The sequence below is a fragment of the Hemiscyllium ocellatum genome, chromosome 2 (assembly GCF_020745735.1).
Source record: "Hemiscyllium ocellatum isolate sHemOce1 chromosome 2, sHemOce1.pat.X.cur, whole genome shotgun sequence".
NCBI lineage: Eukaryota > Metazoa > Chordata > Chondrichthyes > Orectolobiformes > Hemiscylliidae > Hemiscyllium > Hemiscyllium ocellatum.
The window spans coordinates 78,447,890-78,552,716 of record NC_083402.1 but is presented as its reverse complement, the minus strand read 5'-3'; the positions used below and the strand labels follow the sequence as shown (position 1 = coordinate 78,552,716).

Here is a 104,827-nt window from a genome sequence, read left to right as displayed (position 1 = left end):
AATTTAGCATGGCCAATTCACCTAACTAATACATCTTTGGACTGTGTGAGGAAACTGGAGTACCCAGAGGAAATGCACGCAGACATGGGGAGAATATGCAAACTCCACACAGACGGTTGCCAGAGGGTGGAGTTGAACCCAAGTCCCCAGCACTGTGAGGCAGCCGTGCTAACTATTGAGCCACCATGCCACCCCTTTTGTTTTGAAAAGGATGTGTTTGCCAACTTAATGAGTGCCTGTTTCCAAGCTGCAATTGTGGACAGGTTTCCTTGAGATATTCAGAAAGACAAGAATATTAAGCATACTTAACTCAGTAAGATTTAATAAAATTGCTCCAACCTTCTCTCTCACACACACTCAAGTTCATACATTCAAATAAGAGGTACAAAGTAGGAAGACAGACTAAAGAATTTTTTAAAATCTGATGAAGATTGAGATAATATAGTTCTCAAAGGTTGATGCCGTGGATAGATCCAGGCTAGGCTAGGTGGCCTTTCCAGTTTCAGAGTCAGGGGCATTTAAAGATGTAAATGGATGGCTTATCAGTTCTTCTGTAGACAGCAGGTAGGATTGAGTTACATTTTAAATCTCTCTGTCTGCAGCACATCAATAATCAAAAATGCAGGCAAGGTTTGAACTTGTGCATTTGTGGAGAGACATAACATACATAAAAAGATGACAGAAAGCCCCTGACAACCAGACCCGTGGCACCATTACTTATATGGGTCAGAAAAGGTAATGACATATGAATAATGGCAATTTTAGAAGTTATTGCAGCCTATCTAATAACAGAAACATAACTAAGCAGGGCTTCATGCTTTACCAAGCATCTCAAGTCATGAAAAAACCTAACAGACAGGATGGAATTTTCTGACCTTGTCAGAGACCAATTCAAAGCTGGGAAACCAGTTGAAAGAATGGGAGATTTTAGGGGAGATTTTCCACAGCATTCCCTACTCCTTGTAGTAGTAATCAATAAGTACTACTACACATATAATTACTTTGTGCTGTCTACTTTTATTATTGATTATTACTAATGAGCTTCATTTTTGGCTGTTTATGATAGATAACTGCTGCTAACTCAGAAGCTGGAGAAAATTGTCTGTCCAATGCTGCTTAATGCTCCATGTGCTCCATCTCAATGATGACATGATGGGTATGGTCTGCTATGACTGGAAGACATCAGAACTTTTTGAGACCTGCAGTGAGGTTGCATTTTGGCATTGATGTTCTTTTGCAAATGAATAATATGAGGCCTAGTGACTCTTTGATTATGCCACAAGCAATTGTCTCTCTCCAATGAGAAAGCAGACCTTTAGTCTTCTGGGACAATAGTGAGTTTCCCTTTTAAGTGCCATTATTTGTGTGTCATTGCCTTTTCAGACATCTTGGCTATTGTTTTGCTTTCAAGTAATTTGCAGTGGTTGTCTACTTGCATGCCAGTCTTGCTTATTTAAGATTCAAACAAAAGTGTGCCAATAGAGTTCATTGGACAGTTATTCTGTGATGTTTATAATTCTTTGTATATTTTCTTTCATATCTTCCATATGGAGAAAGATCTGAAGCAACAAATGAATAGACTCTCTCATGGAAGCAAAGAGTTGGTTGACCATCAGGAAGGAAAATATAGGCAAACGTGAGGACTGCAGATGCTGGAGACAAGAATCTAGATTAGAGTAGTGCTGGAAAAGCACAGCAGGTCAGGCTGCATCCGAGGAGCAGGAAAATTGACGTTTCGGGCAGGAGCCCTCCATCAGGAATGAGGCTGGAAGCCTCGAGAGTGGAGAGATAAATGGGAGGGGGGTGGGGCTGAGGAGAAGGTAGCTGGGAGTGCAATAGGTGGATGGAGAAAGGTCGGAGAGGAGGGTGGAGTGGATTGTGGAAGGAAGATTGACGGGTGGGACTGGTCATGAGGATGGTGCTGATCTGGAAATTTGGAACTGGGGTAAGGTGGGAGGGAGTGAAAATGAGGAAAATTGTGAAGTCCACATTGATGCCCTGGGGTTGAAGGGTTCCGAGGCAGATGATGAGGCGTTCTTCCTGAAGATGATAGATGGTGAAAGAGTGGTGGTGGAGGAGGCCCAGGACCTGTATGTCGGGAGCAACAGATGCAATAAAGTGAGGAGGGAGGTGTGGGTGCAGGCTTTGTAGTTCCTGTGGTGGCAGGGATAGGTGCCAGGCGGGGAGGGTGGGTTATTGGGGGACATGGAGCTGCCCTGGTAGTCACGGAGGAAACGGTCTTTGCGGAAAGTGGTAGGGGGTTCGGAGGCAAACATATCTCTGGTGGTGGGGTCTGTTTGGAGGTGGCAGAAATGTCGGCGGATGATGTGGTTTATGTGGAGGTTGGTGGGGTGGAAGGTGAGGGCCAGGGGGGTTCTGTCCTTGTTGCGGTTGGAGGGGTGGGGTTTGAGGATGGAGGTGCAGGACGTGGAGGGGATGTTTGGAAGGGAGGGGAAATTACGGTCTCGAAAGAAGGAGGCCAACTGGTGTGTTCTGTGGTGGAACTGGTCCTCCTGGGAGCAGAGATGGCACAGCCGGAGGATTTGGGAATATGTGATAGCATTTTTGAAGAAGGTGAGGTGGGAGGAGGTGTAATCCAGGTAGCTGTGGGAGTTGGTGGGTTTGTAAAAAAATGTTGGTGTTGAGTCGGTCATCGTTGATGGAGATGGAGAGGTCTAGAAAGGGGAGGGAGGGGTCAGAAATGGTCCATTTGTACTTAAGGTCGGGATGGCACATGGTGAAATTGATGAACTGCTCAACCTCCACATGAGAGCATGAGATGGCGCCAATGCAGTCATCAATGTAGCAGAGGAAAAGGTGGGGAATGGTGCTGGTGGATACGGAAGATGGACTGTTCTACATAGCCAACAAAGCTACAGGCATAGCTGGGGCCCATGGCTACCCCTTTTGTCTGGAGGAAGTGGGAGGATGTGAAAGAGAAAGGGGAAGGAAAATATGATAGTCAATTCTATTGCCTTACTGCCATCAATCAGTATTGACAATGTAATAGGGAAAGTTGTTAATGCCTTCACACATATATAGGCTTCACACACCAACAGTCTGTCATTTAATACTGAAATCAACACATTATATTACAATTAAAGGCAAATATTGTGGAGACTAGAGATTTGAAATAAAAGCAAAATATGCAAGGGTTACCCAACAAATAATATATGTAAAACCAGCAATAGTTGTTAACATTTCAATCCCAATATGACTACTGTTTGGAATTAATGTATATTGCAAAAACTGCAGTAGTTATCTTCAATGAGTAAGAGAGTGTGGAAGAGTACCATCTAGAATTAAAACACTATATTGTGAGGATAACAAGACTGCATTCTCTGTGCACTCTGCTACAGTGATGAGACCTAAACAATATAAAAACATCAATCACCAGAAAGTTTCAAAAAGGAATGAAACTGGATGGACTATCTGACATTGACTAAGGCAGCAGAAGCAACAAGGGCAAACACAGCCCTGAGACCCTACAAAGCCCTCCTTACTAACATCTATCACATGCCATGGGCGCACGGTGGTACAGTGGTTAGCACTGCTGCCTCGCAGCGCTAGAGACCCGGGTTCAATTCCCTTCTCAGGCGACTGACTGTGTGGAGTTTGCACATTCTCCGCGTGTCTGCGTAGGTTTCCTCTGGGTGCTCAGGTTTCCTTCCCCAGTCCAAAGATGTGCAGGTTAGGTAAATTGGCCATGCTAAATTGCCCGTAGTGTTAGGTGTAGGGGTATGTGTGGGTTGCGCTTCAGTGAGTCGGTGGGCCGAAGGGCCTATTTCCACACCGTAAGTAAACTAATCTAATATAGTGGCTAGTGTCAAAATTGACAGATGGGCTAGCACCAGGGGATGAATGCAAAGTGGTATTCATGCCTTAGACTGACAAGTAGCAAATAACATTTGTGTTACACAATTGTTACCAGACAACGATTAGCTCTAACAAGGGAGAATCTAACCATCATCATTTGACATTCAATGGTTTTACCAAGACTGAATTCCCTACTATCAATATCTTGGGGGTTACCATTGACCAGCAACTAAACTAGCCATACAAAAACAGCAATATCACTATAATCCCAGAGGACCATACACTACTGTCTCATTAGTAAAAAACCATGATGGTTTAACTTGAGGATCATCACACCTCAGGGGAGGGGTGAGATAAAGAAGGTGGGACATTCATTGTTACCTCAGCTGGTATGGGAATTGAACCTGCGCTGTTGGCATCACTGTGCATCACAAAACAGCCATCCAACTACTGAGGTATCTAACCCTCAGCAATATAAATACAGTGGCTATCAAGTGGAATCTTGCAGCGAGTAACTCACCTCCTGATTACCCAAAGCCTGTCCACCAGCTACAACATAAAAAACAGGAATGGGATGAAATATTCTACATTTGACTGGATGAGTGCAGCTCCAACAACTTTCAAGTACCTTGATAGCATCCAGGACCAACGAATTCACCACATCCACAAACATTCACTCTGCCTGCCATGGAGAGTCCACAGAGGGATTTTGATGCATTAAGTGAGTGGGCAAAAACTTGGCAGATTGACTGTAACGTGGGAAACTGTAAGTTTATGAACTTAGACAGGAAGGATAGAGGAGCTGAATAGTATTTAAATGGAGAAAGATAGGAGAAATCTATGGAACTGAGAAATTTGAAAGCCTTATCCATGAATCACAAAAAGCAAGCTTTCAAGTTCACGAGGTAATAGGGAAAGTATGGATGAATGAATGAATGAATGAATGATTAATTTTTGAATGAATGAATTATTTTATTGTCAAATATATTTTCAAAGGAAATGGAGTATAAAAGTATGAACCTATACTTGGTATTGTCAGACCACAACTGAAATACTCTGAACAGTTTTGAACCCCTTATCTAAGGAAAGATATACTGGCACTGGAGGCAGTCCAGAGCAGGTTCGCTGGGTTGATGCCAGGCATAAAGGTAAAATAAAACAAAGAACTACAGATGCTGGAGATCTGAAACAAAAAAATTCTGGGGAAACTCAGCAGGTCTGGCAGCATCTGGGGAGAGAAAGCAGAGTTAACATTTTGAGTCCAGTGACCCTTCACCAGGTAGACAGGAACTGTGTTGTAAAGAGTGGTTGAGTACATTTGGCCTGTACTCATTGGAATGCAGAAGAATGAGAAGAAATATTCTTGAAACATGTAAGATTCTTAGAGGATGACAAGGTAGATGCAGAAAAGTTGTTTCCCCTTGTCAGAGAGTCTACGACCAGAGGGCATAACTCAGAATAAGAGGTAACGTATTAAGACAGAGATGAGGGGGAATTTCTTCTCTCAAAGGGAAAGTGAACTTGTGGAATTCCTTATCACAAGGTGCAGTCAGGGTCATTACGTATATTCAAGGTTGAGATAAATTTTTAATCAGAAAGAAAATTCAAGGTTTCGGCTAAAAGACAGGACAGCAGAGTCCAGAATTATTAGATCAGCGATGATCTTGTTGAATGGCAAGCAAAATTTATTAGCTGGTAACCCATTTCTGTTTGTACATCATATGGTCTTATAACAAAGATGCTTCAATGTAATGTGGACAAGTTGAGTGAATGGGCCAATACATGGCAGATGCAGGATAATGTGGATAAATATGAGGTTATCCACTGTGGTAACAAAAACAGGAAGGCAGGTTATTAGCTGAATGGCTATAAATTGAGAAAGGGAAATTGCAATGAGGCCTGGGTGTCCTCATGCACCAGTCACTGAGGGTAAGCATGCAGGTGCAGCAAGCAGTGAAGAAGGCAAATGGTGTGTTGGCCTTTCATAGCGAGAGGATTCAAGTACAAGGAATGGGATTCAAGGAAGACATTCCCAATGACTGAGGAGTCCAGAACCAGGGGTCACAGTCTAAGGATAAGAAGCAAATCAATTTGGATGAAGATGAAAAGAAAGCTTTTCACACAGACAGAGGTGAACCTGTGGAATTCACTACCATAGAAAGCAGTCAAGGCCAATATATTATATCTCGCAAGGTTTGTGAAGGTTTGTAGCTCAGGTTGAGGTTTAGGGTGTAGGTTTGCTCGCTGAACTGTAGGTTTGATATCCAGACGTTTCATTACCTGGCTAGGTAACATCATCAGTGGCGACCTCCAAGTGAAGCAAAGTTGTTGTCTCCTGCTTTCTATCTATATCTTTCTCCTGGATGGGGTTCCTGGGGTGTGTGGTGATGTCATTTCCTGTTCATTTTCTGAGGGGTTGATAGATGGTATCTAGATCTATGTGTTTGTTTATGACATTGTGGTTGGAGTGCCAGGTCTCTAGGAATTCTCTGGCATGTGTGCAACACGCTACAACTTGCCCGAAGATGGGAAAGGAATGCCATCTGAGAGAGTTCCACCCGTGAACAACTGTACTTCCTGCATGAATGTTTGAGAAAACAGGTACTGCCAAAATGTCTCCAATATAAACCGCCGATAAAAACACCTCAAGCCAGAAGTTTAACAGAACGAAACGGCCACAGAATGCTCCAAGATTTAATCAATGACGCTCACCACAGACTCCAAACATACAACAGGGAAATTGTGCGCCAAAAACCGTTATTGAGCCAAGCCAACAAATCAAGAATGTACAGACGCGGTAGAATGAGCCATAAACACCAAACAATAACAAACACAGATAAAGAAAAATCGGGGCCTGATGAAAAAACTTGACAAAGTCACAAAGACAAAACTGATAACACAGGGGCATGGATAAAGAACTTATCAGACCGAACTCTATCAGACACAGAAAAAGCGGTACTAGTAAAAGGACTAAATTTCAATTACTGAGACACTGACAAGAAGGATTTCCTAGCGGTATTAGAAACCACATTGAAGGACAACAAACTCACGGAAGAAACACAATAAACGATCAGACAGACAGTTGCACCTACTCTGAACCGAAAGAGGGAAGGAAACAAACTGAACACACAAGAAAAGAAAGTCCTAGAAAACCTCAAAAAAGACAAAAACATTGTTATATTACCTGCAGACAAAGGTCAGCTCACAGTCATCCTGAACAGAAGGAACTACATTGAGAAAGCCAATGCAATACCTACAGACACCAACAACTACCAACAGGTGGCGCTAGACCCGACCCCACAACTAGGAAACAAAATTACATATCTCCTAAGAAAATTACACAATTCCGGACAATTAAACAAAACGGAATTCCAGAAAGTGCAACCAGAACAGGACCAACACCCCACGATTCCACAGATTACCAAAAATCCATAAACCAGGAACCCCCCTCAGACCCATAGACTCACTACCCAGAACACCAACTTACAAACTGGCCAAAGAACTACACGCAAGACTGAAATACCTAGTAGAAGAGTCACAGTACTCAATCCACTCCACCCAGGAATTCCTAAAAATCATCAAAATCACCAAAATAGAGGAAGATAAAACAATGATCTAATTCGACGTAACAGCACTGTTCACCTCCATCAACATCGACCTGGCAAAGGAAACATTTACCACACTTTGAGAAGAGACCATCACACACACCCAACCACCATCAATCACATTACCAACGAAAACATGATGAAGTTAGTGGTCCTGTGCTTCACCACCCACTTCACCTTCAACAACATAATCTACAAACAAACCAACGGCACACCCACGGCATCTCTCTTTCGGGTTTCATAGCAGAAGCAGTAATGCAAAGACTAGAACAAACAGCCTGATCAACCATCAAACCAAAAATCTGGGTCCACTACGTAAATGACACCTTTGTCATCCCAAAACGAATCAAGATAGAAGAGACATTTAACATCATCAATACCCAAACAGGCATAAAGTTCACCAAGGAGGAAGAAACCGACAACAAACTTGCATTCCTGGACATCACAGTTGAAAGAAAGGACAATGGAGAACTACAAACCTGCGTATACAGAAAACCGACAAACACTGACCAAATACTTAACTACACCAGCAACCATCCCAACACACACAAACGAAGCTGTATCAGAACACTATTCCAACGAGCCACCACACACTGCAGCACAGATGAACTTCGGAAAACAGAGGAGAACCATCTATACAACGTATTCAAGAAGAACAGATACTCAAAAAATACAGTCCACAGATTCCTCAAGAACAAACCACGACAAGCAGACCAAACACAGCCAGAAACCCTAACCACCTTACCATACATCAACGAAGTTTCAGAAATGACAGCCAGACTACTAAGACCCCTTGGGATCCTAGTAGCACACAAACCCACTAACACTCTCAAACAAAAACTAACAAAATTTAAAGACTCAGTACAACTCATGGACAAAACCAACGTCATCTACAAAATTCCATGCAAGGATTGCCACAAACACTATGTAGGACAAACAGGAAGAAAGTTAGCCACCAGGATACACGAACACCAGCTAGCCACAAAAAGACACGACCCTCTCTCCCTTGTAGCCCTACACATGGATGAAAAAAAAATACCATTTCGACTGGGACAACACATCTATCCTGGGACAGGCTAAGCAAAGACATGCCAGAGAATTCCTAGAGGCCTGGCACTCCAACCACAACGCCATAAACAAACACATAGATCTAGATACCATCTATCAACCCCTCAGAAAACAAACAGGAAATGATATCACCATAAACCCCAGGAACCCCACCCGGAGAAAGATATAAATAGAAAGCAGGAAACAACAGCTTTGCTTCACTTGGAGGTCGCCACTGATGATGTTACCTCGCCAGGTAATGAAATGAATACACCCATATTATATGATTTCAAGAAGGAGTTGAATATTGTACTTCTGGCTTAAGGAATGAAAGAACATTGGGGGACAAGCATGAACAGGCGATAAGGTCGGGATAGTCAGCCATGATCATAATGAATGGTGGAGCAGGCTCAAAGTGCATACTACTATTTTCTATGCTTCTATGTAACCCTCTCCAGCATAGGCCTCAACAATCTGACACCATTAGCTGTCGTGCTTTTTTTTATATACTTACACCACGTTGGATGATTTCACATTTTCCCACATTATACTCCATTTGCCAAATCTTTGCTCATTCATTTAACCTATTGGTACATTTTATAATCTCCCTATACATTTGAGGCAATGTAGGTAGAAACTGGTCTGCCTTTTCTCCAGCCTCACAAGAAGTAGGAAGCATGTATCAAACAGTCTTTTTCTGTTTGGCAAGATGTAATGAGTGGTGTGCAACTGGGTATGATAATGGGAATTCAACCGTTCACAATGCACCCGAATGACTTGGATGCGTGCGCAACATTTTCTAATGACACAAAGATAGGTATCGAAATAAGTTGCAAAGAGGAAAGATGGCACATCATCTAAATGGTGATAGAGTGCCCATGCAGCCTACGCTCCTTCTTGTTCATAAGTTTGTGGAGCTGCCAATTATGCAATGTCGTAAATATGAAACATTCACTCATCTATTTCTAAAAAGCAGTTCTCACCTTCAACCTTTATGACCAAGAAGAAGAAAAGCAGCAGTTTCGTGTCAACATATTTCCCAAGTATCATCCTGACTTGAATATTTCATCTTTTATACATTGTCACTAGCAACTGTTCTTGAATTTTATTCCTAAAAATGGTGTGGTAGCAGGGACAGCCCACCTCTCTGGGTAGCTGAGGAATCTGAGGAATAATCAAGAAAAATCTGAGTCAACAACAATCCTTTGTACCATACTTATGCATATGTAGTGCATTTAAGATAAGGTTTTATTAAAAGATTAAAAAATTAATATATAAAAAAAATTGGCCCAAACAATTGTGTTAGACCTGGAGACTTTAAGTTTTGCAGGGAATATAATTTCACAACATTTCATTTTTGTAATTACAGCAGCATAGAAACATGGCTGCAAAAATTAACTTAAAATGAAACAAACAAAATCATTGACCACTTTCTGTTAATAAACAACAGAGATCAATGACTTAGGGAGAATGCAGCACTGGAATGAGACTGACATTAAGTTATGTGCACATCGCCTTTGTGAGTTATGTAGCTGATACCATTCAGTTATATTTTTATTTAATGTTCATTGCTTCTTTTATATTTTTGATCATATTTGGCTTTCTAAGTTACAGTAATTTCCAATGAAAATTGCACAGAACTTCTGTGGACTATGAAAATTAAGGTAATGCTGGCACTATTAATTGCCATTAAGAAAAATATCCAACCCATTATATCCAGTCCAGCTGCTGGATAAGTGGTATTGTTGTAGATAGGTTGGTGCAGTTTTGATGGGCCAAAGGGCCTCTTCTGTGTTATATAAGTCTTTGAAACTCTATAAAAATGTCGGTTAGGTTACATTTATACACAATCTTTGATTTGCAACAATGTACTTTCTGGTTTGCCATGACATTGAAGCTGGTGTGTGACCAGTGACTAATGCCAGTGATCTCAGATTGCATTGAACTAGAGACACAGAACTTGAACTTCTCAACTGCAGATCACAGATAACAGTGTAAAGCAAGGTTTTCCACGCTTTAGGTTCCAGAAGGTAATAGGAATCCAGCCATTCAGGCTATTATGTAATAGGCTGCAACATGACATCACATCACTCGATCCATTCATCACTTAGTCATACACCTCTTACCTGTTACTAAAGTCAGACCTTTATTTGTGAAATTAATTGCTTTTTGCAAATAACTTCAAAGCAAACAGCATGACCTAAATGATTTTACTTGGATTGAATGCACTGTACATTGTAGCCTAACCACACATACAATTAACAGCTCGAGGTCCAATGAACTCAGGTCAGGTTTGGGCAGTGGCTGAGTACTGTACAGCAAACTTAGGATCAATTTTTTTTCTCCCCACTTCACTGCATCAATTAGGATCGTTCCTATATTTTAAATAGACATCAATAATATGAGAGGATGTTTAACAGAATTGTTTTAAGAGCTCATTAGCTGAGCTGCAAACTATACGTGCAGGTTACAGTATCCTGCTGAGCTAACCGCTGTCTATGTTATTGTCTTCACACTTCATGGATGTATGTGATATTTTACCTCTGCAAAATGCAACTAAATAGCAAAGGCATAATGAAGCAATTATTTTAAATTTTAATTAGGTTTTAAATTTCCTTTCATCAGTTTTGTAAGGTGTAAGATTGCATTTCTGTATATAATTACTTAGAATATAGTTAAAACATCTGATACAAGGTAGTTCAAACTGCATGTATTAAATAGGAAACTGTTTTATGAATATTTTCCAAAGCATACTGCTCTTTAAACTATCTACATTGAAAATGTTTTACATATAGAACTGTTGATAAGTTGTAATTTTGAAAAGAGGAAGCATCTTTTATCATGATTGTTATAGTGAGCTAAATGGTCAGTGGTATACAGAATGAGCATCAGGAAGAAAACAGCGCATGATCATTCTCATTTTTATTATCATGGCCCAATCTTATGTTTCCAGATAACCAGAGATTACGCATATGCATCAAGATGTGCACCACGGCGCTGTGGAGCCCGTCATGCACTGAGCCTCTGCAGGGCAAATCCACTAGTTTCTGGAAAACTTTGCAAGTGCTTCTGAATCTGAGATGATTCAGAGATCTTTTACAGCTGTTTAAAGCCAATTTAACTCCTGGTAATTACACAACTTACTCCCAGTCTATCAAACTGACCTCTCAACACTCTCATTGATATCCACCTTGACCTCTCTGGGAACCCCTGACCACAGTCCCCCTCCCCACCCCCACAAACATCTGACTACTGGCTCTGATCCTCCAATTATACTGCTTGAACTTAGAATACCCCAAAGCAAATCCAGCAATCCCTCCAACCAGATAACTTCCCTGCTGAAACTCTTTTTACACTATAATCCCTGACTGTACCCTAACTCTAACTGACTGTACTACTTATGCACACAATCTGCCACGATCACCTGACTAAACCCCAACCCACCTACCATCTCACCCACTGATCATCCTTGTCACCTATTACCTCATCTCCTGCCTCCATCCCAACTTATCAACTCAAACACCCTATTCATTTGCCCACTTACCTAAACCATTCTACCCATTATCTTATATATCCTTTCCTCAAGTCAGCCATACAGCAATCTTCACACTGGACCATTAAACCTGCCAAACAGAAACCAATGCTGTCACTGAAAATTCACATGCAGCTACAGCATGCTATGATAAAGGTTCATAATATATCAACATTGGGATTTTAAAATAGTGGTACATTTGACTTGTTATTTTAGTTCTGTGCAGATGACATTTTTTAAGAGCTCAGGTGTTCATTGAGAACAGTGAACTAAAGATATTATATACAAGAAAGCTTCCAACTTCGGTGCCAAACAGGATCCCTATGGTGTTAATTGATGAAGTGTTTTACAATGCCTAGTTTTATGACTTATGGTAAAACAAGTAGTCAGGGGCCACTGGTAGTTTGAGTTCAGAATCGCATTTTAGTTCAGAATCAAGTTTCAGTCGTTTGAATTCCCTAGATGTCCATAAATGTCTTCATTCAATTGGATACTCACTTGGTACTGTCTGTAGCTCAACTATCAAGGTTCATATTTGCAGCAGTCATTCTAATATTTTATTAGAGTCCAGACTTTATCATTATTGACGAAGAATTCAAAATGCTCTTTCTCTGCATTAGGTATGATGATATTATTGGGGGATATTTCTACTAGTGCTAAGTAAGATGCTAATCTAACTAACTAACAAAATGGTGTGATAGTTTTTATTAAGCTGGAATGATCCTGTGTAATATTGCAAATGGGGTTGAGAGTGCTAGTGATGTTGGTTTGTTCCTGAAGGAAGTACTCTGGCGGGGATAGCTGAAGAGAAAAACAATTTAACTTGGATGTTGAATTGCAGTGATTTCTGGATATGCGTATTTATTTTGAGTTTAACTCCTGGGAACATTTAATGTTCAATAATTCTTTTAGGAGCAATTGTAACACATGCTTTAATGATCTTAGAGTAATTATCCAAGTTGAAGGTATCAAAGCCTATAGTTGCTACAGTAAGTGGACAAAGTTACAATGGCGGCACCAAAATATTTTCTACAAAATGTTAACATAACCTATTCTCCGTCTTAGTTCAACACATAGCTCCAGAAGTTGCAATTTTGCATTTTGGCAAGTTGTTAGTAAAAGAACTTCATGAAAGAATAGATGCAAATGCATTAGACAGAATACATCACATTACATGAAGTCCAAACAATACATTTGCCATGACAAAGAGTCATAGAGTCACAGAAATGTACAACATTGAAACAGACCATTCAGTCCAACTCTTCCATGCCGACCAGATGTCCCAACCTAACCTGGTCCCATTTGCCAGCACTTGACCCATATGCCTGTATACCTTTTCTATTCATATACAATCCAGATGCCTTTTAAATGTTGCAAACGTACCAGCCTCCACTACTTCCTCGGACAGCTCATTCCATACACGCACCACCTTCTGGGTGAAAAAGTTGCCTCTTAGGTCCCTTTTATATCTTTCCCCTCTCACCCTAAATCTATGTCCTCTAGTTCTGGACTCCCCCACCCCAGGGAAAAGACTTTGTCTACATATCGAATCCCCAACCCCAACCCCAGCCTATTCAGCCTCTCCCTGTAGCTCAAATCCTCCAAAGCTGGCAACGTCCTTGGAAATTTTTTCTGAACCCTTTCACATTTCACAACATTCTTTTCTGATAAGAAGGCGACCAGAATTACACGCAATATTCTAAAAGTGACCAAACCAACGTCCTGTACAGTTGCAACATGACTTCCCATACTCAATACTCCGACCAATAAAGGAAAACATACCAAATGGTTTCCTCACTATCCTATCTACGCTTGCCCTATCTGGGGATCCATTGGCAGAACAATCACCAATATGTAGACACATGCTATTCTTTCAAATCTCTGATCAGCGTAGGCATAACAACTAGGAATATGAGAAGTTAATTCAACACCTCAAGCTTATACACCATTTTCCTGCAGGAAACTCCACTTTCCTGCCCACCTGCTATACCCTTTAAACCATTAATTATTAAAAATCTTTCTACTTCGTCAAATTTATTCAATGTCTCAACATCCACCATTTCAATTCACAACCCTTCAAAGAAAGGTCATTCTTCTTGTCTGGTATAGGTAAAGGCTCTGGCATGGAGAATGCATCGATTAATGATGATTAACATTGAACTGTTCTGATTTGTTTACATTTTAAACCAAGCAGGTTGGCACTGAGTGGTCAGGCCACAGACCTAAGGAATGGACCAAAGAATGGCTATCACCTACTTTGTTAAGTTGCATTAGGTGCAGTGCATTCAAAGTCCACTTGCCAACCAATTAGCATTCTCTTTCCATGCAGTGCAAATGTTGCTTTTCCCAATTGCATAGCTATTCATGCAGTTTGTTCTGATAAGTGAACAATGAAAAGTTCCTTCAAAATGTGACTTTTTCAGCAAAACTCAAATTCTGTACCATTAAGTAACTAAAGGAGCTTATGATGAAACAAATGATCTGATATCATACATAAAAGAAAATCAGATCTGTGAATCAGCCTATTTTGTTGTACAAACACTGGGTATCCTTCCATAGGGACAGGTGGATAGACACAAAATTGCAATTTTCCAAAAGCCTACCAAAAGCCCAAAGACACAGAAATTGTGCTATTTCCTGTATTAGGTTGTTCAAGCTATTATTTAAGGCAATAGCACAAACCCAACAGGTGCACATTTGAAGGAGCTGAGTGTTATCAATGTGGATGAGTAGGAAATTTCAAGAAATATTATCAAACAGCAGAATCTACATCACCACAGAAACAGAGGGTAAATCCTACCAATGGAAAAATTCCTGACAAAGAGAAATTATTTGGAAAAGAAACAGTCTAGAAATTAATGGTAAAGATCAACAAAGTAAGCCAACATTTCTAGATAAGGTCAAACATAGCCAGTAGAAAATCTCGACTATCATCTTAAAAGAGCAAGAGTTAGAAACAAATTTTAAATTCAACACAAGGTGGATATTTCAATATTGGCTGACACCTAAACTGCAACCTGTAAGCTAAAGCTACGAGGTCCACAGGCACAGACCCCCAGTTGCGTGGTTAATTTACCACTAAATGATGAGAAATCATCGAGAGTCTGTGAATACAATAGAACCAGAACACTTCACTACTAAGTAGAATTGCATGCAATGAGTTAGGTCGCTTAGAGATTGTGAGTACACTGAGAATGAAAAAGAATTTCAACGGGAATTTCCAAAGTTATTCAAAGGTTTGGTCAATTTTTTTTAAAAGGCGCAGCACATTGCTCTGCAAAATAATGTTAAGCTGACCTGCCATCTCCCTCCAAGGAATGTTTCTTCCCCATTATTAGAAAATGTGAAAGGTGATTTAGACAGCATGCAAAAATATGTAAGTTGCAGTGTACAAGCCACAACAATTCGTTGTTTATACATACAAAAACTCAGCAGGTCTGGAAGCTTCTGTGAAGAGTAAACAGGTTTAGTATTTTGTGACCTGCTTTCTCTCCACAGATGCTGCCAGACCTGTTGAGTTTTTCCAGCAATTTCTATTAATTGAACATCTCTAATTGCACAGAGGGCTTTCAAGAATCAATCATGTTGCTGTTGCTCCAGAGTCACATGTAGGTTAGACCAAGTAAAGATGGCAGCTTTTCTTCTTTAAAGTAAACCGGATTTTTAAAAAATCAAGTGATTACATGGTCACCATTAGACTAACTTTTACTTCCAGATTTTTATTGAATTCTAGGTTTCACTCCTACACTCATTCATTGACTACCTTTGATTCAATAACAGTGAAAAGCTGTTTAAATATCCCAAAGCCTTCCAGAATAGACAGTGAGTGACAAAACAAATAGGTGTGACTTATCTTCACCACCAACAATCCAGATCTACAAGGAGGACTTTGATTTCAGATATAATTGACATTAGTAGGAAAAAGTAGGAGAGGAATAGCAATCCAATTGTGGTTTCCACTCTTCGGGAGATTCAGCCCATAGTATTCTCCAGCAATTTACCTTTGTGTTTCTGACTTCCAACAGCTGCATTTTTTTTGCTACTAATTCATGTTTAACTTATGGTGATTCTTGTTTTTAAAGTATAGCATTGCGTGTTTTCTTTATTTGACTCTTGCATGGTTAGATGATTTAGTTGAAACTACAGAATTTTGTAATTTTATTCTTTTAGCAAATAACTGGGACTTTCCTAAAGAAAAATTGATCTGTGTAACTCAATTGACCAGTACTGAAATAGGAAGAAAAAGATGCCCGGAGTTCCATGAAGAACTGGCCTTGATCTCAACAAGTAGGGCAGTATAAAGATTGGACCAATCATTGTTGAAGCTGACATACAAGCGTCTCTCTTTCACTTTACTCTTTGGGCCAGTAATGTGATTGGTAGATTTCTCAGACCACATGCAAAATAATTATTAGATGTCTGGAAATAGACGAGCAAGAGCAGACTCAATCATATTCTGCATATTTGTTTGGATCAAAAGTGTCAGGACAAAGAAGCAGTCAAGATCATTGTTTCTTTAGACAGAATGATGTTGTGCACAGTAATGATCAAAATTCAATAGAACATGTATTTTTAAATTTATTTCACTGGTATTTTATACCAAAAACTCAAAAGTGCTGGTGAAACTTCGAAGGTCTGGCAGCATCTGTGGAGAGGAAAACAGAATTAACATTTCAAGTCCCAGATGACTCTCCTTTGGGTCCAAGTGTTGATATACATTTGGTAAAGTAGATTTCATTGATTCATTGCAAGGTTTGCCTTGAACAAGCACAGAAGTTGTCAACAATGTCAATAATAATTTAAGGTGCTACTTAAATACAAATCCCTTCTCCTAACTGTGTTGCAATAGCTCAAAACTGTTCTTTACCTCAAATGTGGTGCTCACAGTAGCCTTTGTGTATGACTTACTTGTTCCACTTCTAGAGTAAGTAAATAATGCTGGTTTTTTAATACCTTGCTTCTTACTTAATATTTTGACTCCTTAAAGTGCTTCCGATAAAAATGGATTCTCACTAATGTTCATTAAAATCACCGAGGGTATCTGGCAGCCATTGATCCCTCTCCTATTTTTTAAAAAATTGCCTTTCAGACCAACTATAAAGATCTTTCATAACATTGCAGACAACCTGGGTGGCACAGTGGCTAGCACTGCTGTCTCACAGCACCAGGGTCCCAGGTTCAGGCAACTGTCTGTATGGGTTTGCTCCAGTTTCCTCCCACAGTCATAAGGACGTGCAGGTCAGGTAAATTGCCTATAGTCTTAGGTGCATTAGTCAGAAGGGGATGGGTCAGTGTGGACTTGTTGGGCCAAAGGCCCTGTTTCCACACCAGAGGGAATCTAATCTAAAACCTGGATGAAATTGAAGGTACTTGCAGTGCTACAGCTAAGGACAGAATCATTGCCCTGTGCAGCTAACACAAACTCAAGAGAATAATTACAATATATCTATTTAAAAAGTAAAGGGTCATCAGTAGCTGAACACAAGTCTTCTAACCTAAAGGTGGATTGGCATATGTGGTGAGAGTTTCAACATCAGAAAGAGAAAGAGGGGAAAAAATCAAGTGATTAACCTCTATCTTCACAATCAGAGGTGTCTACCCAGAAGTGGTCTAGATATTGATGTACTTCACCTTTGGGTAACTTAAACCAATTACTAATAGATATTAAACCCATTCAAGAACTCAGCAATTATCACTGAGCCAGTAACCTCCCTTGGCTGGTCTCAGAAACAAAAATTCCCCAACACAATCAAAACAGCTATTCCAAGATTGGTTTAAAGTCAAATTATTCAGAATAAGAAGGTGTTTTATACGGTATCTGGCTGTGTTTGTATTAGACCTGGGATTTGAAAGTTTGTGTTGAATTTCCCAGGTTAGCATTCTGTACCACAGGGAGTATAACTTTGAAAAATATCCATTTACTCCAACATCAGACTTGGGTTTGACATTACCAGTAGATTTCACTATTTGCCACAAAGCTGGCAGGTAGACAGGTGGTTAATGTGTTCCCAGGTCTCTGCCAACATCACTCTGAGTCTGCAGCATGAAGGTCCACAAAGCAGAGTGACAATGAACATGCCTCTATTATTTCACACCCAGAAATGAAGAAAGTTAATGTCTTCCAAAGTAGCTTTGCTGATGTTGCAAAGGTGGATGATCACAGCCATAAACCAATAACCCACCTTGCATGATATCAAGTCTGGAAACATTACCATTGCATTTTGTTTTCTGGGGTCTTTTAAACCAAAAACAATGCAACATGTTGTATCTGGTTTCATTTTGCAATAGTGTAAAACAATAGGTAACACTAGCTATTTAATTTTGGCAACACCAGTGTTTCATTAACAGCCAAGTATCAATTTATTAATGTGTGTATTCCTGTAACAGCTCAATAAATTTTGCATGAAGGGCAGCTATCAATTTTACAACACTCATGAAATATTTACATTAAAAACTCAATGAAGCAGTTCCTATTCTTCCTCTATATCAGGTTATGTTCTGTCCTTAAAATATACTGTGCATTAAAGCTTTACAAAGCTTTGCTGCAGAACATTTTGCCATCTATTTTATTTCACATTCGCACATTTCATATCACATATTTCTGGATGGAGGTCTTAGCTGTTTCAGTTTACAACATCATTTCTACAAAGCTGTTAGAAATCTAAGATTGAGATACCAATTATGTTTAAAATAAACTGTGAAAAAGATTGAATTATCATTGATTGACCTTTTTTTTAAGAAACAAATTTACTAAATGAACAACGTTCTCGCCTGAAAAAAAATAAAAAGAATATTAATAAAAGGTAGGCCTGACAAGGACAGAGAGTATTTCATTTAATTGCCAGAGGTGGATTCAGAAGGTGATGGGCATTCTCATTTGGACCCATGTGGCCATCAAGGAACCTATCCAATGAGATCCAACCAAGAGGGAGATCTTCTGCTCCTTCTCCGTCCAAATGGTCTGCAAGTACTGCATGAAATTCCTCTATGTGTATATTCTCTTTCCAGGATATTGTCATAACTCCTTTATCGTCCACTTAATCTTCCAAGACATCCAACTTTGTTGAGTCAAATTGTGGAGGTTACAACAACCAACTCAGCGGTGAGACACTCTGGGGAGTGCCGCATTTTCCATCCTAACTGATCCAGGTATCTGAATCTCACCTTCACGAGATTAATGGTCCCACTTCTCCTGCCGAGCCCTTCCTCTCCCTTCACGAAGTCACCCATACCCTGTTGTTCCCTGAATGTCTCACATGAGGCCATACACTCCTGCTCCTCACCTTCCAAATACCTGACTAACTTCATCCAACTGCACTTCACTCTTGTGACCAGTCCCTCCACCATACCAGCACCCCACCCACCACCACAGAGACCATGTCCCAAATATTGCTTGAGATAAGATGACATCCTGGAACAGATTTCTCACCATCTTGAACTGACTGCATGTCAACAATATTTAGACACACTGTAGCCCAGATGGATTGAGCACAACCTGCTCCCTGTGTCTGAAGAGAAGCCCCACTCTGCTTCATGCGGACTGCCTGACTGCAGCATGAATCCCCAGACTGACTGTAGCACTACCCCCTACTCCAAACTAACTACACTGAACACCATCTACTCACCCACCCAGACAGACAGACAGACAGACCACAGCACACCCTTGACTAACACATCCTTCCTTTCCTTCACTGCTTTCATGGTTCCATGTGGTTCAGCCCTTGTCAACCCCAGCTTGTAATGTGTGCTTCAGCTTGCACCTGAGCTGAAAGCTGTACCTTTCTGCCATGTACCAGTGGGGCTGACAGGCTGACTGGGTTGTCTTGGACGTGCCAACTGTATTCAAAGAAGTGAGAACACGTATGACTGGGAACATTATCTAAAGCCATATCTCTGTGAGCGCAAAGCAGCAAGTGTTTACCCTGAGCTAAATGAGGACCATGTAAACATTGTTTATTGTCATAAATACCAACTTTAGGGAAAGAAATTGGCCATCATTAACTGGTCTGGCATATTATGTGACTCCAAATTCACAGCAATGTGTTTGACTCTTTGAGGAATAAAGGGCCTTGGTGTACATTTATAGATCTCTGAAGGTGTCAGAATAGGTAGATAGAGTGGTGAAGAAGCCATATGAGATGCTTGGCTTCATTTAGGGAACATAGAATATAGGAGCAAGGAAATCTTGCAACTCACCAGGCACTCACTCTTTTTTGCTGTTAGTTTTTTGAAGTGTCCAGTTTCTCAAATGGAGTGAATTGGAAAGACACGGTTAATTCTATCTTTTGTTCCAAAGAAAACTAACCTAGCCTGCTAGTCTCTCCTTATAGCTGAAGTTTTCCATCCCAGGGATTCACTACATCCTGGTGAATCTCTCTGCACCTTCTCCATGCAATCACATCTTCCCTATAGCGTGGTGAGCAGAACTGCACACACTATTCCATCCCTGGCCAAACCAATATTTTATAAAGTTGTAACAAGATTTCCTTGCTCCTATATTCTATGCCCCCGATAATGAACCCAAGCATTTCATATGCCTTCTTCAACACTCTATCTACCTGTTCTGACACCCTCAGGGACCTATAAATGTACACCAACTCCCCTTTGTACCTGAAAGAGTCAACCACATTGCTGTGAATCTGGAGTCACATATTATGCCAGATCAGTTACCCATGATCAATTTTCTTCCCTAAAATGAATCAGAATGGTATTTATGACAATAACTAATGTTTACATGGCCATCATTAGACTAGTAAGTACAGCAACTTCAGCTCATTTGTCCTCAGAGAACCACCCTGTAAAATTACTATCTGAAACACATGTGGTGCTATTTTCAATGCTGTTATTTGAAAAGGTAAAGGAAAGTCTATTCTCAAGAGATCTCAGTCTAAGCATCTGCAAGGCCTGAAACATTTAGGTATGAAAGAGTCAAGGTTAAGATAATGCTGTAACAAGAATTCTCTTGTGTGTACAAGCAAAATGAACACGAATTGTTATGTCATCTGAGGCAATCAGTCTTCCCAAAGGAACATTTACCAACATAACTTGATTGCAAATATTTATAGTTGATAATATGACTGTTTTAATTTGCTAAGAACATCAACATAGTTTATGCCATTATTTAAATCATTGGCATAGGTTCAGATGCATCCACTTACAGTGAATGTGCACAAGCAAAGCATGGTACGTTTTGAAATGAGTTCTGAATGAACCTTAAGTGCATGATTGATATTTCATATTTACAAAAACATTGCCACGATGTGTACTGTTCTGCATGCAACTCACTCGTGCAGGGAAAAGTCAGAAAAAGTGGTAAATGATACATTCTGGTGTGACTCATCTTGTATAATTATTAATGCAGCTCCATTTTTTTCCATGTATTTCTGTTTTACTTTCCCTATAGTTACTGCTATTGCACAGGAGAATTTTGGAGTTAGATAGTCACATTGTTTGAGGAATTAATTAAATTGTGTTGGTTATTAGAACAATAGAATCATAGAAAGGCTGCAACACAGTAAGAGGCCATTCAGCCCATCAAGTCTGTACTGGAGGAATAAACTAGCTGTCCATTGTTATCCTGCTATCCAGCAACTGGTCTGTAGCATTGCAGGTTACAAATGTTCAAGTGAAAATTGGAAACTTTTTAAATCATTTGAGGTTTTCCACTTCAACAACCAAACTGGGAAGTAAATTCCACACACCACCAGTGTCGTGATTAAAATGGTTTTCCTCAAGCCCCCTCTAATCCTTCAACCAGTCATCTTGAATGCAACCAGTTATGACTACTCCACTGGGGAAACAAGTCTTCCCTGTCCATTCTTACCAAGCCCCTCATTACTTGATACAACTGAACGAGAACTTACAACATCTCTCAGCTTCCTCTGTTTTAAGGAAAACATCCATACATATCCAATCTTCGGAATGTCATTAAAAGATGCAGAAGTTGTTCCTAACATCAAGATAGGCTTCATTGGACTTTGTGATTGATTCTTCCACACACCTCACCATAACCCACGTCATTCAGGTCCCAATGATATTCCAAAAATTCTTTGTTAAAAAACCCTCCAAATCCAACCTGTTATGCCTAAATATGCTAACAAAAGGATCTTCAGAATGATATTGCAGCAAGAGACCACATTCAGACTCAGTTGCCTTTGCTGACTTTAATTTGTCACACTTTCATGCTTCCCCCACCACTACCCCAACCCCTCAATTTTTCCACTTTCTAGCTTATACCCAATTCTCTTTTGAAAGTTACATTTGAATTTGCTTCCCCCAAACTTTCAGGCATATCATTCCAACTCATTATTCATGATGAAGAGTCAAATAGAAGGGTATACTAATAGGGTTAGATGAAATTAGGCATGAGGAATTACACTTCAGAGCCATGAATTACAATTTATGTCTATAATTTCCAATTATAGCTTCCTAATAGCATTTCCCATAACCTACTTTCTATATTTAAGTCAGCTTTTGAATAGCACATGGAAAGATAAAATTTGGCATTTATTGCAAAAGAAATAGAGTATAAAAGTAGAGAAATGTTGTTGCAACTGCACAGGAGCATTAGTGAGACCACAGGTGGAGTATCACATATAATTTTGGTCCCCTCACCTGAGGAGGAATGTAATTGTATTGGAGGCAATTCAGAGAAAGTTCACTATATTAATTCCAGAAATAAGAGGTTTGTCTTATAAAGAAAGATTAAGAAGTTTAGGCCTATACTCCCTGGAGTTTAGAAAAATGGCAGGAGATCTAATTGAGATATATAAGATGTTAAAGGGGATTGACACAGTAGACACAGGGAGGATGTTTCCTCATTCGAAATCTAGAATGAGAGACCATAGTTTTAGGATAAAGGATAGCAGATTTAAAAGAGAGCTGAGGAGAAATTATTTCTCTTAAAGAGTCATGAATATGCGGCATTCATAACCCTGGAGAGTAGTGGATGTGAGACATTGGGTAAATTTAAGGAAAGACAAACGGAGTTTTAATTAGTAAGGAGTTGTAGGGTCATGGAGAACAACCAGGAAAGTGGAGTTGAGGCTGAGTTGAGATCAGCCACAATGGTATTAAATGGCAGAGAGCCAATTCCTGCTCTTGTCCTTATATTCTAAATGTAAAAGAAAATGAGTAACAATAAGAAGATCAAATTTTGTGTTTATTACTGCAATCAAAATCTGTTTGGTAACCATTTTAAAAAAAAACATGTTCTGTATAATTACCTTTGGCTTACAAAACATGTATCAATGAACTAAACACCTTAAATTTACACAGTTGAAAAATAACATACAACATAACTCTGAACCCAGCCAGGCAAACCAAGGTGTATTTAGAGGTCCAGTGTCTTACTCCATTTCTAAACATTAGTGAGTCCAAACAAATTTTGGTCACCTGAAAAAGTTAAGGGAATGCAAATGGTCAAATGGGAAAGGGGAAAATGTAACAAGACTTGGATGTATGCCAGTCAAGGAAAGTAAGATGCAAGTGTAACAGGCAGTGGAGAAGACAAATGGTATGTTGGCCTTCATTATGGAAGGAATCGAGTACAGCATCCAGGATGCCTTGCTGCAATTATACAGGGCCTTGGATTTCCTGCAGTTATTTTTCTGGAAGACATGATTGAAAAAGTGAAGAGAATCTCAACAGGTGTAGTCAACAACAGGGCATTACTATGCCATATATCAGCTGTTGGTATCAATATTAGGCAATGTGTTAGGGCAACAACAAAAGTACCTTTATTCTTTTATTTATATCTTTTATTCCTGCTTCATTTGCTTCGTCCGCTTCAAATCCTTTCTCAGCATCATCAGCCTTCACTCTTGGTGTTTATTTGAAGACGTGACTCCCACTGTCAACAGACTTCAGTGCAAGGAACAAGACATTCAAAAGGCACTGTTTTAAAAACCAGTGGGGACAAAAAAAACTTGCAAATGAGACAAATTAATCTGACCTCTCTAGCAGACTTAAAAATAATATGTTTATCTCCAATATTACTGATTTTCCATCTTGGAAAGTGCCTTTCTCCTCTTCCAGTGTGTTGACAGTAAACAGACTCAGACCAATTCCTGCCCTTTGTTGTTTAAAACCTTGTAGGAGAACAATACTGCCCTCCAGTGGCAATATTTTATATTTCATTCTTCTTACGTCAGTTTTCAAACATTCATATTTTAATATTTGTTCAGTTTTCACAAAACTTCCATTAATTTTCTCCCTTTCATTTTGAGGCACCGCTTTCAAGCTCTGTGATCCTGAACATTGAAACCCTAAGTAGAACCTTTAGAAAGGTGAGGGGGGAGATTAATTGAGCCAGAGACCTCTGACATCAGCTTAACACGTTGGTACTAAGTTCTCAGAACTTCTAAAGCAGATCGGCCTTCCTGACCATGATGATTGAGAACATCTTTTCAAGCCTTTATCGTAAATATACATCAATAGCCCAGCACACGGGAATTACACTTGCTGATGTAATTTTGCCAGGCAAAAGCTGGAAAAAAAACATGCTCACAAGTCTGATCAACTATGAGGAAGACTTTTCCTGACAGCTCTCGAGCGAATGCACTTCTTTAGTGGCCTAGGTCCTTTATAACCAAGACATTCTTTCCTTGGACTATTACAGTGGAAAGGATATATTTTGACTGATCCATTCAGCTCACAAGAAGTCTCATTTACAACCAGTATTGCAGTTGGAGGTAAGGACTGCAAATGTTGGAAGCCAGAGTAAATAGGTGTGAAGCTGGAAGAGCACAGCAGGTCAGAGAGCATCTGAGGATCAGGAAAGTCGATGTTTCAGCCGAAACCCTTCTCCAACACTGATAAAGGATTTTGGCCCAAAACATTGACTTTCCTGATCCTCGGATGCTGTCTGACCTGCTATGCTTTTCCAGCATCCCATCTATTTACTGTTGCAATGTGTAGTTGCTGTCTTCCAATTACAGTGCAAGGGATGCAACTGACCAACCCATCCAACCTGTCCAACTGAAGCTGCTGGAGTCAAAGGAAAGGGGATCAACAGGTAAGTGTAGAGAGGTAAGACAAAGAGATTAAAGAATGTATTTGCTATAGTGCCAAAAATATCCTAGGGAATGGAAATAGGTAACTCAGACAAAAAGGGCAGAGTATCAGTGATGGGGAAAGGAGGCAAGGAAGGGTAGAAGAGAGTGGGAAACAGAATAAGGTCATGAAGTGAACTGATGAGGGTGAAGAAGCAGGTGAATTGAAGAAGGGCAAGGATGAGTGTAAACATGAGACACTGGATGGGTGTTAGCTCATGGGAAAGATTAGGAAAATTGGGAAGTTGTGAGTGGGTCAAAACTTACAAAGGGAGATTCATGCATGATACAGGAGATGCCAAAGGAAAGCAGAGTATCTACAGAGAATGGTGGCAGAGGGGGAAGGGAATGAGTGGACTTTAAAGAAGAAGAATTGAGGGTGAATAAATCAAAAGAAAAATTCACACAAGCCATTATTCTCTTCAGGCCTGTCAAAGAAATAATGCCTCATTCTGCACATAGGCTATAGAAATAAGGGGGTCTGAGGTTAGTTTGCATCTGTTCCTGCATACCTAAGGTACGAAAGAGACCTAAGGGGCAACATTTTCACGCAGAGGATGGTACGTGTATGGAATGAGCTGCCAGAGGATGTGGTGGAGACTGGTACAATTGCAACATTTAAAAGGCATTTGGATGTATATGAATAGGAAGGATTTGAGGGGTATGGGCCAGGTGCTGGCAGGTGGGACTAGATTGGGTTGGGATATCTGGTCAGTATGGGCAGGTTGGACCAAAGAGTCTGTTTCCACACTGTAAGGAATCTAATCTAACCTTACCTAATGTAGCAAGCACTGCTGTCCATCTGATAGTTCACATTTACTTCTTTAGTTATCATTCTAATAATCATGAACATTCATCACCTTTAGGCCTGTTGAAGCCAACCTGTTCTTTGAGTAAATTGTTATATCAGAATCATCAACTGACATCTTGACAGCAGCCATCTGTATGAGCTTGTTTTGCTTCTTTTTAGTTACGCACTTGTGTGTGTGATGATTCAGCTTCTTGCAGTTAGAATATTGCTTTCCCCATGTGAGATATGCTTCCTTTTTCTTTGGCTGATGGCCTCTCCAATATTTACACCCTGCTTCTGCCTTGATCTTTCTGCAAATACTTATTTCTTTTTCCCAATCTATTGGTGTTGTTCAGTCTGAAACAACTCTCGGCATAATGCAAAGCCGGGTCTGTCATCTCATTAATATGCTCTCAGATAATGATTGACAATTTCAGAGCTTTTTCAGGCCAATAGCTTTCTTGAAAGTAAGTTTCTCCTCTCTCAGTAGATGTGCTCTCATGGTAAGATCTTTAATGCCTAAGGTAATGCTAACACTGATGAGATCATCTTACAGTCATTCAAACCCACAGGATACAGCTAGATATATCACTATTGAGACACTGGTAAACAGTTTCCCTGTGAAGTTGGTTGTTGATCAGATACCATTCCTACATAAAATTATTACAAGGTTCAAACTGTGTCTTCAAATCTTTTAAGTTTCCATAACCTGTTTTTTTTTTGCTCTTCTGACAGATATGTGTTGCAATGCAGCTTGTAGCGCTCTTCCTGTGGCACTGATTGTTGTGTTTCAACTCTTATTTGCACAGATGTTTAAATTAGTTCTATCGCTGTATCAGAATTTTGCCACAAAGAGTATAAAAATACCGATTCTGTCCCACATGAACCATTTTGAGTCACCCAGTATCTCAAAGTTGTATTGCTTTCTGCAGCTGACTTTCTTACAGCTCTGAAGATCCATGCATTTCCACCTGCTTCACTCTGACACCATGATGGAAGTGATCTGTATTTGGTGGCTGCCACACACCTTCCACAGAGACATTGACAACAAATGCAGAGGCCAGATAACCAAAGCAAGCCAGCTACTCCAGGAAGGGTATAATTACATGTCTTCAAACAGTTAGCTTATTGATACAGCAAGCAACTTAGAAGGGCAAAATACATGTTGGTCTTTATTGCAAGGGGATTAGAAAAAAAGAATTATAAGTCTCTCTACAATTGCTTCACTGCGATCACACCCAGAATAAGGTGTGTAATTTTGGTCTTCATGCTTGAAGAAAGGTATCCTCCCATTAGAGGCAGTACAACAAAGGTTGAGTACCAGAATGACAGGATTGTCCAATGATAAGAAGTTGAATAGATTGGTTCTATATTCTTTGGAGATCCAAAGAAAGAAAGATATTTGCATTGGAACGTGTAAGATTCTCTTGACAAGGATAGACAGTGAGAAGTTGTTTCATTTGACTGGCAAGCTGGAACACAGGCACAATCTCAGGACAAGGGGCTATCATTTAGGGATGTGCTGAAGGGAAAGTTCTTTACTCAGAGCTTTTTGAATCCTTAGAGTTATCCACCTTCAATGTTCTATTGTTGAATATGTTTGAGGCTGTGATTAACAGATTTTTGGTTTTTCAGAGAATCAAAGTAAATGGGGAACAGACAAGAAGTGGGGTTCAGCTAGGTGATCAGCCATAATCACACTGACTGGCAAAGAAGATTCAAGGGATCACATAATGCACTCCTCCTATTTCTGATGTTCGTATGATTTTATTCCATCGTCATTTTGAGTGTGGGCTTACAACTTGCACCCAAAGAGGAAAGTGGTTTGCTGCAAATTAGACTTTAAATTTCATCTATACAATACAGGCAAATTTTGTCACAAATTCAACATTCTGATGTAAATCTTCTTGATATGGAGTGAGAGGGGTGCAAGTTGACATCTTTACCCTATAATTGTTAATAATAATAAGAATAAACAGAACTTACCTGGGCCTGTTGTGGACATTGAAAATTGAGAGAAACATTTCCAGTGCTATGCTATGCTCAGTACTTTTTCCTACTTTTCCCATTAGATTTCAGAAACATGTCTCATGCTGCTGATTACCATATCTAAGAGACCTCACACTCATCCCTACAGCTTGCTGACAGCAGGAATACTTCTGGGAGGGATTGAGGCACAGGAGAGTGTGGCTGCAAATTAATAATGGCTCCTAATAAGAACTAAATTATGAGCTCCCTGAGCAATGAATGTCCTTTATGATATGACTTTTCTCATTTAACCAAAAGCAACCTTTGTTAATCTTAACAGCTGTAGGAAATTGCTTCATGACGTTATTGAATGAAACTAAAATCTGATAGGTTTTTTTCTGTCTTTCAGATTTGCTTAAGTACATTATCATCACTTCATAAAACAAGGATGATACAGTGTAGACAGAATTAGTCAAAGTTTCAATTTTAGAAGAGTTCCTTGGAGAGCAAAATGGAAATAAATGAACTAAAATCAGTTCAAGGTCAAATTGACAGGACAGCATTATAATTAGAAACAAGACTTAAGCTTATGAACCAAATTATTTGAGAATGCCAGAATAAACCTGGTCAACATTAATAATGAATAAATCAATTAATTCTAAAAGATTAAATGTTGTTTGAGTGCTAGTGAATATTGAAATAGTTAAGCATGAAAACTTATGATGACTTAAAACAGGCACACAATATAACCACTAACACTTCACAATTACTATCAACAGTGCTACAAAACATTAAGAAATAATTTTATTTTATATATTTAAGTATTTTCTCAATTTGTACTTTATTCCACTTGTTTCGGTACTATTATTAAACATACCATTTCAAGTTTCCAAAGCAATTTATGCAGACTCAGATTCAGTACAGATATGCATTCTGTTTAGATAATTAGACAAATTGAAACGACTGGAAGTTTTTAATTTTGGGCTTGGAGGCAATTATCTTTAAAGGCACCATAGCAATGAAGTGGTGGGGAAATCAAATGCCAACGGTCTCCTCTTCCTCCTCAGTGGTTGCATTGAATATCGACTCACTGTCACAAAGACAATCTTTCATCAGAAAAACAGCATGAAAATATCTGAAATCCAAGCATTGACACTTCCTGAATTCTGTTATTGTCTGAACCCAGCAGAGAAAGGATATGTATATCATTCATCTATAAATGAAGGCTGGAAAGACCAGAGACTTTTATGCTCCACATGAGCCAATGTTGACTCTCAAACATGTATGATCCTCAAAGGAATTCATGAAACCTCATAACAGTCCATATTTTTTCAGAATGTAAAAGTAATAAAACAATTCCAGTGCAACTTTTTTTTCCTGTCCTGCACTCAGAAGGTTTTATGATGGTAGTGTGGAAGGACCTTGAGAAACGATCAAGTTTGCAATCCAAGAGAAATGCATCAGGTTTGAAGCTCACAAGCACCAAGACTGGTTCAATGAGAATGATATATTCAATTGGAAACACCAAGCCTCAACTGTTTTCTGGAAAAGAGAATTCCAGGGATTAACAACTCTCTGAGTAAAACAAAAACTCCTTAAACTCCATTTTAAAAGTGAGATTTTGTTTTCTTCTGATGAAGAGCCTGTTTTTAGACTTTTCTTAAACTGTGACCTATAATTCTTGTCTCCTCCACAAGGGGGAGCATCCAGCATAACACGGTTGAAAACTGACCGCATAAACTCTGGCATTTGTAGAGAAGAAGTACAAGCAAAAGGACAGAGAGCAGAAACCTAATGTGAGAACAAATCCAACCCCCACCCCTGAACTCACCCCCTTTCTTTAGAGAAATGCCAATCTTCTTTGCTCAAAGACTTGTAGCTCCAGAACTGGCCTGCAGTCATGTGAGGATACATGAATTATGAAGCCTAATATGCCATGAAGGAATTAATTATGTTTCTTTGGCTAAGCTAGGTGACTCAGAGTAAAGTAAACAGCTGGAAACTGGAACTGTAAGTATCGATCAGCATTTTAAAACCCTGTGAATAAAACCTGTCGTACTCATATTATGTCTGCAGTGTCCGGGGCAGACAAATGTGCAGCAAAATTGAAAAATGTGTTGCTGGAAAAGTGCAGCAGGTCAGGCAGCATCAAAGGAGCAGGAGAATCATCAAAGTCAATGTTAAAGAGAATGTTAGAGAAAAGTTGCAATGTACTGGCTCCAATACTATTTATTTCTTCTCCAAGTGTAGTCATGTCATGGGACTAATAGATTTCAGGGATCATGACAGAGTTGGACAGTCTGGATACAGTAGTGATCCACAAGAAGGTGACAGATTGTCTCAGAGCAGAATGCACATGCTGATATCTTTCCTTCTTTGAGTATTTCTGAAACGTGTCTTCTTTCAGCAAGACTCAAATTTTATACTACCAAATGTGGGGTGGCTCAGTGCTCAGCACTGCTGCCTCACAGCACCAGGGACCTGGGTTCGATTCCAGCCTCAGGCAACTGTCTGTGTGGCATTTGCATGTTCTCCCTGTATCTGTGTGGGTTTCCTCCGGGTGCTCTAGTTTCCTCCCACAATCCAAAGATGTGCAGGTTAGGTGAATTGGCCATGCTAAATTGCCCATAGTGTTCAGGAATGTGTAGGTTAAGTGCATTGGTCAGGGGTAAATAAACTGTCGTAGGTCTGGGTGGGTTACTTTTCAGAGTGGACTTGTTGGGCTGAAGGGCCTGTTTCCACACTGTAGAGATTCAAATTCTAACTGTCTTTCCTTATTTACCAGATTTGAGAAGATTAAGATCTTCTGCACTTCATGTTCACACATCAATTTCTCCACTTTTGCAAAACTTGGAACAGTTGCCATTTGCAATCAATCTCGAAGTGTCATAGGAGCTGAAATGACTGTAAGCAAATGTTGTATTTGAGGTTATCAACTTATGGTCATGGTTATCAAGCCTAGTTATTAGACAACACAAAAATATCACATTTAATCTATGTGTCAACTTAAGGTCATCAACAAAATTATCAACCCAGACAAGTAACCATTTCCCACAATCCAAGAAATATCAGCATCATTTCATGACTCTGGCTTCCACAAAGCTCAATACCTAATGCAACAGTTTCTAGCTGCCTCAAGTAGAGCAAGGTAGACAAGCAGGAGGCTAGAAGAACATAGCAAGCCAGTCAGCATCAGGAGGTGGAAAAGTCAACTTTTTGGGTGTAACCCTTCTTCAGGACTGTTCTCGTAGAGCAAAGCCAACACCTTGCTGCTTGCATTACTCAGAAAGATGTGTTTTCAGCAACACACATTAAAATCTGCACATAGCCCATTCCAGAAGATTGTTTCTTCCATCTTGTCAGGCATGGAGATGCTACTTGATGGCATCATTGTCCATGAAGAGACAAAGTAAAACCCATTCAGTAATTATCAATGATGCTCACTTGATTTACATATCACAATTTGTGCTCAATAAGCATAAATGTAGATTTTTGGCATTCAAGTTTGACACTCCAGGGTTATAGTATAACAGCCTTGAAGAAAGCCTACACATAGCAAGATCAAAGCCGTTCATGAGTTTCCTGCTTCATCTCGTGCAAATGTTGCAGTCATTACCAACTTCCATCCCTAAATATGGAGAGAACACAAAATGTCTTTGGAAGCTCCTGCAAAATAATGCAAAATGGGAATGGACAATTGTGTAGCCGACAGCAGTTTATATATAAAAGGTGAAAATAGCATTAATCTTCATTCATTTCTTCATGGATGCCAAAATGCCATTAGAACTATACTTTCACACAACTTTGTAGGAACTGAATGATCCTTCACTCCCATGTCATGGTTATTGTCAGAAACTGAATGCAAATAGTCCACTGAAGAGCAGGAAGCACTTCGTCCACATTTGTGAACATTAGTATATGTATCTATCTAATGGAAAATTCCCTCTCCTCATCAGTCATCATGCACTGACTATATTGGCAATTACATCAGGCTTTGCTCATCAACACCTGCGCATCTACAAATAGTCAGATCATCTTCATCATAACTTCAAGATCGAGTTTGTTGCAGTACCACACACCAAGGGACTGCAACGTCCAGTTCATACATCTCAGCAATGGTATCATGGATCTTTATATCTCAAAGACCATTTCTGAGCTTAGAGAAAATGAACAACACTGGTATGATGTTATTGTCCAGTTGAGGGAGCAATTGGGTAGGGACACATTGTGCTTTATTCAATACAGAGATGCCTGCTGCAGTTATGCAAGTTCCAAAGAAACCCAGGAGAAGAAGAATTGCAAAAGACAACAAAATGTGATCAACCAAACTCACGACTGATGATAAATTCACCAGGTGTGTAAGGGTAATATCATTGAACTATTAATCTAGAACCTCAGGTTAATGTTCTGGATACATGGGTTTGATTCTCACCAGGGCAGATGGAGAAATTTGAATTAGCCTTATAAATACCAGTCTTTGTTGTCAATTGTCTCATTAATGCCTTTTAGGATAAGAGATCTGCTGTCCTTACCTAGTTTGGGCTATTTATGACTCCAAACTCATAGCAATGTAGTTGACCCCCATTTCCGTGCAAATAAATATTCCCAAGTAGACTTAGCAGCTTTTGATCTCTTTTCGATTAAATGCTTCAGTTATGTTTATCCTTTATTTTCTTAGTCTTTATTTTTCCTCATACTAGACACAAGTGAATCTATACCTTATTTAATAATTCAACACCTTTCAAAAAATAATGAGACCAAGACTGCAACAGTGCTCAAATAGAAGATAACTAAGGTTTTACAGTCCCATCACTACAGAGACGATTGCTGAGACAGTTATTGCATGTATGTTATTTATCAGTATCACATTTTTGTGTATTTTCCTGTTGTAGCAATTCCATAGCTTTAGACTAATTTTTTTTTAACTGCCAGTTTAGTGTTTATGGTATAAGCAAATCAGAAAATTATGATTTATTTCAAATCCTTAGATATTAAGTCTTCTTGGATATTATTAGAAAAGTCACCAAAAAGTATTTCTGTAACATATATACTGAATTCAGTTATAGTTTAATTTAGCAGTGAGTGCATACACAGCTTTATTACATTGCACTGATTTGGAGGTGCCGGTGTTGGACTGGGGTGGACAAAGTTAACAATCACACAACACCAGGTTATAGTACAACAGGTTTATTTGAAAGCACTAGTTTTCAGAGCGCCGCTACTTTATCAGGTGGTTGTGGGATCACCTGATGAAGGAACAGTGCTCCGAAGGCTAGTGCTTCCAAATAAACCTGTTGGCCTATAACCTGGTGTTGTGCGATTTTTAACTTATTACATTGTACCATTGCTTTGTTCTTGATGTAGGTACTTTATTCACAAAGAATCACTCAAAACATCAGCATGTTTTAAAATTAATGTTATCTTAGGTTTAACGTGAAGTAAGTTTGTTTCCGGTCGTGTTTTTTTCACATTATCTATAAACAGCACCACCTCTGGGCATCCTTGGGTGAGCTCCATGGTACTGCTGTGGTCCTGGGTAATGAGGTTGTCCTGGCAACTGGCCAGGTCCTCTTGGCCTTGGTGGTCGAGTCACAGCTACACGTGGTGGAGGAGCGAGTCTCATTCCTCTTCCATTGGGTGGATAGGCACCCTGAGCAGAAGGCTGATTAGAAGAATTAACTCCATTTGCTTTTTTATCCACATCACCACCTGTTGCTCTTTCGTTGACTGAATGGAAAATAAGAAGACAAATTTCATGGTTGTTTACTTTTTATAATTACTGTTAAAAGCTTTTCTTTGCTCTATGGCTGGACAAAGTATATAATTAAGTTAAACCTATAACAATGGTAAATACATTCATTTAAAACAAGTGTATCTCTGCATGAATATTTTGTTGTAATTATAATTAGCTAACTATTAATACAGTCTTATTTTCTAGAGTTATAAGCTGTAAGTGTCAGTGAAAATAAATTTATATTCAAATATACAGAGTGTAACTTTCACCTCAGTGTCCAAAGAAATCAAGGATGTACATTGAACCAACTCTATAGTGAGTGAGTCTCCTCTCTCTCAGGTTAGTGTTCAGGGGGTAAAACTGAAAAGCACTTCCACAGACCTCATGGTCATCTCTACTTAGATATATGGATCTGGATTTTTGCCAAGCTGGGCTGATTTGGAAGACAAAGTACAGGGCCTGATTTCAGGATTCTCCATTTCTGTCCGACGATCTTTTGTTCATTACATTCACCCATTACAGGTTTTTCACACATTTTGTGCAGTCAGAACCGTTCTGTAAATAACAGTGGCATCCGAGAGGAAACTGAGTTCAAAGTGAGAAACCAATAAACATAGCTTGCTGCTGCTGAAATTCTTTGCTTAATAAACCAGTTGCTTTGAAGTTAAAAAAAAACTTTTTAGTTCAAGAGGTTGCATGGAGCTATGATGGCATAATTGGATAACTGAGCCTATTAATATGAATACTTGGCTAAGTTATGAAAATTTTAAAAGAACATTTACTTCAGCAGTCAAGTACACATTTTGATTATCAGTTTTGCAATGTCATGAAAGGATTATCTGTCTTTGATGTGCTGAGTAGATGCTTGTTGTTTTTGCAATGTAATGAACACTTGAAGTGGATTTAATTTCTTTTTCATTGGATCTTTCATTTAATATGGTGTGTATGAATGACAGGTCTTCTGGATTGTCGATTTTTTTGTTCATATTTCAGAAACCTTCCTATTGCCATTAAGTAACTCCTGAGGTCTGTCTATAGTGGATACGCGTGAGTGGCATTGGGCAATATTGCCAAGACATGGAGTATGGGAGGGCATGGAAGGCATGTAAGTGGGATAAGGGGTAAAGATTTGAGATTCTCAAAAACCTGACCCCATGAAGCGACCCTGGAGTGAACCTCCTTACTAGCTGTTTGAAAGATATAATCAGACAATCTAGCATAGCTTTGAAGGGTTAAGGTGGGGAGTTAAAGACATATAATACTGACAGGTAGGCAACATAATTTGATGTCAAAAATTTTACTAGGTTTTCCAACCACACACTGTGGTTGACAAAACCCTCTGAATGACAGGTGAAGTTTGTGTTGTACGTTTAGCAACTTTACATTGTGGGTTAGACTGTGGGCTACCCAATGTGTTAGTCATTCTTTAACTCACAACACAAGATGGCATAACATGATTAAAACCTAACACAAGGGAATTAATTGAGCACCAACACTTTGCAAGCCCTTGAATCATGACACCAACGTAGGTATTCTTGTCCAAAAACAGAAAAGGTAAAATTGCAAATCAATCGGAGTATCAGCCTGCTGTATGTCTATTTTTCTTTCTTATTGGTTCACAAATGGCATAAAAATGTCAATGCTGCAAATGCCTGCAGAGGATTATGCCAGGACTACAAAGAATGGCACAATAGGTGTGGCACAGAGGTCAGCACAACTGTCTTACAGTTCCAAGTACCTGGGCTTGATTCCAGCCTTGGGTAATTGTGTGGTGTTTGCGCGTTCTTCTTGTGGGTTTCCTCCCAAGGATGGTAGGTTATGTGGATTAGCCTTGGTAAATGTGGGGTTAAAGGGTAGGTGTGTGATGTTCTTTTGAGGGTCAGTGTGAACTTGATGGGCCAAATAGCTTCTTTCTGCACTGTTGAGATTCTATGTAATTAATCTGTCAGTCCTTATTGATAAGCTAATGTTGACCTTAATTTTACAATTTGCATATGGACTGAACACCATGCACATTTGGGAAGTTTATTGCTTGCTGGCTTAGTATTTGTTTCAAAAGAAAATTTAACAAGTACTTGCAGACCAAATAAGAAACCAAATGACTTAAAATAATTTACTTTTTCTATATCATTCAAAGGTCAAAGGCATTTTTTTAAAGTAAGGACTAAGATTTGTTTTGTTAAGCCCTCATAAAGAAAGTCTTCATTAGTTCTCTTCCTTCATTGTTAGGTAGAAGCTGTATAGTTGAGATTGTGGTGCTGGAAAATCACAGCAGGTCAGGCAGCATTGGGGAGCAGGAGAATCGACGTTTCGTGTGACAATTCTCCTGCTCCTCGGATGCTGCCTGACCTTCTGTGCTTTTCTAGTGTCATATTCTCAACTCTGACCTCCAGCATCTGCAGTCCTCACTTTCTACTAGAAGCTGTAGAGACTAATAAAGTTCTATCATCCGTATTCCACAGAGAGAGAAGTTTCTAAATTTAAGTCAGACAAATTGACCACAGTTGTCTATGTTGGAGGAGAATTTAGTTTTAATGAGCTGGAAGTTACTGTCTGAGAGTGGAGGAAACAAATTCAACTTTAATATTTAAAAAGGAATTGAATAAATATTTAAAATGGAAATACTTGCAGGGATATAGGGCTAGTGTAGTTGGATAACACTTTCAAAGAGCAAACAGAATTATAGCTTCAATGGTTTCCTTCAGTGTGATATAGTTTATAATTTCTCGGTTGACAGAATAAAAAATCTTTTTTTTCTGTACATAAGTAAGGGAATAAGGCATGTGTCTGTGCAAAACCATGCAGAGCGAGTTAATAGCTAGCATCTTTTAACTGCTCGGAGAAAGTGAGGACTTCAGATGCTGGAGATAAGAGCTTAAAAATGTGTTGCTGAAAATGTGCAGCAGGTCAGGCAGCATCAAAGGAACAGGAGAATCGACGTTTCGGGCATAAGCCCTTCTTCAGGAAAGGACTTATCTCCATGTCCTGAAGAAGGGCTTATGCCCGAAACATCGATTCTCTTTTTACTGCTCACCTAGATTCCTTTTCCTTACCTTTCTGCATGGAATTCTGTAGTTCTTCCATCTGATTCGCTGCAGCTTTGGCATTCTTTTTGTTTCTCTTTTTATTTTCATCACTTTGCTACCAATAATTTCAACAAAAATGAATTAATTATCTGTCCAGTGTGATTAAAGAGGGGGGAAATGATATTCAATTTACATTCTACAAAGTATTATAAAAGAGGCAGCTTGTTCACTAACAAATCGCAGAAGTGTTAATGCAAGGAAGGCCATTATGCCCATCAGTCCTGAAGAAGAGTTATACCCAAAATGGCACATGGTTAACACTGCGGCCTCACAGCACCAGGGACCCAGGTTTGATCCCAGCCTCGGGCGACTGTCTGTGTGGAGTTTGCACATTTTCCCCGTGTCTGCGTGGGTTTCCTCCAGTTGCTCCGGATTCCTCACACAATCCAAACATGTGCAGGTTAGGTGAATTGACCATGCTAAATTGCCGATAGTGTTCAGGGATGTGTAGGTCAGATGCATTAGTCAGAGGTAAATGTAGAGTAATAGGGTAAGGGAATGGGTTTGGGTGGGTTACTCTTCGGAGGAGATTTGTTGAGCCTAAGGGCCTGTTTCCACACTTAGGGATTCAATGATCTTCTCCACCTTCTGATGCTGTCTGGCTTGCTGAATTTTTCCAGCCTCCTGTTTATCTGCTTTGGATTCTAGCTTCTTCAGCCTTTTTTGTCTCTAATTCAGCCATCATGTCCACATCAAATGAGCACTTTGAATTAATGCCATTCTCAAACATTTTTACTTCCTCCCTAAAAGGACAATTAACCCAAACCGACAGATTATAACCACCCCCCCCCCCCCCCACCTCCCACCTGCCCCCCCCCCCCACCCGAGACAGTTTTTACACCTCGGGCTACTCAGCACAGACAGTATGGAGATATGGAGATAAAAACAATGACTGCAAATGCTGGAAACCAGAGTCTGGATTCGTGGTGCTGGAAGAGCACAGCAGTTCAGGCAGCATCCGAGGAGCAGTAGAATCGATGCTTCAGGCAAAAGCCCTTCATCAGGAATACAGGCAGAGAGCCTGAAGGGTGGAGAGATAAGTACAGACAGTATGGAACCTACAGAGATAATGGACATTCAACTTCAATTGAAATCCAATCACACATACTCTAACCATTGGAAAGCCAATTAACTTCAGAAGGAAACAACAGACCTCAACAAAACCTTTGATGGGAGATAATAGGGCACACAGTCAGTATAACTGCCAGCCCCGATCTCACCTGAGAGTGGCTTTATCCAACAGTTAATGCAGACATAGCCAATCAATGTTTCTCTTCATAAGTCAGTCCTGCCATCCCAGAAATCAGTCTCATTCCTGATGAAAGACACATGCCTGAAACATCGATTGTCCTTGTGAAGCAAGGAGGAGATCGTCTTCAAGGTGGGCATCCTTGAAAGACACTTACAGGATCCTCACTTTCTCCCAGAAATCAGTCTAGTAAACCTTCATTGCATCCCCTCCATAGTCAAAACATCCTTCCTCAAGAAGACTAAAGTGACATATTATGCTCCAGATTCTCACCAAGACCCTGGACAATTGAAACAAGATATCCCTGCTCCTATACATTAATCCTTTCTCTATGTAGGCCAACACATCATTTGCCTTCTTCAATGTCAGCTGCACCTGTATGCTTACTTTCAGTGACAGGTGTACAATGGCACCCAGGTCTCCTTGCACCTCACCCTTTCCTAATCTATCACCATTCAGGTAACAATCTGTCTTCTCATTCTTGCTACTCAAGCAGAAATTTTGTAATGTATCTAGCAAGGGATCTTGATCAGATGGGACAATGGGCTAAGGAGTGGCAGATCGGATTTAATTTAGATAATTGAGCGGTGTTGCATTTTGGGAAAGCAAATTTTAGCAGGACTTATACACTTAATGGTAAGGTTCTAGGGAGTGTTGCCGAACAAAGAGACCTTGGAGTGCAGGTTCATAGCTCCTTGAAAGTAGAGTTGCAAGTAGATAGGATAGTGAAAAAGGCATTTGGTATGGTATCCTTTATTGGTCAGAGTATTGAATACAGGAGTTGAGAGGTCATGTTGTGGCTGTACAGGACATTGGTTAGGCCACTATTGGAATATTGCGTGCAATTCTGGTCTTCCTATTGGAAAGATGTTGTGAAATTTGAAAGGGTTCAGAAATGATTTACAAGGATGTTGCCAGGATTGGAGGATCTGAGCTATGGGGAGAAGCTGAATAGGCTGGGGCTGTTTTTCCTGCAGTGTCAAAGGCTGAGGGGTGATCTTAGAGAGGATCATCAAGTCATGAAGGTCTTGGATAGGTAAATAGACAAGGTCTTTTCCCTGAGGTGTGGAAGTCCAGAACTAGAGGGCATAGGTTTAGGGTGAGAGGGGAAATATATAAAAGAGACCTAAGGGGCAACATTTTCATGCAGAGGGTAGTGCGTGTGTGGAATGAGCTGCCAGAGGAAGTGGTGGAGGCTGGTATAATTGCAACATTTATAAGGCATCCGGATGGATATATGAATAGGAAGGGCTTGGAGGGATATGGATTGGGTGCTGGCAAGTGGGACTAGATTAGGTTGCGATATCTGATCTGCATGGACATGTTGGACCAAAGGGTCTGTTTCCGTTCTGTACATCTCTATGACTCTAATAGAATCTAATTTTAAAATTCATACAAAAGTGTCTTCTCTCACTCTATCACTGCATGGTGTGATGACAAATTGTAGTGACAATGCAAAACTTGAGCATGCTGTTATTTTTTAAACTTTTTAATAAAATTTAGGTGGTGGGGTCACTGTTCCTTTGTTAGATGGAATACCTACATTTTGTAGTTTCTTCTTTAATTCCAAGTTTGCAGCCTTATATGATTCAGAGGTTGCCTGAAGGTAATAGATAGCCAAACTGCAAAAAAAAATTACATCACAGAATTACTTGATATCAGAGGGCTTGACTATTGTTGAAAAAACTAGACGTGTTGTCAAAACCTTTTGTTCCCATGTCAGGATAGGTGCAAGAATGCCAAATTTCAAAAGGAACAACAATTTACACTGTATGAGAAAAATGTACTAATTTATTGGCTAATCATAATTTATTGGCAAGTTGGTAATTGAGTTGTTGCCATGGAAAATGAGCCCTATATTGTCCTCACTCCAAACATATAAATCTTCAGCAAGGACATTGTCCTCCTGGCTTATGATTAATTTAAAAAAGGCATCATACCTCAATAAATTCCTTTTGCATGCAGAGCACAAATGAATAGATAGAGCTTTAGCAGGCATAATTGAGCTACATTGTGAGCCCAACTGAAAATCTTAAATTGCATTGGCTGTTGGGGTCTAAGAATAATACTAACAACCAATTTAAAATTAGCACTTGGGCTTGCATTTATTCTTGTGTGAAGCTAAATGTCGTCATATGCAGGCACTTTTCCTTTGCATATAAAATAAATTTGTTCTGGCATCACACCTTTGTTGAATTAAACAAAAACATACAGCACAATAGTTTCCTAATACATTCTCTGTGGCAACAGCTTGAACAATCAGAGCTGAATAACTAATTAACTAGCACTCTTTTCTCATGTAGCATTAATTGTTGCACCCTTTCAATTTTGGCATTCTCGTATCTGTCCTGATTAGTGCATGTCAGAAAGATACGACTACATATCTCTTTTTCTTTAAAATGTACAAGATAATTGATTTCCTTAATCTAACCACGGGAGTTTGCATCTCAGATGAATACTCAGTGGATTATATAAGTACGTAGCCTGATCAAGATCTGTACTGGTCAAGAGGGCATATCACAAATGTAGATATTCAAATTGACCCATGAGTCTTTATGATTTATTAAAAGTAACACTGGAACCTCATATTTATCAAATCTACTCATACTTTTCACCACAATTGCCTCATGAAGCTATTTCAGTGATCTGATTCAAAACCAATGATACATCATGGCTTTCCTTACAAATAATTACTCCCAAGTGAACATGCATGGAATTAAATGAGACAGTCATATCAATGATTTTATTTGAATGGCATCCTTTCGAATTTCATTGTTTCTGCTTATTTCTTTCACCTCCTGATCTGTTGAAGGTCTACCTGACTTTGGTTATTCATTGTCTGTGATATCTTGGCTGAGTCAATAAGTTATCTAGGAGCTACAGCAATGTCAGCAAATTATTCATTAATAGTTGACCATCCAGTTGAAACCTATACTATCCACATTCTATGTGAACCTTCAGCAGGGACATAAGACTAGTGATTGAATACATATTTGCTTCTATAACCAAGGACATTGAGGTCAAAATTAGCTTCCCTCCTGCCAGCCACTCAAGGTCATCTAATTCACCACAAAGAAGAGCTAAAATCTGGAGCCTGATAGTCTCTTTCACTCATGAATTGCTCTCTTAGCAGCAAAGCTAGTTCAGAACCCTCCTTTAAGAGTTCTATAGCATTATTTTTATTGAAACAGGTTTTAGAAGTTGCAAATATAAAATTTTAGAAATATTTTAAGAGATTTACTAATAACGAAAGATAACAAAATCCAAATGACAACAGGTACCAATGCTTTAAAAACACAGAAAGTGTAAAAAAAAAGTTAAAACTTAAATACTTACCCCATAAGTAAAATGAAAGACAGAATCAAACCAGGATTTGTTGCAGCAGTGAAAACTTTCCCAAACCATGCTGGAAAGTCATTGTCCAGTGTTTCTTGAATAACATCAAACATTCTCTCTTTCCCACTGTAAAATAGGAATTAATATCACTTAGGAATTATATTTGGTTTATACTTGCCTTGATGTTTGCTTTGCCTCAATGGTATAAATTGATATCATTTAAAGATCATTTCATGGTCAATTTTGTAATAAAAATTAGCCTGAATTTGCAATGCATTCTTCTGATCTCCTGCCATGTCTCACAAAGCTTTTAAGCGAACGGTGTGTAAAATGCACTTTTTAACCATTTGCCTAGTTCTTCTGGGAATTCTGCTGATCTCTTCCATAATAATTCCAAGAATATTTTCTTCAAGTGTGTAATTTAGACCAAAAGGTCCTAGGCCTTATTCTGAGTGAGTCAATCTCTGCCAGAGAACAATAGGGGTCCCTTCAGATTGGGAGGAATACTGACTGAAAATGTTGTCAAAAGTTCTTCATCTGATTGTTATCCAATGGCTGGAAAATGCATGCATGTGGTTGACAAGTGAAAGTATGGTTAAGTAAATTATTGTTCAATTTCCAAGCAATGTTATTTACCTAAATGGCCCACAATCAAAGGATGGTGGTATTGAAACAATGGTATAAACTGCAGGCAATGTTGACAGGAACAAGATAATCAGCAGCATGGCCATGTAGAAGTTATTTGATCTTGAAGCCTTGAACACACGTTCATGTGGAACATTGGTGCACATGACGGCCCAGCACTGTAGATACATGGAAGCCAGGAGACGTAGAACATTGATAGCTGGAAGGCATGGAGCGTAAAAGGCACCCATCCTAAGGGAACAATAGAATGAATTATTGCTTAACTTCCTATATCACAAATATTATAAAATTTTTTAGTCATGATCTTATAATTCTAAACTCAGTAGGAAATTTCTACTATGCAAATAATGTTACATTAATGCTTTTTATGGGTGGATTTATTTGAACAAATCAAGAAATACTACAAACAAAATGTTCTAATGAAATGTGATCATCTGTTTTTTTAAAAAATTATTTCAACGTTTTTCTGCCTTCTAAAATAACTCTGAGGTACGTTTTCATTATTTCCCTGGCAGTACTGTGAGGAAGCTTCAGTACTTTCTACACTTTGGTAGCAAGAACAGGAAGACTGAATGACAATAGAAAAGAAAAAGGGGCGGTGCAGTGGAAACTTCGGTGTCCTTGTACACCAATCGCTGAAAGTAATTGCGTAGGTGCATCAGGCAGTGAAGAAAGCAAATGATATGTTGGATTTCATGGTGAAAACATTTGAGCACAACAGCAGGGATATCTTGCCGCAATTGTACAGGGCCTTGGCGACACCTTGCCTGGAGTGCTATGTGCAGTTTTGGTCTCCTTATCTGAGGAAAGATGTTCTGGCTATGGAAGGAGATGCAAAGAAAATTGACCAGACTGTTTCCTGTGATAGAAGGACTGACGTAGGAGGAGAGATTACAGTGGTAAGGACTATATTAACTTGGGTTTAGAAGAATGAGGTGCGGTCTAATAGAAACCTATAAAATTGCAACAGGACCAGACAGGGTAAACACAGGAAAGATACTTCCATTGATTGGCAGTCCAGACAGGTTGAGTAGGGATAAACTCTTCCCCTTATTAGAAAGGTCAACAGCAATTTTAAGGTAAGGAGCGAAAGGTTTGGAGGGGATTTGAGGGAAAAAAAATTACCCAGAGTGTTGTGGGTATCTGGAACTTACTACCTGGACCTTTAAGATATTTCAGAATTATTTAGATGAACATTTGAAAAGATAAATATTACAAGGCTACAGATAAAGTGCTTGCAAGTTGGATTAAAGTAGATGGATGTTTGGTAGCCAGTGCACACACGATGGCCTGAAGGATCTCTTTCCAACCTGAAAAACCTCTATGACTCACTGTAGATCCATCATGATATTCTAACTGATCAGGTTCCTTGCTCACAACTCCAAGTTGGAAAGTTACCTATTAAGTCCCAAGTGATTCTGCCAACAGCATGGCATTATCTACAAAAAAGAGCATCACATTTCTTTCAGAAAATCCCAGAGTAGACGTTCTGAAGCACTTTTTTCTAATATCATTCACTACATTAATGATGAAGATATTGAACTGGAAGAATGACAGATATTTGTCTTCATGTATTCTCTTTTAAGAAAGGTAGACATCACTGAATCTCTCATCCCTTTTCATACAAGGAAATTAAAGCAGTTGTACATAGGATTTGGTTTCCAGCTTCCTTGGAGGGGGGAGGGCATATGAAGCATGCCGATAACAATCATATTAATGTCTCTGAAAACAATGTGAGTGTTACCTTTATGCTTCACCCACCATATCATTCCTTGATTGAAGATCAGACCCAGAACATTCCCACTGATATCAAATTCTGCATAGGATGGCTAGACAAAATAATAGTTTTTGTTCAATGATTCATTCCAAGCAGTTATTACAAATTACAGCTGTTCATATTAATCATAAACAGTAATTATATGTGTATTTGAATATAATGCCCATAACTAGTTAATACTCACAAATCCATATTCAAGGTCCCAACACCAGCAGTAATTGACAAATCTGACAAAAACGGCACGAAGGAAATCTCCAATCAGTATAGTTATGACTGTTGTCAATGTATCAGAAACAGTGAGCCGTACAAACTCCTATGAGAAAGTGAAAATGAATCTAATACGGTTACATTTCTCAGACTCCAGTAAAGCTCTCAGCTACCAATAATAATTGTTTACTTCATAAATTTGGACACATCTTCCCTTGCATAAGATAAGACAAAGCTTATATTTTGAGTAAACTGGAGATCAAATGTTCTATTTGCACTAATTATAAGAATTTCTTCAAGACTTAAACAGAAATTGTCACCAGAATTTTATGCTCCATTGAGTGACATGGGCAATGATGAGAAAAATGGCAAAAATAGGGGAAAAGTCAGAATCTTTAAGTCGAGAAACAAATTCCAGATCTTCCCCTTCAGAGTTAAGCAGCAAGTTCAGAACCTTGCTAAGGAGTACTGAGTATCTCATTTCTATGCATACCTTGTCTAATAAAATCCAGTCAGGTCAGTGCTGAAATTTCCTGCCCAAAGTATTTCAGGAAGTTATGGGTAAACTGAGTGTGATCCAGTGGAAGTCTTCAGCATATCTCCCTCTGTCGTGGGGGCACTAGAGCAGCACCACTAGATCCTAAAAACAACAGTCAAGGCGTACTGCTCTGAGGATTCGCAGTAGGTTAAAATCTTCCAGGAGAAAGTGAGGACTGCAGATGCTGGAGCTCAGAGCTGAAAATGTGTTGCTGGAAAAGCTCAGCAGGTCAGGCAGCATCCAAGGAGCAGGAGAATCAACGTTTCGGGCATGAGCCCTTCTTCAGGAATGAGGAGAGTGTGCCAAGCAGGCTAACATAAAAGGTAGGGAGGAGGGACTTGAGGGAGAGGCGTTGGAAATGCGATAGATGGAAGGAGGTTAAGGTGAGGGTGATAGGCCGGAGTGGCGGTGGGGGCAGAGAGGTCAGGAAGGAGATTGCAGGTTAGCAAGGTGGTGCTGAGTTTGAGGGTTGGGACTGAGACAAGGTACAGGTTAGGAAGGTGGTGCTGAGTTTGAGGGTTGTGCAGGTTAGGAAGGTGGTGCTGAGTTCGATGCAGGTTAGGAGGGTGGCACTCCAACTCCCCCTCCCACTCCACCAAGGACATGCAGGTCCTTGGACTCCTCCATCGCCAGATCATAGCAACACAACGGCTGGAGGAAGAGCGCCTCATCTTCTGCCTAGGAACCCTCCAATCACAAGGGATGAATCAGATTTCTCCAGTTTCCTCATTTCCCCTACCCCCACCTTGTCTCAGTCCCAACCCTCGAACTCAGCACCACCTTCCTAACCTGCAATCTTCTTCCTGACCTCTCCGCGCCCACCCCCACTCCCGCCTATCACCCTCACCTTAACTCCTTCCACCTATTGCATTTCCAATGCCCCTCCCCCAAGTCCCTACTCCCTACCTTTTATCCTAGCCTGCTTGGCACACTCTCCTCATTCCTGAAGAAGGGGTCATGCCCGAAACGTCGATTCTCCTGCTCCTTGGATGCTGCCTGACCTGCTGCGCTTTTCCAGCAACACATTTTCAGTACTGCTCTGAGTACTGACAAGTTTGGGATAAAGGGCCAGATCTTCCCTTCACCACTAGGGATTCACCCAATGATTCCATCATAGTGAGTTTTGAGAAGATTTGTAGCTCAGGTTGAAATAGGTTTGCTCGCTGAAACATTCATTTCCAGACATTTCATCACCCTACTAGGTAACATCTTCAGTGGTCTTCAGGCAAATCACTGCTGAGAATTCCTTCTTTCTATTTATATGTTTGGATTTTTTTGGGTTGGTGATGTCAATTCCTGTCACTCCATCAGTTTTACACCATTTAATTTATTTTACATACATCAAGTACAAAGGCCTATAACTCTACTCAAGGAGAGGTGTTTTAGAACAAGTGGAGAATGTCTCCATGTTAGATTATGTAGCAGAGTTCCAAGAGACCCTTGTGAGCCTGTGAAATGGCGTGGGAACACTTGTAAATCTACAAAGCAGTGATAAACTGACAAACATGTCAGAACTCAAACAATTCAGCCAGGACACTACCATTTAGTCTCCTATCTACATGCAAACCCTTACATTGGAACTACAAAGCCCAGTGAAGTGAATCTTCTGACTAGGACTCCAGATCAGGAGGAATAAAAGCAAAGGCTGTTCCATGGCAATATAATATAGCAATGTCACTGGTTAGAAAGGGGCAAGCAGGTAATGGTCTGTCTTTATCGTTACCAACCTAATGGAAAGGGTAGCAATGGGAATGAATTGGAGGGATGACGGTGAGGTCCACATTGAACCTTCTACTACCTAACTAACTCAGGAACTAAAGCAAACTTAGACTCTCATTGACACACCAAGTGCAGAACAGTGAGCAGAGCTAACAAGGCTACATCCAAGGGTCTGTGTACGAGCAATCCAGGCAGCACCACTTTACCTCGACATGATTTCAATGTTGTCATAAAGTAACATCCATATTGACAAGGCCCAGCAAAGATGTCCGAAGTTTAGGAGGTGATTAATTTCACTATCGAGCACCAATTGATAAATTAGCCATGAGGTAGTTGGCTAGTTCGCCAAGCTGCTGGGTTACCTTGCAGATGTTTTGTTACCATGCTGGGAACATCATCAGTGCAACTTCCATGTAGCTCTATTGTTCTGCCCTGCTTGGGTTTATGTGGTCAGGTCTGCTGGGGTGAGTGTCTTCTCTGCAGAGGTTTTACACTGGGTCTATCTCTGTTTGTTTATTGATGGCCTTATTGGTTGCAAACCAGACTTCCACAACTCTCTGGCGTGTCTCTGGTGAGCTTGTCCTAGAATGGTTACGCTGTCATAGTTGACCTGATGGCTCTCTCAATCTTTATGTGTGGAGATGAACAAGAGTGGATCCTGTCGTTTAGTTGCCAGTTAATGTTCATAAAGTTAATAGCTACTTTTCTTCCCATTTGTCTGATGTCGAGTTTGTTGCAGTTGTTGCAAAGGATTTTGTAGACCACGTTGGTCCTACATGTTGTGCGTATGGGGTCCTTTCTTCTGGTAAATGGTTGGTGCAATGTGGCTGTTGGTTGGTGTGCTATCATAATACCTGGTGGCCATAACAGCCTGGTTGTTAATTTTAATATATTCTTCACAAAAAAGGCCACCATCAAACACAGAGATAGACCCAGAGTAAAACCGCTGCAGTGAAGACCCAACAGTGACATTCATCTCAACAGACTGGACCACATGAAAACCAAATGGGACAGAACAACAGAGCCACATGGAGATCACACTGATTATGTTACCCAGCATTGCAACAAAATGTCTTACACGATAACCCATCATCTCAGTGAGCTAACCAACCACCTCATCCACAAACCAAACTAGAGATCTTCGCTAAAACCTTAAAAATGATGCAGAAGTGCTGGTGTAGGACTCGGGTGGACAGAGTTAGAAGTCACATGACACACATTATAGTCCAACAGGTTTATTTGAAATCACAAGCCTTTGAAGCACTGCTGCTTCATCAGTTGAAGTCAGGTAGATTAGCAGCAGCCGTGGGAGTTCCCTAAATATACTCGTAGTTCATTACTGGCTCTCAAACACTTTAAAGTTTTTTTTCTTGAAATGAGTCTAGAGTACATGACAACAACTCATTAACTTTTGTGGGAAATCTTAAGTTGCAGAATTTCAGGTTATTCTGTTGGAGCTTGTTCTTCAACTGTACTACTTAAAAAATCATCCAGAAAACTGCAGACAATCTGCACAGAATCTAAAGTGACCAGGTTGGAATTGAATATATAATACTGATCAAGATGATGAGAATGAGTATATTGCTAGTGTGACTGCTGTTCTTTATGATTAGATTAGATTCCCTATAGTGTGGAAACAGGCCCTTTGGCCCAACCAGTCCACACCAACCCTCCGAAGAGTAACACACCCAGACCCAGCTCCCTCCTGCATCAGGCACTATGGGCAATTTAGCATGGCCAATTCACGTAACCTGCACATTTTTGGACTGTGGGAGGAAACCAGAGCACCCAGAGGAAACGCACACAGACAAGGGAGAATGTGCAAACTCCACACAGACAGTCGCCCGAGGCTGGAATTGAACCTGGGACCCTGGTGCTGTGAGGCAGCAGTGCTAACCACTGAGCCACCATGTCGCCCTTTTTTTTTGCAATTACTCTGATGGGTGGGAAGTTTGAAACACGACTGGTGAATTTAGCCCTAAATTCCAAACATGTTTTTAAAAGAGGACTGTTACAGCGCCAAAATAACCATGTGTACATTCAATAGCTGGCTGATGTAACATCTATGTGGACCAATAGGTTGTAAGATCTAACTACATCAAAGAAACTTCAATTAGACTAGACTGTGACCTCTTGCAGCTGCAAGATAATAAGATGCTAACAATTACCATCACAACAACAAGGCACCCCTAAGGATTATGTCCTAACCTGCTGATGCATGTAGTGATTTCCCTGTTAAGAATACATAAGGACATGAGTTAAGAAGCCATTTTCAACTCTCTTGGAGTGTGTTAGTGAGCCTGAACATTCTCATGTGTACCAGCACAGGTTCAGATGTTAGCTTGCTGTGAAGGTCACAGTTGAAGAATTATCCCCTGGTCACCCCAGTGTTTCAGGTAAAGATCATCTCTCATATTGAGCGCTAAAAGTCAAAGGAACATGGGATTTATGAGGACTAGGTAATTCACCTATTTGTGCCTGTTTTGTCATTTAACATGATCATGGCTGATCTTATCCTGGTCTCAACTTTCCTGCCTGCTCTCCAATACCACTTTATCCTGCTTTTCATCAGAAATACATCCATTTCTATCTTGAACCCGTTGATTGATTTTGCCTCCACTGCACTCTGGGACAGTGAGTTCCACAGATTCATAATTGTCTGGGAGAAGTGGTTTCTCCTCATGTCAGTTTTAAACCTACCTCTTCTCTATATCTACATCTATGACCTCTTGATCTAGACTATCCCAAAGGGGATTCATCTGTTCAGTATCCACATTATCAATCCCTTTTTGCAATTTATACACCTCAATCAGATTCTCGTCATTCTCCTGAACTCCAGTGAGTACAAGCCCAAGCTATTCAACCACTCCTCATACAACAGTCTTTTCATCCCTGGAAACAACTTGGGGAACCCCCTCTGAATTGCCTCCAATGCCATCCCACCATTCTGCAAAGAGGTCAAATCTAGACATGATACTCCAGGGGTGGTCTCACCGATACTTTATTTAACTGTAATAACACTTCTTTACTCTTACAATCCAGTCATTTTGCAATAAATACCAAGATTCCATTTGCCTTTCTTAGTGTAGAACAACCTCAGTTATCCAAACATCAATTATATGAACGATCTCAAGGTCCCATAAAAATCCTTAAACATTATGCGAACAATCAGTTATCCGAACAATCAGTTATCTGAACAGAATACTCCCCGCCCATCTCGTTCAGATAATCGAGTTGTTCTGTATCTGCTGCACCTATATCCGCACTTTTTGCAATTCAAGCACAAGGATACTCAGATCTCTCTGCACTGTTGAATCTACTTTCCATTTAAATAACAATTTGCTTTTTAATTTGACCAAAAATGGATAACCTTGCATTTTTCCACATTAAACGCCACCTATCAGGTTCTGGCCTATTCTGCTAGTCTATCAATATCCTTCTGTTAATTCTTTACCTCTTTTTCACAGCCTGTTTTCCCAACTATATCAGTATCATCCATGAATTTTACTATATTACATTTGGTTCCTGTTTGCAGATCATTTAAATAGATTGTAAATAATTGAGGTCAGTTCGTTGGCAGCCAAACAAAAGAGAAATGGGACAATAAAGGAACTCTCTCTCATCCTGAACAGTGAACCTCAAACACGGCCAAAAGGAATCTGGACCACAGATACTCAACCAATCTACAAATCATGATTGTGAAACTAACTGTTCAATTACCATTCTCAGCACTAAATTTATCACTTACTGCAGTATTTGCAACGTTCAACTATATACTCATCATGAACTACTCATAAACTGGTCAGAATACCTGTTTTTTTAAACTTTCATTTTGTTGGACTGACCTCTTATTTCTAATCTCCCTGTATGTGCACTGTGTTAATATTGCTTCTAAAGTCTAGTACAGTCAGTTCTTCTGTAATGCTATGGTTGCGTTCCTGTGCAACTCCTCATTATAGAAAAATCATGCTTAAGAAACATGGCTTAAAGTGCTGGCGGTGGTAATTGCGTTATAGCCAACTCATGTTTTAAAAGTTCATACTTTAGAAACAACTTCCCCAATTTGTCAATTGCATTCACAATACACACATTATAGCAGAACAATCTGTAATTAATAAGCACTTTTTGTTTATTCAAGAAAGGCTTGTTAAATTGACTCCTTTTTAATGCACATGTTCATTTCATCTGGAAGAGAGGTAGCCACAAGAAAAGCACCCTTTCTAAATTAAACTTGTTGCAACCAACTAATGGGGTGGATGATAAAAGAAGGGGACGGAGTTCATCTCTACTAACTAAAGAGATTAAAGGTTTGGGGATTCCATCTGGAACTGTGTCAGCCTGGTGAATCTTACCTAGGGTCTGGACGTAACACTATGATTACCAATCCCATAAATATATGCCCAGGACTTCTCAAATTCTAATCAGAGGTTGGCACACTGACTTGTCAATCTCATGAAAATTAAAACCTATTTCAATTAACTGACTTAGTGATGAAGATCTTGGGAACTTAGGTTCAAATTAAACAGACTTTAGCATTGGAATGACTAATGTAATAACTTTTTTAACAAAAAGATACCTGCCCCACCATGGTCTCCCAGCAAGGCCCTCTGGGTACAATTGCAGGATCAATATCTAATGGAGGGCGCGAAGTTGAGTTCTCCAACCAAGTTCCATTATAAAGATTCTTCTCCCAGATGGTAATATTGTATTTAATAATCTTTTCCTCTTCGAGCTAAAATAAAATGAATAATGTAAAGAGATACAATTTTTTCAGCCTAAAATGTCAATTGGTATGTAAAGTTATATAATGATAAGTTATTGCATTACTCTTGCCTTAAGGTTAATTTCATCCAATAATGCGATAATAAATGTGTAGAGGTTACCAAGAAACAAAGCAAAAATGCGGCCCAATTGCCACTGGAGTGCAATTCGTGGATGGTAGTTCTCTAAAGGACTAATGATGTCGAATAACATAGGACAAAACATGCCCAGCAATGACATGACCATATTTACCTAAATTAAGAAAGCAGATACGATTAATCACATCACACAAATCTTAACAACATGAAAAATGTATAAAAGAAGCAGCATGACATTTCAATCTTTGTGAAGGCACATGTAAGGCACAAACATCAAGAAACACAAAATAAATCTTGTTCAAAGTGATTTTTAAGTGCAACTAACTTTAATGAGTCACCATATCAATGTACAAGTATTTGCCAGTTGTTTTCTCATTTGAAAACTTCTATTATGCGCACATAAATCTTAATACCTTATTTTTATTGCATCTATGAATTCAATACATGTAATAACCAGAACAATGCTTCCCCCAGGGTGACAGAGTGTGAAAATTCCCAAAAGTATACAGGTCCTCCATTTATGATAAGGATATGAGAGTGTAAGTTTTCTGTTGGACACAATGTTGGAAAACTCTGCTGGAATTGTATGGCCACCCATCATATAACTGCACTGTTGATCCTGGTCAATTTATTGTAAATCCCAGTTACAACTTTAGCTGGCACGTTGAGGTATTTGTGTTACAACAGGGTTAGCCACTTCAGATGGGAAGAGGGAACTATAATGTGCATGGCTACAAGATAGTAGGTAGTAGATAGGCTAAATGCTTGAACTAGGAAATGAAATTAAGTTGGAATCACTTTGTCTCACTTATCGACAATTTAAAATTTAAAATATAAATTCCCCTACAGTCCCACAACAACCTTAGATTGGAGAAAGATATTTCATTATTAACACTCCAAGTTCATGTAGTACACATGAAAGGAAATGTATTATATGACATCAGTTGAAACTCAAAGGGTGAGATGGGAAAGATATAAAAGAGACCTAAGGAGCAATTTTTTCACACAGAGGGTGGTACGTGTATGGAATGAGCTGCCAGAAAATGTGGTGGAGGCTGGTACAATTGCAACATTTGGGAGGCATTCGGATGGGTATATGAATAGGAAGGGTTTGGAGGGATATGGGCCGGGTGCTGGCAAGTGGGACTAGATTGGGTTTGGATATCCGGTCAGCACGGACAGGTTGGACCGAAGGGTCTGTTTCCTTGCCGTACATCTCTATGACTTTATGACTTTATGAGCAGAAATATTATACACTGATTTGTGATTTGTGGGAATTCCTCAGAGTAGTTGATAACAATGAAGCATGTCTTGCCTGAGTTTCTTTCTCACCTATCTCAGATCAGCCTAGAGTAAAGCCTTCCCTAACCTTTCCTGATGACAATAAATGACATGCTTGAACTGCAGTTGTGGATCATTCATGGATTCCTTGGATACATATGTCTACATCAACAAAATTAAATCTGAAGACAATATCTGCAAATAGGAGAGAACAATTTTAACTTTGTGTGACAGGGCAAACAGTTCAATCACAGATCAACTTCTGATCATACATTATATTTCAGTGGAGATGAAATAAGATGTATAACTGATCTGATACCTCACATTTCACACAGTCACACAAGGTCAAACTGAACCCAATAAATATAACGTGGAGGTGCTGGGGTGGACAAAGTTAAAAATCACACAACACCAGGTTGTGGTCCAACACGTTTATTTTGAAGTACAAGCTTTCGGAGCACTGGTCCTTCATCAGGGAGCTAGTGGGGCACCTAATGGGGATCCTGCACTATCAGCTACCTGACAAAGGAGCAGCGCTCCAAAAGCTTGTACTTCCACATAAACCCATTGGACTAAAACCTGGTGTCATGTGATTTTTAACTTTGTCCAATAAGTTTGAATATTGATAATCTCAATAACAACAGATTTAAAGAATAAACATCAGTTCAGTTTTGTAGTATGTAATTAAAAATAAATGTTCTTAAAAGGTAGTTATCCTGTTGATATTATTCAGTATTAGTCTGGCATAAAGATGCACATTATCAATTCTATAGCTAACAGTTGTGTTCGATTGAGCCTTCATGATCTGTCAGTACAATCCAAATTTTACTTGTATTAAGACAGGTTGACTAGTATACATCAAAATTCATGGATACACAATTAGAGATTCCAAACTCTAGCGCTAAACAATTCCAGCAACTATTCCATGTATAGTGTTGGCAGATGGGACTAGATTGGGTTAGGATATCTGGTTGGCATGGACGAGTTGAACCGAAGGGTCTGTTTCCGTGCTGTATGTCTCTATGACTAAGATTTTATGACTGGAATTTTGGACTTAGTTTGCAATTATTAGTTTTACCCTAATACAGGTAAAGTCACCATAGTCCTCTCCTTAAAGAGAGAGCATCAGTGGTGGTTTAACCTGAGGGTCACCAAGTCTAGGGCATGGGGAGATGTTGAGAAGGAGAGTCCTTCATATCAACCTCAGCCGGTACAGGGATTGAACTCATGCTGTTGAAATCACTCTGTATTGCAAACCAGCCATCCAAGCTAACCAACATACAGTTTTAAGTAAGGAAAAAGTGAGGTCTGCAGATGCTGGAGATCAGAGCTGAAAATGTGTTGCTGGTTAAAGCGCAGCAGGTCAGGCAGCATCCAAGGAACAGGAGATTCGAAACATCGAATCTCCTGTTCCTTGGATGCTGCCTGACCTGCTGTGCTTTAACCAGCAACACATTTTCAACGTACAGTTTTACCCTATATTCCTTGAGAAAATTTGGAAGGCAGATAATGCTTCTACACTAGTTAAGGTGCAGCTATGCAAATTTTATGTTTATGTTAGGACAATATCATGGGTGTGATACCCATAAGGAATCCTATATGAAGAAGAGTGGGAGTTAGGTAGATAATAGAATGCAAATACTGAAACTTACTGCTCACTGTAACTCAACTTGTATTTCTTACGCGATGCCTCTTATGGGAGCAGTGGGGATGCTCCATGTTTGAAGATGTGGGTGAGAGTTTAAAGAGTACTGTCCTAATACAACAAAGATTCAGTTCTGTCGATCCATTTACTATTGCTTCCCAGGGCCATCATAAAGGATGTGACTATTGGCCCAAAGAAGCATCAGTGATGGTAGTAAAGTTCCTTAATGGACAGTTTGTAGTTGTGTTCTGCTCCTTAATCTGGTCCACAATATATATATTGGCCAATGCCTTCAAAGGCTAAGATGCTCTGATCTTCAATATGTTTCTGATTTTTTGATATCTATTAGCAGCTCTTCTAATGTAGTTTCAATTAATATTAATATTTCATTCTATTAATATTTCACTCCTCATACTAGTGTGTTCCCTTCTGGCAGAGAATTAACAGAATTACAAGTAGCAGTCAATCTCGAAAGCTAGGCTCACCCAACATCGTTGTAAGAGATCCCCATTGCAAGAGAACTCAATAAGCAGAGTGTATCATCCCAGAAGATTATTGATTCATAGATACATGCAGCTGCATTTCAGGAGGTTTCTATATTTAATGTGATATGAACAGAAATTTTTAGAGCAATCGGTTGATCTAGAAGTCATCTTGGACAGAAAGATTTAATGAAAAATTGTGGTCTGGATAAGCTGCATTTATTTGTCTTTTCATGATATTCCTCATTACATTTTGCAGCTGTGCACTAGGTTTTAGCAATTTGTGAACATAGACTCTGAATCCCTTTCTTCAACACTGTTCTTAGTATTTCACTATTAAGAAATTGTTTAGATCATGGATCGAAAGTGAAAAATGCCATATTTCTCAATACAACATAGTCTGCCATAATTTTCAATACTCAGTTAGTCTATTTTTTTTTCTAACTTCTTGCTCAAATCTACACAATCTATTTTATCTTCAATTTAGTTTAAACTCTGTTTGTAGTTATATCTATCTATGCTTTATTCATGTGTACATTATTTATGGTAAAAGCTGAGGCTCTGGACGCATCCACATAATACATTACTTATCATACCCCACAGAGAAGAAAGATTTCAACCCTATTCTGGGTCGCCTGGTGGTGCTGTGTTACAGACCACTCAGGGAGTGCAAGTTGCTGTGGCAACATACACTTTTGCATGCATTTTGTAGTTCAAGGCTATGCGTAGTTATTGCAGCGGCTCCAAATTTCTTTTCAGCACATGGATGATTCAATGTTTTTTTTCCCTGTCTCCTCCCTCAAATAAACTGTTAGCCCTTGTCTCAAGGTTCAAATAATCTACATTTTTAAAGAAAAATATGCTGTTAGATATGGTTTTACTGATAACTATCTGATCTGTTCTTGTACCATATTGTCATTCCTCTGCATATCTACCACATTAGGTCAGCAATTAGCTTAGCAATGTGCCTCCACAACTCATTCCATGTTTTCTTTGATGATCATTTGATCAAGTACTTCAGAAAATGTGCTAATGAATATTAGCATTTGAATTTGTCATCTAAATAAGAAGGAAATCCTCTGATTTTGTTTATATAGGTTAGCAGAATAGTATTTATTGTTTTAGTTATTAATAAATTTAAGCCAGTGACGGATTACGGATAAATAGGAGTAAAGCATCTAAAGTGAAATGTAAAGCTCCATAGTTCCAGAAGATAATAGGCTGCTCTCCCATTACAGAGAGACAACTGATGGTGAGTTTAAACTGGGGGTAAGATTAACACAATTAATACACTTCAGGTAAGATTAAGAGTGCCCTAAGCCAGTATGGAAATTGATCCCTCACTGGACTGCTGATTTGCAATGTAGAGAGAGGCATTTAAAATAGAATTGGGCAGAATTTAGGTTTCTACAAATCATATGGCTCAATTTAGATCAGAATGTCAAATAATTAAACTCCATGCTTCAAAGTACAGTAGAATTATACAACTGTTCCACGTGTCAACCTGCTCCCAGAGTTGTGAAAAATACTTTGTGCACTAACTTCATTTCTTTCCCACCATCCATAGTCATCCAGTCCCTCCTGTGCAAATTTTTGAGATCTTCTGACAACGAAGAAAATAAGATAGCCACTTCCAGCAAGAGTGAGGAGTACCAAGAAGTTGGCAAGAACACGTAAGAATCTGGTTAAATGGATATTTCCTTCCTTCCGGTTCTCTTGTTCTTCAAGTATAGATTCCTGTATGTAAATTAATTTTCAAAGCTATTTGTAAATGTTTAATGAAGAATTCATCTGCAGGACAAACAACATATGGCATGTGAATCTTAAATGAATGTGTTACTTTAGTTATACATAAGCTCAATGATCCATCAGAGTGATACAATGTCAATAATCTAGGCATGCTATTTTTAAGGTCTGTGCTTTATTAAAATATTATTCAGCATATGGATCAGCACGGTGTCCCCAAACATCATATATAACACAAGAAATTACTTAGCAGCACTTAGATCATGGCTATTCAGTGGGATTTTTCATTATTTTGTATTAGTAATAACAATGGATAAAACATTTATGAAAAAACGTTGTTCATTAGTTGTGAAAGGAGGTAGAAATAGAGAAGCAAAGATAAAATCACCATGATATTACCATGGTCTTACTATACTATAGGGCTGCTTTCTCATTGGAGAGAGATGACTGGTGGTGGTTTTACCTGAGGGTCACCATGCCTTGGAGTGGGGAGAGGTTGAGAAGGAGAATCCTTCATTGTAACGCCAGCCAGTGTAGGAACTGAGCTCACACTGTTGGCATTACTCCGCTTTGTGAACTAGGTGTTCAGAAAAAAACCAAGCTAACCAATCCCCAGATAGACAAAGCATAACCTAGAGGTTGCTCTTGCAATTACTTAAATTCAGACCTTTACATCAAATGCTACTAGCAAAATATACTGATCTTAAACATATTTTATAACAGAAACCCGAGAACACCTTGGTTCCCTGGCCCATGTGTAACAAAGTTCTGGGTTTTGACATTTTAAATTACTTTAGCTTCAACAGCTTTTGGTGGAAGAGATTTCCAGATTTCCATTGCTACCTGAATGATTAATTGCTTATTGATATCATTCAACTGCCAATTTCTAATTTTATGGCAATGTGAAATTATTCTGGACTTTTCAATAAGAAGAAATAATTTAAACTGCCCTCTCAAATACTTTAATCACCCCCTTAATATTCAATACTAATGGGAATACAAGCCTTATCTGTGTAATCTACCTTCATAATTAGCCCCGGTATCAAACAAGAATTGAAAAACATTGAATTCTGTATACTCATTCATACAGAAAATTGAAATATAACAGCATTAGATTCTATGCAATAAAACATTTACTTATATATTCTAACTGTATTCTATGGTACCTAAATATAGAAAAAGTTTTGGTCAATCAGTGAAATCAGCTGCAAATAGAAGTTCCACAGGATCTGCCCCAGATTTCTTTTTATCTCTACTATCTGTAAGTGTTAGGAGGGCACACTTAGAAATATTAGGAGATAAACAGGTCATCATTGCAACTGTTTTCCTATTATTCAATGATCTTTTGGAAACATTCACTGCCATGCTGACCTTGGCTATCTAAAATAGTGTTTGTTACTTTGCACATGGTAATGGGGATTCCAATGCCTTTCTTTAAACTTCACAGCAAAATGAGTTTGCCGTGTATGGAGCAGGCATTCAATCTACTATACACAGGGTTACTCGTGTGAACATTGAGGAGCAAGAGTTCCTCTCTCAATTCTAAAGCACTCCTAATGGTCATTGATATCTGAAATTGCCCCCGATTCCTGTTATCCTCACCTGTCTAGCTTACCTAAAGTTCATGCCCACGAAGCAGTCTGAAATCTATCGAAATGAGGCATAATTCTGAAATCTACATTGATTGCATTCTGTACTGGTACACATGCATGCCTGCCTAGAAAATCTCGACCCATAAAGTTTTCTGACACCGAAAGACTTCTAAATAAAGTAAATATTCAAGGTACAGAAAAGGTAGTTTTCAATGTAAATACATTTACAATAACATAAATCTCATCAGGAATCATGAAACCAACAGGGTTAGGAACTACCCCACAATCTGAATACAATCAACCCTATACCCGCATCACCTACCAATGTGCCATGCCACTCACCCACCGAACCAGCTACTCACTCAATTACCTTCCCACTCACTGCCATCACTAGTTTCTCGCTCAGCCATTCACTCATTCATCTACTTATCCATTTACCCTTCCATTCATTAGTCCATAATCATCCATGAAAAGACTGCCAGAAACTGGAAGCTAGTGCTGTAAAATGGTGGTGTATTTTCTGCATTAATCACCTTCACAAGTTTCTGAAAGGATAGCCGTACTGGGGGAGTTCATCTGGAATCTGTATCAGATGTGTGATCCTTTTCAACATACCCAAACAAATGCACCATTTTCTACCTGTCAGCTTCAGATGCAGCAACGCTGATGCTGACTGGGAGATTTAGGCCAACGTCTCGAAAGTAAATTGAGATTTGGATACATTTTTTTTATTATTAAGAAGGACTTATGAGTAGAATGGACTTTGATAGAGTTAAATAATAAAGGGGTCAGTTAGGTTTGAAGTTTTGCCCATTACTTAAATCATGGGAAGCCATTTCTGGAGTGTCTTTCAAGATTTCACTTGTGGATAGTTACTTTATTCAAGCAGACAATGGAGTAGAATGGGTAGAATCTATGAGAACAAACTACATGATAAGCTTTTGGACTTTATATTCCAAAGGACCTTTCTTCTGCCACACTTATGCTGTTGTATTAACTGACTCATGGGCAATTAGTGTGTCATTTAATGCACCAAATTATAGACATACTTCAATAACTATTGAGATGGATCATTTCAAATATCTGTTGTAATTTGAAATCTGATGTAATATGCGAAGCACTGAAATGCATCAGTTGATTTTTTTTATAAAAATGACAAATGGAAAGGAATTCAGTACCTTAAAACTGGTAGTGATTGAGGCAAATTTATTGTCTGCAGTTTCTGCATTGCCAATCAAGTAGTCCCAGCTTGTGAACATCTTCCAACTGAAATTAAAACTTGTGTCATCTCCGCCACCTTCTTCATTTGCATTGCTTGCCATTCTGAGGAGTAGATGGAAGTGTTACATTGTTATCTTCTTAGGTGTTGTAGTTATTGTCATGTTCAAGAAAACAAAGAAATACGCATTAGGTGATGCAACACCGTCAAGCCACAATGAACTGTTAGATACTTGGGGTTCATTTGAACTACAGGATGAAAGTAAGAAGGCTACCCTGCCTCCATTAACATTAATCTATTGTATACATGGTGCACCAATGCAGAGAGAGATTAGCAAACACACAGAAGCGATAGACCCTCCTACATGTAGACATGCAATGATATATGAAATTTCAAATATCTCATCAAAGAATCACTTCCTTTTTGGTCAGTGCACTGATTTTAGAAGTTGGCAGGTCATGTTGCAGCTGTGCAGGACATTGTTAAGGCCACTTTTGGATAATTGCATTTAATTCTGGTCTCCCTGCCAAAGGAAAAATGTTGTTAAACTTGAAAGGGTTAAAAAAAATTTGCAATGTTGTTGCCAAGGTCAGAGGGTTTAAGCTATAGGGAAAGGCTGAATAGGTGGGACTTTTCCCTGGAGCTGAGGGGTGACCTTATAAGGTTTATAAAATCATGAGGGGCATAGTAGGACGAACAGTCAAAGTCTTTTCCCTAGGATAGGGGAGTTCAAAACTAGGAGGCATAGGTTTATGGTGAGAGGAGAAAGACTTAAAAGGGATCTAAGGAGCAAATGTTTCATGCAGAAGGCGGTGCGTGTATGGAATGAGCTCTCAGAGGAGGTGATGGAAGCTGGTACAATTCCATTTAAAAGGCATTTGGATGGGTACATGAATAAGAAAGGTTTGGAAGGATATGGGCCAAATGCTGGCAAATGGGACTAAATTAAGTTAGGATAGCTGGTTGGCATGGATGGGTTGGACCAAAAGGTCTGTTTCTGTGCTATACATCTCTATCTATAACTATCTATGACTCTAAACTGTAACCAAGGTATGACATCTGCTGCAGCCAATACTTCAGCATTTTCCTGAATATCAACAACACTGCCAATGACAAAGGTGACCCTAAATTTTACTGTGCACCCATAAAGCAGTGATCTAGAGATTTAGAGATGCAGCAGCCATTTTTTGGATACTAATAACCCCACTAATTCCCCAGTACAAGGAGTGGGAGAAATGCACACAAATTTCCAGCCAAAGCCTGCCACGCCATATTGAGAATGCAGGTTGCATTGGTGGATTCCACACAGGCAACACTCAATGTCAAGAAAAAGTTATTTGAATCATGGTCCTGCACTTTTGCATGACCAGTTCTGGATTTTTGAACGTCCCAGTACTTCACTTGTACAGCACCGCATGGAACCGAACAGCAGGAAGGCTGTTTCCTAGTGTTACTTCAAGAATCATGCAGTTCGTTGTTGTTCTAAAGTTGCTGTTTTTTTCTGGGTACTACTTTAACTTGTTTTACTACTCTAAATATTTCTCTATGTTGCAGGGAAAGTATTTGATGGATTTGTAAAGTTGTTGCCATCTCTTGAGGAAGGAAATTTCTTATGAATTCTTTATATTATTTATTAATAACTATCGATTACACCAGTTCTGGACTTATTCATAAGTGGAAATGTCAAACTAAGTTCATCATATTTAGAATACTTTCAGCAGCCAGAAATATTTTTAATTTTGGGATTCTGTGAGAAGCAAAAGTGACATTTGATTCAATAGAAACACTCAAAAGGGAATTGGACTGTTTCATGAAAAGGAATAATTTATGGGGTCAAGGCAGAAGGTGAGAGAAGGACACTCTGTGAGTTGCTCATTCAGGGAGGTGGTTCAGATTCAATGGGCGTAATAGCCATTTTCTGCACTGTAACAATTTTCTCGATTCTGTTATTTTACACATGTGTAATCAGGCTGCCTCTGCAAGATGACTTCCAAATCAATCTTCTGGAATAATTAGCATATCATCCATTCTGTCATCCAATTAACACTGACAGGAGGGTTGAGGTGCAGGAATTTTCAGCCCTCTCAATAGCTGCACCGTCAGTGTGCTGCTCAAGTGAAAGCCTCAAAGGAGTGTGGAACGCAATGTCGGTGAGGAAAGGCTCTGCGTTCTCACAGTCATCTCTATATCCCAAGCACTGTCTCTGAGGGTAATCCCCAAGATTTGCTATTGTGAAGGCAAGTCTCTGAGTAAAAAATGAGGTCTGCAGATGCTGGAGATCACAGCTGAAAATGTGTTGCTGGTCAAAGCACAGCAGGTTAGGCAGCATCTCAGGAATAGGGAATTCGACGTTTCGAGCATAAGCCCTTCATCAGGAATGAGAGAGAGTAGCCAAGCAGGCTAAGATAAAAGGTAGGGAGGAGGGACTTGGGGGAGGGGCGATGGAGGTGGGATAGGTGGAAGGAGGTCAAGGTGAGGGTGATAGGCTGGAGTGGGGTGGGGGCGGAGAGGTCAGCAAGGAGATTGCAGGTTAGGAGGGCGGTGCTGAGTTGAGGGAACCGACTGAGACAAGGTGGGGGGAGGGGAAATGAGAAAACTGGAGAAATCTGAATTCATACCTTGTGGTTGGAGGGTTCCCAGGCGGAAGATGAGGCGCTCCTCCTCCAGCCGTTGTGTTGTTATGTTCTGCCGTTGGAGGAGTCCAAGGACCTGCATGTCCTCGGTGGAGTGGGAGGGAGAGTTAAAGTGTTGAGCCACGGGGTGGTTAGGTTGGTTGGTCCGGGCGGCCCAGAGGTGTTCTCTAAAGCGTTCCGCAAGTAAGCGGCCTGTCTCCCCAATATAGAGGAGGCCACATCGGGTGCAGCAGATGCAATAGATGATGTGTGTGGAGGTACAGGTGAACTTGTGGCGGATATGGAAGGATCCCTTGAGGCCTTGGAGGGAAGTGAGTGTGGAGGTGTGGGCACAAGTTTAACATTTCCTGCGGTTGCAGGGGAAGGTGCCGGGGGTGGAGGTTGGGTTGGTGGGGGGTGTGGATCTGACGAGGGAGTCACGAAGGGAGTGGTCCTTGCGGAACGCTGATAGGGAAGGGGAGGGAAATATATCTTTGGTGGTGGGGTCCGTTTGAAGGTGGCGGAAATGACGGTGGATGATACGTTGTATGCGGAGGTTGGTGGGGTGGTAGGTGAGAACCAGTGGGGTTCTGTCTTGGTGGCGGTTGGAGGAGCGGGGCTCAAGGGCGGAGGAGCGGGAAGTGGAGGAGATGCGGTGGAGGGCATCGTCGATCACGTCTGGGGGGATTCTGCAGTCCTTGAAGAAGGAGGCCATCTGGGCTGTGCGGTGTTGGAACTGGTCCTCCTGGGAGCAGATGCGGTGGAGACGAAGGAATTGGGAATATGAGATGGAGTTTTTGCAGGGGGCAGGGTGGGAGGAGGTGTAGTCCAGGTAGCTGTGGGAGTCAGTCGGTTTATAGTAGATGTCTGTGTTGAGTCGGTCGCCCGAGATAGAGATGGAAAGGTCTAGGAAGGGGAGGGAGGAGTCTGAGACAGTCCAGGTGAATTTCAGGTCGGGATGGAAGGTGTTAGTAAAGTTGATGAACTGTTCAACCTCCTCGTGGGAGCACGAGGCAGTGCCGATACAGTCATCGATGTAGCGGAAGAAAAGGTGGGGGGTGGTGCCAGTGTAGTTGCGGAAGATGGACTGTTCCACATATCCTACGAAGAGGCAGGCATAGCTGGGGCCCATGCGGGTGCCCATGGCAACTCCTTTAGTTTGGAGGAAGTGGGAGGATTGAAAAGAGAAGTTATTCAGGGTGAGGACCAGTTCAGTCAGTCGAAGGAGGGTGTCAGTGGAAGGGTACTGGTTGGTGCGGCGGGAAAGGAAGAAGTGGAGGGCTTTGAGTCCTTCGTGATGGGGGATGGAGGTGTACAGGGACTGGATGTCCATAGTGAAAATAAGGCGTTGGGGACCGGGGAAGCGAAAATCCTGGAGGAGGTGGAGGGCGTGGGTGGTGTCCCGAACGTAGGTGGGGAGTTCTTGGACTAAAGGGAACAGAACCGTGTCAAGGTATTGGGAGATGAGTTCGGTGGGGCAGGAGCAGGCTGAGACAATGGGTCGGCCGGGGCAGGCAGGTTTGTGGATTTTGGGCAGGAGGTAGAAACGGGCGGTGCAGGGTTGTGGGACTATGAGGTTGGAGGCGGTGGATGGGAGATCCCCTGAGGTGATGAGGTTGTGGATGGTCTGGGAGATGATGGTTTGGTGGTGGGAGGTGGGGTCGTGGTCAAGGGGGCGATAAGAGGAGGCGTCGGTCCTTGGACTCTCCACCGGCAGAACATAACAACACAACGGCTGGAGGAGGAGCGCTTCATCTTCCGCCTGGGAACCCTCCAACCACAAGGTATGAATTCAGATTTCTCCAGTTTTCTCATTTCCCCTCCCCCCACCTTGTCTCAGTCGGTTCCCTCAACTCAGCACCGCCCTCCTAACCTGCAATCTCCTTGCTGACCTCTCCGCCCCCACCCCACTCCGGCCTATCACCCTCACCTTGACCTCCTTCCACCTATCCCACCTCCATCGCCCCTCCCCCAAGTCCCTCCTCCCTACCTTTTATCTTAGCCTGCTTGGCTACTCTCTCTCATTCCTGATGAAGGGCTTATGCTCGAAACGTCGAATTCCCTATTCCTGAGATGCTGCCTAACCTGCTGTGCTTTAACCAGCAACACATTTTCAGCTGTAAAGGCAAGTCTCTGCTGTGTACGCTCTCAAACTTTCCATCTGTACCACTCAGTCAGAGCATATTTCATTTTTATCCCACTCTGGTTTCCCATTGTCTCGCCAGCTTCTCTGAGTAGCTAAGGCTCTGACACAATAAAAGTTGCGTCACCCTAAGAACCCTGCTTCCAAATGCTAATTTAATAAGTTTAATTGACTTCATACCACTGCAAGACAGTTAGCCATCATTATATAGATGCTGCCTCCAGAAGAAAATCAGAAAAACAACACACTCTTGTCTGATTTTTTTTCACTGTGCACAACCTCCAAGCCTCTCTCCAAATGCCTGGTAATATTACCCCTCATTCCCAGCTACTCTACATCCATCCTATTTAAATTCTTTCACAATTTGAAAGAACTCTAGTCTTCTCTTTTCTTGAAATACTAGTGACTTTTCTGTCCAGTTTTTCTGGAGTTATGTTTCCATATGCTGTACAACTAAAATCAAGAAAGTAAATCCGTTGATTCACTCCCACAAAAAAACTGCTTTGAAATTAACCAGTAAAAGGCACAAGGGGGAGTTGTGTTCAACAGACTCTCACCAGTGCAGCTGCAAACTTTTTTTCAGGGGAGCTAAAGAAAGGAGAAGTTGGTTCCAGAAATGTAGTGGAATGCAGTATCTACAATGTATGAAGTTCCTGTTATCAAGTTATGCCACAGTGTTTCTGAATTACGTAGAAGAAAGTGAGGACAGCAGATGCTGGAGATCAGATCAAGAATGTGTGCTGAAAAAGCACAGCCGGTGAGGCAGCATCCAAGGAGCAGAAGAATCGACATTTCGAGCATAAGCTCTTCATCAGGAATTAGGCTTGTGGCCCAAGGGGGCAGAGAGATAAATGTTTGTGCATTAAGCCAGTATGATGCTAACCGCTTAAGGGACATTATTTATACCATGTAAAGTGATTAATTTGGCACTGATGAATTGATTGCATTGAGCTACACATTGGATTATGGCAAAGTTTTGAGTCAATCTAATTCTTTTGTGTCAATAGAATCAGGATGCGATTGTTGCTAATGGAGGTAGATCTACACCTGCTGTTGGATTCATTCAGAATAATTTACTCAGTTGCCAGAAAATGATGGGTAAAATGGAATCAGTCTCAGCTTCAATTGTCAGCTTGAACTGACCTAATCTGACCCACATTGTTTGAATTTCAATACCACCATTACCATCACAGTTGGAACTCAGAGGAGAAAAATAAAGCTCAGCTCATTTTTTTTCCCTGTCAGTTTGTTGCTTCAATATTTTAAATTAAATATTAAACATAGAATTCTATTGTTTGTCATGACATGTTGCATTGATAAACTCATCAGTCTTGGGTTGATTTATGTTTTTGGTCCAACTGATGTCTGACACAAAACTGTAATATTTATATGTTGCACTGTTCACTTCTGATACACATATTATATTATATTATGTTCCAATGAACTGATTTTGCAACTTGCTTGAGGTAAAACTTAATGCTGTCTGGGGAGTTGGAAACAATTTACACAATGTGTTGAATTATGTGGGGGATGCCACATCAAATTTCTGATATCAGGATATACTATCCTTGATGGACTGAAGTGTCTCCCTGTGCTGTATGACTCTATGATTCAATTTGGGCAGTAGAGAGGAATTGGGACAGTGATGTTGACAGCAGAAAGACAATTTTAATGGATTAACATGGCATTACCCTCAGTAACATGGAATATTTCACAATTAAATGATATTTTTGAATTTAAATGTGGGGATCATGGGCTGTGGAGGTGAGGTGAGTTAGTTCATGAGGGGAAGAGAAGACTCTGGAGCTGCCTGTCACAACCCACCAGTTCACTTTGAAGAAAGGTAAGCAGGTTGTGAATCATCATGGAAAAGGACAAGATTAATAGGAGACCTCAGGTCACTGTAGATAGGAAAAGGGTCACTGCTATTTACTATTACAATGAAACCTTCCCCAAATCTACACAGCTTTGGAAAATTAAAACTAATACATCAACTGTCTCAATAGCCACTTCTTTTAAGATCCTCAGGTGAAGTCCATCAGGGCCTGTGGATTTGTGAACCCACAGATCCAACAATTTGCTCACTACCCCATCCCTGGCAATTGTAATTTTTATTGTATTCCTCTCTCCATCCCATGTCCTGATTTAGAGCTATTTTTAGGTTGTTCCTTATATTCTTTACAATGAAAATCAATGAAAAATATCTGTTTTGCTTATCTGCCATCTCTTTATTACCCATTATCAATTCTCCAAACTCACTCTCTTTCAAAATAAAGTTAATATAATTAATCATTTTATTTTAACATCTATACTAACACTTACTATCAATTTTTATATTTGTAGCTAACTTTCTCTTATACACAAATTATTTCCCACTTTATTTATGTTTTAGCCAAACTTTGCATTTTATATATTTTGTTCTTTCTTCTAACATGCCACCAAATTGTGCCGATAGGTCCCATGGCTGTTAAGCTTTGTTACAATCTACATTCAAACTCTCAGGTGGGAATGCCTCCTGATGCTGTTTCGTGAGGAAGAGTGTGTCCTGCTGTTCTCAGATAGCCTGAAGGAGAATCTGCAATGAGGCATTGCTAAACTGTGGGCTGATCCTTGTCTGCTCTGAGTTATGTGTTATTGGATAGTATCTTCTCAATGACCGTCACAGAACAGACCAAATATTGAAGTAGTATGATCGCTCTGCATTGCGTGGCCACATGGCTACTCAAGGATCCATGCAGAGCAATGCAAATTAGAGCTGAAAATGTGTTGCTGGAAAACCGCAGCAGGTCAGGCAACATCCAAGGAACAGGAGATTCGACGTTTCGGGCATAAGCCCTTCTTCAGGAAACCTTATGCCCGAAATGTTGATTCTCCTGTTCCTTGGATGCTGCCTGACCTGCTGCGCTTTTCCAGCAACACATTTTCAGCTCTGATCTCCAGGATCTGCAGACCTCACTTTCTCCCCAGTGCAAATTAGAGGAAACATAGAGCTGCAGCTCAGTGTAATGAGCTTGGAGTTCAATTGAAGAAAATAACATGAAGCCTGGACGTTTGGTTGAGGATTGTTCTTAAATTCTGCAACATCAAAGCTGCTGCCTTTTTGTCACTGCTGGCATGCCAAGTGCTGCATACAAATGTCACCCAAGCCTCCAACCCTATCAGCTGACTGTAGGTTCAAAACCTTCCTTCCCAAGCCTTCTGCATTAGTGGCCAAAACCCACGTTTGTGCCAGGTTTATTAGTTCAGGAGGTCAGGCAGCATCCAAGGAGTAGGAAAATCAATGTTTCGGGCAAAAGCCCTTCATTGGGTTTCCTCATTTTCACCAGGTTTATTAGTTGACTATTCTTGCTGCTGCCAGTAATGCCATCACTTCCCAATCTGCTGTCAGCACCCGCATCAGAACAAATAAATTCCGCCTATAATGTCACCTGCATTTGCATCATTCATCAAAGATTCATCAATAAAATCTTTCATAGTGTCAATGATTTATTAAAGTACTATATTATTTCAAGTAAGTAATTGTGCTCACTTATGATAAACAATAAAATTTTGAAAAAATGAGGGCTACAAGGTTTCAACATGCTGCGCAAGTTATTACATTAATTGGCTTGGATCCTTTTGACAAGGAAAAGGTTGATAAAAGTTGAACTTGGAAGTTAAACTTACGTCCTAATCACTACCATGAAGCTGTATCCAATTGTACCGACTCCCACCAGGAAGTAGCCCAAAGGTAGCCTGAATTTCAGCCATCCAATTGTCCGCTGATTATTATAGTAACCATAGAAAAGGACAGAATATTGTGCATAGCCCTGGAAAAAGTATAGAGTTTTCTTTTTCAGTTAACCTTCACAAAAACAACGTCAGCAAATAAGCTATTCTAACATCTATCTTCATCTTGCTAAGAACTAGAATTCACAAAACTAATGATCTTTCCTTCTCGCATACATGTTTTCTTTGTGGACATTTTTCTAACAAAATTTAACTTACCCCAAAATCCCACAATGTTGCAAAATTCATGGCTGAGTCTTGCTCACTCATTGGAACTGTTTTTCTTGGCATGCTGCCATATGGCTTTCCCATCAGAGCCTGAAGTCAACAGATTAAAATATTAAAGTATTATTTAGAGAGATGTCAATTACATTCAATCACACAATTATTTACCCATCTTAGCAACTGATAATTAATATCATGGAAATGCCTACATTTAAGGATAAAAATTAAAACTTCTTTGGTATACAATGATGCTTAATCAAGTTAGTAAACAACACAAATGAGTTAAGAGGTTTGCCTTTTACACCAACAGTTCCCTCAGGTAATCTAGTTCACCATTGCTTACAAAGCAAGTGAAGTAAAAAAAACTCTGAGCTCACTGGATGTTTTGTGAGACTCCAGTGTCAAGACAATCCAGGTCCTGTCATAGTCCACTCTAGACAACCAGAACAAAGAAGAAGGTTGAAGATCTCTAAGCTAAGTTGCAATGAAAAAGGTAGAGATTTTGCGCATCTTAAAAAGTATTAAGATAGACAGGTCCTGGGTCCTGATGGGATCTATCCCAGAATATTGAGGGAGGCAAGAGAACAAATTGCTGAAGCATTGACAGACATCTGTGTATCCTCTCTGACCACAGGTGAGGTCCCAGAGGACTGGACAATACCCAATGATGTCCCGTTGTTTAAAAAAGGTAGCAGAGATGATCCAGGAATTTACAGGCCTGTGAGCCTCACATCAGTGGTAAGGAAATTATTGGAAAAGATTCTCAAGGACTAGATCTATACACAGTTAGAAGCAAATGGACTAATTAGGATAAACAGCATAGTTTTGTTCGGAAGGAGGTCATGCCTCACTAACTTGGACATTTTTTTGAGGTAGTGACAAAGATGATTGCTGAGGGAATAGCAGTTGATGTTGTGTATATGGATTTCAGCAAAGCATTGACAAGGTCCCTCATGGCAGACTGGTACAAAAGGTGAAGTTACATGGTATCTGGGTGAGCTAGCAAGATGGATACAGAATTGGCTTCCTCATAGGAGACAGAGGGTAATGGTGGAAGGGTTTTTTTGGAATGATGAGTGGTGTTCCACAGGGATCAGTGTTTGGACCTCTGCTATTCGTGATCTACATAAATGATTTGGAGGAAAACATAGCTGGCCTAATTAGTAAGCTTGTGGATGATACAAAGGCTGGTGGAGTTGCTGATAGCAAGAAGGATTGTCAGAGGATACAGCAGGATATGGATCTGTTGGAGGGATGGGCGGAAAAATAGCAAATGAAGTTTAATCCAGATAAATGTTAGGTGATGCATTTTGGTAGGTCAAGTACAGGTAGAAATTATACAGTGAATGATAGACCCCTTGGGAATATTAATATGCAGATAGATCTAGGTGGTGCATGCCCACGGATCACTAAAGATGGCAGCACAGATAAATAAGGTAGTAAAAAAAGCCCATGACATTCTTGCCTTCATTGGAAGGAGCATTAAGAATAAGAATAGACAAGTTATGCTGCAGCTTTATGGAATTTTAGTTAGGACACACTTGAAATATTGTATACAATTCCGGTCACTGCACTACCAGGAAGACGTGGATGCTCTGGAGGGGTACAGGAAAGGTTTACCAGGATGTTGCTTGGTATGGGGGATTTTAGCTATGAAGAAAGGTTGGATAGACTGGGCTTGTTTTCACTAGAATGCACTTATAAACTAGAAGTTTATAAGATTGTCAATGGCATGGATAAAGTGGAAAGTATGAGGCTTTTCTTTCCCAAAGTGGAGGTGTCAATTACTTTGGTACTTTTCAAGATCTGAGGGGGGGATGTTTAAAAGAGATGCGCAATGCATGTTTTTTAAACAAAGGGTGATGAGTGCCAGGATTGCACTGCCGGAAGAGGTGGTGGACACAGACACAATAGCAGCATTTAAGAAGCAAATACATAACTCAGAATGGAATAGAGGGATACGGATCCTGGAAGGGCAAAATGTGTTGGCACAGGATTGGAGACAAAAGCTACTTAACTGTCAATTCATTTAGCCTGCTGTCAATAACTGTCATACTCAGGGATGGAATCAAGGATTTTGGATATTGTGGTGCTGTATTGAGCTGTATTGTTCCTTGTTTTTTGTTCGTGTGACCTCGGAAGATGCCCAAAAGAGGAAAGACTCAAAATAATTCATCAAAAGTAGCAGCATTTAATAACACCTCTAATGGTTTTCTCATACTTGTAATATGGATACCTGGTAAAATCAGAATGAGCTGTCCTTGCCTAATTGTTGCTGTAAGTGTCAGCAAAAGTGAGGACTGCAGATGCTGGAAATCAGAGTCTAGATTAGAGTCTAGATCAGGAATGAAAGGCTTTTGCCCGAAATGTTGATTTTCCTGCTCTTGGGATGAGCTGCTTTGCTTTTCCAGCACCACTCTAATCTAGTTGCTGTAAATGTGGCAATGAGCCAAGTCTTGCATAGAACTGAGTAGCTCGCTAGGACATTCAGAATGCAGTTAACCATCATCAAATGCTGGTCTGAAGACACATATAGGTCCACCCAGGTAAGGACAACAGTTTTTCTTCCCAAAAGGATGTTCAAGAACTCAGTGGGTTTTTACATGGTTAAGCTTCATGCTTATCATCATTTAATTCATTCAAATTCTACAGTTAATTTAAATACTTGAATTCCGATTTCCGGGCTGGCATTTCAAATCTGTCTTTGAATTAATAGTCCAGCATGACAGGTAAGCTATATAGTCACAATGCTACCATAACCCTGAATGTAAAAGCTACAGAAGTGAACACATAAGCCCCGATTTTAACCTGAGTGCAAATTGGCACAAGCTGCCACCAGAGATTGATAGAAATGGTTCCTGATTGTCATGCAAGTGGATCGTTGAGATCCCAAGTAACTTTTTTTATACTATAACAGTATATTGTCATTAATATTGTTGTTGGAGCTTCATAAATGCAAGAACTGAAGTATACAAAATGGACCACAGTCTTTTCCACATGATTAGGAATGGACAACATGTATGACCTTGCCAAGGTAATCCTAATTTTGGAAGCACACGATAAAAACAACTTTGATTCCACAGAAGTTTGTAATTCATGAAGAAGAGGAAAACCTGACTGAGAAAACAAAATTTAATTATCTTTCGAAAACTTATTCTGTTTACTTCATAAAGCATAGCTTAAATTCAAGGTATTTTAATGATTAAATTAGCAGATGTGTTTTTTTGTTAAAGTTTACCTCAGGGATCATTACCAAACCAAAGGTCAATCCAAACAGAACCATATTGATTCCATACATCCATCTCAAGAAGATGAAATATGAAGCAACTGATGAACCAAAGTGACCTGGTAAAAACAAGCAAAAAATGTTATTGCCCATTGCAAGTAGTTAGTTATTTCAGGAGTTAAACAAGTTACTGAAATGGGAAAAAAATTGTACAAGTGTTTGGCTTAATCCTCAATTGCAAAAGCCTTCTATTCCATTCATATGAAACAGGTTGTGTTAACCCTATTGTTATATCTAAAGGACTATTTGGGCAGTGTTGCCTTAGTGACATATACAATCTTAATATATAACATGATAATCAAGTTAAAGCCACTTTATCTAAATGTGCAAAACAACTACAACAAAGATGGATGAACTAATGGCACAGTTAAAAATAAATGGCTAATCACCATTAAGGAGGCATGATTACAGGGCGAATAATGTTGAAAAATAAGTATTCCAGGATACATAATATTTTGGAAAGACAAACAGGATGGCAAAAGAGGAGGGTAGCTTTGATCATAAGGGATAATGTAAGGACATTAATGTGGAATGAACTTAGTTAAGAGGATCATGAAGAAGAAATCAGTATGGTGGAGATTAGTAATAACAAAAGTCAGAAAATGCTGGTGGGAGTAGTTTAACATGACTACTGGTTGTTGTACCATTAGACAGACATTTAACAATAAATTATTGGAGTATGTAACAAAGAAGTATTACATAATTTAACAATCTGTTCTCTAGCAGATCACTGAGATTGCTGAGGTAATGCCTTCATCATGCAACATTAATGCCCCTGTCACAAAAACTCAACCAGTGCCCTGATGCTGTCAGTTCTGGTATTTTTGATATAATTTTGTCTTCTTGAGTTCTCTGCCTGAAGGCAGCTTTGACTCACAGCATTGCAATCTCCACCATAGATAGGGCCAGAAAGCAAGTCCTAAATCCAACTGAGCTAGAAGAGGAAATGAATATCATGCTGTTAACACCTTTCTGTTCCACATCATCCATCTAGCCAAGACTTCTGGCACTCCAAGGAGTCCAAATTACTATGGCAATGTGCATTTTTAAATACATGTTGTAGTCTGGAGATATGAATAGCAATGATAGAGGATAACATTTTCTTTCCATCTCATGGCTGACCAAGAAAGAAAATATTTATCGTAAAGATGTTCAGCAATTGTAGAAATACCAGTTGCCATGCCAGAGCAACTTTATTGCCTGACAATCAAATAAATTCATTTTGTAAGAGACTTATTAGTACAGTTTGTTTCACTTACTTTCAATCTCTTTTATTTTCATTTCCCATGGAATACAAGCAGTTTTGAAGTTCTCAAAGTCACGCTGAAATTTCATCCATTTCTGAAAGTTAAAATGCAAGATATGTAGGATTTCTTTCAATGAAAATTAGCATTTTCATTTACATCTCAATTAATTTTCTCTTAAATATACTCTTCTTTTAATTATTTATCCACTAAACGTGATAGTAGAAATACAGCCTGTTTCTAGATTAGTGCTATTTTTGAAATGGGTCTGTAAGACAAAAGAGAGATAAACAGAGTTAATATTTCAGTTAGACCTTTCATTGGAATGAACTTTCTGTCTTTATTTCAGATTTTCATTATCCACAGTATTTAATTTTTGTAATTGTGTCATTCTTAGAATGAGTTATTATTAATTAATTTTTCATGGCCATTGTCTGAAGCTTTTATTTATTGATTTACAGGAGATGGACCTCACAAACCATTTATTGCCCATTCCTGATTAAGAAGCTGGTGATGAACCACTTTCTTGAGTTGCTACACTTTGTGTACTATTAGTTTTGGAGTTAAAGCATTTTGACTCACCTTGATGATGAGGGAATAGAGACATATTTCTAGATCACTTGATATCCCCACTTGATGAGGAAATTGGTGATTCTGATGCTTCTGCTGCCTTTGTCTTTCTAGCTGACAGAGGTCACGGCTTTGAAAGGGTTGCCAGAGAAGCTTTAGTATGTTAGTTGCTGCAGTGTATCTTGCAGTAATACAAACTGCAATCAACAGCATCAGTGGTGGACGGAGTGAGTATTTAAGCTGATGGCTGATTTGCCAATCAATTGGGCTGCCTCATCCTGGATGAGCAAGTGAAAGTTATTTCAGTCACTGCAGACTTGTGCCTTCTAGCTGTCAGAAAGGGTTTGGTGAGTCAGAAGATTTGTCCCTTGCTGCAGAATATACAGTCTCTGATGTGCCCTCATAGCCACAGTATTTAGTTCAGTTAGTCCAATTTAATGATGAGTCTAGGTTTTTGATAATGGTGGATTTAAGAATAAAAATTCTATTGAGAGATGTTTAGTGTCTCTTCTGGAGATAGTCAGTTCTGTATGATACAAATGTTTTTTGCAACATATCCATCCAAACCTAAAAGTAGTATAGGCTGTGTGCAGGAACAGATAGCTTAATTATTTAAGAAAGTGTGAATTAAACATCAGCAAAATCCCCACTTCCAGCTTTATTTTGGAAGGAGCGTCATTGATGAAAAGCTGCTGATGGCTGGGCCTAGAAGAGTGCCCTGAGGAATTCTTGAAGCAATGTTGAAAACCAGACTGTTTCAACTTTGATATGTTATTTGATCTTGAGCTGAATTTCCAACATGATAGATTTTACATTACCAAGTCTTCTTTCTTTCATCTACAATATCTCCCCTTTCTCCATATCTGCCTCAGCTCATCCATTACTGAAATACTCATCCATGCCTTTTCTAATTTCAGGCTCATTTTATTCAAATTCTCTTTGGTTGATTTCCCATTTTGCACCTTCTGTAAACATAAGTAACTGCAAACCTCTGTTCAAATCTTAATTTATACCTGTGGTCACTGACATAAATTGGCTTTTGGCCACTTTTTAGCATTGCCTTCATTTTAAAACAATCATCCATGTTATTTCATCTCTTCAAGGCTTCACCACTTCCTATATCTGTAAAATTCTTCACTCCTACAGAGTTCTCAGATTCTTATATTATTCAGCTCTGATCTCCTGTATAATCCAGATTTCAATCACTCTACCATGGTTAGTCATGCCTTCAATTGACTAGGTTGAAAGCTGTAAAAATCCTTTACAAGACCTTTCTTACCTCTGCATCTTTTTTATTTTAAGATTTTTTAAAAAGTAACAACCTGACCAAGTTTTGGACCATCTGCCCTAATATCTTGTTATGTGGATCATTATTAAGTTAAGTTCAATTTGAGAAGCCTTCAAGAAATCACACTTGTGACATTTTACTATATACTAATGGTACTGCAGAAATGAACACTTTTTTTTGCATTTTTCTGCATCTCTCTGCAAATAGCATTAAATCTTGACTTAGTGCTTCTCAACCACCTCAGATGATCTAAAGGTTGTATTGTATAAGCAAATCAAAGATCTATTTATCTCCTACTTTTGAAAGAAATAAACATTACTTTGGACTGAAGTCAAGATTTAAACATAAATATCTGAATTTACAACTTCAACTCAAAACTTCAACTCCAAACTTATGTTTAAAATCTGGTGTATGTTCCAGTCCTGTACATGTGAACTGGAGTGTGTCATTTGATCCTTCAAGACTATTTTTCCATTTGACTGGATCATGGTGAGATAAACTTTATTTACCTTCTTTTGCACCAACTCCCAGAATATCTTTAACTAATAACAATGGATTAATCAGATCTTTTTGTAAGAAATTCCCACAAATATGGGCCTGTTTATTAACTAATCCAAGATTAAAGAGCTCAGTAGACTCCGAATAGCACTGGTGACAAATGTAGGAATTACTGAGGTGAGTTGCATAGGACCTAATGCTGAATGATCGATTGAAATATCCACATTTTCAATTGGTACATGAAATGTTTCACTTTGTATGAATAATGGGAATTGGACTTGGGACTCTTGCTTTATTTTTAAATCCTTAATGGTATGTGGCATCAGTGGTTAGGTTGGCTTTCGATGCCCATCCTTAATTGTCCTTAAAATGATGCCAGTGAGCTGCCTTCTTCAACAGCTGCAGTTCTTGAGATTGTGGTAGGTCCATTGATGCAGAATTTTGAGATCCACCAGTCAGAAAGTTATTTTTGCAGCATTAACTGAAGTTGTGCATCAGGGTTGTGCAGAATCCCTAACACAGCTGACTCAGTGGGAATTACCCAAGAAATTAAATGTTCCAATGACCAGTTCATCTGTATCTGGAGCCCTCTGAAAAAAATCCATTAAAGTTGGAAAAGTTGGAGGCTTCAACGTTACTTAAGCTAATATTACCCAGGAAAAAAACATAGTTAACTTTTGGATGAATATTAAACTGACTTTTGGCTCACCACTGACACAAAGCCACACCTCCGTTGACCCCATACACCCCACAGGCACTAGACAATCACCTCCCAAACAGATTCCAAACTAACCCCAGCCAGACCCATTTTCACACAACCTTCCGATTCCTGGCCTGACCCTTCTAGATCCGAACACACAAACGAAACATTTCCTGATGCCATCTTCCCCCACTGGCAGGCTGACCTCCTCCCCAGACTTGACATTTATCCCTCCAGCGAACTAATGACATCATAAGTGGTGAATTGTAAATGTTTCACTGTCCTCATGTAAGTACATGCGACAATAAAGTTAATTCAATTCCATGGATTTGCAATTTTGAGTTGCTAATCTGTTTTAAATCTTTCCCCTTTGGCATGGTTGTCATGCCGTGTAACACAATGGAGAGTATCCTTATTGTGAAGATGTGACTTAGTCTCTATGATGACGGTGTAAATCCTACACTATCATAAACAGATCCATCTGTGACATGCAAATTTGTGAGAGTGAGGTCAAGTATGTATTTCCTTCTAGTTGGTTACTTCATGAACTGCCACAGACCCATTCTGGCCTATCTGTTTTAGGACTTGGTCAGCTCATTAAGTAATGCTGTGTCATATTTCTATCGCAATTTGACTTAATGGGCATGACAGAAAATGAAGCTGTTAAGAAACATCTTTTCAAGCCAAATGACATAATGCCCCGCACCTGAGGCTTCTAATACCGAAAAGAACAAGTGTACCAGGAGCATGGAAACACCATCACCTCCAAGTTCCCCTTTAAGTTACATAGCATGCTGACTTGGACATGTTTGTCACTAGATTAACAGCCTGATCTCCCTAACTAATAGTATTAGAAAAATACTTTAACTACATGACCTGCTGGTATTCAAGAAGAAAGCTCACTATCACACTCTCATTGAAAATTAGGAATAGTTTTAAATGGTTTGACAAGGATACCCATATCCTGAGAATAATTTTTGAAAAAAAAATTGATGACAAGGAAGCATGCAAAGAGGAAGTGCTTGAATTATTAAAGCAAATTAGGGATAATTTGAGTATGCATAATTTCAAAGGTATTCAAATATTTTCACATCAACGATGAAACATATTCATGGCAAGAATCTGCACTTCAACATGGCAAGTCTGTTGTGCTATACAGTTATCACACGGTTTGACATACTCCTGTTTTTACCATGTGACATAGACATTGATTCATAGAGCCATGCAGTCATATAGCATAGAAACAGACCCTTAAGTTCAACATGTCCATGTCAACCAAGTTTCCCAAGCTAAGCTAGTCCTACTTGCCTGTGTTTGGCCCATAGCTCTCTAAACCTTTCCTATTCATGTACCCGTCCAAATGTCTTTTAAATGTTCTTACTGTACCTGCATCTACCACTTCCTTTGTCATTCATCATTCCACATAAGAACCACCCTCTCCGTGAAAAAGTTGCCCCTTAGGTCCCTTTTACTCCTCTCACTTTAAAACTATGCCTTCTAGTTTTGAACTCCCCCACTCTGAGGAAGAGATCTTTACGATTCATCTTATCCATGACCCTCATGTTTTTATAAACTTCTATAATCTCAATTTCCTAGTCTCCAGTGAAAAAATCCTCTCCTTGTAACTCAAATATTCCAGTCCCAGCAACATCCCGGTAATTCTTTTCTGAACTATCTCCATTTTAATGATATCCTTCCTTCAATTGGGCAACCAGAACTATACCCAATACTCCAAAAGTGGCCTCACAAATGTCCTGTACAACCTGAACATAATGTCCCAACTCCTATATTCAATGGTCTGAGCAATGTAGGCAAGTATGCTAAATGCCCTCTTAACCACCCTGTCTACCTGTGACACAACTTTCAAAGAATAATGTACCTGAACCCTTCAGTCTGTTCTACAACACCACATTTAACTGCTTAAGTCTGTCCTTAATTGTTTCACCCCAAAAAACTCATATTAATCCAAATTAAACACCATCTGCCACTCCTTAACCCATTGGCCCAATTGATCAAGATCCCTTTATAATTTCAGAGATCCTTCTTCACTGTCCACTATACCCTAAGTTTGGGATCATCAGCAAATCTGCTAACTGTGCCTCCTAAACTCTCATCCAAATGATTTATGTAAATGACAAACAGCAGTGGAACCTGCAACCATCCGTGCGGAACACCACTAGTCCAGGCCTCCAGTCTAAAAAACAAACCTCCATCCTTTTCTCCTGACACCAAGCCAATTCTCAGGATTTACAGATTTATTATCAACCTGGTTAACTATGTCATGACACACCATCTATGACCATCAAATCCAGAGGTAGGACTTGAACATGAATATCTGTCCCATTGGTTAAGCTGATGAACATCACTATGACATTCTATATATGTCGATTAAGATTAAAAAACTGAATTAGCGTCAATCAGCAATAATACAGTGACCTTATGTAGAAATATTGCAAGATTTTTTTCCATATAAACTAAGAGCCAGACAAAATGATAATCAATCAAAAGATACAGATGTATTTTCACCCAAGACTTTGTTACTTACTTTGGTCATCATCACTTTGTAGGCATAAAACTTTTTGCCTTTTCCTTTCCCAAGTGCTCCTTCAAATTTCTCCACAAATTCCTGAGCTTCTCTGAAGATTGAGCAGAAATAACACAATGAAATAAAAACTACAACATATTATAAATGTAGCAACTAATTGCATTAGAGCCAACATGTAAACTTAGAACTTGAGTAGAATTTGTTTGTCACTGACAAGTAATGACATCATTGTCAAAGTTGTTTTTAGATGAAACAAAGTATTGCCTCATATTCTGCTTAAGATATAGCATGAAACTAAAAATAGGTAAATCCTATATGCTCAGCCAATTCATACTGGAAATGGTAACCTTCACAAGCTAGTAACAATTAATGGCAAATTCAACTTTGCTAGAAGATGAACAAAGTAAGACCAAAACTACATTTCTGCTGGAAGATATCTTCCTGTATTACTCAAAATGTCAATAGAAATCGCTTTTCCAGTGCAGAAATCAAGCATCTCTGACATTGATGAAATAGATTTGTAGCTAGTCAGCTATGCAAAAAGCTTAGCAGAGTTACTTGCTGACAGAAAATTAAGTCATTCACAAATTGATATCTGCATGCAAATAACTGAATAAAGAGAGTAAAGCTGTTCCAGAGTGGTAGCAGCAGACGCTGGCTATACTCGGATTTCTTTTCATGGAGGGCGCAGACCCAGAAAGAACTTGCTCACCCACTATTTCAGACTTGTGTCTTAACTTTTTAAGGCTTGGCCTTTGTCACGGCTGAAAATTATTTGTTGTGATTATCTTTCAGGCTTTTACTGCCAGCATTATCTGGAACTACTCAAGATTTCCACTGAAGCACTGCTCAGGTTTTGCCTTGAGCAACAGAGGCATCCAATTTCTTTGTGGCTAGGATCCTGCAGGGCTCATGTTCTGTATAAATAAACAACTTCAACACAGGAAAGATGAATCCACATCAAGGTGATGTCTGGATAGTGAGCAGAAGGCCTATCTCACCTCAAAATCACCACAAAATAGAGAATTCAGCTCCAAAGGTTGTCAGACCATTTCATGCTGGAGGATATCACAGTTTGATTCAATTCTCACTCATGCAAACTTTGCAGCTCAATGCATTTAGCCACCTTAACGTACTTGTTTACATAGATTAGGTTTATCGAATATGGATGTGAGAAATTCCACTTACATCTTTATGGAAAAAAATGTTTAGTAGTAAAGAAAGGTTGTTGACCACTAGAGCAGATTTACAAGAAAAATCAATTTACAACACTAATTGGGTTGCAAAGACTACTTTGGAGGAATTATGATAGAGATGGTGAATAAATGCTCACCTGGCCAATGGTACCAACATATCTTTAATGATAAAAAAATCACTCTGAAGTACAGGCCAGAAGAGAAATAGCTCTAGCAGATGTTTTCATTGCAGAAGAAACATGATTGAAAGATCTAAGAATGAGGTTCCATCACCTGATTAAATTAAAGATGTGACCAGCAAAGACAAGAACTGAACAATGGTCTCTCAGTGAGTGGCTCTGGGATTGTCAAAGAAATAGCTAACATAGAAAGCAACATGGCATTATTTGTATGCCAAAGATGACATATTGCCAGAAGATGATGTTTTTGTTTCTTTATACTTTTGTGGGACATGGACTAACTAACAAGATCAATATTCATTGCTCATCCCAAACAGTACTTGAACTGAATGGTTTGCCAAACCATTTCAGAGAGCAATTAAGAGTCAACTACATTAACAGAGGTCAGGCATTACATGTAGGCCAGTCAGGTAAGATCTCCTTCCCTGGAGGGTATTAGTGAATCAGATTGGTCTTTACAGCAATCGATGCTAGTTTTGTGATCACCATTGCTGTATATAGCTTTTAATTCCAGGTTTATTAATTGAACTTAAATTCCACCCACTTCTATGGTGGTTTTTGAACCCATGTGCAAGGAACATTAACTTGTCTCTCTGAAATAATAAGCGAGTGATGTTTCCACTACAACACCGTCTCCTCCTGCTGGGTGGTTCTAGAGCAATCAGCCTCAAAGAAGGACCTCTCCAGAAAAATCAAGAAGGCCACATGTGAATGGAAGAGGGTAAGCTAAAAGCCAAACCATTTAAATACTGGATAGGCTTCAATGAAGTCAATGGAAAAATAATGTCTGCATGCCTCAAATACAGAAATATACATCAGAACGAGGAAATGGTAGCTACTGAAGTACCATCCAGATCATGGTATCCTCTGCCAGCTAATTTATTCACTCACAATCAAGAATGGTACCTCAAATGTGCAGGCTACTATTCAATGTTCCCTTTTATGTCAAAAGTGAAAAAAGTGAGAAGCAAAACATGCATTCTGTTTATTGATGAAACGATTCCTGAAACTGTAATATATGACAATGGAGGCAGTTCACCTCCAGAGGATTTATGGAACTTGCTTATTAGTATGTGTTTACTATCACCACCACATTACACAAGAGGACACAGGGTTACATATAGTGAAGAGAACCCTCATGAAATACCAAGGCAAAGGAAAATCTAATCCTTGTCCTTTTTTGACTTCAATCGCTACATTTGAAGGGTGATATGAAGTCACGTGCAGAGCTGTTAAAAGAAAAAAATGGTATAAGACAACTCTGCAAAACAAATAATTCCTCCAAGTGACCAGGATGAAGTAAGAGAACAGTTCACAGGTGTACAGATAGACGAATTCAAAATTTGAAAAATAAAACATACCAAATCACTGTCACAGTGTTTGAAGGACAAACTTTACCTGTACAGGATCGAATCATGAAAATCTGAAACCCAGAAAAATTTGTTGATGATAAGTAGATCATTGAGACTGAAACTGGTGAGAGAATGAAAAGGAGCAATGCCCACACATGACCTATAGCTGAGCTGGAATTGCAGAAGAGATCATCAATAACCAGCAAGCCAACATCACCAGCATCAACAAGTGGTGAAATATCGATATCACCAGCAAGTGGCACAATAGTGACATCAAGCACGTCTCCTACAACATAAGGATGAACACAAACAGTTGCCAATCCCAACTTATCCCTGAAAGCAAAGAACACTAAATCCACAAGATGGAGGCACAACATCCTCTCACCTAAGTAATACATAAGTTATCATTTCCTTGAAGAAACATTCCTATAACAGACTCTGAATGTGTTCTGTTTAGTTATTAAAGTTGATTGTTAATCTTCTTTATGTAACATAAGATTTGGAATTAGGTATAGCGGAAAGAACATGAAAGAAGGCCTCTGTATTCCACTGGCATCGGGTCATTTCAACCATGAAGAGAAATTAAGGTTGAATAAGCAAGCGTGTAGATGGATTTACACTGCAGTGAGAAACCTTGTGTCTATCTTTGTTTTCTTCCAAAGAGGCGTCTTTCCCCTAAAGATATCCTTTTTTCCAGAGAGGTGTTCTTTCAGCCCTCTCTCACCATCACTTTCTGCTGCTCAAGCCTCCCAACTCAGTGCTCTCTTTCACAATTGCTATCCACTGCTGAATGTTGTCTTACATAAAGTTATATTGAATATATTTTTAGAAGCTTATGATTGGAACAGTACAAAAGATCCATTTTTTAAAAAAACAAAGAAAGTTATGACATTGTGAATTTTTGTGTGAGGAGTTATGAATTAGCTAACATGCAAATGTACAACCAGCCTGCCACATTTACTACTATACTTCAGGTGGCCACTGAGAATCAATGCATTGGTCTACCAGCCACATGGAGAGCTATAAGAAATACAATCAATGAAGCTCTAGCATTTTGAATATAGACTGCAATTATGTCAAACTCAAGGGAACCAGAAAACACAACACTAATAACCGATTTGAGGGAAAGTGGTGACATAGTGATAATTTCAGTGGACGACTATTCCAGTAGATCCCAGGCCAATGCTTTGGGAACATAGTTTCAAATCCCATCATATTAGCTAGTAGAATTTAAAGTCAATTATAAATCTGGAACTAAAAGTTAATTTAATGGGGCGCATGAAACCACTGCCCATTATCATAATAACACAAGAAGTTCTTTGATGTCATTTAGAAAGGGAAATTTATCATCTTTACCTGGTCCAGTCTATGTGTGACTCCAGGTCCACAGCAATGTGGTTGACAATAACTACCCTCTGAAATGGCATAGCAAACCAATCAGTTGGACCAATGTGCTATGAAGCCTAAAGAAAAGAAATAAAACTGGACAGATCTCCTAGCATTAAACTAAGCTCCGGAAATTACAACAGCAGGCCCAATTTTGCCAACCATGAAAAATCTTCCTTACTAATACCTGGAGCTTGTGTCAAAATTGGGAGAGCTGTCTCACAGACCGGTCAAGCAGTAGCCTGTCATTCTCATGGAATCACACCTGAAAGCCAATCATACCTCACAGAAACCAGCAATGCCACTCGGATATGTGCACTTTCAGTGTCAGGACTGACCCACCAGAGATGGCACGACAGTACACAGTTGGCACAGAGATCTCCTATGAGGCTTGAACATTGACTTTGGACCTGACAAAGTCTCACAGCATTAGGTAAAACATGCGTAAGGAAACGTTCTGCTGATTACCAGCTACAGCTTGTCCCTCCCCTCCAGGCACTGCTCCATGTTAAGCATCAATTGAAAGAAGCACCAAGGGGATTTCAATGTCAATTTCCAAGTGTGACTCAGTAGTACCACAACATGCTGAGCTGGCTGAGGCTGACATTGCTGCCTGTTAGAGGCAGGTCATTTGTAAACCAGCAAAAAAAACTACATGATTTTGTCATCACAAATCTATCTATTGCAGATGTATCTGTCCATGACAGTATTGGTAAGAGTGGCAATTGAACAGCCCTTGTGGTGTCAAAGCCCCATCATCATGTTGTGGGGTGGCACTGTCATGTTGCTAAATGTGTTAGATTTCAAATAGATTGAACAAGTCAAAATGTGGCCTCCATGAAGTGCTGCAGGCCATCACTAGCAGCAAAATTGTAATCAACCACAATCTGTACATCCTGACAATTATTATCATCAAGATGAGGAATCACCCTAGGTACAACAAAGAGATAGACATGACTGGAGCAGCAACAGGTAAATGTAAAAGTGTTAGGAACAACAAAGTAACTGGGTCCTGACCAACATTCCTGCAATCATACTTTGCTCCAGAATTAGTATTATCTTTAGTCAAGCTGTTTCAGTACAGTTATAACTCTGTCATCTACCTGTCAACACAAAGAAAATGTGCAATGTTCAGCAATATTTACAATTTCAAGGATAGATAATATCCAAGTTTGGGCTGATGAGTGGCACGTAATGTTTGTACCAAACATGTGGCAAGTAATGTTCATCTCAAATTATCTCCCTTTGGCATTATTGTTGAATTCCCCATAATCTGTGGGTTATCATTGATCAAAAACATGACTGGACCAGTTAATAGCAAAACTGTAGCTACAAGAGCAGGTCAGAGATTGGAAATTCTGCAGAGAATATTACCTCCTGATATATTTATAATCGGGTCCATCATCTACAAGGCACAAATCAGAGGTGTGGTGGAATACTGTCCTCTTCTCCGGATGAATATACCTCCAATATCCCACAAGGAGATAGCACTATCCTGGAAAAACCTGACTCACACTCAATTTGTCACCAATTCATTCACTCCCTTCACCACTGGTAGCAATGCATAACATCTACAAGATGCATTATGCAAGATGCAACTCACTAAGTCTGCCTTGATAGAACTACTCAAATTCATGACCTCTACCAATTAGAAGGGCAAGAGCTGCAGATACATGGAAACAACACCTCTTCAAATTCCCCGGCATGTCCTTCACTATCCTGACTTGAATCTATATCACTGTTCCTTCAGTATCACTGTCTCAAAATCCAGGATCTGCCCCCATAACATACTGTGGGTGTATTTATACCACAAGAACTGCAGCAATTTAAGAAGGCAGCTCACTACCACCTTCTGAGGAACAATAAGGGAAGGCCAGTGATGTCACGTTCCATGATTGAATGAAAAATAATTACATTGCTCAGGATAATCAGCTTTGCTAGTATCAACCGCTTCACAGCAGTTGCATGAACATGTAACCTAAATCAGGCAGAATCTTCATCAGTTTTAGTAAATCAGTGTTTTGATACATCAATGGGACCCTAGTGTAAATTTAATCAGACACTGACCAGGAGAGCTTTCACAGTTTTGTTGGTAGGCATTATTAGGCACTACTAGGCCCAAGTGAGTCTACAAAGGCTTTCACCTGTCACTTGTTGTTCTGTACCTGAAGGTGGATTTATTCATTGAAACAAGGCCTGTCTTTTTTTCTCAAATTTCTCCAGTCTTCAGTTGATGCCGTCTTCACTAGACTAGGAAGATTTCACCACACAGTCTCCATTCCTGGCTTATTTAAGCTCCAGGCCTTATTTCGATGATCAGATCCATTTTAATATGCATTTTTAGGGTGGACAGGGTGCAGAAACAATAATTAATAAGTGAAAATCAGACAGTCTTTGTTTATCCATTAGCTTCAAGTAAATGAAACAGAGGGGTTTTTTGGGATAATCTCAAGGGAGGGGAGGGTTTAAGAATGTTGGGCAGAGAAAGCAGCCGTTTTTCTCTTTGAATGTCTGCTAAAAATGCCTAGGAACAAAACGGCAATCATTGTCCAGGGATGTAATGCACTCACAACTCCATACAAACTCCACAGAGGCCAGTTAGCAAACTCTCCAGCATGATGGCTCGTCAATCTGTATAATTAAGTGCCCATTTGTGCCTGATTGGTGATACTGCCTTGATCTTGGCTACTATCCCCTCTTCTCCATGCTAACCCCAATGCGAAAGTTCGTGAAGGCTATTTGCCAATGGATAGCCTTGAGTGCTTCTATTTTTAAAGCCCACTGGAGTCACAGTCATCAGCAGGCCACAATTGCAGCCTCTCAGCATCCTATGAAAGATTTTCCCCTGCACAGGGATGACATTTAGGTACTATTACTTTATTTAATTGTAACCACTTTAGGAAACACCTTAATATGCAGATATCCTTATAGACCCTTATTGGGCGGCACGGTGGCACAGTGGTTAGCACTGCTGCCTCACAGCGCCGGAGACCCGGGTTCAATTCCCGACTCAGGCGACTGACTGTGTGGAGTTTGCACGTTCTCCCCGTGTCTGTGTGGGTTTCCTCTGGGTGCTCCGGTTTCCTCCCACAATCCAAAGATGTGCGGGCCAGGTGAATTGGCCATGCTAAATTGCCCGTAGTGTTAGGTAAAAGGGGTAAAATGTAGGAGTATGGGTGGGTTGCGCTTCAGCGGGTCGGTGTGGACTTGTTGGGCCGAAGGGCCTGTTTCCACACTGTAAGTAATCTAATCTAATCAAACCCTTTCTGCAGACTCACTGCCTACCAATGTCAGTGGAGCCACCTCTCTTCCAAAGCTGTTGGCCCTCTGATTGGACCTTCAAAGCCACACTCCGCATCCTTACTTGGATACAAACTCAAATGCAATTTCTTAATCCACCACCTCCAAGCAGTATCTCCCGGGGAGGCAACTCAACTGAATTCAGAAAAAGATGCCACCTTACACTTACGAGCAGAAAATTACACTCACAGTAAACACGTTTGGTATTCATCCCTGTCCTCAAATCCTTGGAATCCAGTTTGGGCTAAAACCAATTCCATTATTTTTATAGTGTTAGTTATCTGTTTCAAAAGTTTCATGACTTTAAGTTTGACCAGAAATTGTTACAACATATAAAACAGATGCACTCACTTTAGTAATTGTAATTTCTGTTTCATAGGTGAGGGTTTGTTTCGTAAAGTTGCAATTAATTTCTTTTTTTCTTCAACTTGATCCTTCAACTTGGCCATATCTTCTTCCGTAATAACTTCTTCTTCTTCCTCAGATTCTTCTTCTGAGCTAGAAACAAGAAGAAAACTATTTATCAGCACACTGTGGATTTCTGTTATTAAAAATACTATAATCAAAATGACTTAGGTAAAATCGAACAAACATGCACAGGATTTAGCTGTTCAGACATTCAGAAATATCAAAGTCTATCTTAAGTTCCTGCTCCCCACCACCGCATCTCAATGTGAATCTCTGATAAATAAAATGGGTCACTTTCCCAACATCTTCCTGCCCACGCCAGTCTTGTTTTCTGTGATGAAGGTGTTCATGACATGCTATCATGTTAAAAACTAGGGTTCTAAAGTGAACAAAAGTATGTATATATTTAAGTTAGCTTTTCATTTTCATCCCATATGTGTTAAGAGGATACACAGTTTTCGTTTCATTTTTGAATTCTCTGAGTAGTCTTGGGTTATCTGCAAAGTTATCAATATGCAAAAAAATTAGACTTTAAGAAAAAAGCCTTGAGATGAATAATTCAGTGCTGCTAAAAACAAGGAGCAGAAGATAGGAAAAAATAGTACATTGCCTAATGACAAGGTGACCTGTGGCACAGGGAGATGGAGTGATTGAAAAATTATTTTAGAAATATAGAATCATTCAGAAGATCAGTGGATTTCTTAAAAAGACGAACAGACCGCTTAGAGTGGAAAGGCCTATTACATCAGTTGTTCAACTGAACAGTCTCCAGAACCAACAGGGCAGAAGAAAGTAAACCTTAAGTGGCTTAGAAGCTAGCTAGAGAAAAGCTCAAAACACAGAAGGCTTGAATGTGTCAGAAAAGGAAACCTCATCCTTTAAAGTTGTTGAATGCATGAATTTAAGGAACATATATTAAGGAATAAATGAGCTAGGAAGTGTAGTTTTTTTTAAGGATTTCTTCAAGAGAAACTGACTAAAAAGAAGTATCAAGTAAATGTCGATGCTTACTTGAAAGAAAAACAGTATGGATATGTCAACTGATTAGCCATCCCAAACATGGAAATAATGTGATCCTTCACCGAGGTTTAATTGTCTGTACGTTGTTGCTCAGGGGAGCAGAATGGAAGCTGGTATCTGATATTTGTAATCAGACTGTTTCAAATGGTTCTTACAGAGGTAAAAAATTTTTTTTTCTCTGTTATGCACAATTAACTTTGATGTTCTTTTGTTAACACTATACTAACAGTCTCTTGTGAATGTGATCAGTGACTGACCACCACAGCAAACAAATTGCAAAAATGTTAAAAACTATGATCTACCAAGCCAGGTATCCTTTGGGACTCTGACTTGTCCAATATTACCATCAGTGGGGAATCGTAACACTCCCACATTACGACAGGTAGGGATTGGCTACTTTTTGGTGTTGTTCTCCCTCTGGCTTTATATCACATGAGGCAGGGGAAGGCGAGGGCAAGGAGAGTAGCTCAGCAGCTTTCACTGTGCAGGCAACTATCAGGCAAGACAGGCAGGGATACATTCCTTTGAGACAGGCAGGGATACATTCCTTCAAAAGCATCCCACTAAGATTTGATACCATCCATTTTCCTCACAGGGATTTGACATTTGAGCCTATCCAAAATACTGGAGTTACCTGGGAGCCTGGCCACATGACTCTTCTTCTTCCTTTACTTCTTTTAACTACTTGTAGCCCCAGCTGTGGCCACTGCACAAACCTGGTACTACAGAGCTCCTGGAGGCCAAGATGGGACAGAAGTCCCACTCTGACTTAATTCAGACTGTTCCAGCATGGTATTGCAGTGGAACCAAAAGAGAAAATGCTGGAAAATCTCAGCATGTCTGGCAGCATCTGTAAGGAGAGAAAACAGCTGATGTTTTGAGTCTAACTGACCCTTTGTCAGTGGGGCAGCTAGCCACAGAGACGATGGGCTCACAATTGACTTCTTTACTGACAGGAACAACACAGGAAGGGAAAAAGTTGAGATTCTGAAGGGAGATTACAGAGTGTTAGACAGGAATTTAAAAAGGATGTCCTGGAGAGTAGTAATATCTGGACTACTCCTGATGCGACAAGCTAGTGAGGGCAGGAAGAGGAGGTTAGAGCAAATGAATGCATGGCTGAGGAACTGGTGTATGGGAGAAGGATTCACATTTTTGGATCATTAGAATCTCTTTTGGGGTAGAAGTGACCTGTACAAGAAGGACGGTTTGCACCTAAATTATAAGGGGACTAATATAATAGCAGGGAGATTTGTGAGAGCTGTTTGGGAGGATTAAAATGAGTAAGGTGGGGTGAGGGACCCAGGGAGATAGTGAGGAAAGAGATCAATCTGAGACTGGTACAATTGAGAATAGAAGCAAGTCAAACAGTCAGGACAGGGAAGGACAAGAGAGCTCTGAAAAATTAAACTAGATTTTATTCATTGCAAGGGGGCTAACAGGGAAGGCAGATGAACTCAGGGCATGGTTAGGAACATGGGACTGGGATATCATAGCAATTACAGAAACATGGCTCAGGAATAAGCAGGACTGGCAGTTTAATGTTCCAGGATACAAATGTTACAGGAAGGCTAGAAAGGGAGGCAAAAGAGGAGGAGGAGTGACATTTTTGATAAGGGATAGCATTACAGCTGTACGAAGGAAGGATATTCCTGGAAATACACATAGGGAAGTTATTTGGGTGGAAATGAGAAATACGAAAGGGATGATCATCTTATTGGGATTGTATTATAGACCCTCTAATAGTCAGAGGGAAATTGAGAAACAAACTTGTAAGCAGATTTCACTGTCTGTAAGAAGAATAGGGTGATTTTGGTAGGAGATTTTAACATTCCAAACATAGACTGGGACTGCCATAGTGTTAAGGGTTTAGATGGAGAGGAATTTGTTAAGTGTGTACAAGAAAATTTTCTGATTCAGTATGTGAATATACCTATTACAGAAGATGCAAAACTTGACCTACTCTTGGGAAATAAGGCAGGGCAGATGACTGAGTTCTCAGTGGGTGAGCACTTTGGGGGCCAGCGACCATAATTCTATTAGTTTTAAAATAGTGATGGAAGAGGATAGACCAGATCTAAAAGTTGAAGTTCTAGATTGGAGAAAGGCCAATTTTGATGATATTAGGCAAGAACTTTCAAAAGCTGACTGGGGGCAGATGTTCGCAGGTAAAGTGATTGTTGGAAAATGGGAAGCCTTCAGAAATGAAATAATGAGAATCCAGAGAAAGTATTTTCCTGTCAGGGTGAAAGGAAAGGCTGGTAGGCATAGGAATGCTGGATAACTAAAGAAATTGAGCGTTTGATTAAGAAAAAGAAGGAAGCATATGTCAGATCTAGACAGGATCGATCGAGTGAATCCTTAGAAGAGTATAAAGGCAGTAGGAGTATACTTAAGAGGGAAATCAGGAGGGCAAAAAGGGGACAAGAGATAACTTTGGCAAATAGAATTAAGGAGAATCCAAAGGGTTTTTACAAACACATTAAGGACAAAAGTGTAACTAGGGAGAGAATAGGGCTCCTCAAAGATCAGCAAGGCAGCCTTTGGATGGAGCTGCAGGAGATGGGGAAGTATTTTGCATCTAGAAAAGTACATGGAAGATATAGACTGTAGAGAAATAGATGGTGACATATTTTAAAAAGTCCATATTTCAGAAGTGCTGGATGTCTTGAAACGCATAAAGGTGGATAAATCCCCAGAACCTAATCAGGTGTACCCGAGAACTCTGTGGGAAGCTAGGGAAGTGATTGCTGGGCCTCTTGTGAGATATTTGTCTCATCAGTAGTCACAGGTAAGGTGCCAGAAGACAGGAGGTTGGCTAACGTGGTGCCACTGTTTAAGAAAGGTGGTAAGGACAAGCCAGGGAACTATAAACCAGTGAGCCTGACATCAGTGGTGGGCAAGTTGTTGGAGGGAATCCTGAGGGACAGGATGCACGTGTATTTGGAAAGGCAAAGACTGATTAGGGATAGTCAACATGGCTTTGTGCATGGGAAATCATGTCTCACAGATTTAATTGCATTTTTTGAACAAGTAACAAAGAGGATTGATGAGGGATGTAGATGTGATCTAAATGGACTTCAGTAAGGCATTCAATAAGGTTTCCCATGGGAGACTGGTTAGCAGGGTTAGATCTCACTGAATACAGGGAGAACTAGCCATTTGGATACAGAACTGGCTCAAAGGTAGAAGACAGAGGGTGGTGGTAGAGGGTTGTTTTTCAGACTGGAGGCCAGTGACCATTGGAGTGCCTCAAGGATCGGTGCTGGGTCCTCTACTTTTCATCATTTACATAAATGATTTGGCTGTGAGCATAAGAGATATAGTTAGTAAGTTTGCAGATGACACCAAAATTGGAGGTGTGGTGGACAGTGAAGAGGGTTACCTCAGATTACAACAGGATCTTGATCAGATGGGCCAATGGGCTGAGAAGTGGGAGATGGTGTTTAATTCATTTAATGCAAGGTGCTGCATTTTGAGAATGCAAATCTTCGCAGGACTTATACACTTAATGGTAAGGACCTCGGGAGTGTTGCTGAACAAAGAGACCTTGGAGTGCAGCTTCATAGCTCCTTGAAAGTGGAGTCACAGATAGATAGGATAGTGAAGAAGGCATTTGGTATGCTTTCCTTTATTGGTCAGCATATTGAGTACAGGAGTTGGGAGGTCATGTTACAGCTATATAGGACATTGGTTAGGCCACTGTTGGAATATTGCGTGCAATTCTGATCTCCTTCCTTTTGGAAAGATGTTGTGAAACTTGAAAGGATTCAGAAAAGATTTTCAAGTATGCAGCCAGGTTTGGAAAATTTGAACTGTAGAGAGAAGCTGAACAGGTTGGAGCTGTTTTCCCTGGAGCATCGGAGGCTGAGGGGTGACCTAATAGAGGTTTACAAAATTATGAGGGGCATGGACAGGATAAATAGACAAGGTCTTTTCCCTGGGGTGGGTAAGTCCAGAACTAGAGGGCATATGTTTAGGGTTAGAGGGGGAAGATATAAAAGAAACCTAAGGGGCAACTTTTTCATGCAGAAGGTGGCACATGTATGGAATGAGTTGCCAGAGTAAGTGGTGGAGGCTGGCACAATTGCAACATTTAAAAGGCATTTGGATAGGTATATGAATAGGAAAGGTTTGGAGGGATATGGGCCAGGTGCTGGCAGGTGGGACTGGATTGGGTTGGGATATCTGGTCGGCATGGACAGATTGGACCAAATGGTCTGTTTCCGTGCTGTACATCTCTATGACTCTATGATTCTATTTGGGAGTAGGGAATATGTCTCCCTGTAAAATCCAGCCCATAAACCTACTGAAGTCTAATTAATCTATAAATAGGCTCTCTTACTATCACAAGCTTCTATACAGCCCTTCATCCTTTGTGAGCAGCTCCAAATAATGCACCACTATTTGAACATTTTCATTTGATGATTGTATCACATGAATAACACATATGCTGCCCAGGGTTCAGAGATGGAAGTATCTGCACTTTACATTCTCAACTCAAATCGAAAACCAAACCTCAGTTTCCTCTGCTATCCAACTGCAACTTTTGGCAACTTGCCAGGAAAAGCGTTTCAAACATGCAAAGACAAGCCTAAATAACAACTAAATAGTCTTGAATTGGCAAATTAGAACTCATCATAATGTACACTGAACTTTGGAAATCCTGAACTGTTTGATCTGGCAGGAATGCTAAGGAAATGGTGGTGTAATGGTACCATCACAGAGGTTTGGCCTAATGCCCTCGGGGCACTAGTTCAAGTCTCAACACAGACCATTATGAAACTTAAAATCAATAGGTAAATATGAGCTTGAAGCTGATGATAACTACAAAGCTATCAATGAATGATGTAAAAACCCAGGAGGTTCATGACTGCCCTTTTGGGAAAAAAATCCTTCTGCAATCTGACCTACATGTGACTCCAGAATCACAATAATTTTGTTGACTCTTAACTGTCAACTGAAATAACCATCAAGCCAACTCAGTTCAAAGGAAATTAGGGATGGGCAACAAATTTGTATATTGTTAGCCACATCCACATTCCATGAAAACAAATAAAAATGCCTGAATTCCATTCTGCTTGACCCAGAGCAGAGTGCTTCCATTCATACCTCATGGGCAAATCCAAAGAAGTATCAAATATTCAAAGGTTTAAAAAAGTTACTTAACTGTCAATTCATTAAGTCTACTGTCAATAACTGTCATACTCAGGGATGGAATCAAGGATTTTGGATGTTGCGGTGCTTGCATAGAGAAAACAACAAACTGTAAGATTTTCTTTGTGTCTTTTTTATACCTAACTTTTTGACATAGAATACCAAACTAACTCTTGAAGCAATATCGTCACCTAAATTCTTCTCAGATTTAAACTAGATTATTACTTTATTTGCTAAAAATATTAAAACTGAATAGCACATCTGAGATGCTTAACAACAGAACAATACCAAACTGCTCACAAAAACAAAAAAGGAACCAAGAGTATCACTGTTCAATAAACTGAGACCTGCAAAGTTAGTGTATCAAGCCTATCATGCCAATAGATTTATTTCTACCTAGTCAATGCTTATATTTGCACTATTTTTACTTTTTACAATTTATCTATCATTGACCTGGAGCAGAGTTTGCAGAGGAAAAAGACGGTGTCATTTTCTGGGTCTGTAGATTGTGAAGGAGCAAAAATGGGCTTTGGTAGAGTGATGTGTGCTTCTTGTCAGATGTAGGAGTTTAAAGAGAGGTTAAGGGTTACTGCCGATTATATCTACCATTAATGCTGTTGGCTGCATATCTTATCAGATCGAATAGATTGGTTGGAGAGGCAATTAGAAGCAATGAGGAATTTGCAACAGCAACAATATGTAATGGATGTCAGTTATAGGAAATGGGGAAAGTCTCAGATACAGTCACATAGATGGGTTAACTCCAGGAAAGGTAAGAGAGGTAAGCAGCTAGTGCAGGAGTCTTTTGTGGATATACCCATTTCAAACAGGTATGCTATTTTGGAAGATGGAGGGGGTGATGGATTCTCAGGGGAAAGTAAAACGAACAGCCAAGTTTCTGGTATTGAGACTGGCTCAAAAGCAACGAGGGGTACATCAGGTTCCAAGAGATCAATTGTGTTAGGGGATTCTGTAGTCAGAGGTACAGACAGACGTTTCTGTGGCCAGCAGAGAAAAAGCAGAACGGTGTGTTGTTTCCCTGGTGCCAGGATCAAGGATGTCTCAGAGAGGGTGAAGAATGTTCTCATGGGGGAAAGGGGCCAGCAGGAGGTCATTGTCCACATTGGAACCAATGACATAGGAAGGGAAAAAGTTGAGATTCTGAAGAGAGTTTACACTGAGTTAGGTAGAAATTTAAAAAGGATGTCCTGAGAGTAGTAATATCTGGATTACTCCCTGTGCTACAAGCTAGTGAGGATAGGAATAGGAGGATAGAGCAGGTGAAGGTATAGCTGAGGAGCTGGTATATGGGAGAAGGATTCACATTTTTGGATCATTGGAATCTCTTTTGGGATAGAAGTGACCTGTACAAGAAGGACGGATTGCACCTAAATTGGAAGGGGACTAATATACTGGCAGGGAAATTTGCTAGAGCTGCTCAGGAGGATTTAAACTAGTAAGGTGGGGGGAGTGGGGGCCAGGAAGATAGTGAAGAAAGAGATCAATCTGAGACGGGTACAACTGAGAACAGAAGTGAGTCAAACAGTCAGGGCAGGCAAGGACAAGAGAGCTCTGATAAATTAAACTATGTTTTTTTCAATACAAGGGGGCTAACAGGGAAGGCAGATGAACTCAGGGCATGGTTAGGAACATGGGACGGGGATCTCATAGCAATTACAGAAACATGGCTCAGGGATAGGCAGGACTGGCAGCTTAATGTTCCAGGATACAAATGCTATAGGAAGGATAGAAAGGGAGGCAAGAGAGGAGGGGGAGTGGCATTTTTAATAAGGGATAGCATTACAGCTGTGCTAAGGGAGGATATTCCTGGAAATGCATCCAGGGAAGTTATTTGGGTGGAAATGAGAAATAAGAAAGGGATGATAATCTTATTGGGATTGTATTATAGACCCCCGAATAGTCAGAGGGAAATTGAGAAACAAACTTGTAAGCAGATTTCACTGTCTGTAAGAATAATAGGGTGGTTATGGTAAGGGATTGTAACTTTCCAAACATAGACTGGGACTGCCATAGTGTAAAGGGTTTAGATGGAGAGGAATTTGTTAAGTGTGTACAAGAAAATTTTCTGATTCAGTATGTGGATGTACCTATTAGTGAAGGTGCAAAACCTGACCTACTCCTAGGAAATAAGGCAGGGCAGGTGACTGAGGTGTCGGTGGGTGAGCACTTTGGGGCCAGCGACCATAATTCTATGAGATTTAAAATAATGATGGAAAAGGATAGACTAGATCTAAAAGTTGAAGTTCTAAATTGGAGAAAGGTCAATTTGATGGTATTAGGCAAGAACTTTTGAAAGCTGCTTGGGGGCAGATGTTCGCAGGTAAAGTGATAGTTGGAAAATGGGAAGCCTTCAGAAATGAAATAACGAGAATCCAGAGAAAGTATATTCCTGTCAGGGTGAAAGGGAAGGCTGGCAGGTATAGGAATGCTGGATGACTAAAGAAATCGAGCATTTGGGTAAGAAAAAGAAGGAAGCATATGTCAGGTATAGACAGGATAGGTTGAGTGAATCCTTAGAAGAGTATAAAAGCAGTCAGAGTATACTTAAGAGGGAAATCAGGAGGAGAAAAAGGGGACATGAGATAGCTTTGGCAAATAGAATTAAGGAGAATCCAAAGAGATTTTACAAATACATTAAGGACAAAAGGGTAACGAGGGGGAGAATAGGGCCCCTCAAAGATCAGCAAGACAGCCTTTGTGTGGAGCCGCAGAAAATGGGGGAGATACTAAATGAGTATTTTGCATCAGTATTTATTGTGGAAAAGGATGTGGAAGATATAGACTGTAGGGAAATAGATGGTGACAACTTGAAAAATGTCCAGATTACAGAGGAGGAAGTGCTGGATGTCTTGAAAAGAGTAAAGATGGATAAATCCCCACGGACCTGATCAGGTGTACCCGAGAACTCCGTAGGAAGCTAGAGAAGTGATTGCTAGGCCTCTTGCTGAGATACTTGTATCATCAATACTCACAGGTGAGGTGCCGGAAAACTGGAGGTTGGCTAAAGTGGTGCCACTGTTTAAAAATGGTGGTAAGGACAAGCCAGGGAACTGTAGACCAGTGAGCCTGACATTGATGGTGGGCAAGTTGTTGAAGGGAATCCTGAGGGACAGGATGTACCTGTATTGGGAAAGGCAAAGACTGATTAGGGATAGTCAACATGGCTTTGTGTGTGGGAAATCATGTCTCACAAACTTGATTGAGTTTTTTGAGGAAGTAACAAAGAGAATTGATTAGGGCAGAGCAGTAGATGTGATCTATATGGACTTCAGTAAGGCGTTAGACAAGGTTCCCCATGGGAGACTGTTTAGCAAGGTTAGATCTCATGGAATACAGGGAGAACTAGCCATTTGGATACAGAACTGGCTCAAAGGTGGAAGACAGAGGGTGGTGGTGGAGGGATGTGACCAGTGGAATGCCTCAAGGATCGGTGCTGGGTCCTCTACGTTTTGTCATTTACATAAATGATTTGGATGCGAGCATAAGAGGTACAGTTAGTAAGTTTGCAGATGACAGCAAAATAAGAGGTGCAGTGGACAGTGAAGAGGGTTACCTCAGATTACAACAGGATCTTGACCAGATAGGCCAATGAGCTGAGAAGTGGCAAATGAAGTTTAATTCAGACAAATGGGAGGGGCTGTATTTTGGGAAAGCAAATCCTAGCAGGACTTATACACTTAATGGTAAGGTCCTCGGGAGTGTTGCTGAACAAAGAGACCTTGGAGTGCAGGTTCATAGCTCCTTGAAAGTGGAGTTGCAGATAGATAGGATAGTGAAGAAGGTGTTTTGTATGTTTTCCTTTATTGGTCAGAGTATTGAGTACGGGAGTTGAGAGGTCATGTTGCGGCTGTACAGGACATTGGTTAGGCCACTGTTGGAATATTGCATGCAATTCAGGTCTCCTTCCTATCGGAAACATGTTGTGAAACTTGAAAGGGTTCAGAAAAGATTTACAAGGCTGTTGCCAGGGTTGGAGGATTTGAGCTACAGGGAGAGGCTGAACAGGCTGGGGCTGTTTTCCCTGGAGCATCAGAGGCTGAGGGGTGACCTTATCGAGGTTTACAAAATTATGAGGGGCATGGATAGGGTAAACAGGCAAAGTCTTTTCCCTCGGGTTGGAGAGTCCAGAACTAGAGGGCATAAGTTTAGGGTGAGAGGGGCAAGATATAAAAGAGACCTAAGGGGCAATGGTTTCACACAGAGATTGGCACATGTATAGAATGAGCTGCCAGAGGTGTCTGGATACAATTTCAACATTTAAGAGGCATTTGGATGGGTATGAATAGGAAGCGTTTGGAGGGTTATGGGCCAGGTGCTGGCAGGTGGCACTAGATTTGGTTGGGATATCTGGCCGGCATGGACATGTTGGACTGAAGGGTCTATTTCCATGCTGTACATCTCTATGACTCTATGACTCCACGAATGAGGAGTGACAAATTGCCAAGTGAAGAATTCCTTTGGCAATTTGCCAATTCCCATCTGTAATTAAAATTTAGGTCATAAAAACAATTCAGCAAAACACTCAAACTGTTCTAGTTTTTACATTTGAAATGGGTATAAATGAAAGAAAGTTTCTACGTCTGAATCTCAAAATGTATATAAAACAGTAAAGTAACTGTTTTCAGCAGATACAGCTCATCAGTTATGCAGACCATGACCGAGCCAGTTCCTAACTCACTAGGTTATTGCACATCTTGTATCCAGTGAATTCCAACTTTGGAAAAATGAGACATACCTTGAACTATATTTATTTTTATTGATTTTGCCTTTATTTACAGCTTTTTTGCCATTCTTATCTTTTCTCTTGCCCCTTTTCTTGGTGTCCTCCTCTTCACTCTCACTGTCCATTTGCTTTTTGTCACTTTTTCCTCTCTTTTTCTTGCCCAGTGACTCATCATCATGATCATCATTATGAGAATCCTTTTTCTTAAATTTTGCATTTCTCTTGTTCTTCGTACTTTTAGTTGCTTGTTCCTCTGCTTCATTTGAGTTGTTCCTATTAGTTAATTTGTTTCTATTTTGCACATTTTTCTTTCTACTTTGCTCTTCTTCTTCCTCCTCTGAGTCATCAGATTGCTCCTCTGATTCTTGTTCAATTTTTCTCTTTCCATTTCTGTTCCTTCCTGCTGACTTCTTTGTGCATTGTGGTTCCACCTTTGAGCTGGAATCATCTTAATACAAATGAACATGTTTGTGGGTTACATTTGCACTCAATAAACAGCTCTCATCCCAAACATACAGCTAAATAATAATCAATAGGAAACAGTAAAATATAAATGAAAAATTCCCTGTGACATACTTAAGTCAGGCTTGGGCTGTAGGGGGGAGGCTGAACAGACTGGGGCTATTTTCTCTGGAGCATCAGAGGCTGAGGGGTAACCTTATAGAGGTTTACAAAATCATGAGGGGCATGGATAGGGTTAATAGACACGGTCATTTCCCTGGAGTGGGAGAGTCTAAAATTAGATAGCATAGATTGAAGGTGAGAGGGGAAAATTTTAAAGAGATCTAAGGGGCAACTTTTTCACGCAGAACAGGGTGCGTGGATGGAATGAGCTACCAGAGGAAGTGGTGGAGTCTAGTGCAATTACAAAATTTGAAAGTTATCTGGATAGTATATGAATAGGAAGGGTTTAGAGAGATATAGGCCTAATGCTGGCAAATGGGACTAGATTAATTTAGGATATCTGATCAGCATGCACAAATTGGACCAACTGATCTGTTTCCATGCTGTACATCTCTATGACTCTGTGACATGTAAAAGCCTAAAGGATATATCCCAGTGTGTCACTCTTCCCAATATGGCTAAATCTATTTGTAAATTTGTATGATACAATAATATAGCAAATCTGTAATCTTATGTGAGAAATTGAGGGTTGTGGACATTATGCTTAGCACTGTAATGATATGTTGCATTGCCAGTTAATTTATAGTTTATAATGTAAGCAAAGTGAAGGATAAATCATTGCTCCTCAGACAGCTAATAATTTCTTCTAATACTAAGGAAATGTTACATCTTAGAAGTAATGTGCTTCAGATCTTATATTAAACTAACATGGTCTATGGCTGTTTCCCATAGGTCAGATGGCACTAAGATCTTATGCTATTTAAAGGTCAAGAAATCACATATTTCTATTGCTGTTCCTAACCCTAAAGTTCATCCAGGAAGAGGGAGTAAAAAAGAATTCAAAGTGGAAAAACGTTTGTGCCACGTTCGTTGTTGGAGAAGAATGATTGCCAACTCTTCATCACATAGACAGATGGCATTGGAAAATTGAATAATAATGAAGATTATTTCTTTGCCTGAAAAGTGAAGCTTATAGTCTTAACATTTCATGACTATAGTGTTTGCAATGTACTCTCCTGAACAAGACCAAGCATTTCTAATGAATGACAGAACAAAGTGCAGTGGGCACTACAGTGGTAGGAATTCAGCTATATAGATCTAGAACACATTTAATTTTGATGTCTCTCAATTAACAAAACAAAATATAGGAGGGGTGAGGACAAATCTAGGAATATGTATTCTCTTCCTTATAAATCACTTTTAGATTAGATTACCGACCGTGTGGAAACAGGCCCTTCGGCCCAACAAGTCCACACCGACCCTCCGAAGAGTAACCCACCCAGACCCATTTCCCTCTGACTAACGCACCTAAGCTAATGGCAATTTAGCATGGCCAATTCACCTAACCTGCACAGCTTTGGACTGTGGGAGAAAACCGGAGCACCCAGAGGAAACCTGCACAGACACTGGGAGAATTTGTAAACTCCACACAGACAGTCGCCTGAGGCTGGAATCGAATCTGAGACCCTGGTACTGTGAGGCAGCAGTGCTAACCACTGAGCCACCATGGTGACATTTCCTTGTAATTCTACCTTTGTATATGGCAAGGTAGACATACAGCATGTGCATGGGGAAATAGCTTACCTGTTTCTTCATCCTGTTCCTCATCATCACTTTCATCGTTATCCACCTCAATGCTCACTGTTGGAAAATAAACATCAAGGCATGGGAAAATTCTGTAAACTTGCTGCCTTACCTTACATTTCAGCATGTGACTTTTTTTGGTTAATATCAAGTTCTCTGTACAATGTAATGCAGAGAAAACTAATTGGTTCATCATAAAACCGTGAAACCTACCAAGATTTACAACTCATTCCACTCATTAATAACCATGTATTCTTTTGGAAGGGACAAGAAGCATATGAAGAAAATCTCCTATTACATTATGTAAAAAGAAATCTGAACAAATCCTCAGTAACTCCACTAGATGACGAAAAGTATTCAGGAATCCAAATAGGACAACTCTCTCTTTTTTATTCTTTCATAAGATGTGAGCATTGCAGACAGAGAAAAAAAATTATGAAACAAATTAATAAAGATATCCTTAAAGGTGAGTTCAGAGAGCATATTTAAGACAGCTTCTTAGAAAAAATACATTCTTGAACCAATCAGGGAACAGTCTATTTTATATCCAGTAATATGGAATAAGACAAGATTAACAAAAGACCTCATAGTAAAGGAACAACTCGATGAAAGTGTTCACAACATGATACAATTTCACATTCAGTTTAAGAGAGGGAAATTTGGATCTGAAGTTAGTGTTTGAATTTAAGTAAAGGCATTTAGAAAGATATAAAGAATTAGCTGGCTAAAATGTATTGAAAGCAAAAATGATGGAGAAGCAGTGGTTCATTGGAGAAGATATCTAACTGTGAATATAAGTGTATTCTGTTGAGAAAGAAAAACTGTACAGGAAAGAAATAACATCCATGGCTAACTAAGGGTGTCAGATTGAAAGAAATGTTATATACTTGCAAAGATTGGATAGTAGCATGGGGAAAGAGAGTGAAACTGGAGTATGAGAAAACTGAGCACAAAATATGAAACAAGCAGTTAAACATTTTAAATGAAAAGGAAAAGGTTAGTGTATTAGATGGTGAAACTGTGTAAATTATAAAGGAAATAGCAGATGCTTTAAACAATTATTTTGTATTTGTCTTCACAGTAGAAGGCTTCCCTTTAACTATGGTGACATTTCCTAGTATTTCTACCTTTGTATATGGTAGGAATCAAGGGACATGGTGAGAGTGCGGGTAAGTGGATCTGAGTCCACGATAAGATCAGCATGATCTTATTGAATGCTTGAGCAGCTCAAAAGGCCAGATTGCCTATTCCTGCTCCTAGTTCTTTTGTTCTTATGGTCCCAGTAACCGTAGAAATAACAAGAGGTTAAAGGAAGATGAACTTTCAAATTCACAACCACTGAAGGAAAAGCACTGAGAAAATCAATCACACTACAAACTAACAAGCCTCCTCGATCTAATGCTGCATCCTGAAATCTTTGACAGGGTGCAGACATGGTAAGGAATTTGGTGCAATTTTCCAAAAATCCATAGATTCTGAAAAGGTCTCAACAGACTGGAAAGCCCCAAATGTATCACCAATGTTCAAGGAAAGAAAGCAGAAACCTATAACCTACTTATGCTAACAGCTGTCATTGGAAAAATGCTAGAATCCATTATTGAGGAGATAATAGCAAGACATTTAACCCAGGTACTAATCTGGATGTGGACAGGGCTTCATTGTGTGGGGAACATTATCAACAAACCCTGGTATGTTTGTTTTCTGGCTGCCAAGGGTGGTCATTTACTCAAAGTTTCTCAACATTGTCAAGAAGGCAGGACCCACTTCCTGTCCATGCTGCTAATGTCCCTACTATCTCCTTTCCAGTATTCACCACTCTGTGAAACCCCTTCCACCATTTTTATTCTGAAGAAGAGTCATATTGGACTCAAATCATTATCTGTTCTTATACTACTACCTCTTACCTTGGCCACAGGCCTCAAGAGGGGCTTGCTTTGAGCAGCAGCCACCATCTCCCCCGGAGCACTGCCATTCAAAAGTATTTCCATCCTATGATTGCCTGGCAATTCTTAGTGGGTGGGACTTCTGTGCCCAGTATCCTGACCCTCAGGAAAGGGCCCACTGCTGGCCTGTCAACTGTCTGAAATAACATGCAATACTGATGGACCTTCCTGGAAAGTGATGTTACCTGGAGGTCTCACAGATACTCCAGACAGCAGTTGAAATACCTGTCACTGGCAGAAGGTTCTGCCTTTTATTTGAGATACAGTAGTTTACATTCTCCTGCTACTGGGTTTGAAGCTATTTAAAATCCAGAAAATGGCCTTCCCACTACATTTCCACCACTCCCAACTTGTCAGAAGTATTACAGTTGGCAGGCGTACAGCAGAGTTGTCAGGCAATTGAAGGACCCCTGAAGGCTCTGGTATATTACTTACAGCAGGGGAAGATCCATGCCATACAGGATGTCTAACAGATTTAGTTGTGTGGATTTGTGCCAAACTAGATAGCTCATTAGAGATATCCCCATTTTTAACTCTTTCCCACTCTCCTGAACACAAACCTTCAATGCCCTCACTGAGACCTCTAACCCTAGATTTAGGGATCTCTGCATCAAGAGATAGAGATAGAGGTAGAAGGCTCACCTTAAAGCAGTTAACACTGCTCCAAGGGTCAAATTGCTGCTGTGCACCAGTCAAAATCACAGGCAGACACCCTGTGACTTTTTGGTAGGGGAGGGTGAGGCAGGTGAGGAGATAAGGGACCATGGTACCCCATTCTTCAATGTCTGGCACAACCAGGAAAATGTACTATTAACTTCTATCACAATTGTGATGCCTGAAATATTTTCATTCGCTCAGCTCATTTTAAGAAACATAAGAAATGTTTGCTATGTTGATTATTCTCCATAAATGCAAATTGTTGTCGGGGCAGGTTCTTTTTGATTTTGATTTTACATTATAATTGATGAAAACTGCATAATTCCAATATTAATGTTCTTTGCAAAATTGCTTTGTTTTGCAATTGCTACTGTTTATTAATATATATATATATATATATATATTTAACAGTAAAACTCCGAACAGCAGTTTGAATGAATAATCTGCTTACATTGACATTGCAGAATATTTTACTCATAGATCCTATATTGCTGAAGTTTACTAAGGTTAACATACCCCAAAGTATACCTAGTCATTTTGGGTCATTAGTTCTACATTTTATCTTCTGTCTGCAATATCCGCACAAAATTGTTTTATTGCTTCTTAGTACCAATGGGACAAGATGATGTGAGCTATGGGCTTCAAACAACAGTACTCTAACGATTGTGATTGTACTAATGCAGCAGAAGATTATTCTGGCGCTCTTGAATTTTTTTTATATTTGATTTTCAATTCTGCCCCTTTTATAACACATCATTGGAAAGAACAGTTGATCAACAATATTTCATAACTGTGTTAACTTATTTGAGACACAGGATGCAGATGAAATGGCACATCAAAAACTGAAATTAGAACCCCTACAGCGTGCAAACAGGCCCATTAGCCCAACAAGTCCACACTGACCCTCCAAAGAATAACCCACCCAGACTCATTTCCCTACATTATATTTACCCCTGACTGATGCAGTTAACCTACACATCCCTATGGGCACTTTAGCATGGCCAATTCACCTAACCTGCACATTTTTGGACTGTGGAAAGAAACCGGACCAGTCAGAGGAAACCCACACAGATGCAAACTCCACACAGACAGTCGCCCAAGGCTGGAATCAATGCCAGGTCTTTGGCACTGTGAGGCAGCAGTGCCAACCACGGAGCCACCTTGCTGAAATGAAACATTACTTTGCAGTGGACCACGCCTGTGAAGCAAAAAATTGCTGTGCTACTGCAATTGTTTTGAGCCTTGAGTTGAAAGTAAAACTGTAGTTGCGAATTAAAATGTCATCTTAATGGCAATTGAAGTACACCGAGTATAGAGGTCCATTGAACAGATAGAGTCTAATCCTATACTAATGTTCACATTGGAAACTTCAGCACAGAATCAAAAAAGTATGAAATGTTAAATTTTGCAGAAACCAAAAGCAATAACCTATCCTGATTATCCTGACCTAGAACAGAATGGTAAAAGCACTTAGAAAACTTAATTACATGAGCAATGGTGTTGAACGACAAGCACATTAGATAACAGGTAAATAAATGAACTTCTGGAAGACTAAAGTAAGGACTGTCATAATAATTATTGTTTATCACCTCATGAATCTTACAGTCTACTGCTAATTCTTGAAATCTGTTTATTTCTAGCAACTAATGAGGAAATTTACTATCTTTACCCATTTGTTATTGTTTAATGAGGCATGTAATATTCCAGAAAAAAATGCATGCCAAATTTTGTTTGAAGCATTTCAATTAGTCCTGATTATTTACACATACGTCATTGAGAGGTATTTACATTACATTTCATTTATTCATTGTATTAAGGTGATAATGAAATCTGCTAATGAAAGTCACTCTGTGTTTGCTCTTGATTGCAAGTTTTTCTTCAGAATATTTATATTCCTAAAGTAAATGTCATTGATGAAGAATGACATCTTTTTACATTGTTCCAGTGTTTCAGCTTTATGACACACTGGATAGATGCAAGGTAAAACTACCCCATTCAATGGATGGAGTTCTCCCTAAGTGTCAGAGGTGTACTTGAAATCAGGACTGGAAGAGCGTTTGAAAAAATCACTTCGGATTGGCATTCCTTCTTCTGGATGATCTTGCCAGATTTAAGATAAAGCTGGCAAGGGCCACCCACCTAGATGGAGGTTACCAGACTACAAAGTTAAATGCCAATTGTGGGAAGATTAGGGACATCTTCAGTATATTCCAAAGACTGGACATGCTCCCCATTGAGGCCAAAGCCCAAGAAATGTCTGGATCCAATTTCCCAGCAGCTGGCTAGGAGATTTGAGATATCTCTTTCACTTCCTTCTCCCCATCCATGGTAATCAGGGGATTTCAGCTGTAATCACCTATCTTGTAAAGGGCCTCACCCTCCATAATGGTGGCTTTTCAGCTATTGTCACAGATTATTTTATAAATTCGAATGCCACAAGATTGAGGGATCTTTTCAGTTTCCATACTACAACAATAACACCGTCTCATATTCCTGCAAGCTTAGGAATTCATACACCATTCTTGATTAAATTGTAATTTGACTTTGACAGAAGTGCACCAATGGATGTGTTACTGCCATGTGCTGGGACAGGACCGAGAAATTATCCTGTCATCATTATTCTAACCCAACTCAGGTATGAAGTCCTGAGACATTTAAGTGTAGGGATGAGCTTCATTGTACTGAGTTGCTGAGGGAATAGTGACAGTGAGAGGGGACAATTGATGATAGTAGGTTGGGATCCCATAGTAAATGGGAGAGGACTAGGCACTCTGGAAAGTGGGATGGAGTGGTGAGAGTTCAAACAGGTCACTCAAGCCATTAAATGGGAGGATGTAGGGCTCACAAGGACATGGGAATGAATTTTCAAAGCCATGGGCTCTGGGGTAAGTGGGAATAGTTGTTGTGTAAAGTGGTTCAATAGAAACTGGGTGAAGATGAAAGTTCACTGGGAATACAGGGGACAACAACATAGAAGGGAGCATAAAGGGTGAGGGATAATTCACAGATATCATAGTCAGAGCCTGCATGTCATTTCACTGAAATTAAGTTGGAATCTTGCTATGTTGGATTGAAACGTACCTGTACAGTAACTGTATAAAATGACTGACATTGCTTGCAAACTGGCAGAGGAAGTCACTGATTCTTTTTCTTTGGTAGCAGAGTAAAAATTTTGGTAGTTGGGGCCCTTCCGATTATTAATTATCCAAGAATGCATGTTAAGAGTTATGGCCTCATCACCATTACATTTTGTATAATTCTTGCCTCCTTATGATGTCAGCTAACGAAATGTAATCAGATAAAAGCACTTAAAAGTAACACTCAAAGTGTACATTTTACAAACATATTCTGTAGCCAGCACTGAAGTCCAACATTTCATAGCTGCCACATCTGTGCATTCAGCAACAAATGTGCAAGGACATGGTCAACAATGTAGAAGGGAGTCTTTACTTTGATTGAGGGTCTATCATGGT

General features: G+C 39.7%; 1 protein-coding gene across 1 annotated transcript; it reads right to left on the bottom strand.

Annotated features, from left to right (window-relative positions):
- Window positions 1-33,280: 33,280 nt before the first annotated feature.
- On the bottom strand, window positions 33,281-104,571 carry tmc1 (transmembrane channel-like 1). Its single transcript, XM_060841491.1, has 20 exons — window positions 104,436-104,571; window positions 98,755-98,811; window positions 96,559-96,994; window positions 85,569-85,715; window positions 77,805-77,895; window positions 72,219-72,300; window positions 70,912-71,018; window positions 67,668-67,766; window positions 67,347-67,489; window positions 58,885-59,029; window positions 55,911-56,105; window positions 50,935-51,114; window positions 50,678-50,833; window positions 43,822-43,950; window positions 43,622-43,689; window positions 41,852-42,091; window positions 41,216-41,341; window positions 39,423-39,501; window positions 36,598-36,685; window positions 33,281-33,537 (listed from the first exon to the last, which is right to left on the bottom strand). The coding sequence occupies exons 1-20, from the start codon at window positions 104,569-104,571 to the stop codon at window positions 33,281-33,283; spliced, it is 2,961 nt and encodes a 986-aa protein (XP_060697474.1).
- Between the last annotated feature and the right edge of the window lie 256 nt (window positions 104,572-104,827).

Coding starts and splice junctions, on each gene's coding strand:
- tmc1 (XM_060841491.1), bottom strand. CDS start 104,571: ATGCATTCTTGGATAATTAATAATCGGAAGGGCCCCAACTACCAAAAT. Junction 51,115..55,910: donor GATGGTGGGAAAGAAATGAA/GTTAGTGCACAA, acceptor TTCTTAATTTAG/GTAAATATGGTCATGTCATT. Junction 41,342..41,851: donor TTTGATTGTGGGCCATTTAG/GTAAATAACATT, acceptor CCTATTTTACAG/TGGGAAAGAGAGAATGTTTG.